Source organism: Callospermophilus lateralis, unplaced genomic scaffold (assembly GCF_048772815.1).
Source record: "Callospermophilus lateralis isolate mCalLat2 unplaced genomic scaffold, mCalLat2.hap1 Scaffold_148, whole genome shotgun sequence".
NCBI lineage: Eukaryota > Metazoa > Chordata > Mammalia > Rodentia > Sciuridae > Callospermophilus > Callospermophilus lateralis.
The window spans coordinates 2,516,666-2,660,844 of NW_027512614.1; positions in this window are offsets into that span (position 1 = coordinate 2,516,666).

The following is a 144,179-nucleotide window of genomic DNA, read 5'->3' on the forward strand; positions in this document are numbered from 1 at the left end:
AGGAGATAAGGTTAATTCTTGTGTAAACACAGCATAGTTTCATCAAAGTATTGTCAAGACAATTGAGTTCTGTATTAATATAAAGTTTCCTGGAACTCTACAAACACATCTAGAAGTAAGAACACATTTTGCCTATGTTTAGCTGTAAAAAAATAATCAGGGAGAGAGTAGGAATAGTTTCTATATTTGGTATTGGCTTTTTCTATACAAATTTTAAGGAAAAAAAAAAGAACAAAAAATTGTGGATTTCTCAGTGCTCGTCACTAGATTTCTAGACCTAGAAGACAAAGAAACTGATAAGCTTTAATGTTAGAGGACATTTACTTTCACTTCTCCCAGAACATTTTTATGTACCATGAAGTTCGACCTGCAATTCTTTGTTTAAAACATCTATTATCTCTTCAGTAGCCAGAGTTAACATGCTGAGATAGCAACCCAGATTAGTGTTTATGTTACCATATATTTCAAGGAGATAGGAACCCAGATTAGTGTTAAAGTTACCATATATTTCAAGGAGACATCTCCATATCGTAAAACCAGTACTTCTGGGAATATCTAACTTAGGGACAAATTTTGTTTACATGCAAACCAAAGAGAGGAAGAAAGAGATCCTTTCAGAAAGGAGAGGCATAGCAGCCTTCTGTATCTTTAGACACAGGGATCGCTTTTTTTCCTCTTCCCTCCTCTATGGAACATCTAGCCACAGCAGTAAAACCAGGGCAAAAGGAGATGCATACTGTCCTTATGTACTGCTCACTACCCTTATTGAATGAGTATGTGAATGAAACCTGATTTGCGGTGTTAAATAACCTCCCCATGTTCCCAAACATGTGAAGGACAGAGCAGGAATGCAAGTTATGCCTATCTCACCGCAGAGATTACTTTCTAACCATTACCCAAAGTGAATTTTCCTGAATATTTTGTAATCTTGAGTTTCAAATATGAGGATCACCTTAAACTCTTCCTCTTTCACGTAGATTCTAAGTATCTTTTCAGTTTTTCTGCCAGTTGTCTGTTATCTTACAATGCAAAACTTCATGTATACCACTTTGTCTACACACACACACACACACACACACACCAGCAAGTTTGTCTCCAGTGGGGAGCTGAGGGCACAGGAGAGACCCTGTCCCGAGGGCTACAGTACAGTTGAAGCTTTCTTCATGGGAAGTAAAGTGAGAATGTGATCATTTGCAGACCCTGCTGCCTTCATTCTTCCTCCTTTCTTTTTTAATATTCATTTTTATTGCCAAGTTATTACTCTAAGAGAGTGCTGGGGTAACATATGCTTGGCCTTGGATGCTACTTTCCCTTGGGTGTTTTCTGTCTGATTCGAATGGTGACCTGGAGGTCTGGCAATGACTGACTACAGTCTTAGGACATATGAGGAAATGACACAAATGCTCTGCAACTAATTAAAAATCTGTAGCGCTGACATCTGCTTAATATACGTGGTAATTCCAGAAGTTGATAGCAGACCACCTCCATATAGCAAGGGTCTGATGCAGTCTCTTTAAATAAAGTAATTATGAAGTGTGGTGGCATGGATATAAACTTGGAGAACATCCAAATAGAGTCATAAAATGTGCTAATTGGTACTGAGGATTAGAATGCAGTAAAATCTAAATTTACAACACTGACTATTTTACAGTGGAAGTAACTTTTCTACACCAGAGACTAAAAAGGCACTTGCATATTTAAAAAAAAAAACCTCTCTATGTTCCAAGTCTTCTTCAAATTTTGAAATATTTTAGATTGCATTTGATTCAGAGAGGTTGAGGATTATAATTCACATATTTTGTTAACAGATTAAAAAAAATAGTATCATTTGTATACCAAATAAAAATTTGAGGACTCTACCAAAATGAAGAATATGACTTCACTTCATTAAAACACTTAGAGAATACATTTGAACAGTGTATTATAAATCAAAATGTTGACATTTATAAATAAATTTGTGAGTAAATGGAGTTTTATTTTTGCTCCATTAAATATGCAAAGATTGAATAGATTAATACTTATGAATATGATGTTCATGTCCTGTTGATTTCATTTGTTTGTACTATACAAAAAAAATCAATGAGTTGAAGTTTTTAAATTAATGTTAGGATAAATGAACAAAAACTGAGAGTGAATTTAATTTTTTTAATATCATATGCCCATGAGATCATTTGTGCAAAGAATACCTAAGATAAATGTTTAATTAGATATAATTTTGAAGAAAGTAGGCTGAGTAAAAACTGATGTAAATACAGAAATTCTGTAAGGATTTCTTTTATAATTTTTAAGATATAATAATGAGAATTTGATAGTTTAAGTTGGAATAGCAAGAAAAAAAACATTAATTTTATATTCACATCTTTAATAAAATTGAAATGTTTAAAATTCCAGAAATTGTACATCAGTGAATTTTAAACTAAATCTAAAATATTGAGTGTACACATTCCAAAAGCAACAGTAATAATTTATATGTAAATCTTGAAAAAGTCTGTGTTATTTTCAGACAGCTATGTTTTTACATATATAATGATACATAAAACCATTTGCTAATTCATTCAGCATTGATGGAATTGGGTTGCTTCCACGTTTTGAGCTACTATGAAAAATGGTGCTATGAATATTTTTGTGAAAATTTTTAGGAGAATATATGATTTCATTTCACTTCAGTATATACTGTCTATACCTAGGAATGGAATTTCCAGGTATGAAATCTTTACATTTAACATTTTGAGAAAATGCCAAATTATTTTCAATATAAATGTCCCGTTTTAAATCTTGTCAAAAATTTATGATAGGACCAAATTTGCCACATTCTCAGTGGTAATCATTTGTTTTGAGATTATAGTCAATCTAGTAGGTGGTAGATAATAACTTACTGTGATTTTGATTTGCATTTCCCCAGTGAATAATGATATTGAGCATCTTCCTGTGTTTGTCAGCTGTTTGTGTATCTTTGAAGATATGACTACTTAAAACTATTGCCTATTGTTAGATTGATTTTTTTTACTTTATAGTGTTCTTTTTTTAACATTTTTAAAAAATTTTTGGACGTAGTTGGAAACAATACCTTTATTTTATTTATTTATTTTTATGTGGTGCTGAGGATGGAACCCAGGGCCTCGCATAGCTCTACTGCTGAGCCACCACCCCAGCACCTACAATGTTCTTTATATATACCAAATACCAGTGCTTCATTATATATTTGATTCACAAACATTTTTTCCCATTCTGTGTGCTGTATTGTCACTTTTTTGATGGTATCACATATGACAAAAAAATTTAAATATTGATTGTCTCATTTATTTATTTTTTTGTCTCTTGTGATTTTGGTTTTAAATCAAACAAATAATTGTCTAATTCAAGTCACAGTTATTCATTGCTGTTTTCTTCTGAGAGTTTTATATGTTTAGCTTTTTCATGCATTTTGAGTTAACTTGTGTGGACTATGTGAGGTATGGTTGTAACTTCAGTCTTTCACTAATAAATATCCTGTTGTTCCAACAACTTTATGTCAAATATAGAAATTAATTTCCTTTAAAGATATTTTATTAATAGTTTTATTGATTATATTTTGGCTAACCCACTGGTAATACATAAAAATTAAACTGAATTGACCATGTTGCCCTTATAAGCTGACTTAAGAGCTCATATGTTAGTTCTTTTCATTTTTAAGTTAGTTTCTTAGGATATTCTACATAAAAGGCTGATATCTATGAGTAGCAACATTTTTCTTTTACCTTTTTCAAATGTAATGCTTTTACTTATCTTTCTGACCTATTTGCCAACTGGAATCTCTAGTGTGGTTCTAAGGGGAAATTATGAGAGAAAGAGGTGTTTATCTTGTTCTCAATCTTAGGAAAGTATAGTCAATCTCTTATCCTTGAGTGTACACTGCCTATACGTATTTTTCCTTACAGAACTCTAAGTTGAGTATGTTATCAATCTAATTCTAGGGAGTTGAGCACTTTAATCAGAAATATTTGTTGCATTTTTTAAAAAATGATTTTTCTGCAATTATTGAGATGTGCATGGTTTTAGTTTATAGTTTCACTAATATGGTTTGTTGGAATGGTTGATTTTTTATGTTAAGTGAATCTTGAAATACTGGAATAAATTGACTTGGTCATGCTTATATTTTATTCCATCATGGTTTTATTGAGATTGAAACCCCTTTCTGTGGTACTATATATGTTTTGGTAGTATTTTAATCATCATTGTACATCTGTGTTCATAAAGATATTGTTCTGTATGTTTGTGTTTGTGTGTGTTATGTCTTTGTGTGGTTATGATAGTGTTGAAGCATTAGCCTCATAAAATGTGTTGGGATCTACTTCTTATTCCATCTTCCGGAATTTTTATTTAAAATTATTATTAATTTCCAGTGTTTAATGGCATTCACCAATTAAATTCTCTGAGCCTACCTTCATGTTCACATCTAAACAAGATCCTACAGTTATCATGGCTTTAGACTTAAAAAGTGTACTGTATATTGTTAGAGTATTTTCAATAAATTTGAATAATTTTAGTCTCCAAAATTGAAGATGTAATTAAAGATGTATTATAATTTACTTACATTTCTCTTTGTTTCTACCCTGACTTATAAATAAGTAGAAAAATAGACTCCAGTGAGTTCTTCTTAAATGTGAATGTTTCACAAAAGTCACATATATTAGAGTCTTTGCTTTTTACATTTACATGGTATAGATTTTTACATAATACACTTCATTTCAAAATTTTTTTGCCAACATGACAAAAAATTATGTAAACAGTTATGTTGTTTGTTAAAACCCTAACGGTTATTACAAACATAATTGTGCATTATTTATAATGAGTCCTTGAAATTGTTTATTTATTTCTTTTTTTTCTATATTTTATTTGTAACCCAGGTTACAAGAATAGAAGTCATTAATTTTAGGTATTATATTAAATACACATAGCCTCTTTGTCTAAGAAAATATTTTACATGAATCTTATCAAATTTAACTCATTGATTTAATATTTATAAACATCCATGTGCTATAAGCACCTACAAGGCATTAGATATAGAAAGGAGATTTAGAAGACTTGGTGCCTAGAATATTTATTAGTGAAAGACTGACATTACAATCATACCTCAAATATCTTTGTATTTGAGTCCACTAACTTAATTGGTTCTATGGCAGTGAATCCACTAAAGGATGGAGTGAACAATTAAAAAACCCTATAATTCTTAAGAAATACATTCTCTAACATAAGACTGTTAAATACAGCAAGTTAGAAGCTATTTAAGACAATATGTACTAGCTGTTCCTTTTCTACTCTTTAAATATTTCTAAAGTCAATGAGAAAATAGTGAAGGTAGAAATTATTAGGAATTCAAGCTATTATTAAAATGATATTTTTAGAATCATTAATCATGGGTAGTTGAAAAAATATTTTTCCGAACAGTTTGTTGAAATGTGCATGTAGTACATGGACAACAGAGATGTGTAAAGAGAAAAAGATGCACAATAATTTTCTTACACCTGAAAGATAATCTTGGGAGATGTTTCACTCACATTCCCTCCTCAAACTTTCAGTATTTCCATTATAACTAAGCCTCTATTAGCCAAATATTTTAAAACTACAATATTTAATATGAGTTATCACTGTACAATCATAAAAAATATTGTCGTTTTGAAATTAGGTGAAGATATAAAATTTTGATGATTTATAATACATTGTATCATTTGATGTAAGTTTAGGTGAAAAAAAAACACATTTTAGCAAAGAGTTTGCTAGTTAGAAGTAATAGTCAATAACACAAGTCAAACAACCACTTGAAAAGTAAGGAAAATTTGGAGAACTAAGTGAAGATAAGATGCAGGTAATTCAGAGAGAAAAAAATGTTAGCATAATTGAAGAGAACAAGGAGTTTAAGTATATTAGAGCATCTGTCTTTGAATCATTCTGATTCTGAAGTTAGATTGTGCCATTATGGTTTTATATAAAATATAGATGTACGGAACAAGCTACAAACAGAAAGAAAGAAAAGAAATTCCAAAATATTTCTACATAAGAGGATTATTTCCATATAGGGAAATGTAAAATATTCTTCAATATTATTGAACATATTGATGAGGAATCATTGAAGTTATCCTCTATAATATCTGATGTCTTAAGTTAAATTTCCTATAAGATTTACAGGAAATAAGTTTTGATAAGATAATATTTAAAGAACTATTATAAGTAGTAGTTGAACATTTGGAGGAATGATTTATTAGTCAACAACATAAATGTATTTATGATTACAAAAGTGGATTGTCATTGTGCTGTAAGTTTTAAATTGTGAAAAGAGATTAAGAAGCCCTTTACATTTCTACAGGTTGTGAAATTAAAGCTCATATTTCATCTCAGCTTTATTTATTAAATTCACCTTAAAATTATTATCCTAATAGTGATAATGACTCTGGTAGTTTAATCAGTCTTGGAGAGTGTTTTATTTTTGTCCATTGTGAATAAAAGTGTAGATCCTTAAGCTAGACCAATACTAAAAGCTCTTCCACCATTTTACCAAACTTTTATTTTATTATAGTTTTTGGAATTCCCACTCAACAAACCTTCTTTTAAAAATAATTATTTTTTTTACCTATTCCAACTACAGATCTTTATTAGATGCTACAAATTGATTTACAAGGTGTCTCTGGAAAGACAAGTATATGTATGTTCTGACTGAGGCCACACAGAACTCTTACTCAATTCTTTCAAGTTTATACCAAAAGGGAAGAGAATCATTCTGTCAGGTGGTAGACCTAGAAAAATATAATCATAGACGCCATCACTGTCCATGACCTCTGCTTAAAAAGTTAGAATAATCAAAATCAAAACACAGGAGGAACAGAAAAAGTGAAATAAATTAAGAAAAAAGCCCTATTATAATTTTGTTGGTGTAGGTGATCAGCACTCCTACTTTCCCATGATTGAGCTAAAAATGGTTTGCTTATTTGTTTTATCAATATTTTTCTTCTAAGTGGGCACAAATTTAGTTCCTCTAACAAAATGTTCAGCCTCTTACAAATTTATACCACATGTAACTGGGAACAGAAAATTCAATGTCCCAGTTCCTTGCTTGCAAAATTATTAAAATATTTGAATCATTAAGCCAGTTTTGGTTTAAGAACCATAAAATCTGACTCAAACTGAAATAAGTAATCTGGGGTTTTATTGGATCACTGAAAATCCCAGAGGAGGGGTGGCTGCGACAATGCAGCCACTCAATGACACTGCTTAGTCTCCATTGCTTAGTCTCATGAACACCTGTAATTTCAGGTGTTCACCCTGGGAGACTGAAGCAGAATGATAGCAAGTTTGAGGACAGCCTGGGCAACTTACTGAGACACTGTCTCATAGTAAAAATTAAAAAAAAAAAAAGACTTAGGATTTGGCTCAGATGAAGAAAACTCCTATGTTAAATCTCCAGTACTAAAGGAAAAAATGGCTTAAGTGAGAGATAAAGTGTGTTTTATATACCAGAGCCAGTCTGCAAATTCCCATTCATTTTTCCACAATGAGATAAATAGAACAATGGGAAGCAAGTATTTAGAAAATAAGCAATTTAATACTGTGACAACATAAAACTTTATGCTGAATATAATAATCTTGATTGGGCTTTTGTTTTGCATTCCTTTAATTTTGTTTTTCTGGTAATATGTTATTTTGTGCATATGTAAAATTTCCTTTTGACATGGATATAAAATCTAGTTAATGAACTACTTCCTCTTGACAGATTATTTATATGAATCATTTTACAGATTCAGAAAATTAAGCCATGTGATTGACTGGATGGAATGTGCTTTTTTGTTCATGATTATTAGCTCATTCAAACATGTCTATTATTTATTTCAAGAGGGAGGATTGGATTCTATAGCTAAGGAAAGCATTTAGTTTTCTATAATCACATCTATTTATTAATTACCTTAATTTTGACAGTGATGAGCCACTCACTGCCATACCATCTAGTCAACAATAACAGTGCAGGCTGATATTTTGCTTGGTTCCAAAGTATCAATATGATTTTTTGTTGTCTAAATTTTCTGGATATATTCATATAATATTTAGTTCACTGTATGGAGAGGAGGAAGATACACCATGCAGATGTTCTTTCAAGAGGGACTTATTACCCAGCTATCAACAGACAGCTTCCCTAGCTCTAAGTTTTGTTGGGTTTTCGTTGCTGCAAAATACTACCTTGCACAAGGTCAGGCCTTCCAAAGGCAGTGGTCATTCAGTTTCCAACCAAAGGGAAGACATGAAAGTTTCTATTTCAGTGCACCATGGGGCCCCTGTGGTATGCATGTTCTTGGTATCTCCATGGTATTGACCAAATCTGCATTGAGCCTATATTGATCATGGACCAAGAACAAAAGATTGCTTAGGAAAGAATTTACTGATTTGTGAACTTTCTCCCAAGATACATCACTTAAATCTCTGACAAAAACCTCTGGAGATTGTGGCAACTGACTGCATGGATTGCTCCTAGAAGCCAGAGAAAGCAATGACCAATGTTAAGTGAAGGTAAAACACAAACATTGTAGCATTGCTGTAGCAGACAACATAAGGGAATAGTAGGTTCAAGAAATCTTAGTGGAGTGGATATATTATGTAATATAAAACCCACAGATGATTATGTTCCATGTGAAGGCCTGAATGAGAACACATTTACCAAAACTATGAGGAATGCACTGATAAGAGAGGCTCCAATATAATTTTTTTTAAAAAAATGTGATTTAGTTCTCCTCTGTAGTCAGTCTGAAAGTTAAAACACTAATCTGAATGAGAATCACTGACAGCAATGTACACAATTTGACCTTGAAACAAGAGAAGACAAGAAGCAATGCTTTAATTCAAGAAGCTATCAGATAACAATTATCCAGTTGTCTTAATGACTGGCAGGGTTTGAGTGGCAGCCAAGTGTCTTTGACCCACTGTTAGTTAAGGAGATGGCTTATAGAACCAAGTGTCTTTGACCCACTGTTAGTTAAGGAGATGGCTTATAGAACCTAGTCTTACAAGGAACAAAGCAGGTGGTCAGCTAAAGAAGTTACTAGTCAGTCCAATTTTAAAGGAAATAAGAAGGTAGGACCAGGAGACTGATAGCAATTATCCTAATAAAAAGATACGCACTTGTGCCCCATTCCTGGATTACTGTCATTTTTTAAAATTCAGAATCTATTTATACAAAAGGAGACCAAATCTCCTGGAAGAACGTATGCCACAGCACCATGGAATCTGCACCAATATTGATTAACCAGTCCATCAACAAAGATATGTATGTCTACTTACTTGATAAGTTGTGTCCAAAAGAAATAAATTTGGGGGTTCTATTGGACACCGATACCTAGAGCATCATTATGACATCTAAGGTAATAAACGGAATCTTGCCCAAAGTACTATGAAACCATCAGGTGATCATTTTTATATAATCCCTAAATGTGCAATTGGAATTGCCATACTTAATATTTGGCACAACCACCACACTGATTTCTTGGTATGAAAGGTAATATTTTTCAGAGTGTAGAAGGTGAAGTAAAGGCACTGAAATTTACACTCTACCAATGCAGCAAAGGAAAAATGATGCTGCTGCTAGAGAACATGACATGAATTAATAAAAAATTTGAAGATGCAAAGTCAATGGTCTTCATTCTATCTCCATTTATTTACCAGTATAACCACTGCAGAAACAAAAAGGAACCTGGACTTCTCAAGGCTGTTAACAACTCAACAGATGTTAGACCCAATTACTATGTTAGATATGTAAGGTTTTTTTTTTTTTTTTGGTTGTTGTTTTTAAAAAAAGAATGTTATGGTCTTGGATGTGGTTATTTGGAAATGATTTGGTGAGTGTATTCATTTTCATTATTTATTGACATCCTAGAAGAGAATTAGAAATAGATTATGTTTACATTGCACAAGCAAAATATACATTTATAGTTTTGCCCTAGGGCTATATTACTTCTTCTGACCTCCATCATTTTATAACACCAAGAGATCTAGATCACTTTGTTATCCCACAGTGTAACAATGGTTCACAATATTGTATTCAACCAAGTAATCAAGAAATTCCTGGCACACTAAAGGCCTAATAAGAGAAATTAATTCCAGATAGTATAAGCCATATGAAGCTCAGGGACCTGATACATGACATTTAATGGACTTAGACAGTATTATCATCGATGTTATTAGGATGCCAAATAATAACATGGATGATAAAATGGTGTTCTTAAATTTGAATGTAAAAAACATATATATCAAAAGTTCAGTTTCAAGAATAAAAGTTTTATTATATAAAATTTAAAATAAATAATTTCAAATCCTGGTACATACATAATTTATTACTCTAAACAGAAACAGTAGGATTTGATCTGTTTGGTTTCCAAATGAGTCTGTACAAAATTATAAATGTTAGTAACATAGATACTAAAACACTCCTAATAGTTGAATTTGATTGTTTGTGATATTAATCATTTTATAACATCAACTTCAAATTTATATAAATTATAATTGTTGCAGGAATAACATTGTTAGAATTAAATATTCTTCAAATAAAAATAATTAAAATTATGCTCTTCAGCAAAGGGAATTAGCATAGAAATTATTCTAACTTTGCTGGTGTTAAATGATTTAATATTAGTTTTTGTGCATGATAAATACTAGATTAATAAGTCTAGAATACATATGTTTAAAAACTTAATTATTGTCAGTTGTATTAGCTAGGCTAATCACAATAAGGTTGATAATTTAGACTGAACGCACTTCCCAAATAATTGCTTTTTTTCCCCAGAGTAATTTCCCCAACATTTTTAAGTTCTCAGTTTTGTCTTTTTCTTCTTAAAATTAACAATAATTTATAATTTATATCAAATGATTTGACCATGATTCCTTCTTCAATTTTATTGTATTGAAATATTGTTTTCAAGCTGGGTATAGTGATGCACACCTTAAAGCCAAACACCTTGAGAGGCTGAGGCAGGAGTCCTGTTCACAATTTCCAGGCCAATGTCACCAAAACCTGTCTCAAAATAAGGTTAAGGAGGGCTGGGAATATAGCATAGTGGTAGACTCCTTGCCTAGCAAGTGTGAAGCCCAGGTTTCAATCCCCTGTACTTGATAATATAAATTTTAAAAATAGAAACACACATTGTTTCCATTTACTTCACTGTCATTGTCTTCCAATACATCAATATTTAACTTTTTGCCATATTTATTAATACAAAACAGTTATGATTTAAAGTTTTCAAATGTTTTCTAATGACATTGATTTTTTTTCCATTATTGTTTTGGCACGCAAAGACCATCAAAATCTTCGAAAGTTCATGTTTAATGTAAAAATAAATCAAGTAAATTAGAATATTAAGTTATTCATACAAATTATAAATGCATATATTTACATATATTATTACATGAACATTCCTAGTATTGGAGTAATTTCTTTAAAAAGTAGAATCTACTTGGATTCCTTATGTCTGAACACTTTATAATAATACACTCACAGTAATATCTAACAGAATATAAAACACTGGGACCTTTTTGAAGGCTATATTTATTACATGCTAAATATTACAAAAATGCAAACTTATGTGAATATACATTCTGATCAAAATAAGTAGTTCTCTAAATTAAATCATTGGCTAGTTAAAAAAATGTTTCCATATTTTAAAGAATGTGGTCATCTGTAATGTGTGATTGTTAAACTACGAAGCATCTGTTTGGAATGAGAATAACAACAACAAAATCATAAGAGGGCTGGGTTGTGGCTCAGTGGTACACTGCTAGCCTAACATAGGTAAGGCACTAGGTTGGATCTTTGGAACCACATAAAAATGAAAAAATAAAACAAAGGTATTGTGTCCATTACAACTAAAAACCTATATATTTAAAAAAATAATAAGAAATTGTTCTGAACATATCAAATGACCTTTTTCTAAGTTACAATAGCCTTAAATCTTATAAATCTATGCAGTGTGCTGTGTAGAAGTTATTGGTTCATGGACTTTAATTTTGCTTTCCTTTGTTTACAACAAATTATGATATGTGTTTACAAATGTATTATTGTTGCACTGAAAATTATATTAGAACACTGATATTGGCAGAATACAGTTTTTCATTTTCTGTTCTATGTTGGCATTTTTGTTTATGTAATAACAATAATTCAAAAATATTATTTCACTTCCATTTATGGATGTCTGACATCTGAAAGAAAGAATATTACCTTGTACTGTGCTCATGTAATTATTACCTACAGCACTTAAGATGCAATCAAAAATCAATCCTGCATAACTGAAAGAAGATTTTTAGAAAAAGTGAACTAATAGATGTTTTTTAAATTCTTTTTGGAAATTCAAAATTTTAAGGATTGGTAAATATGTCATTGGTTATAGAAAAAATATAAAGTACACTAAAATCAATTCCACTAATGATTTCAATTTTAGACTCAGAGTTTCTTGACAAACTAAAGAAAATATTTTCTTACCACTATTCTTGTCACTTTTTTTGTTGTTACTATCTCCTTTTTTTTTTTTTTTTTTTACCAAGCACTGATGAAACACCTTCCATTAGTAAAAAAAACACTATTAGAAAAATTTTTCTATTACATTTGGGCCATTTTGATTCATAAAGATGCTTTTTATCTGATCTACAAATTAAGCTAAATATTTCCAAAAAATGCCAACATTTTTAAAGAATCAATTTTCATATTTTATATTTACTACAAATGAATAAATAAGTTGATATTTTGAAATACAATTTTATTTATTGATTGATTGATTGTTCAAAACATTATTAAAGCTCTTGACATATCATATTTCATACATTAGATTCAAGATGGTTATGAACTCCCAATTTTACCCCAAATACAGATTGCAGAATCACATAGGTTACACATCCACATTTTTTCATAATGCCCTATTAGTAACTGTTGTATTCTGCTACCTTTCCTATCCTCTACTATCCCCACTCCCCTCCCTTCCCATCTTCTCTCTCTACCCCATCTTCTGTAATTCATTTCTCTTCTTGTTAATTTTCCCATTCCAGTTATTTATAAAAAACTAGGGTTTTTTTTACATGAAAGTCTTCTTTTAAATACCTGAAATTGGGTGTCTTATTATATAAACACTTTAATTGAGCCATATATCTAAAATAATTTTGGGCAAACTAAGTACAAAGATTATAGATGTAAACTTCAAAAATGTGTACTTTAATAAATAGTAATGAACAGGATTTTGGAAAAAGCAGAAGATTTATTTAAAAAAATATTAAAACTTGTTTATCATAAGTATTCTGCCTACTTGGAACAGTTCATTGAATCTCGGTAGCAAACAGATATTGAATAAGTGTTTTAGATATTGAATGAATAATGGAGATGGCTATAGTAACCTTGCCTTTACTCTTGGAAAAAAAAACACTAGTGAATGAACAACACATAGTTTCTTATATTTTAGTTTTATTCTGTATTTCTTCATATATAATTGGAGCGCAGCCTGAAGTCAAGTAAACAGTTCACTTGCTGAGTTACTTGGCTTCTGGTCCACAACCACCAGATCTTCCAACAACATCATCCTTTCAGATGTTGCCTTTTTATTGACAAGCACCATTGATTTCCTGATTAATGTAGAACTCCTTTATTGGCATTTGCTACAGGAGACATAATTTTAATGTTTGTATGATCAATACTTTCATCAACACTAAGAATTCCTACTGTTAGTTTGAATGGCTCTAACTATAGGGAATTGTATATTTCTTGATAAATCCAGGAAAGACATTGTAAATATTATCAAAGCAAGAAAAAGTGAGAGTTCTATCAAATATTCTATTATATTTTACTTCCAAAGAAAAGGATAAAAATAGAAACTCAAACAAAACAAAAAAATATATATTTAAAGTAACTATAGAGGAAGCAAATAAGTACTTCTATATGGGGGTAAACATCTTATATGGAAAGCAAGTATCTATAAAATTCTCCCCTTCTAGTCTTTTTTAATGCAAACTGTATAGAATGTATTATTTAAAAACAACATTGTGTTTATAAATGGTTCTAATCAAATGTAGCTGCAGTAATGGTATTATTTGGGGTAATAGTATTTTTAGATTTATAACAAGTATGCATTTAATGAGGTACTTCACATAAAAAATAATAAAGTTATACTTTGAAATTACAATAGGTCAGGTGTTGTGGCGCATCCCTGTAATGCCAGTGACTAGAGAGACTGAGGCAAGAGTATTGTAAATTTGAGGCCAGCCTCAGAAATTTAATGAAAATCTCAGCAAATTAATAAGACCTATCACAAAATAAAAAATGCATAAAAGGACTCCTTATGCCGCTCAGCGGTAAGGGCCACAAAGCTAAATTCCAGTACAAAATAAGAAATTCACAGTAAAAACTATATTTTACATTTTTATAAAGTTTGCCAAATATATAATTTTCTTTATCATGTTAAAATAATCAGATCCAAATGGGTATTTATTTCAAATTTGCAAGGTTGGCAAATCAGTGTAATCCAATGTATCAACAGATATGGGCGAAAACCCACATGATCTTATTGATTGATGCCAAAAAAATTCTGGCAAAATTTAACATCCATTTGTGATGAAAAATTTCAGCTAATTTGGAATAAAAGTGATTTCTTCAACTTGGGAAAAAATTAACAAAAACTTACAGCTAACATCATATTTAATTGTATACTTGAGACGGAGTGATTTTCATTCAAATTTTAGAAAATGTCATGGAAAATGCTCTCATATAGCATTAATATTAAATATTATACTGAAAGCCCTACATAGTACAAAGACAGAAGAAAAAAATCATAAATATTGGCAAAGAAGATAAAAAGGTTGTTAGTTACAAATAGCAGGATTGTTTATATATTTGTTTGCAAGAAATTCCATAGCAAAGTACCACAAACTGTGTGATTTAAATGACAGATTGTTATTTTCTTACTATTCTGAAGGCCACAAGTCCAAGATCAAGGTGTAGGGATGAATAGTTTCTTCTGAGGCCTCTTTTGGCTGTAGAGGATCATCCCCCCTCTACATCTAGACAGTCTTCCCTCTGGATCTAAATTTCCTCTTCCGATAAAAATACCAGTCCTATTGAATTGGAAGCCAACCCAGTTACCTCACTTTGAATTAATTACCTCTGTAAAGTTTCTTTTCTAAATCCAGTAACATTCTGAGAAACAGGACCAGCTTCAGCATACAAATTTTGGAGGAGACAGTCCAGTCTATAATGGTCTAGGTAGGCTATCACAAAGACCAATGAGCAACTCCTGGAACTAAAAGCAGTAATAGTTGATTTAGATCAAAGGACAAAATGTCAACATAAAGTCAATTTTTTTTCTAAATATCATAATAAGTCATTTGGAGATTAAACTTTAAAATATATCATTTATTGTAACATTGCTGAGTTTCAGAAACACAGCCAAATTTAGGGACTCTGAAAGAAAGAAAGTTAAGTTGGATTCCATATAAGTAAGTACTTATTGGCTTAAGAACATGGCTTAGTGGTAAAGCATTTGCCTAGCATGCACAAAGTACCAACTTTGATCCCCAGCAAAGCAAAAAATAGATTAAGTGCATTTGTTTCACAAAGGACTCAGTTAAGGGAATAAAGCAAAGCCATAATCTGACAGAAAATGTATACAAAACAACTCATCTGACTAGGACATATATCAAAAATATACAAAGAACCAACCATTAAAACCCAACAATTAAAAAAATACTCAAATGCATAACAAGGAAAAGATATGATCAGACATATCTTCAATGAAGATATATTAATAGAAAATAAGCCTATGAAAGATGTACTATTCAGATGTTCCTCGCTGTGACCACAATACCTGACAAAAGATAAATTTAGAGGAGGAAAGGTTTATTTGGGCTCACAGTTTCAGAGGTTCAATCCATAGTTGTCCAGTTCAAATGCACTGGGCTTGAGGTGAGTCAGAACATCAGGGTGTAAACATGTGGCAGAGGAAAGCTGCTCAGATCATGGTGGCCTAGAGGCATAGAGAAAGTTCAAAGCACCAAAGACAATATACATATTTCCTAGGGTATGTCCCCAGTGACCTATTTTCTCCAACCAAAGTGTATCTGCCTACAGATAACAACCAGTAATCTATTCAGATTATTAATTCATAAAATTAATTTTATCTATTGATTGGGTTAAGACTCTCAATATCATGATTTCATCCCCTGCATTAACACAAGAGCTTTAAGGGGATACCTCATATATAAACCATACCAAAAGATGATCAACATTGCATGTCATTAAAGAAGTACAAATTACAACATGTGAAATAACACTAAACCAGTTTTTAAAATAATTACATTCTAAAACTGATGATAATAATTGTGGTTGAAGACGTGGGACAACATACTTTCATTTAATGTTAGTGGAAATGTAAAATGGTACAGCCACTTTGGAGGAGAGTTCATCAGTGTATTAACCAGGTAAGTAGACTTAATCAGGTGTTTTGCAAATTGAACATAATCTTAGCATATGATGTAGTGATGATGCTTTTGATATATATCCAAGTGATTTGAAGATGCACAAAACTTACATATGAATATTGATAACATCTTTATTTATTATTCCTCAAAATGTAAGCAACCAAAATGTCCTTCAGTAGAGAATGAGTTCCCAAAATGGGAACTTTCTGAGTAATAACTTAGGAATAAACTATTGTCATGAATATATTTTAAATGCATTTTGCTAATGAAAAAATGTGGTTGAAAAAATACTTATATTTTATTCTGTCTATGATACACACAGGAAGAGGATAACCATGCAGATATTGATAATTTGTCAGTGGATGTCAAGAGTCTAGGGTAGAGAGTTAACAGGTAAAGCACAGAATTTTTAACTATTTTTAGTGAAACTACACCATATAAAATAATGATGGATAAATTCCACTATCCTTTGGTCAATATACAGAACATAAATAACGAACCTTGACTATGCCAATTAAAATGTTATTTAGGTGTGCAAGTTTAGAAATGTATTTATTAATTTAAAGAATCCCAGGATGTAATACTGAATTTCCCATAATAATTTAATTATCACACATTTATCAAGTAATATCACTGAGGAGAGTAAAATAAAATGTTATTGTCTTGAATAACTGAAAATGAGGGATTTTTAGAACTCCATGAAAAAGAAACTGTGCTTTATTTTAGTTAATAAAATTGTTTCCCATTGAATGAGAGTGAACATTTTGAAACCACTGTTTTTTGTATACTTGAACTGAACACCTAAGTAAATGGTTTTCAGATATTGGGAACCAAGTTTCTGTTGTTGGAATGGGAGGTTGCAAGTAAGCAATGCAGACAAGATTAGAATTATACATGCAGTAATAGCTTATTTTGGAGAAATTAGTATGAACTCATGCTTACTTTAATATAGATGCAAAGGGGTATGATAGAAATACTTATACGTTTGTAATTGTGGTTTGCTACACTTATATGTGCATTCCCTTTATTTGTCAAATCAGATTTTCTAGATGCAAAAGACATTAGAATAGCTAACAGTACACTTATAATCAAGTTCAGTTTTCTAGTGCCATTTTCAAAAAAAGGAACTAGAGTTTCTACGAGACATAACTGATTCTAAAATTAAAATAAGAAATAAATGAAGTAGACAATGTTTCCCTGAGAGCCTCATAGTGGAAGAAACACACACACACACACACACACACACACACACACACACACACACAAAATACCCAGGAACAAATGAAACAGCTTTCAATGTCCAAAGGTGGCATAATTTGAACAAAAAAATATATATATAAAGAAATATTGGGTTATAACCCAAAACTTTAAAGACATGTACAAGATTTTATACTGATTTAAGAAACTATTAAATAAATAAATAAATGGGAAAGAAGAGCCATTGTCTGATACTCAGAAATTCCATATAATTCATGTAGATACTTTAACTTCAAGGGGGTGAACATAATTTCCTACAACTTAACTTTGGGCTATGCAAAATTACTACTTTATGAGGAGTACACTATGGAAAGGGAGAAAAGAGTAATTTTATAATAGAAAAGTCTGAAAGAAATAAAAGAACTACCTCAACTATGTGTCCAAAGTTAATTACCACAGTAATAAACATGATAAATCATTCATTTGTACATTTAATGTTAGTTGATGATCCTTTTCAACTTATGTCTGTGGTTTTCCTCCCCAAACTCCATAACCACAGACTGATCATGAGAAAAAATTAGATATTTTAGCAAAGAGGCATTACAAAATGCCTTACAAGTTGTCCTCAACTCTAAAGGAAATCTTTGAAAAAGCAAAGTCTGACAAACTGTCAAAGTCAGAATTGCCTAAGGAAACATGATGATAAAAGGTAATATGGTAACTTGGGATCCTGGAATACAAAAAAGAAAGAAAGAACATTAGCTGAAAAAATAAGGTAAGTTTAAAAATAAGACAAAGTAAAATAAAGTATAATTTTAGTTTATAATATTAATATTTGTTCTTTATGATAAATATATCAAAATATGATGTTATTAATAAAGGAAACATGGTATGAAAATGTGGGAACTCTCATGCTGAATCATTTTTCTATTGATTGAAGACTATTCTGAAAAAATAAAACAGTTTAAGAAAATAAAAATGATGAAAAAACACAATTTCTAAATCACACAATAAGATTTCTAACTTGTAGATTTGATATCAGTTAATAAATACTTCAGTATTATAAGTTAATTAAAGTTCACATGAAGAATTAGACTTTTTGATGCTACGATCTATGTTCTTAAAAAGTAATAAACCATTATGATCAAAGTATAAAATTCCTGATTTTATTCCCAATTTATTAGAAACAGTTCTTTTCTTTTTTTTTTAAATCTACTTGATAATGTTATGGGCCAGGTTACATGGGCAATGACCAAACAGACTGCATTTTACCCTAAGACTATATATCATGTAAGAAATGCTTCTCCTGTGGGAAAGCCCCACCTCTGTCCCATTAATGGCTACCTAGCATAGTATACTTGGCAACACAAAATAGCAATTCTTATATTCAATGTAAAATTGTTCTCTGGTTTCCATTTTTCTTGGGCAATGTAACTTGTCAGAAATTGATTGTCTAGACATTAGTAACCATTCTCTAACTTGTACTGAATTAGAGTCATTTTGATCCACTTCCCTTCTCCTTGCTTGGTGCTATGCCAACCTGGAAAGTCCTAGGGGAAATACCAATGTACCCTTTGCATTGTCTCGCTGACTGCCCAATCCAGCTTCTATACCTGCTTGCTTACAGCTATGTCAACCGGGATGTAGTTTTTGCCTTTAAATATCCTAAAATGCTCAGGCTTGGGGCTGTTCCTTGCAGAGATAGTTTTGAATCCTGGGGTGGGGGGAGGTGGATCCTGTGGGGAGCAGTTGCTGGATGGCCTGCTAAATAAAGACTCTTCAATTTCGACAAAACTGGGACTTAGTGTGTTTTCTGAGCAAACTGCCCCACAACAATAATATTAATAAATTTAGTAAATCTGGAGAATTCCCACTCAAATACTACTTTTCTAAGCAGATAATTGGAACAAACGTGCAACCATGAGATTTCCAAATGCCCCTAACGGTGGCAGCATCTGTTAAAATACGAATAGATTTAGCCATTTCAGTTTCATTATTTTCTCTTCTTTCTATTATTTTTAATAATAAAAGCTAAGGTAAAGATAGTTCAGTTACTGCCTAAATCATAAACCACAATGCTAATACACGGATGCAAGTTTAAATCTGCAATTATTTATTATATATTCAAAACATTGTGTATTTATACAATTATATTTGATATTTATTCCGAAATAATTACTATATGTTTGCCAGCTCTTTCCTTGTGTTTACTATACTTCACTTTGTGATATACATTACATTAATAACTAAAACCTCTATTCCTTTAAGATCTTGTTTCTTCAAAGGCAATTTTTCGCAACATATCCCTGTGCAATCCAATCCCATTCATCAGAGACTCACAGAAGTAGCTTCCCCTCTGCCACCCAATACTGAGAATTACACCCAGGGGTGCTTTATTATTGAGCTACATCTCCAACCTTTTTTTTATTTGTTTATTTTTAAATTTTGAGCCAGGGTCTTACTCAATTGCAGAGACTGATCTCAAAGTTCTGGTTCTCTTGCCTCAGCCTCCCTAATAGTTAGGATTACAGACATGGGTTACCACACCTAACTAAAGTGGCCCTTTTCCATAGGACCTTTCACTGAATTGATATCTGGAGCAATTGTTTACTGGTTTATATCATCCTTTCCCTTCCTGCATGGAATCTGATAGCTTCAATGTCAGGAGATTATGGTGTGGTTCTTATTCTTCCATTGGGAAATAGAATCACGTTTTCTTTGCAAGACAAATGGAAATGAAATTATTGATATAGTAAAGGAAAAATGCTATTCCTTTGTAATCTTAAGAGAAATTTTGTGAGTAAAATACTTTGCCAGGAAACAGAGGAGCTTCAAGGAGCTGAAAGTGCTTCCTAGCTTACAGCAGGCAAGACTGACCTTAGTCAAACAGACATAAGTAAATAAATTTTGTCAACAACCACTGCACTTTATGGTGAGATGACAGTTTGGCCTTCACAGAGAACTCAATTTCAGAGTAGTGATATCCTGAGCAAAGAACTCAGTTAAGCTATACTCAGACCTCTAACCCAAATATCAGGTAATACATTTGTATAAACTGCTAACTTGGTGGTAATTTGTTGTGCCACAGTAGAACATTAATATAAGTAATTTTTCAAGGAAAACAATAATTCCATTAATTAAAATTCAATAAGTATATAGCATAAAATTGATACATAATTATTATGTTTTCTGATTATATATGTATCTTCTATCTTATGATTATTCAAATTTTGACAATAAACTATGATTAATCTATTCATGCCCCATATCCAATCTGCTACACAATTCTGTTAAATCTACCTTTCTCAATTCCATTAACATTTCCCACTTCTGCTGCTACCACTGAGGTAAGCCATTATCATCATTCTTTTAGATTAGTGCAAAATCCTCATAACTTTGCTGCTACCATTGAGGTAAGCCATTATCATCATTCTATTAGATTAGTGCAAAACTCATAACATTGTTTCAATAATTATCTGCTTTTAATTACTTTTATACCTCTGTACTGGTCTTCAACAAAGATGCCAAATATAAATTAGATTATGTCATTCCTGTGCTCAACAGAGGACATAATCAATAGATGTCAGTTAAATAAAAGAATTTATATGGGAAATGTTTCCTGTTCATTCATTCCTCATTTATAGAAAACCCCTGACAGCTGTCTCAACCTAATCCAATCCTTTCTTTGCTGAATGCTTGTATAGACTGCACCATAAGTCTTGATAATATTAGTTTGAATTTAACACATAAAAGTAATTCTTTATGTTTAGTAGGTGAGTCTTGGATCATTAATTAGACTGATTTGCAATTGTTTCTTATTCGACATTTGACATATGTTTGCACATGGAAGATACTAAATTATTAAATTCTGAGACTTGCATGCAGGATATAGGAGAATCTATTAGCTAGCACAAATTTTGAATTTGTTCAAAAGTGTTCACTTAGAAAAAATTGATGAGGTATTGGGTAGATTCTACCAGGATAATATAGGTGCAAACTGAGTTGAATTTTTAAAAATTGATTCTGTTATTTTGGTAATTAATCAATTGGATAATTCACAACTGTATAATTACAAATTGATTTTATTGATATTCCTTCTAATTCGTTTGGGTGAGGAATGAAATGAACCTTAAATGAGTTCTTACTCTTCAAACTCAGAAGAAACAGTCCAGGGGTATTTTTACACACTCTAACTTTGTGGATTAAATACAATGAAGTGTTTCCTCCATTTAGTCCATGGGGACATATGGGGAGCTTACAGAAAGATGTTTGAGCTTCTCGAAAGTCGTGAGAACAACAACTAGAGCATTGGGATCTACTATTTATTTTACTCATTTTGACATTTGCCTTTTTCTCATACAGAAATTTAAAGTCAGCAGGCTTCATTGTTTTTCAAACAACCAATCCCACATTAAATTAGAACTGTGCTAAATAAATGGCACATCATAGCTTCTATAATTCCCCTAACAATACTGAGAGACTTTCCTAAATAAATTAATTGGGACTATCATTTTTATTATTTTTAAATACTAAAGTGATGCTATCATTATCAGTTAGACTGATTTTATAAGTTATTTTAGCACAGGTAGTACTTTATAAATCACTTATAAGATAAAAAATTTAATAACTAAATCAGGTGGCAAAAAAAGTCATTAAAATGTCTTATCTGTCAGAGTTGTGCTACTCATTGTATTTCAATGGGACTATAACAGATCTAAAACTAAAGGTAACTGAGCTTTGTGGGGCTTATGCTTCTACAGGGAGTAAGGGATAAGACACAGCACATCAGTCATATAGCCATTAAATAATTCTTCAGTAGAGGTAATAGTGATGAAGTTGCATAGAAGAAAAAAAATCCATTGTACATTTGACTATTGGCTTCTATATATTAAAAAAAAGAAGAAAAGCAAAGAAAATGCAAAACTAAAAACATCAATAATGACCTTAACCTGGAGTTTAAATTTAACTTTAAAAATAAGGTACAATATGATAGAATCTATGGAATATTTGAGAGATGGGGGAAAGTTGGGTAGTTCAAGTTGGGGCAGGTGGCATGGGGTTGCTATAGGCAAGAAATATTATTTTAGCCTTAGGCATTTTAAACTGACAGGTGGGTAAGGAAGGAGAGTCTAAGGTTATTTTGAGGTATATTATTAAAGTTTTGAGAAGGAATCAGTGAAAGTTTCTGATGACTTAGGTGTCAAAAACTCCAATTGGCTAATATTTATTATAAAAAAAGTGATGGGTATTTGAAAATGCGCATTGTACCTCAATCTATAACCACAAATCACAGGTAGATTGAGTTATGGAATTGAACAATGAATATAATAATTAAACACTTTTTAAATAGCTGTAGTTCTATCAGGGAAAATGTTATATACTCATCATTATTATATATTGTTTCAAGGTTATCTGTGATCTTTCTTAGAAGGAACTTGCAGATAAACTATTTCATAATACTTTCATCATCATATGTATTTAAATACTTACCATAAATTTTAATACCCCTTCCAACCTTCCCAATAATTTCTATATAATTAATACTAGAAAATAATTTAATAATAAGATTTAAATATTAATACATGAAATTGAATGCAAGTCATTTTGTGAGCATTTTTTCTAAAGCAATGACAGTTGGTAAAATACTAACTCTTCTATTAATGAGTTAGATGAAAGAACATAAACAAAATCTATACACCTATAAATATTTCTTCTATGATATCATTTTTTCTAAGACTTAACACCATGAACCTTACTATTTAGATATTTTTAAAAATTTACTACCACCCTCAACCTACTAAAATATAAAGGTTTCTTTATATGGTATTTATAGATTTTAAAACAGTTCACTGCACATAGTAGGCAGTTAAAATAAATACATTTAACAGGAGTTGCCATAGACATTTTCTGATTAATGCAAAATATTTTAAAAAATCATATTTCTATTCTTTCCTGTATCTAGTCATTTACTTTTGTTATTTAGAAGTCCCTTACAAATTTTAAAATGATGATTTTTAATACTATTCTAATGATATTTTGTAAAACACATTATAAGAATAAAGGGGATTACTGGTCATTAAGTTGAAGTGAGCAAGTACACACTGATTCACATTTTATTTTATTTCCAAGAAATGATAAATGAAGAGATTTGAAATCTACTGTAGATGACACAGCAACACTTGAAAAAATCAAGAAGACAGTAACTAATAAAACTGATTTGAGAAGAAGTAAGTAATCACGGACATAAGACTAAAGTCAGTAATGCTGGGGAAGAAAGGCAGGGTCAGCCTTCATACACAGTGAAAGGAATGAGCAGGCAAAGAGGGACAGAAAACCAGATCTGGAGTTCCTTTTTGATGCTAAAACACAGTGTCCTTCATCAAGAAAGAGAAGGAGATTTAAAAATAGTTAAATCTAGTGGACTTGAAAATACCAAGGGGTGGGGGCAGTTTTCTGTGAAGTGAAGCACTATATGAAGCACTAGTATCATAACTGTTTTGAATTCTAGTCATTTTGTATTTCAGAGACCATTTTACAATAAAACAAATTAATAGGATTAGGGATATAGCTTAGTTGGTAGAGTGCTTGCCTCACATGCACAAGGCCCTTAGTTCAACCCCCAGCAACACACACACACACACACACACACACACACACACACACACACAAATAAATAATTATGTTTAATGACTTACTAGTACGAAGACTAATATAAGTGTGGCTATATCCATTGATATATATTCATAATAATTATTATTATACTCATTTTCTTCATTTGATTAAAAAAGTTGATGTAAAATCATTACCAAGGACTCCTATAATATTGTGGGCTCTAGGCACCATGACACCTGAGCCTGATGGTTAAGTCAGCCCTGGTGGAGAAACTGTTTCTTATGTAGTATGAAACCATGATTAAATTTTTGAGAGTATATTTTGAGATAATTATACAAACATGGAGTACATCTTATCTTAATTAAGACCCCAGTCTTGTGATTGTAAATGATGTGCAGATACACTGTAGTGTATTTATATATGTACATAAGATAATTAAATCAGATTCATTCCATTTTCTTTCCTATTCCTGTTCCAGGCCCCTTCACTTTATTCCACTTGTCTAATCTACTGAACTTTTAATTCTCACCCATTCTTTACTGTGTGTTAATATCCACATATCAGAAACAACATTGGACCTTTGGTTTTTGGGAATAGCCAATTTTCCTAATATAACAGTCTCCAGATTCATCCATTTACATGCAAATACCATAAAGTTTTTCTTTTATATGACTAATATTCCATTGTGTATGTAGACCACATTTTCTTTATCCATTCATCTGTTGATTGACACTTAGTTTGGCTCTATAGCTTAACTATTGTGAATTGAGCTGCTATGAATTTTGATTTGGCTGCCTCACTATAGTATCCTGAGTTTAAGTCCTTTGGGTATAAACTGAGGAGTGTGATAACTAGGTCAAACAGTAGTTTCATTCCAAGATTTCTGAGGAATCTCCATACTGTTTTGCATACCGGTTGCACCAATTTAAAGTCACACCAGCAATGTTTAAGTGTACCTTTTCCCCACATCCTTGCCAACTTTTATTATTACATGCATTCTTAATTGTTGTCAGTGAGATAAATTTTCAGTGAAGTTTTAATTTTCATTTCTATAATTGCTAGAGATGTTGGATATTTTTTCATACATTTGTTGATTATTCATGACTCTTTTTGTGAGAAGTGTTTATTTAGTTCCTTTTCCCAATTATTGATTGGGCTATTTTTTTTTAGGGGAGGTAAATTTTTTGAGTTCTTTATATATCCTGGAGATGAATGCTCTGTTTGAGGTGCAGGTAGTAAAGATTTTTGTCCATTCTTTAGGCTTTGTCTTCATATTCTTGATTGATTCCTTTGCTTTGAGAGAGCTGTTTAGATTGACTCCATCCCACTTATTGATTGTTGATTTTATTATTATGCTTTAGGAGTCTTATTGAGGAAGTTGGATCCTAAACCAACATGATAGGGCATGGGACCTATATTTTCTTATAGCATGTGTTGAATCTCATTTAATGTCCAAATCTTTGATCCACTTTAAGTTTTGCACAGAGAAAGAAATAGAGGTTGAATTTCATTCTGCTACCTAGGGATTTTCAGTTTTTCTAGTACCATTTCTGTTAAAGAGGCTATCTTTCCTCCAATATATGTTTATAGTGCCCTTTTCTGATATTAAATAACTGCACTTATGTGGGTTTATCTCTGCTTCTTCTATTCTTTCACCTGATTCATCATTGGTGTACAGGATCACAATAGATTTATGGGTGCTAATTACTTATCCTGCTACTTTTCTGAAATTTTTTATGAGTTCTAGAAATTTTCTGATAGGAATTTTTGGGTCTGTTCAATATAGGATTAAGTCATTGGCAAATATATATAGTTGAGCTCTTCTTCTCCTATTCATATTCTTTCAATTTATTTATTTTGCCTTATTGCTCTGAATAGAATTTTAAGGAATATGTTGAGGTGATGAAAGAGGCATCTCTGTCTTATTCCATCTTTCATTTTTTCTCTGTTTAGAATGATGTTGGCCTTGGTTTTAACTATATAGTTTTTACATTGTTGAGGTATGTTCCTACTATCCCTATTTTTTCAGAGTTTTGAGCATGAATGGATGCTGAATTTTGTCAAATGGTTTTTCTGCATCATATGATTCTTGTTTTAAGTCTATTGATGTAGTGAATTACATTTATTGATTTTTGTATATTGCATCAATCTTGCATCCCTGGGATGAACTCTACTTGATTATGATGCACTATCTTTTTAATATGTTTTTGAATGCAATTTTCTGGTATTTTATTAAGAATTTTTGTATTTATGTTCATCAGGGATATTGGTCCGATGTTTTATTTCCTTGGTGTCTTTGTCTGGTTATGGATTAGGGTGATACTACCTTTATAGAATGAGTTTGGAAATATTCTCTCCTTTTATTTTTCATGGGATAGTTTGAGGAAGTTTGGTGTTAGTTCTTTGAAAATCTGGTAGAACTCAGCTGAGTATCAATCTAACCCTAGGCTTTTCATTGTTTATAGGCTTTTTATTGCTTGAAATTGATTTGTTTAAATTTTGTTTTTTTAATTTTTAATAATGTATTTTTTTCATTTTTGTATTGGTTGCTCAAAACATTACAATGATCTTGACATATCATATTTCATACATTTGATTCGAGTGGGGTATGAATTCTTATTTTTACCATGTGTATAGATTGCAGGATCACATTGGTTATACATCCACGTTTATACATACTGCCATACTAGTGTCTGTTGTATTCTGCTGTCTTTCCAATCCCCTTCCTATTCCCCCTCCCCTAGCCTTGTTTAAATTCTCTATGTCCTCCTGGATCAATTTGGGTAGGTCATATGTCTCTGGAAATCTGTCGATGTCTTCAAGATTTTTTATTTTATTTGAGTATAAATTTTGAAAATAGTTTCTGATTATCCTCTGTATTTTAATGATACCTGTGTCATATTTCCTTTTTTTCTTTATGAATTTTATAAATTTGAGTTTTTTCCCTCATCCTTTTGGTTAGCATGGAAAAGGGTTTATCAGTTTTACTTACTTTTTCAAAGATTAAACTTTTTATTTTGTTATTTTTTTGGAACTTTTTGTTTGTTTATTTAAATTTCATTGATTTTGGCTTTGATTTCAATTATTTCCTGTCTTCTACTGATATTAATTTTTATTTGTTCTTTTTTTCAAGGACCTTGAGGTGTAATTATAGGTTATTTATTAGGTGACTTTCTATTCCTTTAATGAATGAGCTCAGTGATATGAACTTTCCTCTAATTAGCACCTTCATAGAGTTCCAGAGATGTTGATATATTGTGTATCTATTCTCATTTACCTCTAAGTATTTTTAAAAATTTGTCCCTGATTTCTTATGCTATCCATTGATCATTCAGTAGTGTTTTAGTCTTCAAATGTTAGAGTGACTTCTACTTTTTATTATATCATTGATTTCTAAATTCATTCCATTATAATTTGATAGAAAGAAAGGTATCATTTCTTCATTTCTGTATTTGCTAAGAATTTCTTTCTGGCTTAAGATGTTGTCTCTTTTAGAAAATGATCCCTTTGTTGTTGAGAACAAAATATATTCAATTACCAATAGATGAAGTATTCTATATATGTCTGTTAAGTCTGTATTATTAATAGTATTTTTAGTTATGTAGTTTGTTTTTGTTTGTTTGTTTAGGTTTTTATTTGATGGCAAATCCAGTGATGAGAGAGGCATACTAATGTCACTCAGTACTAATGTATTGTGTCTGTTTATTTCTTGAAGTTAAAAAGGGTTTGTTTGATGTATGTAGCTACTCCATTATTTGGTGCGTAAATACTTATAATAGTTATTTATTCTTGTTGCAAAATTCCCTTATGCAATATGAAATGACCTTCTTTTTCCATTCTGATCAACTTTGACTCATATTCTATAAGTATAGAAAAATTTGCTTGTATCCAAGATCTGTATGAATGGAATGTATTTTCCCATTCTTTTTCCTTCAGTCTGTGGTTCTTTTTCTATGAGGTGAGTCTCTTGGAGAAAGCATATTGATGGGTCTTGTTTTCTAATTCAATCTGTCAGTCTATGTCTTTTGGTTGCTGATATTAGGCCATTTAGATTCAATGTCATTAATGAGAAATAGTTTTATTCCCTGTCATTTTATTTCTGCTTCTTAAGAGTTAAAGAAAGAGTAAAAAAATTTGGCCATGAGCAAAAGAAAAAAGACAGCAACAATAACAAAAAAAGACAAAACCAAAGTATAACTTTTTCACCCACCACAAAGAGAAGATATTTGTACACGTCCTGGTCTCCCATCACAAAGCAGCGTGGAAAGCAACCTCCTCTCCTCTGCCATCTTGATCCTCTCCTGATATCTTTCAAAACTAAGTCCAGTCCAGAGGTATTCAATAAAGATTCCTAGAAAGTTAAGTCCAGTCCAGAAGTATTCAATAAAGATTCCTACAAAGTAAAAACCACAAATAAGATCTGACATAAGGAGAAAGGAATTTCCTAATAATAGGAACTAACAAATAAAAATTACACATTTTTTTGCTTTTTTAAAACAAAATAATACTTTTAGCAGATAATGTAAAGATTTTATGGAGAATGCATACCCACAGATAAAGTGAAACAATTTCAAAAGGATCAAGAATACAGTTGTTGTGAATGACTAAACGTATTGATTTGCAACTATTGCATGGTGAAGAAATTTATTAAATAATGTTGAAAATTTTATATCAAATATGACTCTAGGGAATCACACTTTCATTGCTCCCTTCCTCTTGAGTACAGGGGGAATCTTGCCTGTCATCAATAGATTATGGAAAAAATGATGGGATGTTATTCTCTTACCTATATGTGTTATGTAAGACTCTGAGTCACTGAAGAATAGATTCTGTTAATGGACTTGAAGAAATACACATCCATATTGGGAGATTGTTGTGGAAGAACCACATGGAAGGAATCCACAGGTGCCTCAACAACCTTGTGAAAGCCTCTAGCCAGTCTTTGTCACAGATCCAGGACACTAATTACACAGTCACAAGGAATAGAAGTAAAGAGTTAAAGGAAGAGTGAAAAAAAATTGGCTGTGAGCAAAAGAAAAAAAGACTAAATAAACTGAAAGACTAACAACTGAAATTAAATTTTAAGCATTCTTCCCAAGTCAAGTCACTAAACAGAAGTGCAGTCTGGCCCACACCTGGTGGTAACCTTGTAGTATGCAGAGCAGAGTTCAGGTGAGACATGCCAGGACTCCTGGACCACATAAGCTATGAGACAAATATATCTTGGTATTAGTCAATACATTCTCAATGAATTGAAAGCTAATGCAAATAAGGAATAGGTATAAAAATATGAATTGGGGAAATAAAAATATTCAGTTGTATAAGTAAAAATTTACTCAATACTGATGTACACACAGTAAATATTAGAAACAAATGGAAAGAAAATAATTAATAAATTGGAGATTGGAGATAAGTATAAATGAAAACACTAAAATGAAGCATTTGGAAATATTTATAAGAACAGGGGGCTGGGATTGTAGCTCTGTGGTAGAGTGCTTGCATTGCATGTGTGAGTCACTGGGTTTGAGTCTCAGCTATATATATATATATATATATATATATATATATATATATAGTCTATCAACAACTAATATATACTAGAATGAGTAGCTTTATCATATATTTAAAAGAAGTTTCTTAGAAATATTAGAAATAATTAGGGGAAAATAACTTTTGAAAGCTATTTGAAGATGACAAAATATTATGGTTGAACAGTTTCTAATATTAAGTAACATATGATGTCCTCAGATGAAAAGCATTGCCAGATAAATAGCAAATGTATAGTATAATTACTATAATTATATGTTTACCTCATCTATTAAAATTGAAATGTCTCATTTGAAACTATAAACTTTTTCAAGTAATGAAACAAAGAATAATTTTACAGAAAAAAAGTAAAAAAAAAAAAACTTTAGAAGTCTGTTCACATGCATTGTCCTAAATTATTTATATTTTCTGATGAAATGTTGACTTTGTTTGTAAAGAACATGAAATTCATAAATATATAAAATAAAATTTAAATTTTAGTTGAAAACAAACTACAGAGAATTGAATATAAACACAAATTAAAAAATCAACTGAAGTGAAAAGACATTGCAAAAAACAAACCCACAACAGTGAAATTAATAGAAATATTTTATAAGCAGGGATGAATAAGTAAGCAATGGAGTAACAGTCCTAAAATGAAGTGAAAAATAAAAATACCCTGGAATTCAGTTATCGTCTAGTATCATTGAATTACTGAAAGACTATTTTATTATCATTTGGGGGAAATGAGGCAGAAATTTACTGTACTCTATTCTTCATTAAGAAGAAAAAGTAATCCAAAAATGAAAGAAAAGAAAAAAGTGAGGGGAACTAAGGAGACCAAAGAAATTTATGTAATAAATCAGAACATATGCATAATAATATATTGTAAATAGTAAATGAATAACAAACATTAATACTGAAAATCTGGCATTCCATGCAAACTAGAATTAATAGTTTAGGTAAGGAATAAGACAGAAAAGGAAAAGGGAAGTTCAATGGTGTTTCCACCACTCTAATACTATCCCTTATCCTATAAGAGGACAATGATTCTCATTAACCCTGGAAACTTAGGTATTAAATTCACTACTAGAATAACAAGATATAATATTTTCTAAACCATTAAAAAATAAAAAGTTTATGGGAAAAAAATTTATTAATCCTACAAAATCAAGAGGTTTTTAAAAATAAGAACAATCAAGGTGAATAAAAGTACCATTTGAGATGCAAATAATAGCTGGAAAATATGATTATAATTACTATAATTACATGTTTACCTCATCTATTAAAATTGAAATGTCTCATTTGAAACTATAAACTTTTTCAAATAATGACACAAAGAATAATTTTACAGAATAAGTGGAAAAAAATTGATGGAGGAAGATACCTAAAAAAGAATAAACTACCTTGCCCAAATATTTTTTGCTTTTAACACTTAGATTAAATATGAACTTAGAAAAAATTACTTAATTGCAAAATTTATATTAAGAAACTGAAGGATATGGATCGGGAGGCTGAGGCAGGATGACTGCTAGTTTAAAGCCAGCCTCAGCAATTTAGTGAGGCCCTAAGCTACTCAGCAAGACTTTGTCTTTAAATAAAATATATTTTTTAAAAGTCTGGGGATGCAGTTTAGTGGTTTAGTGCCCCTGAGTTCAATCCGCAGTGCCATAAAAAAATAAAGAATATACAATAATATTTTTAAAGTAATGCATACAATTGTAATTAAAATATTGTCTAAATATATATAAAGAAAAATATAGGAAAAAAATCCATAGATTTACAAGGCAATCATAATCTAACAATTATGATAGAAATGGTACTATAAAACATGTTTCTCAGAAACATAACTAGGCAAACAAAATAGTTATTTGGTTTTAAAAATAGATATAATTTGAATGTTATCATATACACATAGATTACAATAATGGCTTAAAGGTTTTGGGAACATGGTTCAGTAATACTCTTGAGGACTAGATTTAATTAATGAGGAAAATCTAGAGCATTGCTCTTAATGTATTTCATTGGTTTAGAAGTAAATAGAAATTTAGAGTAACTGCAATGTATTAGCAATGTGTATGCTTTCATATACTATAACAAAAAGAACCAAATTGATTGAGTTTGCCTAGTTAAGATTTATACTTTCGAAATTCATGATTAAGTATTTATTATATATTACTTTTCACCAAATATGTTAAGTGCAATAATTTATGCCCTATCAAATGATTTCAAAAACAAACATAGTGCTAAAATATACTATAATCCTGCTATGGAATAGACTCAGCCTTTTAGGCACAATTTAGTATTTTAACAAACAATGCCAAGTTGTGAATAAAGCCCAATGTGAATTGATTTGGAGAGAAAATTTAAGTTTTCTGTTAGCACCAAAAAGTTAAAGAACTGTATGTCCTATTTGAATAATTAGCCTTGAAAGTTAAAGGGAACTTTGTAGGAGATCTAAACCTCTCTAACCAACTGATTATAAGGGAGGTTCAACAATGTGGAGAATTAAAGAAGAATAACCGACTGGGAAATTTATTACACATTGTGAAATTTATAGATGTAATGTTTAAAAGGAGAAAATACTATAATTCTTATCATTTGAATGATTCAAAAGATATCTGTTTCAACAGAAGGATATAAGTATCTACAAAAGGGATTAAACCGTGTGTAAAAAAATTAAATTTATCAATAAACTAATCAGAACAAAGCATATTAAAAGGAAAGTAAGCAGTTTCATTCCAATGGGTAATAAACAATCATATTTAATTGGGTCACCAAGTCATAAACAGTTGGAGAAATCATTTATAGTAAGGAGGGTTCTTAATTAAATGTTTAAGTAAAGGCAATGGATGACTATTCAGATGAGTGCTTATATTAGAGTGGCCAAAGCAGGTTCTGGTAAGCAGTGACTTTGTTTCTGTTTCCCTTTCCTTTCTCCCTTCCCTTTGGTTGGGAGTAGCATCCTCCACCAAGCCACCCTTGCCCCTTTACACAGGGCTGAGCATCTGCAGCTAAGGCCCGTGGCAGTGGTGGCTGTGGTGGCAATGACTGCACTAGTGGTGATGGCAATGGATTCAACAGTGGTGATGGCAGTGGCAGCAGTGCCAGAGGTGGCAGAGAATTTCAGAGACTACCTTGTTTCCAAGCCTCAGAACAAAATCCAAGTAGAAATGGAAAAGAGGGCAGTTGTTGCATAGGTAGTGACATTTCATTCTCCTGGACTATTTTGACCACATCAGTGGAGGTACTCTCTTCCTTCATTTTTCATTAAGAATTTATTTTCCATCGTGTGTGTGTGTGTGTGTGTGTGTGTGTGTGTGTGTGTGTGTGTGTAAGAGAGAGAGAGAGAGAGAGAGAGAGAGAGAGAGAGAGAAAGAGAGAGAGAAAGAGAAAGTGTTATTGCTGTTCTGATTGATTCATGGACTTAAATACATAAACATATTTGCTTCTTTTACTCACCTTTAGCTTTTTAAAAATGTAATTGCTGTGTTTTTATTTCCTTTGGAGTGTTATGGATTTTTGGTTTATTCATTTTGATATTGTTGTTTACTTTCATTTGCTTGTTTCTTTTCCCACTAACAATCTATTTCTCTTGTTCTCTCTTCTTCTTTTCCTTTACTTTGTTTTCCTTACATTTCCTATTCTTATCTTATAAACATTGCCTGCTACATGTCTTCTGAATACTTTCAGTTCACTTTTTGAAATTGTAAATTTTCTTCTATCTTTCTATCACATTTTCTTTTCTCCTAATAACTCCTGCCCCCAATATGCTGTTGAAAATTTGATATAGATTACATGGTTGACACCAGCAGTTTGCTTTATTGCTAGATCTAGTTCGTGGTAACTATTGTTTTTGCAGTTGGCAATGGCTGACCTCACCTCATTTTTGGTTATAATTACCATTGTAGTTGCCATGTTAGGATTCATACATTTATTTTAATGCTATATGTTGTTTGCATCAATTTTTATTTTTATTGTTTATTTTACCTTATTCTTTAAGGTGCTACTAAGCTACAGGGACACTACAAGTTCATAAAGTAAAGATTCTGCTGCTGAACAAAACTCAGGCAAAAGATATTCCCCTTGTTTCACACATGAATTAGTGACACTGAGACATTAGCTGTACTTTAATACAAAGACTAGGAGAGACAAAAACCAAAGCTAATTACCATACCCCAAGTAGGAATGATATTTCACTCATGGACAGCCCTTCCAATAACAAAAACAGAATGAACACAAATGCTGTGGATAACACACAGGAAAACAAAAAGTAGGGGGGGAATGGTAACATGACACCTCCTAAACTTCATAATCCACCATCATTAATTCAAAAGAATGGTTATAAAAAAAGATCAATGCATTTCAAAATATCACAGAAAACAACTGAATTAATCTGGAAATCAATAAAGGATGTAAATGAGAAATCCAAAAAGAAGATAGAGAGATTAATGAAGAACCAAACAGAAATCTTAGGAATGAAAAACACAATAAATCAAATAAAATGTTCAGTTGAACATCTCTTTAATAGAAAGATCATGCTGAAGACAGAATCTCAGTGCTGGGAGACAAAGAGGTAAGCTTTGGACATTCAGACCATATTAAAGAAAATAATTTGACCATGATCAGAATATACAAAAACTCAGAGACAACATAATGAGACCAAACTTACAAATCATTAGAACTGAACATGATTGTGAGATGCAAGCTAATGGAATAGATATCTTCTTCAGGGAAATAAAATCAGAAAAATTTTCAAATATTGATAATATGATATATATCCAGATATGAGAGGTATTCAGAACCAAACTAGACAAAATCAAAAAAAAACATCTCCATGACACATTATAATTAAAATACTTGATATGAAGAAAAAGAATTTTAAAACTCTCAAGAGAATTTCAGGTGAAGTTTAGAGGTCTGCCATTAAAAATTACTTCTGATTTCACTCCTGAAAGACAGGAGTGGTGTATTCCAAGTCCTGAAAAAAAAAAGACTGTCAACCAAGATTGCAACCAAGATTGGACATCAATGCAATCATTCAAAATCAAAGAAGAAACAGAAACCTCCCAAGATAAGCAAAAGTGGAAAGAATTCGTGAATACTAAGCTGGCACTATAAAATTTACTTCAAGAAATACTCTACAGAGAAAAATTACAAAACAAAACTTAGAGCTTACATATAAGCAAATCTCAGTTGAATAGAATCTAAGAAAATGAGAAATAGAACTAAATTAAAGATTATAAGTAAACCAAAATGTGAGGAATTAAAAGTCTCTCTTATAGCATTGAGAAAAACGAAGGTTGGAAGAATGGATTACAAAACAGATTGACTGAACTCTATGTTGTTTTCAAGACACTCACCTTACAGGCAAAGACAACCATAGGTTTAAAATAAAAAAAATGGAAATTAGTGTATCATGTGAATGGAGCCTAAAAGACAGCAGCAGTAGCTACCCTCGTATCTGAAAATGCAGACTTCCAAACAAAATTAATAGGAAGAAACAAAGTAAGTCACTTTATACTGGTAAAAGGCACAATCCAACAAGAAGATATAACAATAATAAACATTTTTGAATCAAATATTGGTGCAACAAATTACATGAAAGAGACACTACCCAAATTTAAGCCTTAGATAGACCCTAGTACAATAATACTGGGTATGTATACACAATTAAATTTTATTCAAGCAAAAAAAAAAAGAAAAGAAAAAATGAAATAATGTTATTTGTGGGAAAATGGAGGAAACTAGGGACCACTTTGTTAAATTAAATAATTGAAACTCAGAAGGTCCAGAGTCATATGTTTTCTATCATATGTGGAAGATAGAGGAGAAAAGGAAAGGTGGAGGGTGGTAAATATCTCATAAAAATCAAAAGGAAATCAGTAGAGGAAAGGTATCAGAGGGTGGTAAGGAGTGGAAAGAGGCTGAAAGTGCTGGGGATCCATACTTACCAAATTCTATTGTTATATTGTGTGCCCACCCAAATATGTAACAGCAAATACAATCAATTCATGCAACTATAATTCACCAATAAAGACAACAAAAAGATAATGATAATTTGTGCTGTTGGGGGTACTTCAATTAGTCTATTAGCTTATTTTATTAGTAACAATTATCACATGCACTTAAAAGAATGTTCCTTTTTTAATCTGCACTTTGTATAAAGAAATTAAAACTCAGGAACTATTCTAGCCTTTATATAGACATTGAGAGAACTAGGATTCTAATCCAGATTTCAAAGCCTGAACTGTTTTCAGGAATACCTGATGTCTCTCTGAAGGAGTTGATGTTGTACATAATATAACATACAATCTGGTTGCTGTATTAAAAAAAATAGAAATTAGCCTTTACGTTTTATAATTGGTGTTAGCCTGATTTAAAAAATGTTGTTATTTACCAAATTCTTCTAGGAAGTAAATACCTTCTAACTGAAAGACTGAAATGAAAGATAATTAATCAGTATTCAATATTAAAAAAATAATGAAAATGTTTATTTTGAATTTTGTGATTGATTTACTAACATTTTTGTATTAAAGACAACTTAAGCATGAGAAAAAACTTTATAAAAATTATCAATTGGCCAACTAAATAATTGATGGGTTAATGGAATGAGTGCTTTGATTATTTTTAATACAAGTTCCTATACTTACCAATGAAATGGAAACTCGTGCACCAAGAAATTTGTAAATGCTTCTTTCTTAATTATTCATAACTGTATTGTTATGAAATATTTTATAGATAAGAAATATCTTTAACAAAAACAATGTGGCAGTTGGTGTGTGTGTTTCTATGTGTATTTCTTTATTTTTCAACACAAACCAAACCTACTCAGCAAAAATAATGCACATGTGAAATCGATGTCTATTTTCTTTGTGTTTTTCCAACAATGTATTTCCTAATAAGTTAAAATGGAGTGGCCTGACATCTTAGTTGCTCCTCTGAGGAAGGAGACCCTTCTAACTTTAAAGGACAATGTATTCAATTGGAATTCTTCTCATTTATTATTTAAATACTCTCTAGAACAATTCAAATATCTGTTTATTTGTTAAAATATCAGGTTAAGAATAGCTGGGGAGTAATTTTTATTTCAGCTTGAATAATTGTGGCAAAACAGTGTGGCAGTAGAAGTTTGAATGATGCATCTAAATTAATGTCCTTTAGAGAACTGCAGGAGGAATTTAAATTACAAAACAGTTCAAAACTTAAACATTGTCAGCTAAGTAGAAGCCTTACTCAGTTCACTAGATCACCTACTGAGAATTCTCTTGTTAAGTATCTCATGCTAATTTTCCAATGGCAAACTTTAGGTTTTAACTCTGCTATTCATTTTTCTATAATTGTATTATTCTATAGACCCATTAAACTAATTAAAGGACAAATAAAGAATACTATATGAGGCAAAAAGAAGGCGATATAAGAATTAGGTATGCATAAAGGTAGAAAAAAATAAAGTTGTCTGTGATAAATATTGTAAATTACAAAAAAAATAAAATATTTGATTGCATATAGTATTTTAGTGGAATAATATAACCGTATTCAAATAAATCATTGCATCTTCTTCCAGCTGTGCTTCCTCTCAAAATCTCTATAATTCCCTACTTTATTCTATCTCCTATAGTGTTTATTGAGGTTTACCAAAATCACTGCAGTCTTAGATTATACTCCACTGTGACTGTGAAATTATTATTAAACTTCTAGAAAAACATAGCATACCAACAACAACCAGGTTTTTTCATCTATATCTTGTATCTTGTATTTTTGCCTTAAAATTTTTTCTTTTTGGTATGTGTGACATTTGTTTATGTACAATATAGCAGTATGATAATCATCACATAGACAGGATACAAACATGAAGTTGACACTGCATCAACCTACCAAGAGAAAATAGATATTGATGAATGGTACGACCATTGTCTTTCTTGAGCATAATCTATAATTTGCATGTAAACAAAGCCATTAAACACACACACACACACACACACACACACACACACACACACACACGCCCCAGCCACAGCTATCATGAGAAGAGGTATAATTACGTTCTCTTTGTAATCTTTATGACATTTGTCATGTATCAGCTAATTAACCCGACCAAGGACAGACATTTAGTTTTAGACTTGTCTACTTATCTCAGGTAGAACTTCTCTCTATTAGGTTCATGCTAATGAACACATACTCACATGCTCCATCACAGGGTTATACAACATAGCTATAAGGGAAAGAGACACTAGTCCAAAGGATGATCCATGAAAACCAAGAGAATAGTTTGGAGGGTACAAAAGAAGGATACATAGCAGCTTTCAGATATCCTATAATTTTGGAAGATACAACATCTGGAGCATCAGTCCTAGTAATCATAAAGCTAGAAAGAACAGATAATGTATATAAGGGATTTAATAATTTTCCTTTTTATAATACATGATGATGCATTAGTCAGGATTAGAAGTATTCAGCTTATTTGCTTTCTACTTTAAGCAATCATGATTATTTGAAATTATAAGCCAAAGCTTAGAGCATTCTTGCTAGGTAATTTAAACTTCTTAGATTATATTTAATGGAAAACAATAAAAGCTTTTTCTTGCACTTTTTCTTCATAATCTTATTTTCTTGCATTCTTCTTTAAAGACAACCACTGTCATCAATTTGGATATCTAAGGCCATTTGCAATCTTTACATACGTATGTACATATGTACAATGACATATATATATATATATATATATATATATATATATATATATATATATATATATATATATATTTATGTTATCAATAATATAAAATATTATATAATGAATGTATTATATGTAATATGTATATAATTTCAACTTTTAGGTAAATTTTTCACAAATCATTTTTTTCTCAAAACATTCTACATGCATTTATTTTGAAAACTCTCCAGAATGAATTTAGATTAAGAACATACATTTTAATTATGAAAAGATATTTCTCTAAATGAATATCCAAAATTTATTGTACCACATATACTAACAATAGCATAAATTCTTCTCAAATTATCAATTAAAAATAACTGGAATAAATATCTCTCTATATTCACCTAATTAAATCTATCAGTATTTCCAGCCTATATTTATAATTGGAAACTATGTATATGGGTTTATGTAAGTAAAAAATAAGAAAACAAGGATGGTATTAAACATATTTACTCTCTCATAGCGATTTTCAAGAGATTATATTTTGAGGGCCTTCTGCCCATATAAATTTTCTACTTTATTTCTCCATAATTTTTGTATTTTTTTCTTTGATATGTATTTTTAGAATTTTGTTATCATAAAGGGTAATCCTTTGCCTGGCATGCAAGAATATTACTCTTAACATTTTTTTTAATCTTCTCCACTTATTTTAATAATGTTTGCCCTATGGGTATCTATTTTATTTGTTGTCTGCTAAAATTATTTTTTTTAATTTTTTAATCCCTGTCTTTTTTCATCCCAGTACTTTCATTACTGCCTTTAACAAACCTAAGTTTACTTCTGCTACTTTCTAGCCTATTAGTTAACCAATAAACTCATTTTAAGTATTATTTTCAATAAATCAATATAAAATTATAATAACAAAGTTTATTTTATATTCCACTTATTTCATAATTTGAAGGTTTGTGTATATAGTGTCTCCCTTACTCTTCGTTACTGAATATTTCAAAGTGTTTAGTGCAACTTTCCATAAATATGTGAGTTATTAAAAGTTTGCATAATGCTTACGTTTTGCATATTGCACATTTATTCCAAGAGTTTATCTTTTAGACATATAGTCCTATTTTTTTATCTGTTTCATGACAATCTTATCAATGTTCAATTCACAATTCTTTGTGTATGGAAGCTTCTAAAATAAATTTTAGATTCATTTCATTCATTGAATTATTATGTTTTTTTAAAGAGAGAGTGGGGGAGAGAGAGAAAGAGAATTTCTTAATATTTACTTGTTAGTTCTCGGTGGACACAACATCTTTGTTTGTACGTGGTGCTGAGGATCGAACCCAGGCCGCACGCATGCCAGGCGAGCGTGCTACCGCTTGAGCCACATCCCCAGCCCCATTGAATTATTTAAGTCCTTTTATCTTTGGAAAACTTTTTATGACTTCATCTTATTAGTTTTCCATTGATACTTTTTATACTCTATCACCATATTTTTGTAGTTCCTCCAATTTGTGGGATGTGGTTTATATATCCCAAGTCTTTGTTCTAAGTTAATACAAGTTTATAAAAGCTATATCTTTTTTACTGGCTGTCTTATCCTGTGGTACTCCTTTGGTACTCCTATTAATTCTTTGCCATTTAAGTGTTAAGAGATTATCTTTATAGGATTTTGAGGACAGGTTTTATTGATCCAAGTTTATTCTTACCAGTGAGTTGTAAATGGTCAATTTGTACTAATTTGTTCAATGGTCCATTAGTTGAATAACCATTTCTCTCAGGTTATTTCACCTAACAATTGAGTTATAATTGAGTAGTTTTCATTTATTTCTTATGATAAAGTATAAAATAATGTTCAACTTAGCTTGCCATTAATGTTCCTACTGAATAACCCAACCATAGAAAGCAAATGATTAAGTTATATGACAAATTTGGTGAAAAGTGATATAAATAAATATTACTTTCATTATTTTGAAAATATTATATAATAAAAACATAATCATGAAGTTTCTCAAATATTTCAGAAGATATTTTCATCAATGTATTTATAAAATAATACTTTTATGGAAAAATATGTTGTTCCCCTCAATTTCTCCCATTTCTTATTAGTCCTATCAAATTAAAAGACTATAATTTCAGAATTTAGTTTCCAGTGTTGACAAAAAACTTTCAGTTATTAAACTTTCCCTGAAGCTCAAAGGAAATGAATTAATTAAACATGTTATATTAAAAGTATAAGAGTACTTACAATAGTACTTATAATCAATCATTCAAGGATAATATTATGTAAAAATCATTTATTTGTTGGTTTGTCTCATTCTAAGTTTCTTTAACTTTCCATGTATATTTTTCCATAAGCTATTGTTAGTCATCCTGTTTTTCTTTTTTTTTTGTTGTTGTTGTTTGTTTTTTGGTTTTTTAGGTACTGGAGATTGAACTCGTGGGCACTTGACCACTGAGCCACGTCCCCAGCCCTATTTTGTATTTTATTTAGAGACAGGGTCTCATTGAGTTGCTTAGTGCCTGGTTTTTACTGAATCTGGCTTTGAACTCATGATCCTCATGTCTCAGCCTCCAGAGCCTCTGGGATTATAGGCATGCGCCACCACCCCTGGAGTCATTCTGTTTTAAGAACACAGAAATAATTTATCATATATGTGTAAATTTGCTTTTTAACAAAATGGTGTATAATTCAATGAGTAATAACAAATTGTGTGGAAGATAATTTTCAAATACCTAAAAATTATATTTTGGTTACTCTAGTATTTCATTTACACAAAGAAAACACAATTTAACATTTATATATAATTTTTTTTCCTTTTTAGAATTGTTCTAATTAGTTGTACCTCACAGTAGAATGCATTTTTTTTCACTTTTGTAGTTATAGGTGGAAACAATAACTTTTCTGTCTTTCTTTTTGTTTATTTATTCATTTATTTTTATGTAGTTCTGAGAATCAAACCCAGTGCCTGACATGTGCTTGGCAAGCACTCTCCCACTGAGCCACAACTCCAGCCCAGTAGAATGCATTTTGACACTTCATAAATAGAATATAATGTCTCATTCTTCTGGTACATGATGTAGAATTACAGATGTTGTGTAATCATAAATGAAAATAGGGTAATAATGTCCAATTCATTCTACTATCTTTCCTACCCCCACACCCACTCCACTCTCTTCACTCCCCACTGTCTAATCCAAAGTATCTCTAATCTTCCCCAGCCCTTCCACTTTATTGAGAATTAGCATCTGTATATCAGAGAAAATATTTGGCTTTTTATTTTATTGAGATTGGCTTATTTTGCTTAGCAAGATATTTTCTAGCTCCATTCATTTAAGAAAAATACCGTAATTTCATTCTTCTTTAAGCCTGGGTAATATTCCAATTATAAAAAACACATTTTCTCTATCTATTCATCTGTTGAAGGGCACCTGGGCTGTTTCCATGGTTTAGCTATTGTGAATTAAGCTGCTATAAACATTGGTGTGGCTATATCACTGTAGTTTGCCAATTTTAAGTCTTTTGGGTATATGCTGAAGATTGGGATAATTGGGTCAAATGGTGGTCCCATTCCAAGTTTTCTGAGGAATCTCCATACTGCTTTCCAAAGTGGTTGCACCAATTTGCACTCCCAACAGCAATGTATATATGTACTTTTTTCTCCACATCCTTGCCAACATTTATTGTTGCTTCAATTCTTGATAATTGCCATTCTGACTGGAGGGAGATGAAATCTTAGTGTACTTTTAATTTCCATTTCTCTAATTGCTAGAGATGTTAAACATTGTTTCTCAAGCAAAGAAGACAAAATATATAGTCTTGCAAATAAAGTTGACCATGCTTCCTCATTATTGCCATGCCCTGAGCTGCTTTGCTTCAGCCATGATATTCTGCTTTGCCTTGGGCCCAGAGGCATAAAGTCAGCCATCTACAAACTGAGACCTCTGAAACCATGAGGCAAATAAACTTTTATTTCTCTGATTGTTCTTGTCAGGTCTTTTGGTCGCAGTGACAAAAATGCTGACTAAAGAACCCCTCAAGGATGGTTTGGTCCTGTTTTTCCCTCCTCAGACTGATTATTGGAGAAAATGTATATGTTGTAGATGAGGTCAATGGTTAGGCAGGAAAGACTGATGCAGGTAGTAAATAAAAGTTAGTACAAGTTGCCACATGGACATATAGAGATTCCCCAAGGTAATCATAATAAAAAAATCTATAGAATATGCACAAAAAATAAGGAATTTTTCTAACATTTCACTATGAAAAAAAATCAGATAAACTGGAAAGAAAATAGTAACATAGAAAACAAGAATCAAGAAAAAGGTATATAGAAAACAAATAGCAAAAAGTTGGAAGTTAATCCCTCTTTATCAGTAATTACTTTAAATGTAAATGGACTAATGTTTTATTCAGCTCTATCATTGTTTTAACCAAAATACCTGATAAGGAAAATCTTAGAGGAGGAAAAGTTGATTTAGGGGCTTAGATTTTCAGAGGTCTCAGTCCATTGATGGCTAGCTCAATTCCCCTAGGGCTCAAGGTGAGGCATAACATCTGGGTGGAAGAATGTGGTGGAGGGAAGCAGCTCACATGATGATCAGATAGCAGAAAGACTCCACTTGTCAGATACAAAATATATCCCCCAAAGGAATATTGCCAATGACCCCCTTCCTCCTGACACACTCTACTCACCCTCAGTTACCATTCAGTTAATCCCACCAATGGATTAATTCACTGATGGAGTTAAGGTTCTCATAACCAAATCGTTTCTCCTCTAAACCTTTTTGCATTGTCTCACATATGAGCTTTTGGAGGACACCTCACATCCAAACCAGATCAACTAGGGTTTGCAACCAAAAGACCAAAATTGGCAAAATGTATAAAACCACATAGTATGACTATATTGTGCCTATAAAATAATCACAGAAGGGGAAAAGTTATTCCTTTCAAATAGGAACCAAAATGAAGCAGAGGTGGCAATGTTAACCTTGGACAAAATATAGTTTAAAAATGTAAGAGAGGCAAAGAATGACAAAGAAAAATATTATATTTCAAAAAAAGTTTAATACAGTAGAAGTAAACCATTACAAACATTTATGCCCCAAATGATACAATATCAAAATACATGAAATGAAAACTAATAGAATTGAAAAGAGGGAGTTTTATAAGTAGGCTGAAACTCCCATATTCTTTTTCAATAATGCATAGTACCATCATAGAGAAGCTAAGTACATAAATAAAGGACTTAACACAATAGACCAAATATTTCTAATAGATGTTCAAAGCACTTTTGGATATCTGCTGTAAGTATATACAGTCTTTCTGAATGTGTGTGGGGCATTTTCCATGCTAGACCATAAATTACGTCACATCAGGGTTTGTTTGTTTTTTTAAAAAGATATAATGAAAAGTATCTTTTCTGACAATAATGGGGTGAGTTTAGAAATCAACAACAGAAATAAATCCGGAAAATTCACAATATCTGCAGAAATAAAACAATATACTCTTTCCTTGTTGCTCTAATTTATTCCTTCACAAAAGACCAACTGCCACAAAATAAATGAATATAACCTCAAGATTTTATTTTCTTCATAATAAAATGATGACAAAAAGAGTGAAGCTTAGAACTGAATCACTTGACCCCTTTCTCTTCTTATCCCTGCCAAGTTCAAAATGCTTGTGTCTCTAAATAGCCAGGATTCTCTTAATTCTTCATTTGGGCTCAACACACTCAAGTCTCAGCAAATCTCCTTTAAATCATTTTAGGCTGCCCACTCTGACTACTCTGTTTCCTGTCAAAATGCTGCTTTTCTTGTGCATACAGAGAACACTTGCCCTTCTTGTCCTGTGTCACTTGCTGGGGTTGGTGCTTGCCACCCTTCTCACAGAACATATGACAGGTTTTAGGAACATTCACCATGTTTGCAAGAGCGTTATGGGCACAGAAACAATACACTCTAAAAGAACAAATAGATCAAAGAAGAAATCTTCAGGGAAATCAGAAGGTACTTAGAGATGAATGAGAGAGAAAATACTATGTACCAAAACTAAGAGGACAAAGTGAAAGCAGTGCTAAAAGAAAATTTCATAGCTATAAAAACTTAGCATAATAAACAAGAAAGATATCAAATCAGTGGCCTGACTTTATGACTTAAGGACTAGAAAAATAAGAACAAACTAAAGCTAATTGTAGCTCAAAGAAGGAAATAATGAAGATTAGATCAGAGAAAAATGAAATACAAAATAAAACCAGAGAAAAGCAGTGAAATCAAAAGTTAATTCTTTGAAAATATCAACAAAACTGATTAATATTTAGCTAGATGCACTAAGTAAAAAAGAGAAGACTCGATTACCAAAATCATAACTGAAAGTGGGGACAATACTACAGATTTCACAAAAATCAAACAGGAAAATAGAATGATACACTTAATCAACACAATAATTACACTTGTATACATTACTGTTTAACAAACTGAAAAAATAAAATAATTTCATTTATAATAGCATTGAAAAGAATAAAATACTTCAGAAAGGAAGTGAAAGACTTGGACAATATAAAAAGTCAAATATTAATTAAAGAAAACACACATGAAAGGAAACATATCCCACATTCATGAATTGGAAAACACCATTGTTAAAGTGTCCATATCACCCAAAGTTATCTACAAATTCAATGCTACCACTATCAAAATACCAATGATAATTTGTTTTGTATAAATAGTAAGACCAATCTTAAAATTCATATGGAATTTTGAGGGACCATAAATAGCTAAAAAAAAAAAATCTTGAAAAAGAATAAAGATGGAGGACTCAGTACTTCCTCATTTTAAAACTTACTGCAAAACTATAATAATAACAACATGGTGCCAGTATAATGATAGATATATATACCAATAGAATAGAATAAAGAGTGCCGGTATGGTTTGAATATCTATCCCCTACAAAATTCATACTGTGCTGGGTGCAGTGGCAAACTCCTGTAATTATAGTGGCTACGGAGGCAAAGGAAGGAACATTGCAAGGTCAAAGCCAGCCTCAGCAAAAGAAAGATGTTAAGCAACTCAGTGAGACCCTGTCTCTAAACAAAATAGGGCTGGAGATATGGCTCAGTGATTGAGTGCCCCTGAGTTCAATTCCTGGTACCCCACAAAAAAATCATATTGAAACAATCTACATTATTGTGACATTAAGAAGTAAGGCCTTTTGAAAATGATCAAGCCACAAAGTCTCTTGTCTACATGATTGCATTAGTGTCCTAAAAAAAGACACTTCATACAAAGTTTTCTCTCTTGCCCTTCCACCTCCCACCATGTGAGAATGTGGAAACAAGGTGCTATATTGGAAGGAGGAAGACTGTACCCTTAAAAGACACCAGATTTACCAGTGACTCAATATTGGGCTTCTAGACTCCAAACTGTGAGAGATAAAATTTTCCCGTTTACAAATTATCCAATTTCAGGTATTTTGTTATGGTAACACAAACAGACTAAGACAAACCATAAGTAAGTTCTCATACATATTTTATAAAGTGATTTTTGACAAAGATATTAAGACTATTCAATTAGGAAAAGACTGCACTTTCAACAAATGGTGCTGAGAAAATGAAATATCTCCATGAAAAATAATGAAGTTAGATACTGAACTAAAACCATATATAAAAATTTAGTCAAATGGATCAAAAATGTAAATGGAAGACCTAAAATAATAGCAGTCTTAGAAGAAAACACAGAGCAAATGCTTTATGGCATTTGATATCAGAAAAAAATTTTAAACTGTGCATAAAAGACACTATCAAGCAAGTAAAAAAACAATCCATAAAATGGGAAAAAAATGTAAACTATATATTTGCTAAATATTTCAGGTAAACTGTATTAAGAACTCCTAAAATTCATCAACAAAAATAACCACACAATTAAAAATTGAGCAAAGGACTTGAATAAATATATTTCCCAAGAAGATATGACAAATAAGCACATGAAAAAAATGTTTAATGCCTATAAATATTAAGGAAAAGCAAATGGGATTGCAATGAGATAACAACCTCACATCAATTAGCATAACTAGTATCAGAAAACAGAAAAGAACCTGTGCTGGTATGGAGAAAAAGAACCCTTGTGCACTGTGGTGGAAATGTAAAATGGCACAGCCAGTTTGGAAAACAATATGGTAGTTCCTCAAAAAATTCACGATATAACGAAGATGTGATCCAGGATTCCCACTTTCAGGTGTGTACAGATGTTCCTTGACTTACAATAGAGTCCTGTCCTGGTAAATCCATCTGAAGTTGAAGATATTATAAATCAAAAGTGCATTTAATACACCTAATTTATCAAACATCAGAGCTTAGAAACAGTACATTATAGAATATCCATTGTTTATCATTGTGTTTATATGACTGACTGGGAGAGGATAATCATTGCTGCTGTCCTGCATTGTGAAAGAATTTTGCAGTAAATATTATTATCCCAGGGAAGGTTTGAAATTCAAAAATTGATGTATGGTTTCTACTGAATATATATTACTTTGGCACCAATAAGTTAAAAACTCATGAGTTCACCAACACTAAGTCAGGATTGTCTGTACTCAAAAGACTTGAAGTCAGGTTTTCAAAGAGATATTTATATTCATGTCATCATTAATCACAAAAATTGAAAATTGGGAACCCCTTAAATTTTCATGAACAGATGAAGGGGCAAGCAAAGTATGATATATCTAATGGAATCTTAAAAAGGAAGGTAATTCCTACAGCGTGTATTGAATAGGTTGTGCTAAGTGAAATAAACCAGTAAAACAATGGCAAATATTGTATAATTTCATTTATATGATAAGATATAAATTAATTTAAATATAAATATAATTAAATTTTAGAAAAGTAAAATTTTTAGAGACAAGGAAGGAGAATGGTGATTGTTAGGGTCTGGGAGAAATAGGGGAGTAGGAACTTAATTGTTTCAGAGTTTCAGTACAGATTCAGTTTTATAAGATGAGAGAATTTAAAAATGGATAATTGCAAAGGTTGCACATAGTATAAATGAATTTAATACAAGTGAACTATACACTTTAAAATAGTTAAGATGGTAAATTTTGGTATATGTATTTCACTGGAAAAAAATGTGAAAAAAAGTTACATGAAAGCATCATTGGGGTCAATGTAGACAAATTCATGGATTATGCATAGCTCCAAACATGTCAAATTATATATACTAAACATCATTTTTTACACCTTTTTTTTGGCTATAATTGATATAATTTGGGAGGTAAAAATCTGCAAGTATCTACAATCTGATGAATGTGTATGTATTACATACACCCATGATATCATCACCATAATTAAGCTAGTAAACATAACTACCATCTCCAATGTTTTCTTGTGTCTTTTTGTGAGTACAGTGTGTGCTCGTGTGTATGACTTTTTGTGTGTGCATGTCTGTGATTATAGTATTTAACATGAGAGGAAGTCATTATTCAATGAGGAAAAGTTTCACTTGTGCAAGATAAATAAGTCGAAATATCTTGTACCACATAGAGCCCAGAAGTAACAATGTGCAATTAAACATTTTTATGAAAATTGAAGCAGTGTTGCTTTATATAGCTCCTAGTGATTTTAAATGGGCATTAACAGTTGACATTCTGCTATAGAATAAAACAAAGTGCACTGGGAATATCACACTAATGAATCTCCAAAAAAAGAAAACATTAGACTGATTTTTTCCTTGTTAATCTGTCATTCCCCAAGGAGTATGCTTAATCTTTGTTTTGCCCTTGTGAGCTATTATAATTACTTATTTATACATTCTTTTATTCATTTTTTTCTTTTATTTACTTCATATTCAAAAAAACTTATCGTGCTTATTGCAGTATTCTTTGTAATAAACTTAAAAATAATTGTTCAGTACTCAGTCCATAAAAGAACAGTAGCCCTTGTGAGAAATGCAATAATTAACATTCCTTTATAGAACTTACTACATGGACTATATAAGACACATATATGAAGACAATGCAAGAATTTTTAAGAATATGACTATATTGAAAATGCTTTGAAAATTGAGAACTGAGAAATATAAATCTTATTAGAGATATAAGATTTTTAGAGGCAATAGCTTTAGAGCAAAGCCAACAAGAATGGAAAAACCTGCTGAAGCTTTGTGTATTAAAATAACACTGTTCTAAATAGATGCTTACTTATAATAACAAAGTACCGGCCATTTTGAATTGTGCAGACAACAAGAAATCTCCATTTCTAAACCTTTTTTGGTGGAAGAATCTTTAAGTAACTTGGAAAAATCGATACCTTTCGAAACTATAGTCAGACCAGCAATTCTAAGGTATCATTTGGGATTAATTGATTTTTCCTCCTAACTTGGAATATTATCTGGGATTCATCACAGTAAAATCATTTCATTAAACTACTAAAGGAAAGATTGAGTTAAAAATTGAGTAAAAAGTCTGAACTTTTGAAAAAGTGCTTTAATTCCTTTTCAGTTGTTTTATATATATAACCTATCAAGTACAGTACTAAAGAGGACTATTTTAACAAGAGATAATTGTGCAATTATTTTATTATTATTCCACAAATTAACAGCATGGAAGAAAATAATATTTAGAAATCGGTTGCTATCTTAGATGATCATCCACCCTGATCTTATTTGCACTTTCAATTTGTTTAGTAAATATTTCTAGTTCTTTATACTGCTATATAAAACTATATTTTTTAGGGACCTCATGGCTTAATTCCTCCATACTCATTATTAAAATAAATAATGCAACTACAAAGGATGATGTTATAGAAGTTATCTAGTTAGTATAAATTAACATCTCAAAAGTAAGACTTAAGGAAAGGTTTTCTCAAAAATAGTAGAGGCCTATCTTCCTCATTGGGCAATTTATATTATAAAAAATGTTTTAAGGACTTTATATAATTGTAGAAATAAATTTAGAAATAGTGTCTTAATAAGTTTTAATTATACTTTTTATCCATTCATTCATTTGAAAAATACCTATGAATTAGAGGCCAGAGGCCATTTTAGATCATGTATATTATTTGGAAATAGCCAATTTGAGAATACTAAATTTTCAAAAGGAAAATTGGCTCATCTGTTCATTCATGATTGAATGATGCTAATGCATATGAATTTATGCTGGTAGGAAATAAAATATTTTTAACATAAGTTGATTATCAATCATAATGTTTTGAATTAAATTGAAACACTATTTTCAATAGTTTCTTTGAAAATCAGTAACAACATTATGTTTTTATTCAATAAATTTATATTAAAGTTTCAGAATCACAACTTTGAGCATTAACAAATTGAGTTTGGCACACCAAATATAACCAAGAGAAATACAGCAAAAATAGTTAGAGACTTAACTGTTTCTGGAATGGCTACAGTTTTCTCAAGAAGGTCTAATAACCTTTTCAATCAAATTCCTATTGTCAGTTTCTTTTTCCTTTTTTCAAAGAAAAGAGTCCATCCCCAAATAAACAACTCTTACAGAAACCAGAATGCCATCTACTGGTAGCCTCCAAAATTTTGTAAACTTTTAAACCAAAAATAATTTATGTTAAAACAATTTAAAATCTAAAGACTGTATTTGTAATAAAGATTTATGGATTTTGAGGTTAATACCTACGTTAGCATGTGTGCAATCTTAAAAGTTCAGTTATTTTCTACATTTACACTACATTTTATTACTATCATAGGAAACCATTTTCAATTGGTAATATTAATAATATAAATATCAAATGGCCAATATTATCCCAATGTCCATCCTAATTTGAAGAGGTAAAACTCCCTTAAAAATATATTTCAGGGTTGAAAAATATTTGTGAATGGTTCTATATCTCATTTGGTTTCCAATTTACTCCTTAACTTACATTTACATCCAAAAATATTGTTGGAAATAATACAAGCATAGATATGAAAAAAATTAATAAAAACTCATTTTTTGCTGAGAAGAAGCAGAAAAATCACAATAAAATTCTCCATATCCAATTATAGAATTGATTGATTTAGTCAGACTTTGTGAGAAATAATTTTAAAAAGTATTGTTAACAATTAATTATTAATTTTAAACAATTGGACTTAGATATCTAATATAAACATTTATGCTTCATAAGGATCATTGACCTGATTGAATACTAAAAGAAAATAATGAAGGGAAAATACTCAACTTTAGATTTTAAAGTACTCGAGAAGTTTTTTTTCAAAAATAATTCATGCATCATTTAAAGTTTTACCACAAGCATATCTTTATCCATTTATTATTCTTTTCATGCATAATTTCATACATTTGTAAGATTTAATTCTCTAGTCTTACCAATAGTAGAATTCACAGAAAGATTATGAAAGCCTTGAAATGATTTTCTATCATTTGTCTCATAAAATACCTGATCCCCTAAATTTTTCAGAGAACTCAACTCCTTAGTCACCAGTGGAACACTTTTTATAGAGGAAGGCTAAAGGTAGCCATGCTTTCTTACAAATGTGCATAATTCATGCATACAAATACATTCCAGGAGATCTTGAAATCTTGTCATGCCTTTTTCAGTTAAAGCAGGTGAAGAGTACTTAAAAAGTAAGTCTTATCAGTTCAGAAAGGCAATTTTAAAAGGCCATTATAAACGAAGTTCTCAGAACTCTGGCTCCAGCAATGATATAAATGTTAAAAATTGCCTAGGCAGCCCAACCACATGATCATCTTATTTTAAATGCAGATTGTCAGCAACTTTGAACCAAGTATGTTCATGATAAAGTTGAGAGACATGAAAAGATATAGGAAGAACAAAGAATTTACTTTCACTGAAATTTAAGAGAGCAAAAAATAAACTTGTTTTAAAACTGTGGTCATTCTTGTACAAGACAAAGAAATCAGTATTCACTTATTTTCATTTCTTAATATATATTAATATTTTGTGCAATGCTCATCATTTAAATGTAATTCACAGAAACAACATTGTGAAGTGACATACTCAAATTTTGAATTATCAATACACACTATTCCTTATAAAGTTGTATAAGTTGCTTTCAAAAAAGGAAAAATAATGCTGAACACCATGTCATAAAGAAGATAGAAATTAGCTTATACAATACACAGATATATGTATGATCTCTTATTGCTTAAATGAAAAAAATATAAAGCAATTGAACTGTCTTGCTAATGTTACAGAAAGTGCATTAGTTTAAACCATAGAATAATTTTTTAAAGTGAATTAAAATATTTTATATCATCTGCTCCTCTTTCCATCCAGAAAAAAATTTTCAGGTAGCCAACTGTTTTGAAATAAATTTCCCTGCAGTTGCTATAGTGATGATAATAAAGTTCTTGCTTCTATTTGTGTGATAGAGGTTCTGAGCAGAACACTTGAAAAGGTAAGCTAATCAAAATGAAGACACTGTTAGTTCTCATCTTCAAGGCAGCCTTCTTGAATTTAGTTCACAATTACAGGACTCGACCATTGTTGATGATTTAATTGTATGTATATTATCATAATCTCTTTCAATGTAGCCCTAAAAATTATACAGCAGACATGAGCTCTCTTTTTTTTCCTTACTATTATTATAGGCTAAAGTCATTGAACAAAAGATATTTAAGTTAATTCTGGACTTTTTGTGAGAAAATCAATGATTGAATGAAAGGATCCTGCTCCATTAGCTATTTTTGTCCATTACAAAGATTTATTTTTTGACAATACAATGATTGTATGCTATTTTGCTTCAACAGTACATGTTGTTCAAGTCTCATTTCATCTCCATGTTGTTGCAAACTAAAGAGCTCAAAAGCAGACAGTTACTTGTCAAACTGGAGGAATCATCAAAGATATGTCATAGATAAAGAAATGCTACTTAGATGCACGTTCTGCTGCATTCACATAAAATCAGAGTACTTACCTTAAAACATTTAACATTTTTTAAATAGCTTTAAAAATTGTTGATTTAGAGGGAAAATATTTAAAATTATTTCCACAGGTATAGATAGTATTCTATGTCATTTTGAAAAACAAACAGACATGTTTGTATTGACTTTCAAGATCAAAATGGTTACTTAAAAATAATCAAAGTTCAGGGACATGTTTTACCAAAATATGTATCATGCTTCCAATTTATATTATATTTTATTCCATAATTATATTATACAGATGTGTAGCACTTGTGTGCTAACAGACCTGTGGGCATTTTATATTATGAGCCCACATAATCATTTTTTAAAAAATTTTCTTCTAAGAGTAACTTTTTTGCTTATAAATGAGTTATATTCTAAATAGTATCTATTAGCTTTCTCTTGCTATGTAACAGATAAGCACAAATTGAGTAATCTAAAACAACAGTCATTTACTAAGGTTTAGACTCAGTATGACAATCTCAGGATTTCTAGTCCTGGTCAGAATTTACTGATTCTCAGGCTGAAAACAAAGTGTCAGCCAAGCAGGGTTGTCATCTACAGGATCTGGAGAATATGCAACTTCAAGTTCATTCAGGTTATTTGCAGAATCCTATTCCTTGAGGTTGCAATATTGAAGTACTGGTTTCTTCACTGGCTGTTAAGTGAGGAGCTGCTTAACTCTGAATGGCTTCCTGACTTCCTTGTCTCATGGTCACCTCAACTTTCAAAGTCCAAAGCTGGCTATAGAGAAATTCTCCTGTGAAATTCCTTGCATACTCTCAGTGTCTAAAATCAGCAGCTCTGCTGATTAAGTCAGACTCGTGCCACATAACAGGCTTTCCTTATAGTCAACTGGAGGCATATAATTAAACAAATCATAGGAGAGACATTCATCACATTCACAGATCTAAGGATCATACAGGGTGTGTAGATCAGAGGGTGCAACTTAGAATTCTTCCAATATTGCTATGTGATACAAATGTATTTTCCCAGTAGGTAGAATTTTTTTTTCTCATGTAGACTCAAGACAGATCACACATCATTAAGTGCTATGAAACTGGTTTTAAAAATCAGTTCATATTTTTTTCTAAGCTAAAAGATGAGTGCTATGATGTAGGGGAATTACTAGTATTTATAGAATATTTATATGAAGAATAATAGATAACCAGAATCCTCTTTTCCTCTTCAAAGTTGCCACTCAAGAAGATCATAATGATAACCCAGAATCACATATCACTACATGGTAGTTTCATTAGTTTGTAGAAGTTCTGTCATTAAGAATTCTGACTTGCCTTAGTTTTCCTATTATTTTTGCTTTACTGGTGGACATTTGAATTGACTTTTAAAAGTGGGCATATGAAAATAAGAGAGCTGAGTATGATAGTTATTTTTTCCATTGCTAAGTTCAGAAATAGTGTTATATGTGTTTTTGCATCAGCTTTGGAGTTATATAGTATGAATATGATTTTGTGCTCTACTACTTATTCAACTTGTGATTGAACAAGATTTATTATTTATTGACTCTTAGTATCTTCAGTTCTGTTATCTGTAAAATGGGAATAATAATACTAATAAAATTTTAGTAATCAATTCTAACAATAATACAATTGACAAACAATTGTCATAAAGATCATTAGGATGATGTCTTCAGTACAATTCCTTTATGTGTTCACTGTAATTAGAGTTGTATTATTGCTATTGTTATTGTCATTGCTATTCTTACTGCCACATATTTTTGTGAGATTTATAAGGATAAAGATAATCATTGATATTAATTGAATTCCTGCTATGAACTGCACTTGGTACAATACATAGAGTGTTTTAATTAAACTTCACAACACTTTATGACATAGATATTATTTACATTGTGTCATTAAGGAAACTAGGTAAGGCTATTATAAGGCATGTTCAGTCTCCAAAATCAGAATATTGAAGATCCCAAAATGTCTATGTCTTGAGTCAGTCCTCTCCTATACACTTCTCTATACACTTATACTTATTATACACTTCTCTTGAAGCCACAAGATTCCATTCATTTCAATTGCCTATACTTAATTCATAAATATATGGCTGCACACCCATCCTTTTCCTACTATACAATTCTGGTAAGGGCCAGCTGTGCATATTCTTTTACATTCTCTCTCAATAGACTAGAACTAAGTATTTTCTATCTGTCTATCTATCTACCTATCTATCATCTATGAAAGTTCACATGAGGGCCTTATATTAATCAGAGCACATTGCAAACCAGAAGTTTAAAAACAGGTATTTTCCAAAATAGTATACATTCATAGGCCAGAGATGTGAAACCAAAACCTGATCAATGATATTCAGGTCACGGGTAAACATATGGTCTGCCACACTAACTCAATTAACCATCCATCAATGTAATTGCATAATTCATCAGAAGAGGGAGTCTCCTATCATAGGGGGTGAGCATCCCCTATTAAACGTAAGAGCAAAAGCATCCATTTGCCATATTTTATTTGGCTAGATCTTTTTAAATAATTAAAAAATACATTTGACATCATATTTTATATATTTTGTTCTCTGGAAGAAATTTTCACAAACTGATTTTTGGATTGCTGATTAAGAAATGACTCTTCTTATAAAAAATTGGTGTCAATGAAAATCACAATTTACAAGACAAGTATAGCATTTTAATCAATTCTAATCATGTTAATGTTGAGATCAAAAAGAAGAAGGTATATCATTTACACATTATGTAAATTATGTACAAAATTAACAATGGTCCAAACTTCTAAAAATGGACAATGCTAACCTGATTTATGTTATGTTTGCAGAAACTGAACTCTTTTGGAATATTACACATAACAAAATAGTGAAACAATCTATTAAGTAACTTTTTAAAATTGTGTGTGAAAATTAACCTAGATTTGAGCATAACACTGAAAGACCTTAAAATTAACCTAGATTTGAGCATAAAGACCTTAAAATCATTAGCAAATAAACACATTACTAGGTTTATACTTTATAACCAAGATATACTTACCGGATCAGGAAACACAGATTCCTGACAGGCTTTTCCTTCTTCTCAACTTCACATCCTCAGGAATTGTTTTATGTCAGTATGTTTTTTTGTTATTACCTTATTGTTTTATATCAAATACATGTGTGTGTGTGTGTGTGTGTGTGTGTGTGTGTGTGTGTGTAGGGGTGTGGACTGGCATTTTTCAAAATAACTGGCTCATAATATTTAAACATGCCGAGGTTATAATAGTGAAGGCTGACTACCTATTCTAAAGAGATCAAGATGAAAAGACATGATTACTAAAAACAACATGTGAATTGGGTTCCTCTTCTATAGAAATTTAGCTAATTGGCAAAAATTAATCTTGTCTCTATATTGATATAATAAATCAATGCTTATTTCTCATCGTCAGTTATTATATTGTGATAATAAGGGAAAAATTCTTTTTAGGAATTCCCCCACTTAAATATTTGAAGTTAACAAAATGCCATGTCAATAACTTGCTCTTAATTGGTTCAGAAGAAAAAATTAATTTTACTCATCTTACAAAAATATATGTACTCTCAAGTCAGCCACTTGTATTGATGATGGCATGAATTTATGGAATCAGTAAACTGTGTAAAATGGATTTAGGATTATGTTTTGATGAGAATACGAAAAATGTTTATTTGCTACTACCATTCTCTATTGTTGCAAGGGCTGAATAATGTGTGTTAACTCTTTCATAGTTCCAAGTTGCATATGCAAACTATTGAGTGGATTCTTTCTCATTCCACACCATAGAATCAAACAAAGAACTATGAAGAAAGATGTTTGAAGGTGTGTCACATAAACTTGAGGAAAATTGGCATTGACTATCTGTTACATAAAGCTGTGCTGAACTAGTTCCATAGAGTGGCTGGAGGGAGATAGGTAAAACCTGTTCTATCAGAAATGGCATAAGAGGGGATCAATGCAGTTCAACAATGCCATCATTTGAATTTCTCCTGTCATTCATTGTATCTATTATTCAGAGCCTCAGTTTTTGTAAGTAAGAAGAGGTAGAGTCTATTCCATCACAGGGTAAGTTCAGATGATGGCTGTGTCAGATAGCTTTTTGTCACTGTAAGCAAATACCTGAAAAGAACAACTTAGAGTGGGGGAAAGTTTATTTTGGGCTCCTGGTTCTAAAGGTCTCAGTCCATAGCCACTCTTGGCCCAAGGTGCGGTGGACCATCATGGTAAAAGGGCAGGGCAAAGGAAGCTGTTCAACTTATCATATTGGGTAGCATAGAGAGATAGAGCAAGGTACCAGGGTCAAAATATGAACTTCCAAGACATGCCTCCATTGACTTAACTCCCTTCAGCTATGCCCCACCTACCTACAGTTACCACTCAGCAATCCATTTAAATTATCAATCAGTCAAATGGATTAATCCACGGCTTAGGTCATGGCTCTCTTAATCTCATCATTTCAACTCCAGCATGAATACAGGAACTTTGGAGAGATACCACATATACCTCATACCCAAGCCATAACAATGGACAAATACAATTCTATAAGCAGACAATGTGGATGGATTAGTGGAAAAGCTTCAGTTGTCAGAGACATTGTAGAAATTTTGAAAATAGTCATTATTGGAGAAGGTATTGTTCTTGTTCTGAAGCTGAGCCCACATTTCAGTTCTGCTATAGGGCTTGTCACTTACTGTCCTTAACCAACAGAGATACCACTAGAATCATTAGGTTGGTTTGATCATACAGCCCAGGTGGCAGGGAAGACTTCTGCACTTCAACCTGAGCCCTGCTTAAAAATTGCAGTCTTCTAATAAATGAACTAGATCAGGAGTTCCAAGTGAAGTATAAATTTCCTTCAAAATAAAAATAGCTCCCACCAGACCCTGCTTCTCCATGGCAGTTGTGAATCACAGAAGAGAGAAAAGGGGAAGTCTCGGGATGCCACATACCTTTAAACTCCTAAATGGTTCACTTGCTTTTTTCTTGAGATTTAATTTTTTCTCTCTTCTTGTACAAATACCGTATCTTAGGACACAGAGCATATTTCCCAGTCCTTGTGCACCTGACCCAATTGAAATAATTTTATCATTATCGTGAACCAGAATGACAGCATGACATCTGCAGAATGTCAAGATAATTCTGTTTATCAGGGCCTTTTCAGAACTGGTCACTACATTAGTGGATGAAATAAAAGACAGATAAGGCCAACAGGTTCTGAGGTGATGCATACATGGTATGCAAGATAAGCCAGGCACAAATAAGAGAACCTGGAGAATACAGCATGTGGGTTTTCTATTGCTGCCATAAAAAATTACAAGAAAATATAGTGACTTAAAACAACTTCCATTTATTACTTTATTATTGCTATAGGTTAGAAGACTAGAGACACTGTGATTTAGCTAGTTCCTCTGTTCTTGCTCTTATAAGTCAAAATTCAAAGTTTTCTTTCTGGAGCTTCTGAAGAAGAATCTGCTTCTCAGTATATGCAAGTTGTTGTCAAATTTAATTCTCTGCAGTTAGAGGACAGTGGTCAATGTTTTCTTGATGGCTGTCAGCTAAGGGATGTCTTTATCCCCTGAAATATCTACCTTGAACCTGTGCACATACTCTGTATATCTCAAATCAACAAAACTGCACCCCAAACTTCTCATATTTGGAATCTCTTACCCCCTTTCCTTCTGAATATGTTTTCCTTTATCTTCCTGCATATCTCTCTGTCTCCATCTGGAAAAAAGTTCTTAGCTTAAGTATTCATATAATTAGATTGGTCCCAAACACATAATCCAGGATAATCTCCCTGCTTTAAGGTTAGTAACCTTAACTACATATGCCAAGTAATTTTTCCATGAAACCTAACATACACACGGTTTCCATGTATAAACACATGGTTGTATTAATGGGAGGAATTATTCTGCCTACTGTGCAGAGCCTTGGAAAGAAACCACTGAATGAAAGCAGAAGTAGAACAAAACGAGAAGTATGTATATAAATGAGCATTCTTTTATTACTGGCTTTCCTGTGCTTGTGGGTGCATGGATGTGAAAGTAGTAAAGTTTAAAAGTTTCCAGAATAGACAAAATGACATTTAAAATTTGTTTTTAAAACTAAAGTCATTCTTTCCATCCCAACTTTATAAATTCATTTCTTTTTCCTTTGGTTTTCTGTCCTCTTTAGATACAAAAATCTACCAATTTCAAGTTAAACACTTTATAGTCAATCATTACAACATCATACATCCATACACATAATAATCCAACAAATCGCCAGGCATGGTGGCACATACCTGTAATCCCAGCAGCTCAGGAGGCTGAGGCAGGAGGATCACAAGTTCAAAAGTCAGCCTCAGCTTGTGGTCATTTATTTGTTGACTTTTTCTTCTTTTAAGGAATGAACTCCATGCAATGAATTTTCCCTTTGTTATTGCTTTCATAGTGTCCCAGAGATTTCTATATGTTGTGTTTGTGTTCTCATTTACCTTTAAGAATGTTTTAATCTCATCCTTGATGTCTTCTGTAACCCATCATTCATTCAGTAGCATATTGTTCCCTCTAAAATCTGGAAAAAGACAGGGATGCCCTCCTTCACTACTTCTATTCAACATAGTTCTTGAAACACTGGCCAGAGTGATTAGAGAGATGAAAGAAATTAAAGGTATAAGTATCGGACAAAAAGAATTAAAACTATCACTATTTGCTGACACTGTGATTCTACACCTAGAAGACCCTGAGAAGGAAATGAGGAAAACTACCCCATTCACAAACAAACAAACAAACAAAAACAAGATACTTGGGAATTAACTTAACAAATGAGGTGAAAGATCTATATAATGTAAACTACAGAACCCTAAAGAGAAAAGTTAAAGAAGACCTTAGAAGAAGAAAAGATCTACCTTGCTCATGGATAGGCAGAATTAATATTATTAAAATGACCATACTATCAAAAGCACTATACATGTTTAATGCAATTCCGATCAAAATCCCAATGGCATTCCTCATAGAAATAGAAAAAGCAATCATGAAATTTATCTGAAAAAATAAGAGACCCAGACTAGCTAAAGCAATTCTAAGCACGAAGAGTAAAGCAGGTGGTATTGCTATACAGACCTTAAACTATAGTACAGAGTGATAGTAACAAAAACAGCATGGTATTGGCACCAAAACAGGCCAGTAGACCAATGGTACAGAATACAGGACACAGCAGTAGCCCACAAAATTACAATTATTTTATCTTAGACAAAGGTGCCAAAAACATGCACTGGAGAAAAGATAGCCTCTTCAACAAATGGTGCTGGAAAAACTGGAAATCCATATGCAACAAAATGAAATTAAACCCCTGTCTCTCACCTGCACAAACTCAACTCAAAATGGATCAAGAACCTAGGAATTAAACCAGAGACCCTGTGTCTAATAGTAGAAAAAGTAGGCCCTAATCTTCATCATGTGGGATTAAACCCTAACTTCTTATGTTGAATAGCACAAGAATTAAAACCAATAATCAATAAATAGGATGGAATCAAATTAAAAAGTTTCTTCTGAGCAAAAGAAACAATCTGTGAGGTGAACAGACAGCCTACTTCCTGGGAGCAAATTTTTACCCCTCACACATCAGAGAGAGCACTAATATCTAGGGTATATAAAGAACTCAAAAAGCTAAACACAAAAAAACAAATAACCCAATCAACAAATGGGTCAAGGACCTGAACAGACACCTCTCAGAAGAGGATATAAAATCAATCAACAAATATATGAAAAAATGCTCATCATCTCTAGCAATCAGAGAAATGCAAATCAAAACTACTCTAAGATTTCGTCTCACTCCAGTCAGAATGGCAACTCTTATGAAGACAAACAACAACAAGTGTTGGCAAGGATGTGGGAAAAAAGGTACACTCATACACTGCTGGTGGGACTGCAAATTGATGCAGCCAATTTGGAAAGCAGTATGGAGATTCCTTGGAAATATTGGGATGAAACCACCATTTGATCAAGCTATCCCTCTCCTCGGACAATACCCAAAGGACTTAACAACAGCATACTACAGGGACACAGCCACATTAATGTTTATAGCAGCACAATTCACAATAGCTAAATTGTGGAGCCAAACTAGATATCCTTCAGTGGATGAATGGATAAAAAAAAGTAGCATATATACACAATGAAATTTTACTCAGCAGTAAAAAAGAACAAAATCATGACACTTGCAGTTAAGTGGATGGCATTGGAGAAGATAATGCTAACTGAAGTTAGCCAATCCCCCCCAAAACAAATGCCGAATGTTTTCTCTGATATAAGGAGGTTGCCTCATAGTGGGGCAGGGAGGGATAACAAGGGAGGATTAGATTAATTCTAGATAGGGAAGAGGGGTGGGAGGGAAAGGGAGAGAGCAGGGGATTAGCAAGGATGGTGGAATGTGATGGACATCATTATACAAGGTACATGTATGAAGACTTGAATTGGGTATCAAAATACTTTATATACAGAGATATGAAAAATTGTGGTATATATGTATATTAATAATTGTAATGCAAAAAAAAGTACATGTATAAAGGCATTAAAAAAAGCCATCCTCAGCAAAATCAAGGCACTAAGCAACTGAGTGACATCCTGTCTCTAAGTAAAATACAAAAATAGGGCTGGGGATGTGATTCAGGGGTTGTGTGCTGCTGAATTCATTCCCCAGTACCCAAAATAAATAAATGAGTGAATAAATAAATAAATAATCCAACAAATCCTATGACTTATTTTTGCAATATGCCTCTTTAATCATTTCTAAAATAATAAGTAAACAAATAAATGGATTTGTTTCAGTTATCTGTTTGCTCTATAAAATATTAACCCCAAACTCAATATTGTAAAACAGTAAGCATGTATTTGCCACATCATATAATTAAGGGTGTGCTTGGTTGAAATGGCATATTTCTGTTCCCCTGGCATCTCTTAGGGTGAAATGCACTGGTGGCCTCTTTAGTTGCTCAGCACTTTAGCTTGGGTGAGTGAAACAGTTAAAACTTGAGAGGACATCTTTTTACCTCCTTGTTATCTTGGTCTTTCTACCTGGACTTTCTTGCAGCTTCAGGGTACAGAGAAGGAGCATTCTACAAAGACCAACTTCAAAGGGATGGGCTTATCAAAATACCATTTATATTATACTTGTTTTTGCCCCTTTAGCTAAAGGTCAAGCCCATAGTCACATGTCAAGCTCAGAGTCAATGGAAGAGAGGAATATATAAATGCATGACCAGGAGACATACTTCATTGTAGAAGAGGGTGCACCAAAGTAAAATTATCCCTATAGCCCCAAATGGCTTATTTCCCTTCCACATACAAACTACACACTTCTGCTATCTTCCAAAAATGCAAAATTTCATCTAATTTGGACACCAGACATTATCTCAAAGAAAAGGATCTTGTCATCCAAATCAGGTCTAGGTATGAATAAGGATGCTTGGCTATTGGTTCTCTTAATTTCAAAAATTGTAAACTATAGATAAATTATATATCCTTTTGCATCTACAATACACTGGGGAATAAGAAACATAAAAGTCACAAGAATATTTCCACCCCAAAAGGAAGCAGACAAATCTTAATGTGAAAATGCTTACCATATTCAACTTTATCACATGTTCAATTGGGAAACCTAAAGAACTCACAAAGGTGTGACTTCTAGGAGGCTTAGTTATTGGAGAGCTACCAAAGTATTTGCAATATACTTCTCAAATAATATTCCTTTGTTTAGTCTTGTCTTCTTCCATTCTCAAGAATGCCATCAGGTATATTTTTTTCATTATACTATAGAAATTTCATTGAAGCCTTATTATTTATTCATCATTCTTAATGATATTATTTATCAGTTTATCATTTAACACTTTTTCATAGTTAAATGCATAAAATTTGAGATAAGTTCTTAATTATGCCCTCAAAATTAGTGTATTTTTAAAATAATAACAACTAATAAGCATTGAGTGCTTGCCATATGCTAAGCATACTGTGATTTCTATGCATCATATAGGAAAACCAAATTTATGGAGATGAAACAATTTCACAAAGTTGTCAATGTGGGGCAGGGAAGCAAATCTGGGTCTCTGTTTTTGGGATAGAAAGCACTACCTGCTTAATACGATAGGTTTTACTTCTATTTCACTATTAAAAAAAAAACTTGAAAAAATGAATCTGCCATTCTTGTGAACAAAATCTACATCTAAGGTCCTCCATATTTGGCCACAGATGATCTTTCCAAGCTCTTCCTCCCTTTACTGAACACTGAAGACACTTCCTTGACTATGTCTTATTGCCCACATTCATTTATCCATGAAATGTATTTTGTTCACATGGAATGAGGAAATTCTACTTACTTTCAACATTTCAACTCACCAGTTCTCTCATACTGTTTCTCAACTATTTTTTACCTTATTCTCTTATAGCTAAGGTGAGCATATATTCTGGTTTTCTTGAAACAGTCATTGTTTACTCCTCCTATTCCAATGTGACTATTAACAGTCCACTTTCTACTGTCAAAAGGGCCATGGCTTGGAGATGATAAATCAGATGGACACTCTTCCGACCTCCTCCTTCTGAACCCTGAGAGCAGATAACTAATGTTTTTATTATTAGAACATTTGTCAGATATATGTTGTTTATGTTGTAAAGTCTTTGCATGTTTCATTACTTTCTGTGTCTCCTAGGTCTATGATATCAGTGCTAATTTTTTATTTCAGAATGAAAGAAAAGAATGTTCAGAATGATAAAACCATTTTCATATTACAAGGACTCTTAAACAATTGATATTTGAATCAATTAGCCAAAAACAACTCATTGAATACCATAAATTAATGTGAATTGAATTTTCAATAAATTGGACATTTATCAATTTGCTTTTAGGCAAATAGGCACCCTGTGAATTGATTCTTGGTAAATTTACTAATCCTCTCTAATTAATGGTTGTAGAAAAGTCAACTCATTTGAAGCATTTGATTCTGGGTGGTTTACTTTACAGGGAAAGTAGATAAAGCATCATATAATTGAGTTTTTTACAATTATTTTTGTCAAAGCAAATAATAATTACTTTTACTTTCTTCACTACTTGAGATTTCAATATTCTGGTCACCCTAATCAATTTTACCTTTAGGAAAGGAAAGAAAAAAAATATGTTATCTTAATGGTGAGATCACTTTAAAATGATTTAAGATCCGTAAAGCCTGAAAAGTAGGGAGCTTTATATTTTGCTCCTGGTTCCCTCTTCCATTCAAAGCATTTCTTTTCATGTGTTGATTCAATAGAAAAGGGCTGGGCATCCAGTCTGACTCTCTAGTATGTACTGCACACTGAAAATGTCATAAATGTATTTATACATTTTAACCAAATTCTACCACAACAAAACAATTTAGAGGCCCCATGGAGTCTATCATAATGGGATTTTACCTGTACTTTGATTGAATTAAAGCATCCTATACAGAAATCAGCTATTTAAACATCATCTACAAAGACCTGAATCATAATGTTTTTCTCTGAAGTAGCACATTATTTATTGTAGTTTTGGACAGAGACTAATTAATCCACTAATTAATCCACTGCTGGCTTCTGACAATGTGCTTTGCATCCCACCACTCATAATTCTCTCCATAGAAAACCTGTATGAAATTTTCAAAGCAGGAATCCCCATGAATTTCTTGGAAATAGCTCAGACTTTTCATTATGCCTCTGATGTTTATAGGGGGATTATTTTTTCATATTACTGACTATCATTTATTTAGAATCAGAAATTTATTTACACAATCTTATTTTATCCATTTACCTTACTTCCCAAAATGTGTTTTAATAAAAATTGTAAATATAGCATGATTACTTTATAAAGTCATAACATCAACTGAAAGAAGATATAATGATAAGCAATAATCACCAGAAAGCCATCTCATTATGATTGTTTTAGCATTTGATAGAGGCTTTGCCTCAGACAAAGCCAGGAGCCTCATTTATTTCAAAGAGATAAAAACAAGGAAATGTGCACATTTTCCATTAAATATTATTATGCAATTGGGGTCTATGAGAGGTGGAAAGGAAATTTATATTCACTTGGACATTCTTTCTAACCTTTTGAGACTTCCAAGTGACCACAGGGACACTGTTATCCCAGCTCTTCTGTAAGTCTAACAGCAGCTCAGTATGAAGAGCCAATGATTGCACAAATCTTTGTAATAACATCAGATTTCCATGTGACAAGACATTTGCTATTATATGTTATTTTTTTAATTGCAAAGCTGATGAGTTTAAGTCAACATATTTCTTTCCTGCTCCTTCTGCTTGTCAGCTGTAGCTGGATTGATAAAATGCAAATGAACAAATCATTAACGAGTACTGGTTATGAATCTCTCAGGCAGTTCAGGACCCTATCAAATCCTGCACCTATTACTTTGTGTGATTGATGTACTATTGTAAGTGATTGTTCCTGATCTTATTAAATCTTATTGATTTCTTCCCAGTTTCTATTTTATGCAGGGCCAGGCTTGGACTATTATGAATGTTGCTGAACACTGTTAATCAAGCTTACACGGCTATTTTGATGGCAAAAAATTAGAACTCTGCAGCTCTACCTTGCAATTAGGTTCAGGGATATGGACCTCAGCACCATAATAATGAAAGAGACTTCCTTCAAGCAAGGTAATGAAATTTACAATTATAACCCCAAATAACTTCTGAAAAATAACCAATCTGCAAATTTAGATCTGTTTGTCAATTATTTTCTACTATTTATGAAAATGAATTTAAGAATTTTTCTCAACAATAATATTATCTAGTAAAAACATTCTTCCTATCTTTATATTACAGAACTTAAGCCATTTTGATTATATAGATTTTTTGTTATAAATGCTTAACATTAATAGCTAAAATACAAATGCATAAGGAGATTTTTAAAACTATTAAATAATTGCTCAAATATTTCCAAATAGGACTTTGAAGTTAAAACACAATATAATTATGTTCTAAATGAAAGATAGAACACAATATTATTTATTTCCTCATTTATTTATGAACAAAATTTATTAAGCAACTACTACATGAATGGTACTGTAGTAGTATCTGATTCATATGAAGGATAACTAGATATTATTTCCTGCTTTAGAACATACATGTAAATACTATGAACATTAAATTATTATTTTTGGTGTATTGATGTCAATATAATCCCATATAAATTTGCATGAGTGAATCTTATGGATAAATTATTTTCCAGACCTTTTCTCTATTTCTCAAGTACAAATTCTTGCTTCACTCCTTTCACCTAGAAAAACACATCATTTACTTCTTTATTTAGAATGTGGTGTTCAGTTAGATTTCTCTTGTTTGACCATATCTTCTCCTTCTTGTCACTTACAAAAAGATACATGTCTTTACCTATTTTCTCAGCAATTATTTTATTTCCACCTCCTCCTTTCTTCTCAGTTGCCTCACTGAATTAATTTTCTCTCTCCTGTTTATACTTTCTGTCTTTCCACTGACTATTTCTTTTCTTTGTCACATAAGCGGAACTACCCACTACCTAGAGCTAAACAGCTAAAAAAATAATTAACTATTCTAAAAGTATATCTGATGTGGAAGTTACATAACTGTTTGGGTTTGGCTGTGAGGTGTCTTTTCAAAGCCTCTGTGTTAGTGCAGGAACATTCAGAGTTGGGATGATTAGATTATGAGATCCATAACCTCACTGGTCCATCTTAGTTTGAATCAACTGACTGGGTAATAACTAAATAGGAGTGTGGCTGGAAGGTGGTTTGCTGGGGACATGTCCTGGAAGGGTTCATCTTCCCTGAGGGTCCTTCACCTTGATTTATTCTTTTTCCAGTCACCAGGAGAGCAGTGGTCCTCTTCCATGTCCTTGTACCATCATGTTCCACCTCACCTTGTGCCTAGAGAAATGGAGTTGGCCAACTATGGACTGACTGTCTGAAACCATGAGCCAAAAAATAAACTTTTCCTTCTCTAAGTTGCTCTTGTCAGGTATTTTCGTCACATTGAGGACAAGCGGACTAGCATAGTAACTCTACAATTTCTTGAAATTTTCTGCTAGAATTCTGCCAATATATTTCAATAACTACAGTTATCATAGTAAGATTATATAACATCTTAAAGAACAACTCTGTTCATAAAGGCTAGAAATATAAGGTTTAAGTCCTACAATGTTTAATTATAAGAAAAGCATGAAGAAAGATTTTATCCATCCTGGAGTCATTCTGATTTGGATGTAAGGTGAGGCTGATGTAGGGTCAGGGAAATTGGCTGACTGCACTAACTAGCACCTGGCCCATTATAGCTTGGCCTAGATGATTCCCAATCAGAAAAACAGACATTCTGATTTTAACTTCCTTAATTTTCTTAATAGTATCTTGCAGTGAGAAATAGAAAAGACAGGGTATACATTTTAGAGTGAGAAAGCAGTAGATTTGGAGTCTTGTTTAAATCCACTTACGATATGTGCTACATTAAGTCAATTACCGAAATCCTTTAAGTTTCCTTGCCTAATATTTCAGTCCCATCAAGGGCAATCTATTGTCAATGATTAGAAATAATGTATATGGCACTGCACTTGACCACATCAATGACTACTTCATTGATGCCATCTTCCCAGGTAGTGTGTCTGTTACCAATCTGTCCACTGTCGGTGTCAATTATGCCAAGGGAGATATCCTGATCCAGATAGAAATGTTTGATTTCCATCTCTTTTTCATTTGAACTCATATGAGAAGAGTTTATGAGCACTTGGTAGTGAATCTTCTAGGCCATATGTATAAATTGGAGTTCTCACCAATGCAAAACAAAGCTAAGGCAAACTGAAAATCTGGGAAGCCTGTCATGACACAGCAGAGAAGGGTGCTCATGTGCTTATAACAATAGTGTGAGATAGTTAAGGCTGGGAATGATGAGGAGATACAGAGAGAGAAGAGACAGAAAACGATTTACTACACAAACAAACTCAAGTGAATAGTATGCTGGTTTCTGGTGTTCTCCAGTTCTCATAAAATCTGGTTGTTTTGACTGCATGAAACCTTATAAGCTTAATCTGTCTTTACATTTTTTACCTTTTTTGACCTATATGGAGTCTTTATCCAATATCTGAAAGTCATTTATTAATTCAACAAGAACTATAATGGCCTGTCCCAAACTTCAGGGAGCAAAACTGAAGAAATCTGATAAAAAAAAAAAAAAACTTGCCTGTAGAGATTATCATTGAATTTTCTCTATCACAATGCCTCTTTATCAAAAGTTTGGAGTTAATTTTGATACTAGGTAAATCAAACATTCCCAGGAATTCTTATTTATAGATATTTCTTGTTCTTCCCATGCTCTCTCCTCTTGGCCAGATCCTCACTGCAGCCTATCTACCTATTGTAACAGGTCTCCCTATCTTTTGTATCATACCACTTCAGACTATCTACAAACTTCCAGAGAAGTCTTCATAAAGTCAGACTTTAATCATTTTGTTTCCCATTTAAAAAAATGGATAACTTCTTATTTATCCAAATTCAAACTCCCTAACCTTCAACTTCTAAATCAATGCTTCTGTACTCTTAATGTTACATATTACTTCAAACTTACACAGCTGTTTTTTGCTTCTACTCTATTTTCTTTGCTGGAATGTGCTGCTTCTGTGTCTGAATTTTAAATTCTAGGAATTTCTCTAGTCCCTATAAATACTTTCTGAACTTGAATCCTGGCCTGCCTGCATTTTCATCTATATAACATGGGGAAAGTTATAACCAACCTGTACCACTATTTTCTTATCTACATAAAATAGTACCTACAGTATAAAATGAATTTTATGGTTATGATAGGCAGTCTCTAAGATGAACTCCAATAATCCTCAGTTTCCTAGTATTCATGTTCTTCTGTTATATCATCTGTTATTAGTCAGTGTTCCATTAATAAAATTTAATACATAAGATTGCATACTTTATTATGTAGTCTGTATCTAGCTTAAAGTTGTGAAGATTCAGGGGAATGGTGCTGGCATTGGCTCAGCTGTGCTGAGGACTTCATGGAGGATAGCATCATAATGGTAGGAATGTGTGCAGGAGGGAGAGATCACATAACAAGACAAAAAGTCAGAGCAAGGAGAAGAGCCAGTCTTACTATTTTATAGCAACTCCTCTATCAGGAACTAATTTGAGTCCTACAAAACCTACCAAATTACTCACTTTTAAGAGCAGCATCCCTCCAGTAACCTAAGTACCTCCTGCAAGGCCCTAGTTCTTAAAGGTCCCACCACTTTCTAACATCACACTTTTGAGACCAAGTTTCCAACACAAGAACCCTTTGGAAAAAAAAAAAAACCTATATCCAAATCATAACATCATCTTCTAGATAATAGGATGATCCTTTAAACTTGCTCTTACATGTAGTATGGCAGAAGTGATGGGTGTCATTGTGAGAAGAAGTTAAACACAACAGCTTCTTCCACTATGAGCATACTTTCTAGTTTTCCCATAGATTATTCACCCTGCAAGGAGCCAGCCTGCCATGTTATGAGGCAATTCAGAGGAGATGCCCTTATGAAATTAACTTGAACATTTTTGCAACAATCAAATGGGCTTGGAAATGTGTTCTTCAGCTCCACTTTAGCAACTTCAGTTGGAATAACTAGTGGTTTGACAGCAACCTTTCGAGACATCTGGAATGAGTGGTCCCTGGGTGGACCGCTTCTAGAATGTTGATCATTGAACTTTGAGATAATGAATGCTTATTGTTTTATACTACTAATTTAGCTATAATTTTATATAACAATAAATATTAATAGACAGTTTACATAATTCATATAAAAAAGCTTAACAAGTACCAAATAATTTTAACTGCTAACTATATTGCTGGCATTTATGGTCACCACACATCTTTCCTTTATCTGAATTTTTATAGGGTAAATATATAGAAGTCCTATGGTTATAGTTTGATATTCTATATTATTATTAAAGAAATTATATAAATAAATATTTACCCACATATATTCATATGCATACTTGTTATAAATATGTGCATGTCCATACCTATATCTATATAGTATATGAGGGAGAGAGGTATACACACATATGTCTTTGAGGTGAAGACCTTACATCTTTCCCAAGCACTGAATTAAATTTGTGCAAAATGTGAATTTATTGTATCATGAATAAACTGATGGGAGATAGAATGACACACTTTCATCCATTAGACTTGCTTTAAAAAAACTCCATAAGCGACAGACTGGTATTTCTGGAATCCATTTAGTGGTGACTGTGAATTGGGTCAAAGAGAATTAAACAGATGGAATTATCTGGTTTCATTTGAATCAGCTGAGAAAACAGAAAGGGCTGATGCGGGTTTGGTTTCTATAGTCAGCAGCACAAAATCTTTGATTTAATATTGAATAAATACAGATAATTAAAAACAATTTATATTTTCAAAAACTATTTCAAGCACTAGTAAAAGGTACATCATGTAATAAGAATTCTGAAAGCTTATGTTGTTTTAGGAAGGATTTTGAATTGCTTTATATATACTTTAAATGATGTCAAATGGCTAGATTATTTGTTTATGTGCCAATTTTCATCACTTCCATTAGTTTAAATATTACATGGTTGCACAAATTAAAGTGATGCAGACATTCAGTTAGAAACCTGGAGGCAATTTTCTGACCTAAAAAGCACATAGATTTGGTAGACTGACAGATCTGGGCTCAAACCCAGGTTTGGGCACTTACTAAATATGTGCCTTTGAGCAAATGATATACATTTACTTAACTTTGATTTCTTATTGTCTAGAATGGAGACGATGACATTTACTTCATAAAATTGTTTAGGTGATTAAATCAGGTTTTAAAGTATCTGGTATACAGAAATCACTAGCCCTTTCCCTCTACTACTTTCATGTGTGTGCATCTAAATGGATAACATTAAAAAGCAGAAATCAGTTAATTAGGAAATGCCTCAAAAGTATCTCAGTTCAAAAACAATGCCTGATGTCCAAATAATTTATTTGATCCAGTGTGGCAGTACTTAGTGAGAAAACGCTACAAGGCTAACAATAAGAACAGCAGCCAAGCTGCCAAAAGGGCTGTAAATATGTTCTTGGCTTATCATGTTTGTAAAACTCAGAACTGTCAAATTATTCAACAAAATCTTATAAGAGAAGTTATTTTAACCATAGCTGGGAAAGGGGAAGTTTCTTCTTTAGTATTAAGTTTTCTTGGTTCCCAAGTAAAGACATATTATTTATTTTGACTTCTTGTTTTTTAATTACTCCTCATTATCATTTGGAGACTAACTGAGCAATGTAAGTTCAATGATATTTAAACAGTTAAATTGGTAAAAAGAAAAAAAGAAGGAAACTACATAAACTTTTTTTTTAATTTGGTTAAATTTATACCAGCATTTTGAAATGGAGTGTTATGAAATAATGCAAATTGTTGATTCCAGACTAAAACATTTTCCCTTACTCTTTCTCTTTTTGTGATTTCCTGAAAAAACTACAACACTAGTAAAACTCAAATATTCACCTATTCTGTTCCTATAATAAAGCAATTCACGATGTGCAGGGAAAACCTTCAAATACTGAGCAGCATTATTCATGTCCTTAAATCTCAAATGAACACAAAAAAGAAACTGACAATCTTATGATCCTTACTGATGACTATTTCATACTAACTGGTCTACACAAAACCCTTCGAAAGGCTTCAGGACCTCTCAGTGGCTCCCATACAACCTGTAACTACCACCACCATACATACATGAGCATATGTACCCAGAGTCAGAGAGGAAAACTAACTCAGCTGATATTCTTGCTATGAGAACACTTCATATTCTTTTCATACCAAATCCCCTACCTACTTGCTAACACCTTCAGTGACAGCAGAGGAAATACAATCAATCATCTCCAAGGTCAAATTCTTTCTCATGACCGAATCCTGGTTTCCTCTTACATTCTCAAGAATATTGCTTTTGTCATCCTAATTTAGCTCTCACATATTTTAAGATTTAATCTCATATTTAATTTAACACTTGTTTCCAATATGCTCCTAAAATTTTTAAGATGGAAGACATAGCCCCTGACAGCTCTAAGTAAACATGAAATATGTGTAGTACACATATTTCCACTTTGGAGCTGTTTTATTCAGCTTTTGGTCACTCACTCTGACCAAAATCCTTGTCAAGAACAACTTAAGAGGAAGAAAATCTTACTTTGGGCTCCTTATTTTGGACACTCAGTCCATGATTGACCAATACCAATTAATCTGGACCTGAGGTGCAGCCAAACATCATGGTTGAAAAGGTATCATAAAGAAAATAAGCTCAGCTCATGGCAACCAGAATGCAGAGTGTGGGAGAGAAAGAGAAAGAGAAAAAACACAGGACAAAATATAAGCCCCAAAGGAATGTCCCCAGTGACCTACTTTCTTCAGCTATATTCTACCTGCCTACAGTTGCAATCATTAATCCTTTGAAAGTATTGGTCCATCAGATGAATTAATCCACTGATGAGGTTACACCTCTCATCATTTCACCCCTAAATTTCCCTGCATTAAATTGCCTAACATTAACACTTTGGGGAATACCTCATAATCAATCCATAACAGTAGCTTTAGTCACCTATGTGGGCAAGAGGAGGTAACATAGCACGTCCTATTGCACTTATTTAATCAATCTGACATTTCTTCTTGGATATGTGAGGAATGAGTCTTCAAAACTTGATTTCCTATGCTCACCAGAAACCTATATCCTCTCTCAGTCTTTCAAATCTTATCACAGGTCATCATCATCCACTGAATATACCAAGACCCAACATAGTAGATATATTTCAACCTTCTTCATCCTTTATCTAGCCCCCATTTCCATGAGCAATCCATCTGCATTTTTATTTTTATTATTTATTTGGTGTGTGTGTGCGTGTGTGTGTGTGTGTGTGTGTGTGTGTGTGTGTGTGTTGGAGGGTACTATAGACGGAATTCAGGGACACTTTGCCACTAAGCTATAACCCCAGCCCATTTCATTTTGAGACAGGGTCTTACTAAGTTGCCATGGCTGGCATTAAACTTGTGATCGTTCTGCCTCACCCTCCTGGTATTTCAGATATGTATCACCATAGTTAAATATGTATTTCAAACTCATCCATCTTTTTTAGATCTCCTTAAATTACAGCTTAATACATAACTTTGTTTCTTACCAGACTGTTGAAATAGTTCCAAATTTGTCACCCACATCCTTTCTTGTCTCCTAGAATCCAGTTACTACACATCCAACAGAGTAATATTCTCTATTTTTTGAATCAAATATTTGTGTAATTAGTAATTTCTCTCTCTTCCCAATGGAAAAAAAGCTCCATTAGACAAGGGCTCTTCTCTGTTCGGCACAGATAGATAGATGCCTAAGAGGAAATGAGCTCCGCTCTCATTTCCTCTTAGGCATAAAGACTGCATTTCTACTTCTCAGGCAGCTAAGTATGGCTTAGTTATAGCCAATGAGATGTGAAAAGAAGTAAGTTATCTGGAATTCTTTCAGGCTTGGTCCTTAACTCCTTCTAAGATCCTCCAGGATCTCTTTCTTTTCCCTCATAGCCAGCCTGTTTTGCCAATCCAGTGACAGAATTTGAAAAGCTGCCAGCTGGCAGTAGCCATGATCCTCAGTCACCATATGGAGTACTAAATCCAAATGCCCAATTGGACTGCAATGTAAGTGAAAAAATAGCCTTTATGGCATTTTGTCTAAGATTTTAGAGTTGTTGATTATGGCAATTAGCCTACTATATAATATTTGTTCTTTTCGTTGCTATATCCACAGTACCTTTAACAATTGAGTATAAAGAAAATCAAGTGTATGAATAAATAAATGATCCATGTTTAGTGATATAATTTATATTTGCAAATCTGAGGCACTTTAAATGATTATCCATGCAAAATATATTCAACTGAGAAATCTTTCTAAAGCTGGAATTGTACAGTGTAAATTTGTGCACAAATTAACAAATTGTGCATATTTAATATGAGTTTGAGCATTTATGATACTCAGGATCATGGAGTAATCACTTAAGTCAGTGTTAGTTATGAAACACCAACTTAAACTTGGAAATTTGGACATAAGTATGGAACTCCTGAATACTTGGAAGGTTTTCCAACAGTACTTTGAGAATTATTAGGGGAATATAAATAAAGATAAGATTTTAATATAATAATTAAATTATTTGAAAATTAATCATATATTCTTATACTGAAAAACACTATGGGGCTATCTTCTGTGAAATCAAGGGGGAGTTACCCGAATTTCCTTTTTCTAGCTGAGATAAAGGTATTTGCTTATTAAAAAAAAACTATAGAAATTTTTATAATTGTAAAATCTCACTGACACACCATGCCTTTCTTTAAATCTTATTCCAAAGGATAGTCAGTTCCTTTATTTGAAAATCAATACCTAAAAAGCCAAGTTTTGTTAAGGTCTGTAAACAAGTCAGATTGGCACCTGTTATTTTGCCAGAGAAATGTTAGAGTCTGTAAACAAGTCTGGATGGCACCTGGCAAAATGCCAGAAGGAGTGGTTTGTGAAGTAACAAAAGTGAGCCATTAAGTGTGGAGATTACTTATTGGTTGACTGCTGTATCTATTTTATGCTAATTAGATAAGCTGTGTAAAATGTATAAATATCGCTCAGATCCTACAATAAATGGCTCCTATTCCTGGTGCATCAACATACACAAGTCATTTGTCACCCCCCGGATATTTTGCTGCAGCCAGCCGGGCTGCAGCAAAGTTTAGATACAGTATTTTAGAGTCATAGAGAATCACAGAAGCTTATATCCTACTAACCTAATCACTGTAACTGGAGAATTTGCCAATTTCCAGAAGTCATAAGGTGAAGGTAATGCTCGATCTGAAATTACAACCCTGTTCTCTTTGTACTTACTCATCTTCTTACCTCTTACAACTGTGGTTTTGAATATTTGGCTTTCGTATAAAAATTACTTTCAGCTTTTCCTCTTAGATTCATTGATCACACTAAACAAAACAAAACAAAACAAAACAAAAAAAAAACTTATCATGATGTTGGTAAATGCCTTATTGTCTTCAGCTAACTTATAAATTACAGAAAATAACAAACTTGATGCTTTCTTCACTAGGTACAAAAGAATACACAGATGAAAATACACAAAATGAAATATACACACACAAACACACATGCTTATGAGTGTCATATAATGTTTCAAACTCATATTAAATTAAAGAATACACAGATGAAAATAAATACAAAGTCTAATATATAATATATTATATATTAGACTTTGTATATATATATATATATATATATATATATATATATATATATATATATATATATATATATATATATAATTTAAAACTATCTTAAAGTTAGGTTATCTCTGATCAGATGTCACATGCATATCAAATCCTTCTCAACAATTTCATTTATATTTCTCTCCTCATTTCTACTATCATAGTTACAAATATAATTAGAAACTTTATCCTCTTTTGCTTGGGCTATTGCCAGAATGCCTAATATTAACGTAATTGTTGGAGGCGAGGTTTCTTCATTGCTTAAGACTGACTCTGCCATTTACATCCCCCAAAGAATCCTCATTGTTCTGGAAAATTAGTGTATTAATTTGTTTAGTCAGATAGCAAAACGTTATTGAGCTCCTATACCTGGGCTTTAACTGTAGATGTAGAAAACTTACTACCTAACCAGAAATACATACTAATATAGCTTTATAAATGCTGGAAACAACTCACAGAAATATAAATTCACTGCTCCAAAAATGAGAAACAAAGCAAATTCTTCCTGAAACTATTGAAATTTCAAGTGGATCTCAGAGAACAAGGTGAGCTCTGTTGCCCTATAAAGTGCTGAAGGTCCCATCTGAACTAAAACTTGAAAGATAAAAAGTTCATAAACTTGTAGTCACAAAAATCCTGAGAACTTTAGGACATTGGGCATGTAGGCTAATGGGAGCAAGAAGGTGATGTGGATGTGGCTACAGATCTGACATCATGTTCATGAACAAAAGGGTTATTACTTTCTGGATAGCTAAAATGGCATTTTCATTATTCTACGTGGCTCAGTGCATTTTTCTTCCCCAATCTAACTTTTAGTCCCCAAGAGTTGTAGGACACCTGAGGAGAACTGATGAGGAACATGTCTGATAAAAGGAAGAGTCAGATGAGGAAGGCCTGCTTCTGCCTTTCTGAGATAATTTGCATTTTTTTTCTTTAGGCAATTGGAAATCAAAACAAATTTTAAATAATCCACTTCCTGGAAATGGAGCAGGTGAAATAGTGTAAAAGTAGAGAACAAAATGAGGGGAGAGTTTTATGGAGCTTGATGCATCATATAAGGCTAGAATAAGGCAATAGAAAAAGCAGGATGAGAAGAAAAGTTTCAGAATGATTCCGAGATCAGAGAACACAAGTGATCTACAGGTTTGTCAACTGAATGGGTAAGAAAAATCTAAGAGCATATCAAATTATCTAGGATGATGTGCTCCTGGGTTAATACAGACAACATAATTAGACAAGAGCAGCACAAGAAGTAAAAGCAAGTGATCGACTTGGACATCCAGTGAAAAAGGAAAATATTGAGTTATATTTTTTGACAAGCATCTGTTAGTTTAATTTGAGAGACATTAGTTCACTTATTTTTTAATTAGGTAGCATACAAAACCCATAGGAAACATATTTTCATTTAAAAATTATTTTTAAACATTATTTTGACTACTAATGAGTACAAAAAAATTAGAATCTTACTAACTATAAAATCCTAAATTTAAGTCAATGTTTAAATAAAACTGTAACTCAAATTAGCTTTATTATTGCTCTAACTTTTAAAAAATCATTTTTATTTTTGAATAATGATGTTGAATTTATTCTTCAAATTATTGGGTATATTTTCAAATCATGTTCCTCCTCGTCTATTAAGATGATGAATTTATAGCTATTTGAAATATGAGGACTCAAGGTTTAAAAAAAAAAACTTTGGGACTTGAAAACATTTCTAAGTCAAATTTTAAATACTGTTAAGCTAAATGACCTTAGCAGCTGTGTTTAGCTCATTCTAACTCAAGTTTACTCTTCACAAATAAACAAGAATAGATGTTTCTGTCTTTTCTAAAGTCAAGCTAGAAAAAAAGATGTTAGACCATCTGGTTATCATACTTAGTTTAAAATGTTCTCATGATAATTCCTTACACAAAAATTACTGAATGAAGCATCTGTTACTCTAAAAATGACTGAAAAGTCTATAGTCCATGAAACTTATAAAACATCAGAGCCCATTTTGAACTTTCAAAACCTTTTTGATACCACTTTACAGGTTTTATCATTTTATGTTTGGGGTGAATATAGAGTAAGACCCACTTAAATCTCCAAATAAGAAATAAATAATCCACTATTGTCATGTATGTATGGAATAAATAAATAAATAACCAATGGTGAAAGTAACAAGTAATCCCAAGAATAAACAAAATCACCTTTTAGTTGTGTGTATTTATGAATTCCCTGTACTTATTACTTTGTATCCAATATACACCATAGAAAGAATGGATCCTGTAACTATGTGTGAAAACTTTAGCTTCAAGCACAATGTGGCCTCTGAGACAGGATCTGTCCATTATTTTTTAGCTGATGGTTAATTTTGCTCTATTCTAGCCTGAATTTTCTTTAGTTGCTCAAAGTACAGCCAATTAATATGAATAGAATTCCATGTTAGCAACTCTAAGCAGAAGATATATATTCACATTCATTTAAATGCATTGTATTTGTTAGCTTTGTGTCACTATAATGAGTCATATGGTACGCACTACTTATGTATTAAAGAGAGGTGCATTTTGACTCATGGTTCTGGATTTTCAGGTGCAAGATTGAGAGGCCCCATCAATTAGGACCTCTGTTGAGGGCAGCATATCAGGACAGGAGGGCATGACAGCCAGTACTCACAAACTGAGTGAGGAAGCAGAAACAGGGAGGATGGATCAGGATTCCATATTACTGAAGCCGGTGGAGGGGTGAGGGGACAAAAGTATAGTGTAGGTTAATAAATGATTCCAGTCAGTTTGGGAAGACTGGGGGTCTGGTTCAAAGGGAAACAAAATGTTAATACCTTCAGGACACGCCCCCATCACCTGTTGCCAAGGGTACCTGCTTCCAGGAGATTGTTCCTCCCAACAGACAGTGCCCCCTGGCCCATTCCCTTCCTGCCTGTACCACCCAGTGGCTTACTTTTGGCCCTTGGATCAGTCCACCTTTTGGTTACTCCAACTTTTGGTCAGGTAGGCAAGATAAGAGGCATAGGGTGCTTGAAAACAAAAGAAATCTGAAATCTATAAAAGGGGCAGGACACCCTTTACTCCTTCAAGGCACCAACTTCCAAATTGGATCCCCTCCCCTGCCTTTGTGGGACTTTCTCTTTTTCTCTCTCTCTATCTCTCTCTTTGTTCTATCCTTTAAATAAAAATTTTTGCACTTATCTCAGGTGCTCAATCTTCAACACTGGGGGAACTCCCTGATGCACTGATTCTCAACCCAGGTATCAGTACTCTTCAGGGACATCCCTCTAGAGACCTAAGGACATTGCATTAAGCTTCACTTCCTAAAGGTCCATAGCACCTTCTTGCTACCCAAGATGAAGCCCTTAATGATGGGCCTTTGAAGGACTTAGACATCTGAACCACACATGCTAGATTTACATATTTAAAAACATGCACTTATATATGAATATTATGTAAGTATACATTTACATTTACACATACAAATACATATTTTAGAATCACAGTGAAAAAGAATCCAATTAAGGATATGGAGAAATGGCATCTACAAGAAGTGTATGTAGTTGGAGAAGAAAAAAAGATATAAAATAGCTTAGAAGTTGTAGAAATAAATTAAATTTGAATAAAATTTGACAAACAGTTTCTTAAGGAGCATAGAGTAGTCAACTTATTAATTAATAAAAATTATGAGCCAGAAGTGATGCTTGTAATCTCAGTGACTAGGGAGGCTGAGACAGAAGGATCTCAAGTTTATGGCCAGCCTTACCAATTTAGCAAGACCTGTCTCAAAATGAAAAATGAAATAGGCTAGGGATACTGCTTAGTGGTAAATCACCCTTGAATTCAATCCCCAGTAACACATACACACACCGAAACCAATCAACCAACCAATCACCAAAACAACTTATGGAAATTAAGGAAATATGCCAAAGCTGAGTATTTCCAAATAATATGTATTACTTTTATCTGAGTAAAATTATACTCATTTTTTTTCTTGCAGCCAACATTGATAATATTAGAAAATAAAATAATAATATAAACTTGTCACTTATAATAATACTAACTGGTAGTACTAATCATGTCCCTTTCTTTCCAGCTCTTGCTTCTATAATTACAGAATTTTTTATCATTATTCTTGTAGTCTCTGAGTGGAGGCTGTAGTATGCTCCCCAGACATGACCTTTAGCCTTGAGGTATTCATTCCCTAGCTGTAAGGTGTGTGGGATCTGCTGGCCTTCAGCTGAGTGGTTCTTTTGTGAATCACAGTCAGGTGAAGACATTCCCATGGGATTGACCATTTTCCTGTTCCAACTGCATTATAGTTCAACATCGCCCTGTGCCCAACCTCCTTCTTTTGTTACTAAAAACATATGCATTTCAAGTGTAGTCCTCCAAAATACTCCTTCCAAGCAAATTTCAGTCTCAATCTGTTTCCCAGAAAACCCTATTTTATACCATCTTCAAATGACATTTTAACATGTTCTTCAAAATGAAAATACTTGCTCTCCGCATAACATTAAGAATTTTAAGCTATGTGTAAAGTATTTTCAGGGACTTCATGGTCTTTTATTCTGTGCATAGACCATGTTTTACTTAACCATTCCCTATGGTGGAGCATTCAGTCTAAGAAAGTCAGAGTTTGACATACAGGACAGCTGTAGAAAACAAATCCTGGCATGCATTAAGGCTTAGGGTAAAATGAACAAGAGTAGCAAAGGAATGTATATTTATTTAGTGTGTCAATCACAGAGATTCTAAAGAACAAAATGTAAGCTAAGAAATGAAATTGACAAACTCTGAAAGCGAAGAGAAAATAAATAGATTTAGAATAGTAAGAGTAAGCAAATTATTAAACTAAAATTTGGGGGAAAATCACTCTAGATGATACATTGGAGGAATTCAGTACAATGGAGATACCTTGGGGGCAAAGATGTAACTAGATCTCTAGTACACTCATGCAGATATAAGACGTACAATCCTTGGTTAAAGTGTTGTCTATTAAGTAGGAAAAGGAGGCTGTAGAAAAATAGTAAGCAAACAAACAAAAACAGGGTTTACTGATGGATTAGAATCAGAGAGGAACATAGAGGAGGAGAGTGAAAATAAGTATAACATATTTACCCTGGGGGAGTGGGATGAAGACTTGTAATGCTAGTGTTGAAACTGGAAAAGGTAGGAGGTGATTAAGTTACTATCTGACTGAATAATTTTCTGATAACTTTGAGCTATTCAAATGACATAATGCACAAAAAGGAGGCTAAACATATTTTTCTGTGTAAGGTGAAGAAAATATGAAGGATTTAATAGTATCAGAGTATAAAACAAAGCAGTATTACACTAACTAATACATATAGGTATATGAGTCACTGGATCAGTCTCAAAAAAAGCAATTAACATCAATTAATATTGCTAACAAGTATTATCCATCCTTATCCATCAGAAAACTCAATGTGTATTTACATCTATCACTCCCATGTAGCATTTAATGTTATTATCATTGTATATTTCTCCTATAATTGAAAAAATAAGTATAGGATATCCAATTTATAGGGACAATAAGTAGATCTCATATTTATAGAGAAGCAAGTATGGTATTTTGTTAACATCAAGTTTCATTTCTCATCATAACAAAAGAGCATACAATCATCCCCTGGTATCCATGGGGGATTGGTTCCAGAGTTTTCATAGATACCAAAATCTAAAGATGTTCAAGTCCCTTACATCCTATGGCACAGTATGTTCACATAACCTGTGAAGATCCTCTTGTATGCTTTCAATCATTTCTGGAGTACTTATAGTACCTCATACAAGATGAATGCTAATAGTTGTTATATTGCTTATGGAATGATGATAAGATAGATCATTCTGTATATGTTCAGAACAACCACAATTGTTTTCCTCAATACTTTTGATCCACAGTTGGTTGAATCCACTGATATAAAGCCCACATCTGCAGAACCCCAAAATACAGAGGACTGACTGCATTAATTTTTTTATAATGGAACCAAGTTTACCACTTCTAGGTGTATTCCTAATGTAGACTTAATGCCAAATATAGGAAGATTAGAGTGACGTGATGATAAAAATAATCAAAAAATTGTGGAGAATTATTCTGTGTGGGGACAGGTGTATGGAGTACTGCATACATGGCATATATTAAGGGCATCTGAGTGGCAGGCCACTCCTCTTGTGCTAGGCATGTGAGCGGCTAGGCATGTGAGCGGCAAGCCACTTACACATAAGGCTCAGCCCTGAGTGTGAGGCCATGTGTTGCAGTCTCTATGCTTGCTCCACTGCCTGCTCCTCGATTGGTCGCTGCAAGGTCAGTTAGCAGAATTGCATTGGTGGCTGCCTGTAATCTGCTTAGCTACTGCCTGAGTATAGAAACATGGTAACTGCGCAATAACATCAGACCTGCTTCCTGCTTGGTCTTTGGAGGTCTTGAATAGCGACTCCGCAGCCACACTCTCCTCTATCCTGTTCCATCGATCTTCACGGATGAAAGAGAGCACACCCAATGCTGGACTCATAAATTTGCATTAATATAAAATAGAAAGATAATCCAATTTTGAACCATTCTCAAAACAGAGTACCAGTGGTAATTAAAAATGTATCGGGATAATCAACTTTTCACTGGTTCTTTCTTTGACTTATAAAATCCATCTGGGAACTCTTAGGAAATGCATTCTTCTACATAATATTAAACTCTAGGCTGATGGTGACTGCCCAAGAATCCAGTTAGGGTCCATTGGTTCTTTTTTCCCCCCTTTATGTTGTTTATTTATTTTTATGTGGTGCTGAGGATCCAACCCAGTGCCTCACATGTCGAAGGCAAGCGCTCTACCACAGAGCCACAACCCCAGCCCCTCCATTGGTCCTTTCCTTGCTTCCAAATTCCCCTGGAATAAGGGTTGACACTTGTGCCAAGGGTGTAGTTTCACAATGTTTCAAAAACTGAAAACAAGATTGCAAAGTAGAACCAGTTACTCTGAATCCTCAATAAGTCTAAGAATCATTATACTGCACATAGTGACACAAGAAACACTTTCAAGGGCTACCTCATAATTTGTTAGAGTCTTGCAGCATTTGCTCTGCCCCTAAAATAAAAGCCCATCAAAATGCTAAGTTTGCTGCAATTAGACCTTCTCTTTATAAGGTTCTACCACCAGTTCATGGTGACTGAAACAGTTACCATGTTGTCATGACTTTTGCCTTTCTTCTCTGCAGTGCCTATCTTTGCTCTATTTCACTCAGCATCCTTAATAAAACTACTCATGCAAAATTGGTCCTAGTGGTCTGTTACTAAACATTGCTGATCAGAGGTTCCTACATTGGCAACATCTCAGCTAGAATCCCAGTTACCTTTGATTGGGTGACCATATTCAAACATAGAAAGTAAAAAAATACAAACATTTGTATCAGTTACATAGTAATAGTAATGAATTCATCTTTGGCAGTTAATATACACAAAATGTAAAGCATAGTGCTATTTTATTACAGAAATTAGAATTTGTTTCAACACAAACATGCTATAGCAACATTTGGTTTTGGTATATCTGTTGTTTTTTCCTCCCTCCACCCCTTCCTTCCTTCCTTCCTTTCTTCCTTCCTTCCTTCCTTTTTTTTCGTTCACATTTCATGTTTCTAATCTGTTCCACAAAATATTATGACCCATAAAACTCCAGATAAGTGAATATTTTTACCTAAGATTATTTTTGAAGCTGTGTAGAATCAATCTAGCCAATGCAGCTACTTTCTATTGGGACATTTCTGTGACAGGACACCTTTTTTTCTACTCTTTGATGTACTTATTTGTTAGTACCTGAGCATATGCTGTTTGCCAAAAATTCCTTCATAGTGTGATAATCAGGAAATTGTGTAATTTCAAGAACAGAAGACAAGATATAAAGTGACTTAAACTTATCTTCCCTGATAATATAAGACATGGAAATCACATTCCTAAGAGATTGGATTTTCTAGGTCAGAGGACTTACTGCCTTTTGGGAAAATAAATCTGTAGGCAAAAAAGACACTCTGCATGAGCAAGAAACTCACTGCTTCCTGGCAGAAGTAAAATAAGTAGGTAATGATAATTCGTGGAAAGAACCATCAAAGAAGATTAAGTACATGCATAAAAATCACCTGCTTTTTGAAGAGTCTAAGTAAACCCCAAATTAAGGCAACCCAAATCAACCAAGGGCCCTATATCTTCATTTGCATAAGAATATGTTGTAGGCTAATTTTAAATAAGAAATCCCCCTGATTTATCTAAAAACGAATGTTTGTAGAAATAGTCAAGAAAATTAATATTTCAAGAGAAAGGTTATACCCTACAGAGCAAGAAAAAGGAGTCATTTCAAAGCTTACTTGTATATCATGTGTTAACTACTATAATTGACTTAATTCTGATGATGATCAGATAATTAAAGGTGAAAAATTAAAAAGACTTCATGATTTAAAATAATATCAATAGTTCATTACTTTTCCTCCTTTACCAACAAACTCAGTGAACTATGGTCACATATATCTTCTATTTTGCAAAACTATAAAAAGTACAATAAATGCATTGTTCTTTTATGTGTATTTTCCAACAAATTTTGATAATGCACACATATGTATTGGTGTAACAAGTGTATAGCTTCAATAAAATAATTAACAGGAAAATATCACATCCAAATTTTATAAGAAAGAAGATAATTCTATGTAATTTTTAATGCAGAAAAATTAAAACATCAATATTTGTTAATGATTAATGATTTACTTCACCTATGTGAACACATGTTCAACCTTAATAAATCATGTATTCATTTCATATCAAGGATATAATTTATCTCAAAAAGTTATTGTTTTCCTAATAATATCTTGAATTCAAATCACCTGTCTGGTATGAATCAGAGATGATTTCTGTTGTTTTTTTTTTCATCATCAACCTATCATTCTGTTAAACAAATAAGTTAAACAACCTGTAAGTTATAAAGAAAACCTATTTTTCAATATAGTCAACAATCATGCAAAACTATTAGTTACTACTCTTAAGCCTTTACCTGTATTATGTGCTTTATTTCATACAATTCTCACAACAGCCACATAAGGAACATATTTTAATGACTAAGGTTACAAATAATGTAATTAAATTGTGTGAAGAATGGGGAGCGAGGATTCAAAACTGCTGTAACCTGATTGCTGTTCTTTTTACATATTTCTTCAGCCCCCTCACACTGCTACAGACACCCAGAACTACATGATCAAGACACACCATCTAACTAATGTATTCATCATAGGTTATAAAATAAAGCTTCTTTAGTGACATAGGAAATTATTTCTCCTAATTCATCTTTACTTGTCTGATGCATGACACGGGTCTCTGCTTTATTATGTGAGACAATGTTTGTGTTGTGTGCAAGGATACTTTTAAATTTTCTTCTTTATAAGAAAAAGTTGCTACAAAATCAAAAAAATTAGTGCTAGAAGATCAGAAGAAATGGCCTAGTCTATAAGTGAAAGACAGCATATGATTATAGGCAGGCCCCCTTTCACATTTGAGAGGAGTTAAAATATATGATGAGAGTGTGGGGAAACCAGTAGTAAGAAAGATTAGAAAATATTTATTCTGACTCTTGCTTTTCTCCTTTTGAAATTGCATTTATTAATTTTCAATAATTATTAGAAATTCTCTGGTGCCAGCATTAGCAACCTATCTCATTGAAATATTTGGGCTTCATGACAGGAAACTTCAATTCATCATTTGAAGGCAGGTTAACTCTCTAATGATGGTGTATCATCACTAAGTACACACATTAAAGACACAGGCATCAAAGTGTAATACTCCATGCCAAGTAAGAAATGTCATTAATGCTTGAGGCTTATTTGTTTTTCCGAAATGTATCTTTCAGTTTTATTTTCAAAGGAAGGTGTGTGTGTATTTCCTTCATTTATCTTTGTAATGCAATTTCTTGTCAACTGGGAGAGTAATCGTTTAATACATTTGACAGCATATAAATTAAATCCAGGTGGTTTATTTTTATCTTAGTTCACTCAGAAATCAAAAATCAAAGTTTAAGTGTGTATGTGTGTTTGTGTATATATATATATATATATATATATATATATATATATATATATATATATATATGTTTGTGTGTAATGTGTGTGTTTATGTATATATACACAAACACACACATATACACATACACATACATATATACATTCTTAATATAATATATGTACACATATATGTGTGTATATACACATATAGATATATGTGTGTGTGTGTGTGTGTGTGTGTGTGTGTGTGTGAATAGAATGGGAAAAGTCTCAAAACCTAGAGTGATTTGGTTATCATATTAGACATTTTTTGGCTCAGAATGATACTTAAGTCAGTTTACCAGAAAAAGTCAATTGAAGGATATTAGTGAGATGCTTTTTTTTTAAGTCTTCTAATTCTGGCTTTCAGGAGGGGATATGACATTTTGGTAAATTAGAAGTAGAGGGTGCTGGTTCCTTTCAGAAGATGTAAAACGCTTCACTTGGTACTAATGTACATAAAGCAATTAGTTACTTGTCATGATGGGTGTTCCCTAAGGCAGTGCACTTTCTCCATTAGTATTTATATCTACATGCCATTATACATTGGGCAGCACTAAATAGACAAGAGACGTTCAGAGAATTACTCAAGTCATGTGCCATCGAGAAAAGAGATATTGGCAAACATTATTAGCATACAGGTGGAGTCAAATCTCTTAGTTTCCAGTAAGTTTATTTTTAAATGCTTTTGGAAAAAGCAACATAGAGAATTGATTAACCCTTAAAGAGGAAGATGAGTTTAAAACTTTATTGGAAAATATTTTTGCTAGTGGACTTGATTATGACAATTTTGTTAAATATCATCTTCTCTCCCTTCTTTTCTGAATATTCTGACCTGTTCATCTAGGAAATCCAAAGTTTTCTTCTATTTTCAAAATATTAAGAAGACATTAAAGAAACTCAATCGGAGAATCTTAAGTATAAACCAAACAGATCCAGTTACATTTTAGGCTTTGGGTATGGATCTAAAATAAAAGCATGATTAAATTATCTTATGTTATTTGCCCCTAATTTGGTCTTATTCATATGTCTCTGTCTTCATGCTAAGCTTTTGAATATGCATGTTTTTAAAGATAATATAACTTGACTCATTTCAAATATATGTTCAGTTTAAAATACTATTAAGTTTTGCTCCACTAGTTAATCTCCCTCATTCACTCGACTTGCAGAAAATATTTATAAATATTTTAAATATTAAAAGCATTGAAACTAATCAGAGAGCTTGTCCTCTGGGCTGGTGCACCATGAGGTTCATTTGTTATTCAGAACTTGTCACACTGTGTACTGTCCCTCTGGTTCATCTCTGTCTCATACTTATTCAAAATGCTTTATCAGGACTGATAGAATAACCTGCATATGTTACACTGAAACACCATAATGTAAAAGACTTTTGTTGGCTATTTTTTCTATTTGTTTCAAGAATTTTAACTATTCTTATCATTCTTCTAAAAATAATGATCCTTCTCCATCTAAATTTCCTATGCTTCATCATGAGAATTTAAAAGAAGTGGTTACTAATCTTAGAAATTATACACTTACCTATACAAATAATTTATTAAAATACAAAAATAAAACATTTTTCACTGAAATTGGTTGGAAATATTACTATTTAATGGAATTCATTGTTTCATTGCATATTTCAAAGTTCCAAATACAAAGCATATAAGGCAATTTAAATATATGATAATTAATATGAAACTTTCCGACTCACAGGAATTTTGACCTGAATGATTTAACATTCACCATTCATCTTCATGGTTTTTGAGTCTATAACTATCTAACTTATACTTAGTAAAGCAAAAATTATTCATAGTTTGAAACAATATTTCTCTAAATCACATGTTAAAAATCTTAGAATTTAATGATCATGTCAGTTAAATACAAGTCTTCTGTACTTATTATATTTTTATAGCCATTGGATGGTAAGACATAGAATAAAGAAAATTGGATAATAAAATATAAACTCTTAAAACATAAATTTAATAATACTTCTACATGCACATTTGTGTTTAAATTTCTCTTCTGTGCATGGACCACTAACATTATTATAAGAGTTGAGGCCTGTGGTAAACAGAAAATATGCATCATGTCCTTGAAGAATTGTTTCTATCATGAATCTTGAACAGGGAGAATTTAGCCTTGAATGTGTACTTAAGAGAAAAATCTAGAGAGAATAAAATAGAATGAATAGTTTGCAAATACTATTGGATCAACATCCCTCAGAATGAGTCAAATAGGAAAATTCTTGCCAGACAGATTTAAAATATTACACACAATAAGCAACTAGGATGGGATCTAAGGATTGTTGAACTTCCTGCTAATTATAAAATCCTACACAATGCTATTTCCTTGCTGTTTTTTAAACAACAAGCTTTCAAGTATACTTCCCTCATTTGCAGCCTGAAGAGGTTCCACAGTTTAGGTAATGTTAGCTGAACTGGTACTAAAGTGGATCAGTGCTGGGAGCCATTAGCCAAGTAGGTATGACAATTTCCTTGCCAGCATACCCCCATGTTTTTTAGTGGAAGGACTCCTGGAAGGTGACCTTGCTCAAGGACCAGGGCGGATCCGTGTTTAGGGTGTTCCCGGTTTAGGATAATCTGAGTTTAGGGCGTTGCCAGTTTAGGAAGATTATTCCTGCTGAGAATAGGGTGTATCCTGCTGCCTGAGTTCCTCTTGAGTTCTTAGGGACAGTATTTTTGGGAGACAGAAGGCCAGTGGAGGTGTGGATTTGGGCAGAAAACGTGGATTTCCCCAGAACATATTTGTAGAGTGCCGGTGACAGTTCGGGAATAAAGAATTGCTGTTTGACAAAGCTGTGAGTGGCTCCTGATTTGTGCCCAGCCAGATCAGAGTATGCAAATGCTAATTTTTTAAATTTAATCATTGCAATTATTTTTATGAGATTAGAAGAAATATATTAGCTATTTGTTTCAAGGTTAAATATGAAAAATATCAAGTCTTTGTTTCTAAATATTAGAGTAAGAAATTATTTTGTAGTCATGCATAAAGACCTGTTCTTATCTATATAAAATGTTTTCCTTAATGGTAACACAATGGGATAGGGTACATACCAATTTTTCCCAAGTACTTAATCTGAATATTGTTTTATGAGGCCTCATGGCACAGTTATAAATATCATGGCACTAACTGAGTTATGCTTCAGAGTTTCATCTGCTTTTGTTTCAAAGGAGGAGGAAAGTGAGTTCAGAATTTGATCAACATGCCATTTAACAGGTATTTATTCAGTGATTACTTTGTACTAAGTATGTCACTGGACACAGACCCAGCTTCATAAATGTGGGGTCTGGTACAAAAGAAATTATAAGGAGTCTTCTTCAAAATGTAATAATTGCAAAATGTAAGAACTGAGCATTAAACCAAGCCCTTCCAAGAGAGTATCCCTGTGTGACCACCCAAGTCTCATCCATTAACTTACACCATCTGCTGAGCAATATGGAGCACCTAAGGAAGAGTATGACATTTCAACTTCAGGTTAAAACAAAGAAGGGCATAAGGACATGCATTATGCTGCTCCTCATTGGAAACTAGCTAGAATGACTGATTTGCGGAAGTCAGTAAAGATTTATGAGGGCTGGAGATGTGGCTCAAGTGGTAGTGTGCTCTCCTGGCATGCGTGGGGTGCTGGGTTTGATCCTCAACACAACATAAAAATAAAAAATAAAAATAAAGTTGTTGTGTCCACCGAAAACTAAAAAATAAATATTAAAAAAATTCTCTGTCTCTCTCTTTTTTTAAAAAAAAGGATTTATGAAAAAATTAGAACCTAAAAGACAAGCTGGATTTAAAATAGTGAAAATGGTAAAATGAAATTATTTTAGACAAGAACATGTAACTAAGCATCAGCATAGGTGACAGAAAAGAGCAATGTGTGCGAATGCAGTGTGTACATTTAGTTCATGTAGAATAGACAGGAGAGATAATGTTAAAATTGTGGGTTGAGATCAAAATAGAGAATGACATGAATGCTAGTATAGCGAGTTTGAATTTCACCTTATAAGCAAATGGAAATCTTTGAGTAATATGATCACAAGCAGGCTGAAGGATGAAATGGGAGTAGAAGATGAGGAGAGAGACTTAGGTCCAACGACTAGTTATTAACCAGTTAAGCTAGTTATTGGGGCTTGGATTAGAAAGACAGCAATATAAATCAAAAACAAGGATTGAGTATGAAAGGCATTGCAAATGAAGTATTGATAGACATGAAAGACAGTGGAAAAGGGATTATTTAGATGATCAGGACACCAAAGCAAATCAGCTAAAAGACAGAAAAGAAAGTCATTCCATAATTCAGAAATCATTTGTGATAAATGAAATGATGGGTCTATTCATAAACTTGGAAGTAGGAAGTATGTAATTTGATAAGAAGAGATTATTTGGCCATAAACAAAGGAGATTTATTTTTACAAATGAGAATATTCATTATATTTGAGAATGTGAGGGTTAAATCTAAGGGTCTATAAGAGTTTGGAAAATATATTAATATATTTATCTTATTACTTCTTTCTCTAGTAGAACATTCAAGGGTTACATTTATTCTCAGAAAATTGAGAAATATCTTTTTCTATGCTAAGTGTTATAGGAAAACAATTGTAACTCAGCCATCTTATTTCTCAGTACCTGAACCTGTCATGTTGAAACCAACTAACACATAGAGATCATCTCTGAAGCACCAGACACAGGAGAAAGTGTTGGAAAATAAACAAGAACAAGTAAAGATTTCTTCAACTTGTCCATAGACCTACAGAGAAAAAAAGATGGTCCCCATACTGATAGAAAAAATAAGCACCAAGAAGTCATTTATAAGGGCGATCGTCACACTGAATTTTTAAGATTTGAAGTCTAGATATATCTAATAGCCTATAAGTATTAAAAAGTAAATAAAATTTGTAGTAATGTATATTTTTACTGCTTTCCCAAAGATTAATATAACAAAATCAAATTCTTGAGTAATAATTAAACATTTACTGTTTAAATGTTTTAAAACTTTTGTCTAATAAATGTAGACTAAAACAATGTTTCAAAATGAAGAATATAGTGGGCTAAGAGTATAAGGGCATATTTCATGTGGCTTTTTATTGATACTTTTTCTTTCTGTAAACTTAAGTACCTATTTTATTTTTGAACTCAAAACATTTGTTATAGAAGTCATATCATGCTTAGACATTGCATAATTGAGCCATATGTACTTTAGGACAAATATTGGGAAATGCTATGTTCAATACCAATGTCTATACTAGTTAAACAATGGAAGCATCAGGTAAGTAACAACATTTGGACAGCAAGTCAATATGACTATGAAAGGTCTCCAATAATGAGCAAATTCAGACAAATACACAGTTTGAGTATTTGGCCTTCTTATTGACAAAGGTTGCTTTCAATCACACTGTATCTATTACCATATCAATCATCACTCTAAATGAATACAATGCTATAATTGACAAAAGACATCATTTAAGCTGAGAAAGTAAAGATTCTAAATAAGAAAATAATGAAAGGTATGTTGTTGACTGTAGAAAAAATGAAAAATATACCTTAAGAATCTATTCATAGACTGATAAAGACATTGGGGCCCAATATGAGAAAAAATGCTTACTGACTCACAAGGATCTTGAAAAGAGATGATAATTAATATCACATTGTTATTTATTCAAGTTAAAGCAACTGAGTATTTTCCATGGTATACAAATTAAGATATAAAATTGAACTGATAAAAATGATTTACATGCAGGATTCAAATATTGGCAGCTTTATAGAGTGAAATGTCACTATTTTGCTGTACCTTCAAGCTTTACATTTCCTCCTTTGAATCCCTGTCAGCCTTCATGAACAGCAGAGAGTTTAATCAATGCTTGAGGTAGCAATAGCATAACATTAAATATCTCTTGCTAAAAATCAAAATGGTGTTTAGTAAGCATTATGAAGAAAAAATGGCACACACATGTGTATCCTAGTTATCAGAGTACAAATTACCCTTTGTTCCATATTTTCAAACGTTACAGATTTAATAGAAGCTAGTATTTTAAATTCAAAAACTGTTTTATGACCACAGTTTTATCCTAAGGCATTTGGCTTTTGGTAAGAAATTAAAACAACAGGAAGCTCAAAATCTTTAGTTATTACACTTAACAGCAATTAAAAAAAAATCTGTGATGCAAAGCACTTGTGCAAAGAGATACTGTGTTTGCCTGCGTGTATGTATGTGTGTGTGTATGTGTGTGTGGTGTGTTTTAATGTTCTGAATTTAGCTTGTAATTTTCTTCCATTGTAAGGAAACATTTTATTAACATGTACATTGACTCAGAAAAAGGGAAGAAAAGGTGTTGTCTTGGCATAAAGAATGTAAAATATCAATTTAGTTTAATTCGTTCAGTACCAAAAAAATTCCCAGAACCCAGGAAACAAAAGGAGAAAGATGGTATAAAATGACAACGGAAATCAAGAGTGAGATTTCAAGCAGATTCAGCTGAATGGAGGGACTCTGTGGAATAGCATGACATATTTGGCCATTAAGGAAAATTATACAAATGAGTGTGAGAAATGGCTGGACAATTTTATGGTAGGGGGTAGGAAGAGCGTGCAAAGTGTGGATGCATAAAGGTCACAAAGAAGGGAAATGGGAGGAAAGAGGCTTACAGCAATCCACCTTTATTAGGCCAATGATTACTGCTCACCTAGAAATTGCTTCTCAGATCTCTAAAATATCTGGGCTTTTAAGTAAAAAGGAAATACTGTTGCTACTTATGAATGTTTTAAATGATCAGGATAGATGTCTTCTTCAAAGGTTCTGAGAAAACATTTTGAACAGAAAACTAAACTCCTTTTGCTTTCGAAATAATTTCTACAGCTTAACTTTATTTTGCTGCTATAAATACAGAATTTAAAAATTTGTGTACTAAGGAAAAATAAAAAAAATAACACAAGTTGTTTTTTAAAATAAATAAAATTTTATTAAATATGTATTCCTGTATTTACAAGGTAAGTAAACATACCTTCAACAAGTAAAAAATTTAAGGCCATGGTCAAATAAATCTCATATTTGAGAACTTAGTGTATGTTAAAATGAACTTAGTGGTATGATTCTTTTCTCTCATCACTCATGTTATTACAAAGATAACTCGTAATTATATCAGAAATTTCATTTTGTTTCTTATTGGCATATATCTCTCTCCATACTTCCCAGACACCTAGAATTGACTTGAATTAAACAAGGTGTATATATAAAAAAATCCTAAAAATGAATTAGAAGAAAAAATTAGCAAGAAATAAGACTTTCCTTCCAAAGGGATTCAGAAGGAAAATTTTAGCAAAGTCACACTGTAAAACCCTGGTCAGCCTTTCACATTAACTCCTAAAACATCACTATTGTTAACACCTTCGTTTTTCTCCAAATCCCGATATATTTAATTTTAAGTATATTTGCAAATTTATGTTTCATGTTTCCTAGAGTAAATATTATATATAGAGAAGGGACATACAATATATTCCTCTATCCAGTGGAAATAACATGAAATACTGAACTGAGTCCTTTGTTAAATCAAAACCCAAGCCTTGATATGGTAATCTACAAACCTCAATGGAAATTAAAACACTACTTTTTATTTCATGAAGTATATTGCCATAACATTTGAGAAAGCTTTGTGAACACCAAAATAATATATATATTAGAATGGTCAAGGACAGTCTTTGAAACTTAGCAAGACCCTTCTCAAAATTTTAAGCAATGAAAAGGTCTGAGGATGTAGTTCAGTGATAGAGCTACAATCCCTCATCAGCAAATAACACCGACAATGATAATAAAAGCAGCAAAAAGGGCTACTTAATATATTACTAATAATGATAATAATTATAATGTCATTAAAACAATAATTTGTGTTAGTCAGTTTTGCATGGCTGTGATCAAAATACCCAACATGAATAATTTAAAAGGAAAAGTTTAATTTGGCACATGGTTTTAGAGGTTTGGTTCATAGTGAGCTGTCTCCATCGCTCTGGGGCCAAGTGAGGCAGAAGATCAGGGCAGAAGGTCATGGTGGAGAAGCACTGCTCCAGTCATGGACGCATGTGGTGTGTTGGGGGGGCGGGACACAGACCAAGGTAAGATTAACCCTTCCATGGCACACCCCCAGTGATTTACCTTCCCCAGTCTTCCCAACCTTCCCACGGTTATCTTCCAGTGAGCTCATTCAAAGTAGGATAGATGGATTAGGTTACAGCTCTCATAGTCCAATCATTTCAGTTCTGAACATTACTGCATCAACACTGGAGCTTTTGGGGGACATCTCATATCCAAACCACAACACCATACAACTATGTAAATACCTATTTCTTATTCAAAGCAATTTAGCATGCGTCTTCAAAGAAGACGCATGCTAAATTGCTTTACATAGTTTCTGCCCATGCAATTTCTTTTAATTATAAAATTTTTGTCAAAATGCTTTAAATCTCTTCTCTTTGGGAATTTAATAAGATAAGTTTGTGGGGATAACATATTAGGGGTAGTTAGCCAGGGAATGTTTTTATTTAAATAATTTGTCCTAGTTTATTAGAGTTTGGATCATTCCATCTTGTCTGAATTAACACAATGCATCACACTCAAATGATGAGGAAATAGGAATCTTTCTGGAACTCTGAAGATAGCAGACAAGAGCCTTCCATTGGTTTACATTGAAAGTGGTCAAGAGATTAATTTGTTCACTTAAGCAGTATTTATTGAGGCACCATGCAAGGCTGTTTGCATGTGTTATTTCTAAACCTCACAAGAAGCTTGTAAATCAGCCATTATGCCCATTTCAAAGATGAGGAAACATGGGCTTAGTGTCAAGTAGTTTGCTGATAATGAGAAGCTGGGTCAGTGGGCACCAGGTCTGTATGACTTGAGAGCCCACACAATATGCAGGCCCACACAACCTCCCTTCACCACTGTTAATCATCTGCAAATCTTTCATCTCTTAGATAATAAAATTTTGTCTAATGTCCATTCACTATAAGATTAATGAGAAGTCTATGAGTTACTAGAAACCACCGTAGATTCTTTAAAAATAAAGAGAAAAAAACTTTGGTAAGACTAAAGTATAATTTTTGAAAGAGTAAGACAGTTACTAAAATCACACATTATTACATTTTAAATTCCTATGCATTTATGGTATGTACTTACAAAGATACCAATATACACAATACATATTTGTTTATGATGTATGTGTATATGTGCATTCCACATCTTAAAATCATATACTTTCTTTCTTTACAAGATATGACTTTTGTTTTATGTTATCATTGAAAAATAAATGAATATGATGTTGACAAGCTTCATGCATAAAATAAGAAATTAGGCAATAAAGACCATACTTTCCAAACTTTACACAAGATCTACATTCTTAAAAGATGAAAAATATTCAGAGAATCTGTTAATATCTAGTAGTCTTTCTTTCCATTTCTATAAATCCAAGATAAGATCTTTATCTAGAAATAATTGTCAAGATTGTGTGTAGCCCATATTAGGCACTCAAAAATTGGCATTCTCCTCCCCTATTTCATCTATGACTACATTGTTAAGTCAGAATTATTTTTCTCTGCATATGTTATGTGGGTCAAAACAGGTGATTTTGTTAAATTACCCACATTAAATACTATCACATTGTGTCATTGGATAAAATGACAAAAAAAATATTTTCTGAACTTTTGCAATGAAAGCATTCAAAATATCAATTCTGAAACAAAGCAGAGAGATAGAAAACATTATGGGGTCCAGCAGGCAGAAAAGCAGAGGACTATTCTTTGCTTATATGACTGTAAATGACTTGTGGTAAAGGAATAGAAATCACTTCCTTTCCCACTTCAGAATCAGGCACAAATACATGGACTATTTCACCCTTGAGTGTGGATCCCACATTAAAAATTAGTCAAAAATTAGTCCAACTTTTTGTTTCTTGATTATTTGTTTTTATATTTTCATATATGCCTTGAATTTTTAACTGAAGATAAATAGAGGAAAAACCACAATTATTTATTTACTAATTAGTTCAAAATTATATTATATTGAGAATCTCCTATGTACCAGACATCGTTTTAGGTATTAAAAATACTAGAAATACCATCTGGTGATTTCAGGGAAAACCTGGGAATGATTAGGAAGTACAGAATCCCAACTAGAGAGACTATTTATGTAAAAATGAATTGATGCTTCAATTTTAAATATAGCTATTTTTTGTTTATTTTCTAAGACTTTCACCAAAGTGGTGTGTTCAGAATATGCAATCTGTCTTTACCTCAATATCACTATTTAAATATAATTTTAAAAATCTAATTCTTACATCCTCAATTCATGAGAATTTAAAATCATGATTTCTAATAGTGGAAATAGCATGACTTCAAATTCTTAACCAGTATTTTGAAAAATTACCCTTATTAAATATTATAATTCTTTCCAGCTGTTGATATTAATATTAATATTTATTAATTTGGAAATGACCACAGATGAAAAAATTTTATCAGTATTTTCTTTTATCCTTTATGCATAAAGTGGCACATTCCAAAACTAAATAATTTTTAAATCAGTTAAAAATTAAAATTTTTAAAATTCAATAAAATTAATATATATATTAAATATTACTGTTTTAGAAATCGAATGGCAAAATATCAAATTATGTAAAAAATCGGTGTTGTAAAATTTGATATATTGAAACACATTTTCTGAAATTCTGCAAAAATTCTACATATGGGAAAAATCACAAAAGTCATAATTATTATCCTGGTGTAGATATGAGAATCTATTTTGATTACAAAATCAGTGCAATCAATGCCTTACCTGCATAAATGGAGTTTCTTCAAAAGAGGAAAATTGAGATCATAAATTAACATCAGATTAGTACAAGCAATGAGTATAATTATGGGGAATGACAATTTTATTTTTTTATTAAAAGTAAACACTGGATAACTAGTCTTTTGTATCTTTGCTCATTCCAATAACCTCCTCTGGGCCAACAACGCAGCATTTCCCAGGCAAACAATGGTCTGGTTATATATCATTAGTAATATAATAATAATGATGATAATAACAACAAGAACAACATTATTTTTGTATTTGTATATTATGTTACTATTTACAAAGGCTTTTCTTTTACTCTCAGTTTTTCAGTCAGTTTTTTCAAGAACAGCTCAGGAAACTGAACATGACAGCTCTAATAGACTCAGATACTCTCTAATAGACTCTGATACAAACAATGATGTCCAGAATTAAACAACCCGGAAGCTTCATCTTAAAGTCCAGCCCCCATCTCCCTGCCTTAACAACATTCCATTTTGCTCCTGTGATTTCTGCTATGTCCACCGAAGCAGTCCTTATTAATACAGGATAATGAATGCTTGGTTAAGTAACTGTCTTCTCAACCACACTGTACATTGTTTGAGGTAAGGTCCCAGATTTTTCTCCTAGGTATTTGATATATCATAAGTGCTTAAGAAAGATTTTAGAAGAATGAATTAATAAATCTTTATTTTCAAGTAGAGACAGAAAAACTGAAAGGAGGTAAAAAGAACCTACTTCCAATGCCTCTTGTTAATCTGTTGGCCCTTTGAGATGGGGAAGTGCTTAGCTCTTCAATGTGGAATTAATTTCATGTGGAGATTGGCTTATTAAGAATTTGATGAACTCCACTAATTTGATGAAAGAGAACATAAATAAATTCTGCCAAATATTTATGATCTTTGGTGATATCCAACAATTTTTTAATCATAAACTTTAGACTTCACTCTAAATCATCACCCTGGTTTGATACAGCACAGTAATTAAATTTAGGTTCTGGAGACAAATTGTTTGGGACCACAATTTGGCTCTGAAATTAACTGTTTGGTCTTGGACAGGTTATATAACTTCTATTTGCCCTAGTTTTCTTCTCTGTAAAATATGAGAACTAATGTTATTTTCTTCCTAGGATTATTATAAGGCTTCCTTGAGTTAAGTCATGAAAAAAAATACAAAATAGTATTTGGAAAACAGAAAACTTTCAATTAATGTTAACTATTTTTATTACTATTCTATATTCATTTCTCATTCATTCTGAAGAATTCAGATGGCCCTGTCCTTGAACTACATCTGACTCATCCAATTAGCCATAAATCTTCTCTGAATAGTAGCCTGCTATAATGTTGACCCTTGAGAAATTCAATACTGTTGTTCTCTCTGGCAGAATTTTCTATTCAGTGATCCCACCCACTTCCATTAATTTCAGTATATTTATTACAAAGTTTCAGGAAAGTTGTGTTCCTGTTGATAAGGAAGACATAAAGGTGATGAACTTTTCCATCAATGCCACTTGAATTGTTTATACCATGTATAAAGTTACATTGGTATAAATCCATTTAACTTTAATTTGAATTATGTAGCTTTTAAATTAAAGTATTTTAAAGTGCAGTATCATCCCTCAAAATACTATACAATTTGAAAAGCATGCAATAGGTTCACCTTGAACCAATATGTAAGCTGTAATTTGAAATGGAAATAAAAGTCAACATTTCCAAGGTTGTTAGAAATAGGTCACTGTGTAGACTCGTTTCTATTTTCTTATACATTTTACTCACAATTTTCTTCCTTATAAAATTTATGGATATAAATTCTTTAACTGTATTTTAAATTTTGGTTAGTTTGGAATAACAGGCAATATTATTTTATTTACTTTTATTCTTAAATTGAGTGAGTGGTAATTCAAAGTAACCAAAAGTTTACTAGAACAAAATGTATCTTTGCTTATGTCTATATAGTATTTTAGATGGAGAGATCCTGCACATCTTATATACCCTAAATAAAAATTTAAAAACAGAATTGTTCACCCAGATGTATGATATGTATCATATGAACAAAGTGGGCTATCATCTTAAATGTGTGGCTGACTATGTGGCTTTCTCTCTTTGCCTATTTGACTTTATGTAAGCCTAATCTTAAATAGAATTAATCACTGGAGGTTGTAAAAAGAAATAATTTTAGAGAAAGTAAATCAAAGTGCAAGTCACATATTCCATGCTGAGCATTCTGGATGCTCATTGGAACCAGAGGACAATGAGTTAAGTATACAGGATCCTGTAATGATGAAGGGAGTGGAGTGAGTCATTGCCTTTTTTAGTATGATGAATATTTATTTACAACTGTCAGGGATACTTACTACATACTATGTCATGTTCATTAATCATGTTATACAGCAGTCTGTCAGAGAGAGAATCAAAAGATCTGCCTGAGAAAAATGTGCTTCACAAGCAGGAGAGGTCATCATTAATTCAAGAACAGAATACTCCATTCAAAACAATGTTTTTTTTTCTGCTCCTCACCAAACCCCCAACCTTCAAAATTCAGTGAGATGACATCATGTATAAAGTGGAGCATGAATAAAATGCAAGATTTTCCTTTTACATTTATTAGCAAATCGAAATGGGATATTCTGATTTGCTAATAAATATTTATTAGCAAATATTTAAAAAATATTTGAAAAATCTTTTATATGCACAAATTTATCAATATATATATATATATATATATATATATATATATATATATATATATATATTATAGCATTTGTGTCTGGAAAATAATGAGTAACTAGCCTGCATAGCTATAATATACTACTCCACGGATTATAGTATCATCATCAAATGTTGATAGAAAAAGGAGGAGCACAAGAAAAAGAAGTGGGATGATGGGGAAAAGAAAGAAGAGAAGAAGGCAGAGAAAAAGGAGGAGGAGGGTAGTAAGGAGAAGAGAAATGCATCCTTGAGATCTGTACAGCAGAACATAGATGAGCTCTCTTCACCTGTCTATAATCTGTGAAGATTAAATATTATAAGGTTGCATATTTAGAAATTTAAAAGCATAAAGAAATAGCTAAAGAAATTTACATTTTTTCTCTAAAGAAAGAGTGAGAGAGAGTGAGAAAGAGGGAGAGAGAGAGAGAGAGAGAACTTCAATATTTATCCTTTAGTATTTGGCAGACACAACATCTTTGTCTGTATGTGGTGCTGAGGATCGAACCTGGGCCGCACGCATGCCAGGCGAGCACGCTACCGCTTGAGCCACATCTCCAGCCCCAGAAATTTACATTTTTAAACGGTTCTATTAATCTCAAATTTTTAAATACTGAGCACGTTTTATTTATACTTTGCTTCTTTAAACAAGGATGACTTATTCATAATGAAAATAATTAATTTCTTTGCTTTCCATTCTATAGTTAATTTCTGGAAGAAAAATAGGAAATGTCTGTGAGAGGTTAAAAACATACTAACCATGGTTATTTCTTGCATGTCACAGTGGAATTCCCTGGGATGAGGAATGATGTAACATCTAGGAGCCATGGAGCATTCCAGGGACTTCTGAGAGTCCAAGAGTTGCATCTATGAAAAGCTGTTTAATAGTGACACTGGAGTGTTAAAAACATCTCCTTTTATTCTTACTCAAGAGTTAACAACATTTATTGATTTTTTAATATATTTTGATTTTGTTTTTTGACTAAGGGTTATACTAGTTGGAAAAGCCAGAAGATCTGGATTGATTTAAGCTACCCACTAGTCCTAAGAATGTGGACAACTTTTATTAATGTTCACTTTTTGTCCTCTTCTGAAAAAATGGAGCAATAATATTTTCCAATCCATATAAATTAATTTCTTTGAGATTATAGTGACATAATGCAGGTGAATTGTTTAAAAAAAATCTGCCCAAGAAATATTCTTCAAAGTAAGAGAGGTCATTATTGATTCAAAACAGACACTCCTTTTAAAATGGTAGTTTTAAAAATTTCTGCTGCTCAAATTTCTCCTCATGATTTTTCAGTTTCTCTGAACTACCTTCTCTTAAATTCATTGTTTTAGAGGATAAACCAAAGGAAAACAAACTTTTACTTAAGAAAATTATAAAGTAACTTTGTCAGGATGGAAATAAAAATTGTTGAGGTAAAAATTGTTGAGGAAAATGACTGGGAAATTACAAATAATTACCATACTTAAAAAATAAAGAATGTTTTCATACATAATTATTTGAATATATTATGTTTTTAATGTATAAAAATTAACACCAAGTGTAAAACAAAACAAAAAATGGTATAAAAGTAGTGTATAAGACAAGTTATCTTCTAGACTATCATCTAACATTTCTATTCTAATTTAGAATACTTATGATCAATGCACATAATTGTTCATTATAGACTGAGGAAAATAAAATACTAGAAGATTTCCGAATGTTTATATAAATTTACATTTGAGAGCATTTCATCATACTCTATGAACACAAGTAACAAGTTACATGGCTTACAGAGATAGAACTAGGCTGATTTTCAAGCCTTATCAGGTAATGGTCACCTGCACTTCATTATCTGAATTACAAGGAAGTATTACTCAAAACCAAAAGATACATATGTAACACTGGTTGATTGTTTAAAGAAAAAAAATGTAATTCCAAGAAAAGTTGTTTTCATTTCAATACTGCAGTTTTTATAAAATGAGTCCTATTTTCGAGTTTGTTATCAGTGCCCTTATGCTTTCACCATTACTATTATTTTTCCCCTTGCACATTTAAGAATTCTTGACATTACTTTGACTCCCCTGCACCTCCTGGGTTTCTGTCACTTCTCCTTTCACATGTCTTTCAGACTTGCTCACTCCTTTGCCCCCCACCCATGCCACCAATTAATCTAGGTCCTTCCTGCTTTGGAGCTAGATTACTACAATAGCCTCATAACTGAGCTCTCTGATAGGTTTCTCTCCCTTCCAATCCATCTTGCATACTTATGACAGACTAATTTTGTAAGGGGCCAATTTGATTATTTTACTTCCTTGGTCAAAAATTGAAAAAGGCTTCCTCGTATGTGTGCCATTAAATCCACACTCTTCTGCCTGCCTTTCAATGTGCTTTATTACCTGCCTTTTCCTTCCCCTTGCAAACTTATTTTATGGTATGATCCCAGAAAACCTGTCAAAATGTCTCTTCTTTGGCTCTTCTGTATCCAGTGATTAGTCTATAAATTTACCATGACTTCCTATTCCACAACTGGATCAAATAAGAAGTTTTCTGTAGCTTCCCTTATTTCTTAGCCAGCCACCTTTAAAGTCCAATCATCTTATACATTTTTCTGGAAGTCATTAGTTTGCATCAATCTATTGTTCCTTTACTTGATTTATTTTCAGTTTCAATAAATTTGGTATTTGATGCACTAATAATTAGTTTTCATTTCTGAAACTGCACTCTGGGTCAAACACTATGCTCAATGTTTTACATTCAGAATTTATCTAATCTTCACACAATCCTAGGAGATAGAGACTTTTAATGCCTACCATTTTAGGATTAAAACCTTCAGATTCCTGAAACACTGATCCTAAGGATACAACAATTTCCTTATAAGAAGGGATTTCTTGTGCATAACTTAAATTTGTTATATTTAGAAATAAAAATCCAGGCAATGCAGCCAAAATTTAATGCCAGTTAAAAGAAAAAAAATAAGTCTTTTGTTTGTTTGTTTGTTAAAAGGATCCCCCATGCAATATTTGAAACATACTAAAAGATTATCCATTGTTTATCCAAAATTCAAAGTAAACTGAATTCTTATACTTTATTTGGCCACTAAATCAGATGTGGGTATCAAATACTTCTCATACCAATTAATATCTTTTCTATACAATATTAAGAATATGGATACTGGGGCTCATTTCTCCCTGGTTCAGCTTATGCGTCTAGTTAAAGACAAATTAGAAGTTTGCACTCTGAGATTCCTCCTAGTTTGCTTCAAGTACATAAATATTAGAAATAAAATACTTGGAGAAAAAACTTAGGGAATGTTTAAAACAAGAACAAGATCTCTGGGACCAAATATAAATTAAAATGAAAATCTGTGACTGGGGTTAAGCCTCATGACTACTAGACATGGTTAATAATAGAATGATGATGATTGTCACATGATAACAGTGAGACAGAGTCTGGGATCAGGTTCAGCATTTGCAACTTAAGTCTGATGTAGGACTTCCCCACTCATGAGAAGAAATTGACAATTTTGTTTTTTAAAAAGCATATACTACAATAAGTATGCTGTAATGTAAACCTATAAGCTGCTGTTTCCATGAAATATCTGGAACCATATGGGAGAGAATACAAGAGGTTGTCAGCTAGAGACAAGATGTAGAAAATCAGTGTCTGGGACACAGCATTTGGTGGCTGGGTACATACATATTAGATAATCACTCTGGACTTATCACTTATATGGATCAGTGTATTTTTTGTTTTATCTAAGATTTTTTTTCACTTGAGCTTTTTGAATTACATTTCACTTTTTATTGCATATATTTGCGACTTTAGTTGCAATTAATAATCACTGATATACTCATATGGAAAAATAAAGGGTTAATATCCACTAAAAAGGCGAAACAACAACAACAAAACAAACAAACCAAACAGCATTTGTTTTGTTTGCCTGATAGCTCCTGAATTATTTGGGGGGGATTATTTCGTATTTGCTAGATTTACCTGTCCTTAGAGTTGGGCCAAAGCAGTAATAAAATTAGCAAGTCCTTTAACACTAAGGCTGGCAGTAAAAATGCTCTTTACACATGATGTATTTTTTCCTAGTTCATCATTTGTCTTTTACAGTTTATATTTTTAAGAATTTTTATGTGTTCAAACCTACTAGCTTTACTTTATGAGTCATACCTATGGTGTTATGCTTACAAATTTATTTTCTTCCTAAATAATATGAAAATATTTTCCAGCCAGGTGCTATGGCACATGCCAATAATCCCAGTGACTCTCGAGGCTGAGACAGGAGGACCATGAGTTCAAAGCCAACCTCAGCAACTTACTGAGGCCCTAAGCAACATAAAACCCTGTCTCAAATCAAAAAGCAAAAATTTCTGGGGATGTAGCTTAGTGGTTAGGTGCTTCTGGGTTCAATCCCCAGTTCTCAAAAGAAAAGAAAAGGAAAAAAAAAAGAAAATATTTTTCTAGACCTTCTTTTTAGTTGGTTTGTTTTAAAAATGGGATTTAAGTCAGGAGTGATGGCACATGCCTGTAATCCCAGCAACTCACAGGGCTAGTGAGAAGGATCACAAGTTTAAGGATAGCCTCAAAAATTTAGTGAGGCACTAGTTAACTTAGTGAGATCCTGTCTCAAAATAAAAAATAAAAAGGGCTAGGATGTGGCTCAGTGATAAAGAGCCACAGGCTCAAACCCTGGTACTAAATTAATTAATTAATTGAATAAAACCAGGATTCAAATGGAAATAATTTTTATTTTGAAATGGAGTATTTTACCCCACATTGTAATCCAGTGTTCTAAAAACATCATTTGTTCATTCATATATATTTTCCCACTTGAAAATTCATCTATACAACATGTCAAATTTTTAAGGATATTTTGATTCTGGAGTCTGTCTTTTTCAAATGACTTGTTGAGTTTTTTCCAGGAAATATTGGGCATAATTATATTTTTTATTCATTTAACCATATATTTGTTATAATTGAAGCACTAAAACATAAAATAAAAAGAATTTCCTTTTTTTTTGCTACACAGTTCTATGAGATTTAGACATAAAATCTGGTAACCAATGCTATATACAGTATACAGAACAATCCAACATATCAAAGGATTTTTTCATTCTGCCCTTTGTATGTTTAATTTGCATTTCCCTGATGACTAATGGTGTTGGACTTCTTTCCTTGGACTCATTTTCAATCCACATATTATATTTTGTGAAGAATCTATACAATATTCTAGCCATTTTTGCAAAGTAATTTTTAATGTCTTATTTTGTCAGTTTGAGAACTTTAAAAAATATATTCAAGGTACAAATTTGTTGTATAACATCAGATTCAAAAGTATTTTCTCCCAGTCTGAGGCCTATCTTTTTATTCTCTTGACAATGTCCTCTACAGAGTGTGAACTTGTAATGAAATATATTTTATCTACTTTTTCATTAATGGCTTATGCTTTTGGTGTTATTCTAAAAATATTTTACCTTGATGTAAGGCCACAAAGATTTTCTTTTTTCAAAAAATATCCATATTTATGTTTTAGTTCATTTTGAGTCAAATTTTGTGTATAAAGTGAGGTGTATATTTTTTCCATATGGATGTTCTTTTGTTGCAGCATTATTTTTAAAAGACTGCCTTTCGGGGCTGGGGATGTGGCTCAAGCGATAGAATCCTCACCTGGCATGCATTCAGCCCAGGTTGGATCCTCAGTACCACCACATACAAACAAAGATGTTGTGTCCACCGAAAATTAGAAAATGAATATTAAAGAATTCTCTCTCTCTCTCTCTCAAAAAAAAGACTCCCTTTCACCATTTAATTGGCCTTGCAATCTATATGATTAAATAATTTTCTGTCATTAATTCATACAAATTTGTAGGTACTTCTGCATTGAAAATAAGATTTGGAATTATTTAATCATCACCCTGCTTCTTAAAAAAAATTATTCAAAATTGTGATGAGAATAACATAAAATTACAGAAATTAGCTGAGAAAATTTACATTTTAAAAAAGAAATGCTTATATACATTTATTAAATTTCATTCAGTCAAATTTTATGGTATTCTTCATATAGATCCTCAAACTTTCTTTGATGTCAATAATTATATTTGTTTTGCTATTGTGAATGTAATATATTTTATTATATTCCATATGATTACTTATATTCTATAGTGAAATGGATTTTGTATGCTTGCTTTTACTCTCTCTACCTTTTATAACTTATTATTTCTAAAAAAAATTTTTATTTATTCCCTTGGTTATTCCTGATATTCATTATATTATATACAAATAAAAATAATTTCTCTTCTTTTTTAATGCTTATAATTTCCTTTGATTCTAATTGCAAAGGCTAGAAATTCCAGAATACTGATATCACACTTCCTCAACTCATTTTGATGGTAAGTAAGGATGTTAAATTTCTCTTAATGCTTATTTCACAGGTAAGTTCCTATATCATTTTAAGGAATTATCTTCTATTCATGATTTAATAAGTGTTTTACTTTTCTTTAATCAGGAATCAAGGCAAATCTTATCCAAAGCTTTTTATACGCTGACAGAAAATTATACTTTCAGCAGTATTCAATAGATGTTATTTTATGTTATAGATATTTGGTGGTTATATTGGAATACAACTTCAATTTAAAACAGTCTTTCTAGGGGAAAATACTTTAAATTCCAAACAATAAATTGATGCATTAATTATAAATTAGGATTGTTCATATGTATTCTTAAAGCAGAAACACTTCAAAGATTTCTTGTCACCTGTTTTACTTCTCTTTGTGTGTCTTTTATAATTATTTGTCATATTTCTCTGATATTATAACAGAGTGCTAGTGCTGAGAAGAAATATGTGACCTGCAGTGTGGTTTGTGTAATTACCAGAAGCTATAACCTGTGTATTCTTTCCCTTCATTCCTCTGCCCAAGGATGCCAGCCTACAATCCTCCCCAGCTAATAGTCCCCCTAGACTCTATCCTTTCCCACTAATACACTCAAGATTTAAAAACTTCAACCTTGATCCTGAGTGAGGTACCTGCCCTTTCTGTTTCTCACACTTTCTTCTAGTCTTTTCCCTTTCTCTCCATAATTTTATTATTCATGTATAATGGATTAACAACTAATCTCTTGCCTTTTCTTCACACAATATTGGAGGTCTAAGATGACAACATAAACCTCAAAAGTACATAAGTCTAAACCAGCTGAGGATTACAATGCTACTTAGTGCAATTTCTGCCAGCCAGACAACTTGCCAATAGTTGTTCAAAGATATCCACAATCCAAAGAAAAAATGGTATGTTTGTCTTTTAACCTGAGACAGTAACTAATTGATTAAAATATTACTCAACGTACAAAGAGGAAGTGACAACAAAGACAAAAATCTATGTTAATATTAGCTACATTTTCAGAATATCTAAAATGCTCAGAGGACATTTGAAGTCTACAAAGAGAATCCTAAGATAGATGAATGCTGGTTGTCCTAAGAGTTTTAAGGGAGTATCATGCCTCAAATATACCAATGCATTCAGATGGACAATTATTAATAGCTAAAATTTTTTAAAAATATTTTTTTAGTTGTTGATGGACCTTTACTTAATTTGTTTATTTATATGTGGCACTGAGAATCAAACCCAGTACCTCACACATGCTAGGCAAACACTTTACCACTGAGCCATAACCCCAGCTCAATAGCTAACATTTACTCGATATTTGTTTTCAGAGATCATTCTGACCATAAAATATGTTTATTCATGTAGTTTCCAAACTATATGAACTTCAAAGTATACACTATTTAAAAATCTTTACTTTGCAGATGAAATTAATGAGACAGACTGAGAAGTAAAATAATTAATTGAAATTTGCATAGGCAATAAATGTTATGGGAGATTTAGGAGCCAAATTGCTTCATTTCAGAGATTATGACTTTAACCAATAGACTAGTGGTCTTAAAGTGATTCAAATGATTTTGAGTTTAGCCTTGTGGATTTGGAATTCTAGTGATACCTGAAGTCAAATTCCATGGAGCAAGCGTTGCTTGTAAACTCTAAAGAGCCAAATACAGGGCCACTGGAGAATCCTCACCAGTTCTTAGGACATCTCTATTTTCAGCCTCCATTTCAAAATTATACCCCAGCCTTTACTGAGAATGCTCACATATTCAGGGTAACACAAGAATTATACAATCCCAAGATCAAGAAAAAACATTTCTAAAAAAAAAAAAAAGAAAAACAGCATAAAATATTTGGGTTTGATGATGGTCTTAAAATAACTCAGAACACCTAATATTTGTTCTCAAATTCAGGTACCCAGAAGATACTTATATATCTCTGAAGAACTTATATATTATCTTGAACCTGAGAAAATAATTAATTTATCAAAATACACCTCAACAATAAATAGGCAGTGACATGATAGAACAACAAAGACAAAAAATTATGTTAATATTATTATTAGCATATTATTATTAATTATACTATATTTTCAGAATATCTAAAATGCTCAGAGTTTATTGCAGCTGTTTGTCCCAAAGACTGTAATTATGTATTTACTAATTTTGACAGTACAGTGTAACCCAGGGCCTACACACATGTTAGGCAAATACTCTATCACTGAACCTTATAGTTATTTTCAGAACTTTTATTTTACAATATAATCATGGAGTCTGAATTTGATAAATTAACTGTAATAGTTTTAAAACATTTTCTAATCTTAATATTGTAACTTTTGTGTTCCTTTCTTGGGTTCAGAATCAAATCCACAATGTGGGATTAATATGTTCATTTTAAAGATGAACTCAAGATTCTCAGTTCTCAAAGTAGCAAGAAGCAAACTAAAAAAAATGGTTTCTTTCCATTAAAAGGTGTCAAAATTATATCTAAGATTTACTGTACTCTGAAATTAGAACCTATCAATATCCAACATAATCTCTTCTCCAAGATAGATTTCCTTGATTCTTTTAACTAATGTTCATATAAAACAATATATATATGTGTGTGTGTGTGTGTGTGTGTGTGTGTGTGTGTGTGTATTTTTTACATGACTGACTATGTCCTTGACAACACTGAAACTGATTACTGACCACTTGTCTAACCAGAAGATTATATATTTTATCTTTATCTCTCTACACTTTAGTTTTACACAAAGAGTTATAAGGGTTTTATTTATCTATTTCTTAGAGATATATGAATTACAAATGAAATAACATGTTAAAGCATCTACATTATGCAATGTTATATTGTGCATAGTATTATTAATATTATAACAGGTATATTGGAAGTTTAATACTATTTCGAAATTTTTCTATAGTCACAAATCTTTCTAATGCTAAATATACTTTCTAATGATATGTATTTTTAACTTCCTTCAAAAGATCTCTAAGTATTATCTTAACATTTTGTATTTTGTGCAGACTGAATGTATGTTGTACTACCACCAATTTGTAATAGAAAAAGATGTGAAGTAGGAACCGTTTGGTAAATTAATGAAACATTTAACAATTATACAGATTTTGTGACTCCAAAGCAGTACATTAAGGTTTTTGATTCACTTATCTTTAATTCATGTGTAGTTCATTGATGCCAATGTTTTGTCTATGACATTTCTATTGAATCAAGAATACACTCCATTAAAATCTCCATGTGACCTTAGGCCCTTATCTGACTTTTTAACTTAACTCAATGATATTAATGATGGAACATATATCCTCATTTCCTGTAAATTTTTAGAACCCTTTCATACCATTACTTCAGAAAACGATTCTTCAGTATCTAATGGTGGCAAATTTTAGTTCAAAGAAAACTCACTTAGTATTTATTCGCCTATTTAATTTACCTTATTAGTATAGATAATTTTATGACTTATGTTTAATTTAAGCTGGAATGTATAATAAATATATAGACAATGAGACGAAGCAACACTAAGAATATGAATCATTATTGTTAAAATTACATATTGATCTATATATTTTCAGATGTTTTCCATTTATTATATTTCATATGCTTTGTAGTCTGTTTTCTTACTTAACAACATAGCATCAACATTTCCTGAATTAACAAACATATGTGTTCAAAATCATTTTTAATAATCTCTAGTATTTCAATATCTATGTGAAGCAAAACAGTTTTCTCAGTTGCTCTCTATTGAAGTCTTCTAGATTATTTTTTATCTTATTTATTAAGCAATGCAATAGTAACTATATTTGTGGTAGTTGTTGTCCTATCTTTATCTGAATGTTTTAACTTTTCCTAGGAATCGGTTATTAAAGTTAGAACTACTGAGTTTGTAATCTCTTACATACATGTTGCCAATCAATTCACAGAACGGTTTTATGAATTCTATCCATTAACTTCACACAATTGTCATTCCAAAACAGCAATGGGAGTAATCATTTTTAAGATAAATATTGCCCAGTTAAATATGGTATATTCTGGAAAGTTCCATGCCATTTAGAATTGGTTTATTTTTAAATATTTTTGACTATTTTATATCTTCTTTTGCATATTTTTACGTTCAATTTTTATTCTGAGCTTTTATTTTTAGTCTTCTTAGCCTATTTAGTAGTTTTAATAAGTTGAGAATTTCTTTTGACATATGGTTCTCAAAATCATAATGATACTGTGGTAATTTTTATAAAAAATGCTTATGTGTGAAATGATCCTTTTTCTCCTACAGATTTGAATTGCAACATTTACATTTTTGTTAATATAAATCTATTTCTGAAGGTTCTCTTTGGATGGACTTTCTATTTTTAAATCAAAACCAAATTATTTTATATAAACTGGATATTTTAATATTGCCTAGGATACATTTCTCTTATTATTCCACTTTTAAAATTTGATACAGAGTCTGATTATGTTGCCCAAGTTACCCAGGCTTGTCTGTGTTGACCTGGCAAGTTTCCTGCCTTGGTCTCTGGAGTAGCTGAGACTATAGGTATATGCCACCTTGCTCAGCCTCAACTTTTCTAAAATAAAACTTAAAACTGTGTCAAGTTGTAAAGCAAATCCTACTGTTATTTTATAAAGAGTATATAAAGTTTGTGTATTAATTCCGGAAGAAATGCATCATTATAATATTGTCTTCCAAACATTGATAATTTATTATTATTCATGCACTTTTTAATTTCCATTTTTAATTTTTTTTTTAGTTGTTGATGGACCTTTGATATATTCATTTATTTATATGCAGTGCTGAGAATCAAACCCAGTGTCTCACACATGATAAGCAAGAGCTCTGCCACTGAGCTACAGTCCCAGCCCTACTCAAGCATTTTTTTGTGGCTCTAAGTGAAGCATTTGACTTCTTGAACACAAGTTAGTTTCTTAGTTTGGATAAATGTACTGTGGTTATAGAAGATGTTGAAGTATAAGAATCTGGATGAAGGATATATGGAAACTCTGTACTATATTTACAACTTTCATATAAATATAAAATTATTCCAAAATACAAAGTGTACTATTGTTTTGCAGTTACATCTGCTTATATACATTTAATGAATGTTTCTAAAACAATTCACTGAGCCACAGTTGAATTTTTATGATGATGGAAGATAATGATCTACCCACCTAAACTGTCACATGATTACTGTTTCCAGAAACAGATACCATAAGTAGGAAGCAGAGGATTCCTGAGTGAACGATGTTTCTTTGAATTCTTACTTTCTTTCCTATTGGACCTACTCCTTCCCTAAGGAACTTATGCAGGGGTATGGATGTCCAAGACATAAGAAATGTAGGAGGACTCCTATCTAAACTATCTCAGTCCTTTTACATAGTTATAACAGAATTATGTGGATTTGGTAATTTAAAGAACAGAATTTATTTTCTCAGAGTTCCAGAAGACAGGGAGTCCAAGATTCAGGGGTTAGAATCTGATGTGGGTCTTTTCTTCTGTGCTGTTCTCACAAGGCAGAATATGGTAACTCAAGGAAGGACAAACACCATGCCCTTAAGTGGCAGAAGTATGGAAAGGAAGCAAATCCACTCCTTCAGGCTCATAAAGATATTAATTTTTTCATGAGGGCTAAGTCTACTCCTGCACAGCCCTCTTTACAATGGCATTGATTTATTTGTGAAGGCCCTGCCCTCATGAGCTAAACTTCTTCAAGGGCACCACTTTCCAATACTGTTGCAATGGAGATTAATTTATTAATTCTTGAGTTTGGGATTGAACAAAATCATTCAAACCACAGCACTCACGAGTACAAGCAAGTGTGTTATCAGCACTACACTCCAGATGCCACAAGAAGACATGGTGGCACAAGTCTGGACCATGCCTGCTGGAGGAATAAACAAATAATTATCACAAGCCTCCTGGTGGACACAGTGACATTGATCTAGGTGCCAGCTGAAATAAGTCCTGCAAATAAGTTGTCATCACCCTTGTCTAGACCACCATACTATAATAAAGTTGCAAAAAGAGTAAGTCATAGAGATAGACATTATTACTCATTCTGGCATTTGGTGGTTAAATATAGCTTGCACAAGTTATTAAGTGTCTCTATGTCTCAGTTACTTTATCAATAAAATGGGTTTTCTCTTTCATATCTCTGTACCTTCATCCTTTATTTATTTGTACTTAATCTTGTCAAACTGGTGACTGAATCATTCCAGTATATAATAAAAGGAGATAATGAGGCAGTCATTGTCATAGATGCTGGCTAGTTTCACTTTCAGCCACTAGACTGAGGTATTAGCTTTTATTTTATTCATCTTACCTTTAACAACTTGCTACACCAACTAGTGTTGAGAGCCACAGCTGAAGGGGATACAGCCCATGAGCATCACCGCAGAGGAGCCAATCAGCTGGAAGCTGGAAGTTTGCTGGGGCCCCTTTGGCTGTGGCTCTCAACATCCTAGGTCTAATAAGAGTTTAGCAAATACTTAACAAGGGATTTCCATCACAGCAAATACTTAACAAGGGATTTCCATGTAGTTTCACACATTCTGGAGGTATTGAGGTTTCTCTTATGAGAAACCTTGACCTTTTTCTACTACTCAGAATTCCTAGTGTCTTTGAAGAATTCCGCTTGTTGTTTAAGAGAATATCAAGGATGAGGACTATGTCTGAAACAAAGCTATCTCTTTTTCTCATCCCTACATTTCCTGCCCTTAATGTAGAGAAATGCATGTATTCAGTTGACTTATCAAAGCAGAAAGGTCTCCAAATTCTCTAAGGAATATGTGTGTCCCCATGGGAACATAAATACAAAGTGAGGATAGTTTCCTGTTGTGATCTTCATACAGAATGGCTAAGGCTAAGATCATGTTTACCAAGCACATCAGCAAATTCAGATGAGAAGGAGGGATAAGCCACAATGTCCAAATGAAATACAGAACACCCTCTGGTTTTCTGGGCTATATATTCCCAGTTTTTTGATATTTATTATCAACATGACAAGTGTTAGAATTATGACTGATGCACTTCTGGGTTGTTTCAGACCCATTTGCTGCATTCTCTAGACTGGTAGAGTTATCTAAATGGCCCTTGGCTGGGAACACATGCTCTGCCAAACTGAGAGTTTAGCAAATTAAAGAAAGGTGTGCAAGACACACCAATTCCTAATATGGATCTCCTTTCCATTATAATTAGATATAAAACATTTGGGAGAAGCAAAATGAGACTTTAGGATTGTTGTAAGTTATTTTGGTTTAAGAGGAAAAAAAAGCCATACAACTTTTGTTTTCACTATTTCAGGTATCTATAAATTTTATTCACCAAGAAAACAATATTTGCATGTTTATATAATACAAAGATTAATTGTAATGAAATTTGATGTGAAAAAATGTGAACATGCATATAAACATGATTCAAGTATATCTTTTGGGACTATTCTGTACATTAGGAGGACTTAAAGTTGGTAAGCACTGCAAACATATGAAAAAAACATCCAGACAGTGCTGACAGTTGCCCAGAGAAAACTCTTATCTTCAGATTCCTCTGTGTCAGAAACTAAGCATCATATTGAAGGACACAGAATACATATGCACAGAACATATTGAGGAAACATTGTTTCAGATGTTTAGATTCCCTCAATCATGCAAAACATGTGGTTGCCAATTGCTCTTAAAATTAAATACCATAGTAACCAGCACAAGTTGGAAAAGCAGCAATGTGGGAATATATAATTAACAGTTAGAAAAGCATAATGGAAATTATTTTAGTTCTGCCTGAGGGCCAGTGTAGAGCCAAACATTATTCTTGGTCAATGATGAAATGTAGGCTGCGGTGATTGTACCATTCAGATGGGTCATTTAGACAAATGGAAAGAGCCATCCAAGATTTGTGAGTCATGATTAATTATTTTTGGACAGTACTTTTCAGTAGTGTATGTGTATGCATGTATATTAATTCATGTATTGGTTTCAAAATATCATCAAAACTTATATGATTTTAAAATAATTAATCAATCAAATTAATTATCAATCAAATTAATCAAATGCTACTAAAAATTATCTCATAAGAAAAATGCTGCTTTCTTACATAGCATCTCATAATGCTTTACATTCTTGTAGTCCTTTCTTATAAAGGTTAAGAATTATAAAATTTTATGGTTAAAAATAAATTTAAAGACTAGGTAGTAATTTTAGTCAAACTTGTCAGACTAAAATCATAACCTCAATCTTATTTAGTTGCTTAGATTTCACAGAAAATAAACTTTAAAATAGCTTGAAATAGTCCAGTATACTATAGCTTTCAGTATACTATAGCTTTCAGTATACTATACCTTTCAGTATACAGTCCTGTTACACAGAAAGTCAAGTAAACAATTACTGAGGTATCTATTTCTTTTCTGCTCCTTTTCTCTTCCTTTTATAACATTTTCATTACCCACTAAACTGAGCATAAAGTGCATCTTCAGTTGGTATTGTGTTAGATGATGATGCGTGTTCCTTAATTTTGAAATATTGATAAGTAGATATCAGATATGTCTTTTTCTTTTACTTATGAGTTAATTAACTTTTATTCTGAACCACCTCATAGTTCATTTTACAATGTGATTTTTTGGATTATATATTTTAAAGAAGAATTCCTTGTGATTTAATCAAATTATTATTATTATTTTAGAAATAAATGAGATTAGGGCTGAGCCTATAGCCCAGTGGCAGAGCATTTGCCTAGCATGTGTGAGGCACTGAGATCAATCCTTAGCACCATATAAAAAGTAAATAAAAAGTAAAAGTAAAGAAATAAATGAAATTCATAATATTAAGACATGAGATGACTCTATATGTTTAATTTTACCTGAAATAGCTCTATCTGAAAAATTAAAAGTATATTCTTGAAGTTAGACAAACACAAAACCCCTCTAGTGTGTAGCTGAGGTGACCTTCTTTGTATTGGGTTTCATGTGCAGTCTCATCTCCAAGTACGCTTACCATCGGGATAGATTTTCCAGGGTACTTGTTTCCCAGTAACCCTTCATCTCTTCCACATATTGGGATGTGACTCCACAGAAGCTTTGTTTCTGACCATCCTGCTTCAAGAGCTTAGTCCAGTTCTCATTTGTATTTGAGGATCCTGCTATTCTGACTTAAAGGAAAGGCCCATAGGAAATACAAAGGAGTTGATAAGAAACCAAATTTCATAATCATCATTTGGCATTTGGGGCTCAAATTCACTGTTCATTTGTAAAGTCAGGAGTCAGTCCAAGGAAAAGGAGGAAACATTTCAAGGGGAACTGTGCACATTCTATTTTGCTTTTAATTGCTGTCTTTTATGATCATCTTGGAAACTTAACTGCTGACACATAATAGGTGGAGGATATTTTTCTATCCCAATTCACATTAGATATCAGGCATGCATTAAACCATAGAACACTTGCTTTAACTCTTTTATAACATCATTCAACTCTTCATCTGACATCAACATGAGGAAAGCTAGTATGCCACACTGTGGAATCTCTCAACTCCACTGAGATGGCTCCTTCCCCTTCATTTCACAGTCATAGATTCACATACATTCTAAGGAGTCTAATGTGTTAGAGTCAGTCTTCTGGGTCCCCACCTTGTGGCATCAGTATTTCCACTTGTTCATGTCCTCTAGTTACCAGGTATAAATGAATTATTGTACTTCTACCAGGGTTGTAAACTTTGATCAGTGGGAAAAACCTATAGTTCTTTTTGCCTTTAAGCAATCTTATTATTGGTAGACTCTAAACTCTCAAGAGTCTTTAATAAAATCCTGCAGATATTTGACCTGTTAAAAATCAAACTGTTAATATGTATATTTTTATCTAGCTTAAATAGCCAGTAGTCATTGCTGCAATTTTTGAAACCATAGGCAAATATCCATTATGTTTGAAGATCCATCTTGCCTGAACATCTGGTACTTTTTCATCTTTAACATATAATTCATTTCCTTCCTTGGTCCCATCTTCATCTGCCCTCATTTTAACAGATGAATCACTTTTTGCTTTATTAGGGTCTTCAATGTAGTAATATTGGGGAATTTTCAGCATAAATTGGAATTTTTGGTTTATCTGTTTATCTGTCATATTAGATGATGAGCATATTGGACAAAGGGTATTTCATTTTTAGAAAAAAAGTAAGAATTATTCCACAGACATAATATATCTGTAGAATAGAATAATTAATGAATGACATCTATTTGGTTATTATGCATGATTAATGAGTATATAAGACATATAAAACACTTTGCTTAAAAGTCTTTTAAATTCTAGAATCATTGTAAAAGTAGATGCAATGTTGAATTCCCATGTACAAAACTTAACAAAACAAATCTTTAATAGTAATTTAACAGTTAAAGAAACTGAAATGAGTATTAATGTTTTCCATTTTTGTTCCTTTAGTTTGTGAACTAATTGGTACTTAAGTATACTCTAAATTGTGAAGGTTTTTTTTATGTTTTCAAATAAATGTATTAGATCTAAGCTAAGAATTGAGAACAAGAGTAAAAGATAAAGCTTGAAATTACTTAGTAGCAAACCAAAACAAATGTTTTTCTTAAAAACTATGAAAGTTTTCCCAACAGTATAAGAAAATGAAAGCCTCATTGTTAATATAACTTATTTCATAAAGGTGTACTTTGGTCTGGCACTTGCAAATGATTTAAAAGAAAAAAAATAATACAATATACAATCTTATTTTGTGTTGAAACCTATTTATATGGAAATCAAAAGACACACTCCTAAGCACCATTTGGTTCCTTTGTACAAATACTAAGTTACCTCGACACAAGACAAAAATAACTGTGTATTTACCTTGTAATTATGTGATTATGTAATTATTAACCTTATAATTAAAGGAACAACAGTTGCCACATACTCAAAGTGCACTTACAGGAAGTAAGTGCACTATAAAATAAAGCAATTACTGAAATAAACTATAAAATTAAAAATCTCTTAAGGCAGCAACAAGGCTTGCCCAGCTTATTCTAAAAGTACCAGGACAGTTACTCTAGATGCATTATCTTGTAGTTTGCAAAGAATGGCAAATGTATCTTTTTCAGAAGCCTATTCTCTGGAAAAGAACACAAACAAGCTAAAACCTTTTAATTTGTTCCCAGAGCTGGTACACCCACCCTGTTTGGGGACAGGGCTGAAGTTGGAAGGGCATTCTGAATGCTAATGTCCAAATGCATTTTTGATAATAAGTGATGATTCAAAGCAGACCTATCCATTGGCATTGAAAGAAACAATGTCTCTTTTTAAAGGCTCCTCCCAGTACATACTGAGCCACTGCTCCATAGAAACCCTGTGTAGTTGGGGAAATGTTTCACTTTCAGAGTGCCACATATTTGAGTCCAACATTTTTCTTACAAAGGTTATGATACAATGGAGTGATAATCAAGGAAGATCTTGGATAAGGTTCTCAATGACTTTTAGTATGTAACCATTTCTCCAGCAATACTTGAAGTTTTTACTCACATATTTGTTTACTTTTACTGTAATTATTTTTAATTTCATGCTTTGAGGGAGGGATCTTATAAGGCATTACTAATAAATCTCTTATCACAGGGCAGAGTTACCAAGAATGATTCCCAGATTTTTGACTTATGCAGCCACATAGATGGGAGAACCTTTTACTGAGATAAAAACCACTGGAGCAAAAAACAATGTTAGTGTGAAATATGATGTGTTTAATTTTGGACATGTCAGGTTTGAGACTGTTTTGGAATTTACAAATGATGTTTTATTATATAGGTGATTATACCTCTGAGAACTCTGAAGAGAGATCAAGGGCAGAGAGGATAATTGAAGTCCTAAGTACAGGTAAACTTTTCTAAGGGAAGAGCCAATTTTGATAAAAGAACAGTTGTAGAACCAAAAATGAAGAACACTTAAGAGAAAAGCAAAGCAGAAGGAGATGAGATTACAATAAAGGCACAAAACCAGCCTGGTAGGAAGAGATACTGGAGAATTGGAGGTCAAAATGCCAAGGAAAGAGAGTTTTTCAGTGAGATAGCTAACAATGTTAAATACAGCTGACACATGAAGGGACATGGGAACTGAAAAACATCCTTTGTCTGTAGTATAATAGAGGACATTCAAGACTATAAGAGATTCATCAATGTGGAGCTTTCCAACATTTATGTGAATTTGAGGACTTTTTTATTTTAAGTCAAATGACTATAAGGAAGCTGATATAGTAGTAATTTTTCATTAGTTTTAGAAAACTGATAAAACAGATAATATACTCTTGCCTAAATCATGTTTTGAAAGGAATCTCTGTTTAGCAACATGCATTTCAAAATACAGTAGATATGCATTTGAGATGCATAATTTATTCAGATATTTTTAGACTTCATATGAAGTTCTCTTGTATTAGCCATAACTCTGTGGTAGATTGTTCCTGAATCACAACTTTTAGCCCTACTTTATTTAGTTCATTTTAATGGACATCTTTACAAATAAGCAGAAATAATATATATATATATATATATATATATATATATATATATATATATATATATATGTGTGTGTGTGTGTGTGTGTGTGTGTGTGTGTGTGTGTGTGTGTGTATTTAATATATATTTTAGAATGTTTTTATGTAAAAAGACTAATGAAAGAAACTATAATAAATGCCCTTTTCCTCTGGAGATTTTGAAACCACACCTTCATTTGTACAATTTTTTACCATTGACCTCTTGTGAAACTAGTACATCCTTCTTGCCTTAGTTTTTAATATTCCTATAATCCAATAAGTTTTTTTTTGTGGGGAATAGAGCAGTATATCTTGTTCCTAATGAGATCTCTTTCAATACATAACCTAGAACCTAAGGACTTTTTACATGGTTTGTAAATAAAACAATAGAAATAGAAGTTGAGGTCCATTTCTTCCACTAAGCACACATAATTGCATTTAAGTTAATTTAACATTCGTTGTGATTTTTGCAGAGGCAAAGCCTTGGAGTAGCATACCCAGAATCTCATTATGCTCTCATAAACCTCATAAGAATTCCTCTGTTTTCTACTATGTGCATGTACCATGAAAAACACTAACATTACTTTTGTATTCACTGAGGGATGATCATAGATATGTGTCCTGTTATAACAAAGTTGGAAGGAAATAATCACTTCTTTTTCTTTATAGGAAGAATAAGTTTCCTTGGGTACTTATGGAGTTTATCGATTTTGTCTCCTTTTTTGTTATCTTGTTTTACATTTTTATAGTTTTATTTCCTTTTACTTCTCAATGTCAAAGCCACTATAACATTCAAGAGACATATAATTAATAGCAGGGTCTCTATCTCTCTTTTTCTCTTTCTCTCTCTCTTCCTTCACTTTTGCTGAACTCTATATGTTAGAAAACATTGTTGGGAATGGGTTGTTGGATGATGATGTTCTAATGAGAATCCTTTTCATTACTGCTGCATCACCATGACTGAGATCCAATGAGTTTGTGGTCTCACAAACTCCAAGAATGAAATCATGACACAAATAGCAGAAGAGTGAGGAAAGCATTTATTGAAACAAAGCAAAATAAGGCAAAACAAAATTCCCAGGGACCCAAGTGTGTTGCTACCAAATTGAGTTTGTTCTGGGGTTTGTATGGGTCGGTTAGCTTTAAGGAAGCACCCTCTTTGCACTACTGGTTTGGGCCTTTGGTCCAACCAGATTATGATGCTGCTCTTTGTCCTTTGTTTTGAGAGGGCCTCTTCTCTGGGGCACAGATGTGTCAATATGGCCCAGTTTCTTAAGCCCATATCTGCATCTGTGGTTTTTCTGCTGTTATGCATGAAGCTGACTTTGGGTGTGGGGGGGTCCAATTTCTTGTGGCTGCCCATCTCATTCTGCAACCTCATTGCCCTCTTATTCCACCAGTTATGCCTCTCCCAGTGAAGGTAAAGTAAGTTAGGTTACCCATGAGTTAGGGAAAGAAAATCTTCCTAGCTTCCTGCCACACTCCTTCCTACAGTTTCTGCTGGGTTCTGGGCAAAAACCAGAGGCCCTGCTCTACTAATCCCTACTATAAGTTTTACAGAGGGATCTGGAAGGCCCCTGTTGGTCCAGCAGTAACTACATGTGCTTTTGTTTTATGTTAGAAATATCTTCCCTGTGCTATTCAGGAAGGCATAGAAGACTTGACTGCTCATTCTGTCTTTTAATGGGTTTCATATTCAAGTAGGTAAAAAAGGTATAATTCTACATCCCTTCTAAAAAGAACAACAAGTCTAAACTTTATGTGGAATCTGGCATTTGTTTTTTTAAGGAAAAGTATGACATGAGGTTTGAAATATTTTTAAAACAAGTATGTTTAATATGATAATATTCTTTTCCTTTGAGTTTTTATGTGGCTAATTTTTAAAGTGTTAATGAATGGACCCAGTCGATAACATTTATCTTTACATAGCAGAATATATATGGATCCCCTTTGAAATAGAATTCCCATGCAGAAAATACATTAAATTAAGAATCTGATTCATGTTCAGGCTTTTTATTTGGGGGTGAAGGGGTCCACAGAGTTGATCAACACAAAATCTTCATGTCTCCTCATGAAACTTACATTTATTTATTTATTTAGCTTCAGAGATTTTTTTTTTTCATTTTTAATTTGTTCTGATTAGTTATAGATGACAGTAGAATATATTATGACACATTGTACAAAAATGGATCACAACCTCTCATCCCTCTGGTTGTACATAGTGCAGAGTCACATTGGTACTGTAATCACACATGTATATAGGGTAATAATGTCTGTCTCATTCTACTGTCTTTCCCATCCCCAGATCCCCACTCCTCCTCTCAGTCTCCTCTGCACAATCCAAAGTTCCTTCAACTCTTGAAACTTACATTTTAAAGGAAGTGGTTTACATATATCCATCAAAAGAATGGAAAGAAAAAAATTAAAGCATCATTAGTTTTGCAAGCAAATATCATTAAAAGTTCATAATAAGAAGATGTGTTTTCCCACTGAGAAAATGAAAAGAGGAATCTCCTGAAGGGATTGGTGTTCCACATGGCAAGGATGCTTAAACAATTAAAATCAGAGAATGAAGAAAAATATGTAAAAATATCCAGGGCATTTGATTTGTCAAACAGGAAGGAATTGTTGAGCAAAGTTGGATCAAATGCACTGAAGTCTTTGTGGGTAGGGGGTGTGGAATGAAGGAAGATGAAGACCAAGCCATAAAAAGAAAAAAATAAATTTAAAAAAATGCGATGGAGGCAGAGTAGGATATGAGCAATATGAGTGGAAGGAAAAGAAGACTCAGTTTTATTTGGTAGAGAAGAGGTTATTCTAGGAGGCAAATGCCGAAAAAATTGTTTCAATTAATTTTTAAAGCAATGATCTGAAAACATATTTTGCTACTTAAGGAAGGATTTATAGAACTAAAACATAAGGAAATTACTTAAAATCACAACTTTCTTCTGATGTAAAAATTTATACACAATTTCATACACTTTTTCAAAAAAATTTGGGAAAAAAAATCAAAGGAAAGAAAAAACTACTAAATACATCATTCCATGAAAAAAAGGAGAGATGATGTAACTAAAAAAGCAAAACAATATATCTGTCTATACATCTTTCTCTCCATCTATTCATCCATCTCTTTTTCTGTCATATGTATCTACTCATCATATCTACCTATTCTCTCTCTCTTTTTCTTTCTCTCTTCCACATCTCTTCCCCCTTCTTGCCTTCATTTCTCCCTTTTCCTTTATTTTTCCTTTCTTCCTCTCTTTTCCTCCTTCCTTACTTTTTCTTTTTTCTTCTTCTATCCTTTGTGTCTATTTGTCATCTCTATCATGTCTCTGTGTGTTTCCATGTCTCTACCTACCAACCTAGGTACTTTCTATGTCTCTAATCTTATTATACGAAAAGTGAAGAACACAGACAAGTAGATAGACATTTTGAAGTTGTCATCCACCCCTTTATCTAATGGTTCTCTTTATAAAGTTCCATAAAATGAGCTAGCCCTAGATATGATTCTTTTTGATTATGAGATTTTTGCTTCTCGTGACTAGAGGGCTGCAAAATGTCTGTCTGTGTGTTCTGTAGTGATGAGTAAACTTGAGCATTCAAGTGACACTAGCCCACAAGAGTCACTGATCCCTGTGTAGGGATAAATTGGAATTAGAAATCTTGGGGTGGAAATTGCAACAATCATCTGTTCACAGAGGCCATTATCATGTTAAGACCTTTAAGGGAAGGGTACTAGCCTTAGATATTTTTTAGAGAAGAACTTCAATGACCTATTTAGGTACATCACTATACAAGGAGAATAGAATGGACATTGGTGGCCTACGTTTACAAGACAGGCTGAGTTTGAATCCTGGTTCCGTCAGTTACAAACTACTTTGGTCAAATTCCTGACTTCTTCATGCTTTCATCTGTAAAATGGAATGAAAATAATACTATTTCACAGAGTCTTTGTGAGGAAGACACAAGTACAGTGATTATTCATTCAATATTCACCATTATTTTTATCATCAAAGGCAACTATTCAAGTAACTTTTTTCTGTCCAAATAAAGTTTAGTGATCATTGGACTTCTTGTCATATGGTATATTAAAATAAACAAAATGATAAACATGGCTGTAGCAGTGGGAACATTGACACTTACCTGGGATCATAAAGTATCCTACAGAAATTAATCAAGACCAATGCTATTATGAGGGTTACTCAAAAAATTAAAAATAGAATTAGTATGTGATCCATCATTTTCATTCCTGGGTATATATTCAAAGGAAATGACATGGGTATGTGAAAGAAACTTCTGCACTTCCATGTTCATCACAGCACTGTTCATAGTAGCCAAGATGTGAAAAGAAATGCAGTGTCCATCAACTAATGAGTAGACAAATAGAATGTAATTTGTATACACAATAGAATACTATTAAGTCATGAAAAAATAAATATTTCATATATGACAAAATAGAACTGGATATCATTATGTTAAGTGAAATAAGCCAGGCATAGAAAGATAAGTACTGCATGATCTCACTCATGTTAAATTTAAAAGTTTGTCTCATAGCAGTTAAAGTAGAAATGATAATTACCAGAGGCTGGAGCAAATAGTGAGAGATCCATATATCAGTACTAAGTTATAATTAGATATGAGTAAGAAAACCGGTGTGCTTTTGCATAATATAGTGACTATAGATGATAATATACATTATATTTCCAAAGCAAGAAAAAGGATTTTTAAGTGCTTTCCATACAAATGATAATATTTGAAGAGAAATAGATGTTTGTCCTGATTCTCAATATTACAAAAGATATATATATTTTTTTAAAATATCATATGGTTGGTCATATATATACAGAGTTATAATAGGTATTGGTCAGCTTTCTGTTACTATTACCAAACATCTGAGTCAACTAACTTATTAAAAATAGGTTTACTTAGCTCAATGTTTTGGATGTTTCAGTCCATGATCCCACAGCTTTGAGCCTCTGGTGGGTGTGCCATATGACAATAATGGAAAGCACATGGCAGAGCAAAACCACTTACATCATGATCCCAGAAGCACCAGAGAGGGGAGAATAAAAACAGGAAGAGGAAGAGACTAGTATCCCACACTTCCCTTTGTTCCTAGGACGTCCCATGGAGCCCCACCTACTAATGTTTCCACTACCTATAAATTATGTCATACTAGGGAACAAAACTTTAATACACAGAGCTTTGGGGAACATACATCTTACACACATACACACACACACACACACACACACACACACACACACACACAATTCTAGCCCAAAATCTCCTCTGGGACATAAAGAAAACTGCATAAATAGAAAAGAAAATTATATCTCCAGGATACAATGGTGAGAAATACACAGGTAAGCATTCTTTTCCAAAAGGAGAAATAAAAATTAGTAAATAATCTGGTAATAAGAAAGAGGGATTTAATTCATCCCAAAGCAAGACTAAAACCCATTTGAGAAAACATTTAATCTCCAATTTTCATGTACAGAGTCTGGGGCACACTTGGTCACCTGGGCTACCATTGGCTTGGGATGCTGCAACAGTATTCCTTTGCTGGTTGCAGTTCTCTCAGGCTGGCTTTGCATATAGACCCCCGCCTCTTTGCATGACAAGTGTTGCACATTGCTGACAGCTCTACCTTTCCAGAGTCACCATTGCAGCTTCAGGTCCACTCCCTCAGTGCTATGCTTGGCCTCTCAAGGGCTGACTTCAGGGACATAGACTTTGCAGGTACACTGCATGGCCTTCTAGGCTTTCCTTTGAAATTTCAGGGCAAGCTGCAGAACTTCATAACTCTTGCAGACTACATGGCAGCAAAGCCAGCATCACTTGAAGAATTCCCAGTTTTGCTTCCAGCGCAAGCTGTGCTTGGGCCTGCTGGAACCACAGCTGTAGCAGCCTCTGAGTGTCTTCATTGAACACTGGTGTAAAATAATTCTAAGGCACTTCTGGGCTCGCAGGGCACCCTGGGGCTCTTTTCTGAACCTATTCTACTCTGGAAAAGCTAAAAAAAAACCTTGCATTTTTACATCTCTGGACTTGTGACAATGCTGGCTTTGCCTTATTCTGAAGTGCCCTCAAGGCATCTTTCAAATTGTCTTGGTGGAAAACACTTGGCTTCCTTTTATTTGGTCTAGCAAGCATGTCCTCCCTAGCTGCACCTTTATATAAACTTCTTTTCTGTCCAAGCTGCAGGTGTTGAAAATCTTTCTGTTCTGCTGTTCTGTGCTCCTGTTCTCCTTGTCAGGCGTGGTGACACATGCCTGAAATCCCAGAAATTTGGGAGGTTGAGGCAGGAAGATGGCAAGTTCAAGACCAGCCTCAGCAACTTAGCAAGAACCTCAGCAACTTACTGAAATCTTGTCTCATAATAAAAAACAAAAAGAGATAGGGATGTAGATCAGTGGTTCAGCACCCTTGGGTTGAATTCCTGGTATCAAAACAAACAAACAAACAAACAAACAAAAAACAAACAAAGCAACCAGTACTAACAATACTGCAGTCTTAATGTTTGCCACCTTCAAATTTTCTCTGCTAAGTAAACTAGTTCATCACCTTTAAGTACAGCCTCTCACTAAGTCTCAGGACCTGGGAAAAATGAATTCAAATTCTTTACCATGATATAACAAGACGATATTCTGGTTTAATTCCCAAGTACATATATTTTTTTCTTTTTTTTTCTTTTTGGTTCTGGGGATTAATCCAGGGCCTTGTATATACAAGGCAAGCACTCTACTAACCAAGCTATATCCTCAGCCCAAGAGAAATTATTTTCATTGAAACCTTGTAATCATGGCCTTTACTGTCCACATTTCTATTTGCACTTTGGTCTCCTGAGCCACCAGCAGAATGGACATTTATGGAAACCATTGCACTATTTATCAGTTAAATTTTTTAAATAAAAATAAATGAATTGTGCTAGAAAAAAATACATATCCCAAATTAGATTTTTTTATTTAGATTAAAGCTTCCATTTTCAAGCAGATGTATCAGAGATTGACAAGATGTTAGAGACATGAGTTCTGAAAATAGAGACTTGCTAATTGCCCTTGACTGATTTCTCAAGTAGAATGTTAGGAGGAAATAATAAACAATATGGGCTTTCCCCAAATCTGGCCCACAGAAATCTTGCACATCTAAATCTTTGTTGTCTCATACCATTCCACAAATTCTTTAAAGGCCACATGTTGAAGATCTAACTACTCTAAGAGAGAATGAGATTCAGTTCAAGAAATCACTACTTGGAGCACGGTATGATTATCTGTGATAAGAACATGAAATCTATTTTATGGTTTATTCTATATTGGAAATTTGGGCACCTTTTAATTCCAATTACTAGCTTTATTTATTAGCCTAAAACAGAAATTGACACTTTTTAATTAGTGCTAAATGCTTTGTTACAGGAGCTTCCTTTTCAAGCACTGAAAATAGGAGCAGTGGTATAGTACTTAGAGGATAAATTGATATTGGAGGCTAGAAATATGATATTGTATGATTTGCAGTGATAAAAATTTTGAGAAAATGCTACCTGTCATAATTAGAAGACAGCGTTATAGGAAGTGATTGAAATGAGTCAAAATTTTCTTATGTAATTTTATGCATTTGGCTATGTGAAACACTTTTTCCAAAACCAAAATGGTGTCGGATAAAAACGTTCTGGTTTAATTGGAAAAATGAAAGAAAATCTTGAAGTATAGGACCTGGAAGTTATGAGAAATATGAGTAATAAAATTCTTTAATTCTCAAGTTTGCAGCAAGAGCAAAATAAGCATGGTCTTTTCACTCAAGCCAACGGGCTTGAAGTGCCTCTTAGAGGACAAAATCTGAAGCCATGTACAAAACAAAAGAGAACAGTTCCAAGAGAACGACTAGTTTCAAATCAAGGAACTTTACTCACCAATATGTTTGGAAGCCTTCACAATGTCTTCCCCAGCAAAATTTCAAAATTACCTTAGATTAGCATCTACTGAGTGCATTCCATTCTCTTTTCATGATGGCATTTATTGTTGTAGCCATTGCAGCTACATCACATACTGGGTAGGTATGTGTTGGGGATGGTACCAAGGTGATGGACAGAATGTTGTACTTCTTTAGTCAGAGTTGCTGGACTGAGAGCCACATCTAGAGAGGGGTTGACTTAAAGATAATAGACTTAAAGATAATAGACTTAAAGATACTACTTAAATACTTAAAGATAATAGACACTGAGTTGGAAGCAGTTGCTGGATGAGACCTTGTCTACCTCAGTGGAAAACAGAGAAACTCGATATGTGCTTGCTCAGAAAGTCAGATGTAAAGTTTGAAACTATACTTATCATATTTGCATTTTTATGATTTTTACTATGCAAATTCATTTTTTTTAGCCACTTGACTCAGCTCTGGGCAACAAACTATGGGTGAAAGTGGTAGATATCATTTCCATCTCTAGCTCATCTCCCTTTGATGTTCTTTTCCATTCTCCGGTGACTTAAAGCCTCATATTAAAGGTAGCAATATTCTAAGGTGGAAGAAGCCTGAGTCCCTGTGTTGCTATATGGAGATGATTCATATGGACTATAATAGATGACAACATGAGTTAGAAATAAATAGTAAGTCAAGTCAGAGTCATTTTGGGTTTTGGGATATTTTCTCCTTACTAATATGCTTTTCTCCTTACTAATATGTTGTCAAAGGATCAATAACAGCATTGAATAAATTAACACAAGAAATGTATTTGGACATATGTCTGTAATATAAGTATTTCAGTTATTAGATGACATATTGGACTAATTATGTCTCCCAATTTCTGGTTTTAAAGAAAAAAAGAATGAATCTTTTTATTATTATTTTTTTTTGTAGATGGACACATACCTTTATTTTATTTATTTACTTTATATGTGGTACTGAGGATCAAACCCAGTGCTTTACACTTGCCAGGCAAGCACTCTACCACTGAGCCACAACCCCAGCCCCAAGAATGAATCTATTATAGGATTAGTGTTTATTCATGTCAAAGGTGACAACTGTCACAAATAAGAACTCTAGAATACAAAAATGTTATTTTTGTATGTTTGTGTACATCTATTATATGTCTACATGTATCTGTTTATCTATCAACATATAGATATAGATATCCCCTAATTCCTCTAGAGAGGTAGCTGTTTGCTTTATTCCTTGTAGTTTTCTGAAATCCAGTCACCAGAAGACTGGTTTCTCACCACCTGGTATGAAACATGAACAATCTAGGCCAGAATTATTATGATTCTTTTTCTTTTCTTTCTTTTTTTCCCCCCTTTTGTCACAGCAACAGAAAGGAAAAGCCAAACCCATTTTTTTTCTTTTGTGGTTTTGATTTGTTTGTCAGTAGCATCTCTGATGAGATACATGGTTTGTTTTCTTATGATTTAATCTCAGTTCCTTTTCCATTTTTATGTTCAGAAGTGGGTAAACACACCAGGAGTGAAGTAAGTAAGAGGAGAGTCATTCTCCCCAATAATATGACCAATTGTGGTATTTCAGTCAGTAGTTACCAAGACTTCACATTGGATTAGGTAATTTCTGTTACAGAGTAAGAGGAGAGTCATTCTCCCCAATAATATGACCAATTTTGGTATTTAAGTCAGTAGTTACCCAGACTTCACATTGGATTAGGTAATTTCTGTTACAGACAACAGTCTTTGCTCCTAAATAATTTTTACTATGCCATTTTTGTATAATTTTATTGTCAAAAAATTCAGGTAGAAATACCACAATTTGTATACACATACACATTCAGAATTACTAAGAACTTTCCAGAAAGAAATTATCTGATAGTAGAAATATTTTTTCAAAAATTAATGTTCATTTATATTTTAAAATTAAAATATCTGTCTTCCCTGAAAGACTTTATACTCAAGCGTTTGGCCCATTTTTTAGTCACTAGCACAGAGCAAATACTTACTAAATAATTTTCAAATTAATGAGTGAAAATGGACAAAAACTAGTACTTGCATAGTGTCTTCACTGACCACTGATCTATTGGAAAGTGACTTCTAATTTAAGCTGGCCTCATCTGGGAGGCACACATTAGCCAAAGTCCAACAATCAGCAGTTGATGCTGAGAGCTGTTTTTCTGGTTCTAGACTAATTGTTTCACTTCAATTGTTTTACATTATCCTCTCAAAAATCATACAAAAATATAATACTATAATAACTTCTTTAACAGATGAGTAAACAAAAGCTTACAGAGAATACACAAATTTCCCAAGATTAGACAGCTATTAAGAACCTATAAACTGAGCCATGTCCATTTGGCTTCCCAGGCATTGCCCTGGACTGATGAACAAGAGCATCAGAAATTAGGTCTGTTGTTCCATTAACTCTTTGTTTCTACAAAGTTGGTCAACTTGGACATGTAATTCAGGTTGTTAATAAGCAAAGAATTTTTCTCATTCCTGGGGAGCTCTTTCCTCCTTGACAATGAAGGAGTCACTTGGCTAAATCCTTTTGTGGCAGGAGACTCTTTCTCTGATTTAGCTCTTCCATAAGTCTGGATTTCTAGTACACTGGGTAATTTTAAAATGAGGCACTTGGACACTTGAGTCAGAATTACTTGGATTATCTAGGCAAAATGTGTTTTCAGCTCTTGGGGACTTAATTACTGGAACAATTGCACAGCTTTCCACTTCAGTTTGGCCCTTTAGACACAGTGACCCAGTAATTGAGATGGCTTTGTCAAATTGTGGTTTCTCTGTTTTATAGGTACTGTCTCTAAGCTGAAGCCCGCTGGTGACTATCCTTCATTTTCTAAGATGATAATGTTGATAAAAGTTATGATTAGTATGTCTAAGCATAGCTTTAAACTTCAATGAAAAGCTATTGATATCAATAGCTTTCCACCCCCCTCCATAAATACAGGAGGATAAATAATTTAAATAAATTAAAATCCTAAAATGCTTTAATGCAATAGAGCAATCTAATGAAAAAATATCAAGAAGCATTAAGACACGTATATACAATGTTTAATTGGAAAAGAAATAGTGAACATTTTTTAAAGCACTGAAATATTCAGCCATGTATGCACAAGAATAATTATGCATACAAATACATATCATCATTTAAGGGTTTTCTACAGAGACTTTATGAAGGCCATTATGCAAACTGGTAGGACAAAACGCACCAGGAAAAAAATAAAAAGATAGACTACATCTCTAGTAATAAGTTTAACAAAATAAATATAACCCAACAAGAAAAATTAGTGTGAGTAAAAGTGTGAGTATATCTGACAATTTACTTTTAATCCTGACTTGTGAAATTCTCCTCAAGCTACATCTTTGATATCACATAAATTTTAAGATGTCAGTGAAAGCACTACTTGGTTTGTGTCACACACTGACTAAATTTGAAAGAAATTATGCTCAGTCTAAGAAAGAGATCTTAGCTGTAGTGACTGGAGCAATGAAATTGCCCAAATAAATTCTTGGAAGAGAAATTACCTTGACAACTGCCCATAAGCTCTTATTTGAAATCTTAAAACCCTAGATTAGGTAGCATCTGGAGCAGCTGCCAAAGTGCTGTGATGAACTTTAATACTGTCATATATTCAATATAAATATTTTCTGGAATACTCTAATGCAGATGTCTTTCCAAGGCTACCCTGAGAAATGTTATCACTGAGTGTAATCTAAAACATTTTAAAACCTCTTCTCTATAAATATTACAAATGAAAAAAGGTATAGGTTATTACCATGGAAATAAGATTAAAAACAATTCATACATAAAAATGTGATTAGAATTATGTTCTGATTATGGTGTGAAATATCACTTAGTCATTTACATTAGCTATGATTGTTCTTGCCTTTAAAATTACTACCAACTTTATATAAAGTATTGTGTTTAACCTTCCATAAGAGCACAATGTAATAATTTAGAAACAATTTACCATATGTGTCTCTAAAACTTATTTCTCTATTCTCTTTATTTTATATGCTTATGCATAAAAATTTGTGCCATGGACAGAAGTCCTAGGTTGGGTACCTGGTGCCACTGTGTGTCATGGGCAACTATTCTGAATTGTCCCATCCATAAAATAGAAATTATAACTTATTTATAGACTGAAATAGAAAACATATACATTTTTCTTTATTTTTTTGTTATACTAGGAAAATAAAATTTTTGTAGGTTAATTTTTTTTTCTATCCCAGTCTGAGCTTTGATTTCAACAAAAGGATAATTCTGCTTTAATTTAAGAGAATTATAATGGAAAACCTACAAAATTTCACCAGTATTATCATTTGCTCTCAGAATTGATGCTACATACCCATCAGAGAAAGGAGATGAAATTCAATTTTATTATAACTACATGATAGATATGACAGAGGAAATATTAGAGGGAAAATAGTCTACCAGGCTCAACTGGAAACTCTGGGTGACAAATTGTCTTCTGGAACTTTCTAGTTTGCCATTCACTTTTTATTTATAAATGATTCATTGCTATTAAGGTCAAAATTATTGTTTAAATATGTCCTTGCAACAGGTAAAGTTTGGTTTCTTAGTAGGAAATACAATAGTTGAAAATTCCCAAAGAATTTAATCATGCTTGAAGAAGAATGAGCGTATTTGAAATATTAGTCATGTTTCATATTTCTAAAGACAGACTTTACCTTTTATTTTTGGAATAAGCAACCACGTCCTCACTGTACAAAAATGATGCTATGTGTTTACTTCTATCTTGTTTGTTCAATAGGAAAGACAGCCCTGTTTCTGCTCATCTTCCTCCCAGTTCTCCAGTTCTCCACAGTTGTGAAATTGACCCATGGCACTCAATGCCAGGTTGTTTGAATAAAAGTGTATGCATCCACTTCATCTCTAAATGCATCTTCTCAATTCCATTTACTTCTTTTAACTCTTCTCCACTATTTTCTCCAGTGATTGTGGCTCTGAATTCTGATGAGGCAATCTATGGTGCATCTGCTGAAATAAAAATCAGCATAGCTCCCTGAAAATGTTTTGAATATCCCATAACCAACTTCATCTCATTTTTAAAGAGACTTATTATTAAAAATGAATAAGAATCCTGTGGAAAACAGAGGATATGATTAACAGGAAAAAATGGTGCTTTCATTCTTCCTCCAGTTTAATCATTAGGACTTTAAAGGTAAGTTTAAAACCTCATACAAATTATTGAATATACAGCAAGCTAGTGTTGAGAAAATATCTCTTCCATATAAAGAAATGATTTTAAATGTACTGCATAATTTTCTTGGAAGATATCTGCAGGAGTTATTATACTTTTGCTATTCTGTAGGCTCACATGATTTAGAAAAACTAGAAAAATGTCATGTTTTCTGTAGCATAAACTTGTCTGGACATTTAATAAGTTATGTTTCTGAAAAAAGAAAAATAAAAGTGCAGACTGTGCTTCTTTCATGTGCCCCAAATACTAAAAAAAGAATTCTAAAGACCAAGTATATAGCACTCTTAATTTTCTGTGTATTTTGTAAGTTAATCATCATACTCAAGTAATCACTTGAAAAACACATATTAAACAGAATAAATGCATAATTAAACTAAAATATTTTTACTTTAATCCATTTGTGAAATTAGTCTAAAATGTTATCACTGCCACTATATCACCAGGGAAAACAATAGATCTTAGAATGATGATGCTTTATTTAACTATAAAGCATTTAATACAGCTGTTTATTGTTAAGGCCTTTAATTATAGCTTTGCCTTATCAGATTATTAACCACAAGTAATAATCATTTCAAGAATTTTCGTATATTATGTGACTCTTAAGTAAACATTTTCAGTTGGTTAACAGTCACATTTAACCTACCAAATCTATTTCAGAATACAGTTATTTAGCAATTCACCAAGAGATTGTCTACATAAATTCAGTCACCTAAACCATCAACTGCTATACATCTTACATGGTCCATTGGAAAATGGTTAAAAAATAAAATGATGTCAAGAAGTGTATGACATAGTGAACTCATGGTTTAAATCATCTTGTATCTGTGTGATGTGAATTGAACTTGGTGAATCTGTCTACTGAAGAATGACTTAGTAAGTCTCAACAAATTTAGTTATAATGTAAATACTATTCTATGAATTAGTAGTTCCATGTCACATATTCTCTAATGTAAAAAAAAATTACCCTGGAAAAAATGAAACAAATTTTGGATTTTGCTAAAATCAAATGTACAGAAGAATTAAACTGTTACTGAAATATATAGAATACAAATTGTAGATGCATATGAAGCATATAAAACCCTTTGTTACAATATTAATGTCAGACATGGTATCATAATCCACTATAAAATCTCATTTTATGACTCAAAGCTTACCTTTAATATTAGTTGCATAACTATCTTCCTATTTCTAGAAAACATTGTGGTTTAGAAAACAATAAAATAGAAGATATTAAACTATACATATCAATTGAAAAAACACAGAGCGTGTACATCATACAGCTGCATGACTTAGATAAGGGAATTGTATTCAAAATAGAAACTCACTTGCTCTATATCCTTATGAAAACTTCTTGTGCTATAATATTGTACCCCCAAAAATTAATTTTCAAAGAAATATTACTCTCTCTCTCTCTCTCTCTCTCTCTATATATATATATATATATATATATATATATATATATATATATATATATATATATATTCTTCAAAAGACCCTGATTCACCTTTTATTTATGGAAATTTTAAAGCATTAGACTCTTTAATAATATATTCAGGAATTTGATTAACAGATAGATTGTGAAATGCCTCAAATCGACTTCATTTCCTTAATCTTTTTGTTTTTATATTCCAAACTTCTCAGTTGATTAATTTAGGAAGAAACTTCAAAGATTGGGCTGACATCTTTGAAGCATCATATGAGAAACTGACTCTGAATAGTCCTTTTTACAAAGCCTGAATCTAGAGTCTCACAAGTCTCTAAAAGAAAATGACCCTGCCTCTGCTGCTTACATAATAAGGGTCAGGCACGGTTTTGCATTTACATTATAGTTAACTTTGTAATTCTTCTGCATGCAATGGCACATTTAGTTATTACAACAAGTTCAATGATGATGAGCTTGCAATTTAGAATCTAAGTGAAAAATTTTAACATTTGTCAATTTGAAATGCACATCTCATCAAAGTCTGAACTCATTCCTAAGTTGCTTCTTCTAAATGCCAGACCATTTTTCTTACTAAGAATGAGCTTTTAAGTAGATAAAGAGAAAATCATTTAAAATAAACCAGGAAATAGAATTGGCAGTTCTACATTGAGGAAGTGAAGGAATGAGTTCTTGGCCCAATATTCATCTCTTGAATAAATTTTATTGCAGACTGTCTTGACATAAGCATCCACATTCCACTGACCTTTATTTTGTAGTCTAGAGAGACTGAGACCACACAGAATTGGTGCTGTTATAGCTAACTGTACTTAAACTTTGCCGTCTGATCAACTTAAGTGTATTGGATTTGAAAACAGTTAGTCAATTGTTTCTAGTCCCTAGGTGGTGGTTTATGGTAATGTTTGCATCAATACTAACAAAAGCCATACCACAGTACAAAGTACATCAAGGAAATGAAAGACAAGGCTGCCTGTTGTCAGTTCTGTCTACAATAAAGGCAGGATTCAGAACCAGGGCAGAGATCGCTAGAGAAACACAAAAATGAATGAACCACAGAAATCGTAGGGCTGATGGTTCACAGCAAAGGTTTGGGGACTGGCTAATGGGCAAGGTTGCACACAGGCCACAAGACATATACCCTGGACTCATTTGGCCATACAGAAAGGTCACCATTAAAAGGGGAAAAGGCTCATAAGATAGCATAAAGCAGTCTTTTAGAGAAACTCTATAAAGAGAAGAAAGAAAAAAAAAACAGCATTAACATTGCTATGTAAACTAAATGCACTTCAAATGATAATTTTGGTGAGAAAATCTATTTACATTTTAATTTCAAAAATTGAAATTCCTAATATTGAGAAATGCAATATGATGATGCTTTATAATTGAGTATTTTCTGTCCCCAAAAGAAATACAATGTATAATGTGTCAATTCAGTGAAATTTAAATATCTGGAGCCCTGTGACATACAAACAAACTGTTAAACATTTTTTAATTGCTCAGCAACATATGCCTGGGGAACAGCTAGATGTATATATAGGCAGATGTATACAAATAATGACAACTGAATTGATTTTGATATTTTTCTCTCTTTGTCTGTATCAGCTTATCATGTATAATTTTAAAAGCACAATTAAAGGAACTAAATGCTACAATAATATGACATAGTCATACAATGGCATCTATTAATGTAAGAATGTAGTTATCCTTCATTTGAAGCCTAACCTCCAGATACCTGCTGTGCTGCTAGATGCTAGAATGTCAAAGAAAATTAAGTGAAAGCATATCTCATCATTGGATAAATTGCCTGTTGAAAAGAAATGTTCTTAGTTTCTCATTTGAATGCTGCTTTCAGTTAAAAAAAATGGGAAGGATTGTTATCAGGTAAGGACTAATCTTTCCTTACCTAAAAGAAAAAGGGTGGGGTGGGGGGGGCAGAGGGAGAGAGAAAAAGAGAGAAAGAGAAATGTTCATTTGAACAAAAGCAGCAATCCAGGAAAAAGAAAAGAAAGAAGAGAGAAAGAAAGGCAACATTGTTTTCTCTGTATTTTAGGCCTATTTGAAAGCTTTTAGTATTAATTAATACAATGTAGAATCTACTTCAAATTAAAAAGATCTGCAAAATGAGTGGTTTCTTTTGTGAAAATATCTGTTATAAAGTTGCAATTCTTATAATATTTTTTAATCACCTGAGAATCATTTATAATATGTGAGATATTTGTGAAATTATATTATTCTAATCATACATTGGTCGTACTTCAAATGGAAAGGTATAATCTCATATTTCATAGAAATAAAGATTTTTTAATAAAAATATGTATATTTACACAGGTAAACCACATTTGTATTGAAACTACTTTGTACTTTCTAAATAATATTGAACCATTTCACTTTAAGCAAATCTTCTACATTAAAAAAAATTGCCTAGCTTTTATGAAATGGCACATATTTCCCTGTACGGGAATAAAGATCATTTCTGTAAATTAAAACACAAAACCTATACTTAATTTATTTAATAAAATATCACATTATTACTAATAGAATATTAGAAACAAATTATTATAGAAGGAAATTTCTTCCTAAAAATAATGCCAACATATATTATCAAATTCCCTTGACTTGCTTTATATAATGCAAAGCATTAATTCCCTTGTGAGGTCTGTGACTAATTTACCCAACACATTTTCATTGATTCACAAACAAGGTTATTTTTTCATTATTTGCTAATATGCAATTTGTCTTTAAATAATGTATTTTTTAAAACTCACAAACTTAACATGATGGACACAGGAACGTTTATCTTTTAAAAAAGAAAAAACTCCTCTTTAACAATAGCTTGAACACCATGTTTACAGAGAAACATAACAATTATATTTCCATAGAGCAGTTTTTACACTCTATTTACAATTTCCATGACATTATATTTTCATAATATTCCAGTGCTCCCATTTAAGATAATTTTTGGAATCAAAAAGGAGAACACTTTTTTGAAACAACTTATTGATATTTGCTTGTAATACTTTTATATAATTTGAAGCTACTGACTGAAATTTCATTAGATGAAAAAAAAATTCAAAAAATATATAACAATCAAAATCCAATCCATTCAAAATACCAGAATATGAATGCCTAGATATTTAAAAATCCAAGGACTTTTGAATGTTAGTTGTCATTATAGTCCAGTTCACTGTTTATTTCTTTGGTATGCATCTCCTGACCTGTATATAAAATTCATAATTTCAAAAGTGACATGTGCAAGCCTTGGACAACTGGGGAAAAGGCATATTTTCTGACCTTGTAACCATAGCAACCACTTGCTGATTGGTAGCAGGCAGGCTTTCCATCCTTTACAACTGAAGGCAAGTATGTGAGGTTGCTGGCTTTGTTTGTGACTCCAGCTATATTTACATGCAAACAGAAATACCAGACTTGAAATCATGGTTTTCTGTTAAGCATACTATCATACCATTTAAAAACAATAATTTCATAGGTTTATAATAATTTTACTATTACAATAAAAGCAGAACACATATTTTTTCCTCCATAGCTATGTGTAGAAGCTTAACTTAGCATCTTGTTCTCTATTTAGTTTTTCCTCCCTCTCCATCCAGTGCTCTATCTCCAATAGAGGGGTTGGGGAAAATATATTTGTATATATAGCAACATGTAGCTTTTTGAAGATTGTCACAAAATCAGTATGATATTTTATTTGATGAGATTTGTGTATGTGGAAAAATAATAAACTCCTTTAAATTATGCTAATGGTGATCTATTTCCATAATTTGTCTTAAATGGCAATTAGGCGAGCATTTATGTATTAAGTTTGCATCCCTGAGACACTAAGCCATTTAGAATTCCCTTCTGGAATGACTCATTACAAATTTCCTTGGATGTCTTTGCTTTACATGCAAGATATTTATCTTGAGAATAAAACCCTTCCAATTCATTGTCTTTTCCCTAACCTATTCTACTTTCTTCTCATAACCAGCTTCTTTCCTTCCTGTGATATAAATGAAAAAGTGGAAGTTTGTAAAATTCACTTTGGTGAATAATCTGTTCACAGGATTCAAGGGATGAACGAGGCATATACTGAATTTGCTCTGACCCTCCAATAATTGGAGCTCACTTCCCTTGTGAAAGTTATTTTCTCTTGATAGAAAACTTATATGAAAGTTCATCTTGGCAAATCCTTGCTTGAGTACAGTATAATAAAAGGATACAAAGTGAGGCTTCAACATTATATTAAAGGGCATTTATTTTATGTGTCATCTGATAAAAATCAAATGCTATAATTTTTTTACATAATTATTTTAAAGAGTTTGTATTTGCTAATGAAGTTTTTAGAAGCTACCAATGAAATAAATTTCATGAGTTATGAAATTAAACATTTTCTGAAATTCCTTATTAATTAATATGGATACATTGATATATTATTTTATTAAAATGATCTACATTTGTCCATGATATAAACTTACTTTCACAGATGCATACATTTTAAATCATATAATGTGATAAAAATACAATAAAATATTCCTAATAGAATTCAAAGTACAGGTAGAATATATTTTCCAATAAAATAGGCATACATGATTGTTTAATTTTAAACAAAGTTGCTTAGAAGTATGAAGTTTAAATTATTTTGCCATAATAAATATAAAATAAGCAAAATAAAATGATTTTAAAAAAAATCAAGCTAGTTGTTTGATCTGATTAATGATTAATTTCAATTCTAAAAAACTGCTCTGCAGCCTACATAATACATATTACAATAAGATTTAGGAATTCGCTATACATGTTCACAGTCTCTTTGGGACCTACTTAACAATTTCTCTATATAAAACTGTCACCCTTACTTCTTCCTGTTTTTTTTTCCTTATAGAAAGGTCATTTTCTGATTTATTTGTATTTAAAATATATTTTTCAAAGTTATAATGACAGAATCATTATTTTTGTTGTTGTTTAATAAAAGATAGTTCAGATTAATTTTAATAATTGTATAACAAAAACCTATAGTTATTTCATAACCTTTAGAAGATATGAATATTTTAAAATTTTTAATACTTTGTTTCATATTATTGTTTCTTCATAAAAATCAAACTGTTTGCCTTAATATAAACATTAAAAACATTGAGTTTTGTATTCCCACTTAGCTATGAATGGGGAAAGATTTTTCATTTTTGTACATAATGGTAGTATTCAGACATAATTTGATTTTAGTATAACCCTGTAAAGTTTGTTTCCTGCCCTGATGTACTATATAAAACATTTCTTAACTCATTAATGTCAAGTATAAATTAGTTTTATATTGGAATTTTAACAGTCCAGCCTCTACGGGCAACATAACAACCAGACCATTGTCAGAAATGGTGTTAGGCTGCATGCAAATTTAAACCAGGTATCATTTATCATCAAAGAAAACACAAGATGAATTAAACTTCTGGGTGTTCCAGTACCACAAATTATTTTGGATTATCTATACTTTAAAAATATCAACATTTTTTTTCCACTGAACACATGCAGAGCAATTTCTGCAATAATATGTTAATGCGCTCTCTAGATTTACCAAATCAGAATATGACTAATAGTCAATGTTCAAATGTCTAGGATGCATTTTTTCATATCTATGCCCTGAATATCTGAAAAGGCACGTTGTATTGTATTAATTTGCTAAAAGTTGCAAATTCTAGGTGGCAGAACCTAGACAGTAATATCAAATTTTAATAACAATTCCTCTTCTTCAGTCAGGGCTATACTGGAGAAAAGCATAAATTGCTGTGACTGACCGTTGGTTGTTAGAGAAGCAATCTGACTTCTCCACACCCTTATTTTAGTGTATCTGCTCTGTCCCTCAGCTATATTAATGATAGCATGAAAGGTCACATGATAAATGAGTGACAAAGATATCAAAACATATTAGCCTGTTGCTTTGTTTTCAGTGTATGACAGAGATGACAGAAAAATTGTATTTTTCCCCTGAATAATTTTGCGCTACATTTTGCTGGCTAGGCAGAGTGAATTAGGAAGAAATCCCTGCCTCTGACTGTTTGTCTCCCTTTCTGACATACTTGAAGTAATAATATACATTAATAATAGGAACTGTTCACAGAAAAGGGATAAGAATTCAAGATCCGACAGTCAGTCTTCACTCGACAACCTGCTATCCTTTTTATTTCTTTCTAACAGAAATGATTTTTTTAAAAAAATATGCATAAAATAAAGTGTTATTAATGTTAGGGATAATAAGCTAAGGTAGAATATAGTTCAATCATGTGAATCATAGAACAGTGATCAAAAAGATTTTTTTGAATGACTTACAAAGCAACTTAAAGGCTTTCACAACCTTGCATATCAAACTATATTATTTTGTATTCAGTGAGAAATATTTCTACTGACCAAATAAAGGCCATTTTATAATACCTAGTCTATCTTTTTAGGGTGTGGACCAAATAATTACAAGTTAGAAGTAGAATTTATAACTACTGATTTCCAGACTGTCAGGAATTGTATACCTTGCGGGAGGTGAGGTTTGTAATTTTCGAGAAGAGAAAATAGGAATTGGTGATGGTGATGTGTTTCAGGGGTAGAGTGTGGTCTCCAGGGAAGGTAAAGTCCTGCCATATCTAAATAGTCTTCCCTGGGTGAATGATAATATTGCCCACTCAGATCTATGCCTACCCTAACCATCTTAAAAGTTATCAGTGTTGAATAGTCATAAAATTCTGGGATATGAATAAAATGATAAATTTATCTTCAAAAGCTGTTCAATGAGCAACACTATGGTATGCTATATGAACATGTCTGAGCTTCAATTTTTAAGACTACTTATATATTAGATATAAAATATTTTTATATCATCATTTATAAGTAAAATTAAAGCAAATTAACATTAATTTTAGTAAATATGAAACAGGGTTTTGTGCCATGTATGGGTGATACAAGAATAAATGAAACCAAATCCTTGCCTTCAAGAGTTTAAAATCCAGTGAAGGAGAAAAAACTAAATGGCTGTTCCAATGTAGTGAAAAGTATCTTGTAAGAGAATATGCGTACTTGCTATGGAAATAGACAGGAAGCTTACCTACTTGGTCCTGTCTTGTAGAGTAAGGGGAAGCAAAATTAAAGATACATCAGATGGTGCTTTTGATGCAAAGCCAAAGACCAGAGATTCCCCTATTATTTCAGAGAAAATGAATTTTCTATTAAATTTAGTATAACCCTGTAAAGTTCGTTTCCTGCCCTGATGTACTATATAAAACATTTCTTAACTCATTAATGTCAAGTATAAATTAGTTTTATATTGGAATTTTAACAGTCCAGCCTCTATATTTAAATGAAAATATAATAGTGTCATATTAAACATACTTGAAATGAATTATCTTTGAAAATATATTAAAAATTTCTTTGAAATAATTTTTACACTTTAAAAACAAAAATAACAACAAATACCTTATAAGAAAATCTGAAATAAAACCCAAAGAATGACTCAAGTTCTTGAGTTGATGTTTTCCTCTAGCACCATTAGTGTTCCAAATAAGGGCACTTGTTAGAACTGGGGAAACATGAATAAAATCCTCAACCTGGATGAAACAGAATCTAAGAGGATTTATAATTATGCAAATAGAACTTTAAAAATCCCTTTGTCCATTGTATTGTGTTCCCCACCTCCTCCAATGGACTGTTATTAACATACAAGGGACCAATAACAGGACAGATTAGAGGTGAGATCTGACTGCCTATCAAAGGAGGAGATAAAAGACATTCAGAAACATAAATATAAGATGAGAACATGAGCAGAAAATTGTCCTACAAAACAATGTAGATATAGATGTACCTATTACGATTGGGAAATGATATTAATTCTACCTGCCAATAAGTACACCAGTGAGAATTACAACAGATTAGAAAGGAATATCATTTATTATGGTTTATGCTACATGTCAAGAAGCCATTAACAATGGTTTAAAAGACTAAGAATACGTTTTTTTTAGTTTTTTTAAAATTTTTATTTGCTCAAAATGCAATCCAGAAGGAAATTGAAGATATGTGGATGTTGTCGAGAATTCAAAAGCTTCAATGTTGAAGAGTGTTTACTCTTCCCTCAAACATAAAAAAGTGTTGATTTTCACCTTTGGGCTTATCACCTTGTGGTCAAATAGCAATTGCTGTGGTTCCAGGCAGTATATAATGGCCAAAGCAGAAAAGTAAGTAAGAAAGAAAAGAGGATAGTTACATACCTCTAACTCATTACCATGGAGGAAATTCTTGTCCAGAAGACCCTTGGTTTCTTTGTTCAAAACTAAATCATGCCTGTAATCCGAGTGGCTCCAGAGGCTGAGGCAGGAGGATCAGGAGTTCAAAGCCAGCCTCAGCAAAAGTGAGGTACTAAGCAACTCAGTGAGACCCTGTCTCTAAATAAAATACAAAATAGGGCTGGGGATGTGGCTCAGTGGTTGAGTACCCCTGAGTTCAATTCCCAGTAACCCCCACCAAAAAAAAAAAACCTAAATCATATGATCACCTTTATATCTAAGAAGAAGAAAATGAATATCTAAGTTTTTTGCATAGGAAAAAAGAGCAAGATATAAAGAAGTTAGACATGACTGCCGGGAACTCAGACATCTATCTGTCTAGGTGTTTCTGCTAACAAAGACTCATATACTGTGGTAAGATTGGAATTTGCTAAGGCTTAAGATCCAATAGAAATAACACAATCTTTTAAACAGAGATATTTGACTTAAATTTCCTGTACTAGTTTTTAGAAGAAAAATTGTCTGTGTAAATTATGTCGTGATGTACCTAGTACATGAATTAGATAGATGCCTGACATTCAACTTGTCTTTCTTTCACTCTTTCCATTTCTTCCTTCCTCACTTTTTCTCTGTATCCCTCACTCCCTTCTTTTCTTCTTTTCCCCCCATAGACCATGGGCATCATTAGAGCTTGTTAAATGAGTCAAACTGATTCAATCTGCTGGATCTGAGGAGAAGACTGTCATGAAAAGAGGAGAGATGCTGTTGTAATCATTAAGGAGATGTTAGGAGATGCAGAAATCCTGATCAGAGCCTAGTGATAGTGATGACAGCTGCAAACAAAACTAAGTAAGATTTTTACAAAAGAAAAATAAATAAAACAGACCAAGTGACTCATTCTATAATATGTTGTGAAGCAGAAGGATATTACAAACGTGAATACATTTCTAACTAGATATGGGACCATTGACCATGACAGAATAGATATTTTCAGAAGGGACTATGGCAAATTAACTTATGCTAAACTTTAGGTATCATCAGCCTTCCAAAGGAGCTAATTGAAAGTTGGAATTATTCTGGGAACTGTTGGACTGAGATAAAAAGGAACCATAGGATTTGTCAGCTTATGCACAATCACAACAGCAATGTGAATGTGTGAAATGTGCAGAGCAGGGAGTCTTAATTCAGACATGGTGTATTTTGGTTTGGGGCTTCATGAATCTCCTGAAGTTGTACTTGATGTTTGGTGTGTTTGTGTGTTTTTCTCAGGGGAGAATAGTTATTACTCAGAAGAGAAGAATAATAACTCATTCAACTCTCAAATGTATCATGAATCAAAGAAGTTTGAGAACCACCAAAGTCGGATAAGAAGACAGAAAGACAGAAAAGGCAACCAGCTATATTCAAGGGACAGACAGAGGAAGATGAGGATATTTAGAAGAAATAAGGAAGTAGTTAGGGAATTAAATAAGTAGAATTTCTGAAGCTTCTGCAGAACAGAATTTAGTGAAGGTGTGCTACAGGGAAGTAAATGGAGTGGAAAGTTTTTCATTCAACATGGCAATTAAGATATTATTTTTGGCCTCTGACAATTTTAGTGGTGTGACAAAGGTCAGATTACAGTGGTTTGACATGTGAAAAAGGGAGGCAGAGAAAAGACAGAAAATGAAAACTAGAACTAAATTTATTTAGACTAAAACTATTGCAGTGTGAACCATGTTGTTTAACATAAATTTTCATTAGTTATTTAATGTTTCAGAGGAGTACTTTTAACGTCATTTGCCCTTATGAAAATAATTACATTTAATTTTTTAAAGCTTACTCTTCCTTCATTTAGCAATGCCAAAAAGTCCATTTCCGTATTATGTCTCACTAAGCAACTACATATATTTGTTACTCAGCTTTTTATCCCTGAGTCCACTGCTCATATAAATTAAACTTAATAATTCAAATGAATATCCCCAATCACTGGAAATACATAGTGCAATGCATGTTTACTTTATAGACAATGTCTAAACTATTTCATGAATATTTTAGAAATGGTGTAGCATTGGTCACTGAAATATAATTGCATCTTAATTATCTCTTTAGAAAATATGAATTTCTCTGAATAATTATGGAACATTTTTGAGCCATCAGAGAGTTATTTTACTTAGCAGATTTTTAAAAAATTTTAATTCATTTAGTGATGTAGACAAGATTTCCTTATAGAACTTATTATTATTATTATTATATCAAATTAGATCTTTTTAAACTACTGGTCCAATAATTTTCTCTGCTTTTATCCTTCCCATCCATTATTTATGTAGTATAATTGGGGTACACGATATCTTATAATTTACAATCTAAATTGCTTTAAAGCCATGGCTAAATCATGTATTTAAATTCTGATCCAATAATACCAAATACTAATTTCTTGAGTATTCCATGGGGATAAGAGGTTAAATTTCAATGCATGGGCAATTCATAATGGCTGTGCTTCAGATCTGATCTCTGAGGAATTTCTCAAATCTTGATTGTGGTTCACACATCACTTATGACAGAAATGAATGTGATTACCGTATATCTGGTAAATAATAGCTTTTAATGCTCTTATTTAATATAAACATGCACATAATACATATGCACATACATATGAACATTATATACACATTTATAATACTTAATATGTTTATGCACCTGTATAAATATATGTAAATGCATACCTGTAGAGAGAAAAAAATATTATCTAAATAGAAGAAAATTTTTTGGTTGTTAGAGAATCTTGAAGATTTTAAAATTAAATCATTATTTTTCAATAACTACTAATTCAATAGTGCTGATACCAGTAAAGCTAATAAGTTATTGAAAGTGTCCTGAAAGCCATTGCACTAGGACATTCACACATTATGTTAATTGGTATTCAAGGTCCCCACCACTCCAGAAACCAACTGAACAATGATTTGGGCAAGATAGGTGTTTCTCTCTCACTCATCTAACAGCCCATGAGTAAATGTCTTGCATTCTTCATATTCAGAATTTGTTCCTTGGATTAACAGTGTAAATAATTTTAGAAACTTGATGGGCATGCAATATCATAGGTCCCACCAAGCTCTTCTCAAAGAAAATTTGAATTTCCATAGGATACTCAGGTGACTTATATGCATATAAAAGTTGGAGAGACTTGACTTGATTCATATTTGTGGATAGACTATCTCCATAGAGGGGTCCACTGGCCCAAAGTTTTTATTTTGTTCTCAGTACAGAGCTTCCACTTTATGGTTCAAGATCTGAATTTCTTGTAGGAATAAAAGGAGACTCTGGTTTCTACCATGATGAGACCTGAAGCTTTACAATGAGCATAGTAACACAGTCACACTTTACCATGAAAGACACTTTGGCTATGTGCTCATGAGCCTTGTAAAATCTGGGAGTTTTATTATTGGGTAGAAAGTCTGGAATACTATATTTGTTGAAAAACGAGTAGGTTATGCTAACATATGCTGCCTTATTAGACTACACAAAAGATATTTTTGTACATTCACAGATGAGATAGAAAATCACTCTTATATCTGTATCATAATCTGATTCATAGAATTCATACTATTCAGTACATTAATTTTATTATTTATCTTACTCCAAGGGAGGAAAAGTTTCACAATTAAAATTGGTTGTACTAAACAACATTTTAAAGCTTGTATTATTAGCATAGTTCAATAACATGCTTTACTAGAATTATGAAACTGTTTCCATAGTTACCAGAATTAAAATTTTGCACTGAGGAGTTTAATAATCAAACCATAGTGAACCTATATCAGTACATGAACTGTTTTAAAACAGGAAGTGACACATTTACTACTTATTGTTTTTAAAAGACCATATAAACTGTAAATCATAGTATGTTCATGTGTGAAAATGAGGCTGAAAGGAATGATGAAAATTAATGATATAGACATAGACTCACATTTTTATCCACGTCTGACTGGAAATGGTGTTTAATTGGAAACTCCTATAAAGCAACTTGCGCTATCATTATTATTTAAGAGAATTTTTTTTCCTATATACACACACATACATGCTCCTAGAAAAACAGTGATATAGTTAAAACTTACACTGAAATCAGACATACTTGCCATGATTCTGCTATTTGCAAACTGTCTGAATTTGGACACACTTTTTGTTTTCTTGAAGTTTCTCCATCTACAAATAAGGGTAATTAATGATGATATTCTCACACTTGTGTGAATTGAATGTCATTG